The sequence below is a fragment of the Pteropus medius genome, unplaced genomic scaffold (assembly GCF_902729225.1).
Source record: "Pteropus medius unplaced genomic scaffold, Ma_sr-lr_union100, whole genome shotgun sequence".
Classification (NCBI taxonomy): domain Eukaryota; kingdom Metazoa; phylum Chordata; class Mammalia; order Chiroptera; family Pteropodidae; genus Pteropus; species Pteropus medius.
The window spans coordinates 4,865,086-5,009,264 of NW_024342474.1; the positions used below are offsets into that span (position 1 = coordinate 4,865,086).

General features: G+C 32.9%; 2 protein-coding genes across 6 annotated transcripts; both read left to right on the forward strand.

The window, feature by feature from the left end:
* The first annotated feature begins 14,008 nt into the window (after positions 1-14,008).
* Positions 14,009-120,373, forward strand: USP15 (ubiquitin specific peptidase 15). 5 transcript variants are annotated; one of them, XM_039865869.1, is made up of 22 exons: positions 14,016-14,165; positions 32,325-32,452; positions 45,693-45,823; positions 52,544-52,670; positions 58,862-59,007; positions 63,176-63,237; positions 74,370-74,456; positions 79,910-80,054; positions 101,654-101,827; positions 103,186-103,344; positions 103,423-103,647; positions 108,473-108,556; positions 108,647-108,741; positions 108,842-109,033; positions 109,924-110,039; positions 110,211-110,483; positions 110,855-110,925; positions 111,262-111,377; positions 112,035-112,184; positions 113,768-113,871; positions 116,615-116,703; positions 119,908-120,373. In XM_039865869.1, exons 1-22 carry the CDS (start codon positions 14,077-14,079, stop codon positions 120,088-120,090), a joined length of 2,946 nt encoding a protein of 981 aa, XP_039721803.1. In that variant the 5' UTR covers positions 14,016-14,076; the 3' UTR covers positions 120,091-120,373. The 5 variants fall into 5 exon arrangements, with proteins under 5 accessions (XP_039721807.1, XP_039721803.1, XP_039721805.1 ...); XM_039865870.1 differs by lacking the exon at positions 14,016-14,165 and adding an exon at positions 17,028-17,215; XM_039865871.1 differs by lacking the exon at positions 74,370-74,456 and having other exon boundaries at positions 14,023-14,165.
* On the forward strand, positions 87,950-94,156 carry LOC120604996 (ADP-ribosylation factor-like protein 1). The gene is given in 2 exon segments (XM_039865874.1): positions 87,950-92,082; positions 92,085-94,156. Coding segments are annotated over 2 exon segments (483 nt in total). The 5' UTR covers positions 87,950-91,922; the 3' UTR covers positions 92,408-94,156.
* Positions 120,374-144,179: the final 23,806 nt, after the last annotated feature.

Genomic DNA, 144,179 nt, shown 5'->3' on the forward strand with positions numbered 1-144,179 from the left:
GGCCTGACACTGCCTGTCAGTTGCCTGTAAATCTCTGAAACTGGATGAGCCGCTGGGTAATATGCGTGTTGGGTGGTGCAGAGACCCTGGGAGTCTCCTCAGTCTATTGAGTAAATTTCCCCCTGCCACTACAGTGTCAGTTTATGTGCCAACGCTGTCTCTATGACTCCCTGTACAAGTTTCCACTTGTAGCAAGGTCAGCTGCTGCCTACCCTGGGCCTAAATGCACTAACCCAGGGCACGGGCAGCTGCCTATCAATGTGCAGCAGGCACTTTGTGTATTGGATGGGGCAGGAGGTCAGGGAGTCAAGGGCCGTCAGGCCAATACAGACCCCTGCAATTCCCTCAAGAGATATTGCAGCTCGAACATGCAGCAGTGGTGTGTCCACAACTGTTTTCCTCGAAATGCGCTCACTGCGCTAGCCAAGGTCTTTTGCCTATACTGACAGTACAATCCCAGAGCCAAGCAGGGCACAAGAGGCTGCTTGTCAATGAGCTACAAGCACTTTGTGGCTTGTGTGAAGCTTGATCTCAGGGACACAAGGTCTGTCCAGCCAGTACAGCCCCAGTTTTGCTGCAACTTCTGTGCCTGGGCGTTCCCACTGTAGACACAGATCACAGTGAGACCAGCTGCCATCTGGTGCGGTCCCACAGACCTCTGCGCTCCCGGGACACAATATTACATGTAACTCTTGCAGGCAGCAAAGGTCCGCCTGCCATTGATTTCCATGCAGCGCCCACCCTGTGCCAGCCAAAGTTTGTTGCTATGTGGATTAGGAGATCAAGGGAGGGGAGGGGCGGGCTGTGGCAGTTCACTGACAATGGGTCGCCTGGGGTAATTTGTAGGTAGGGTGGGTCGGGGTCTCAGAGAGACAATGGCAGTCAGATCAATACAGCCTCACAGTCTTGCTGCAACTTCGGTAACTGTTCGCAAGTTGCCACATAAGTCCCAGACCGCAGCAAGACCAGCTGCGGTCTGAGACGGGCCCACGGGACCCTGATATCTGCCCAAGTTCACGTTGGCAGCAGTGTTCTGCCAGACCCTATCTCAGAAATGTGGCTCACAGCGCTGGCTGCTGCTGGGATTGGAAATGTGGCTCACAGCGCTGGCCAACCGCTGGAAACGCTTGGCCCTGAATCTGAGCAGGGCTTGGCAGCCATCCAGCAGCAAATGCCCTGGGCAATCTGCAGGTTGGGCAGGGGGTGCTTATCCCCTCTGACCAGCTCTTCCTAAGAGCTCAGTGTGGAAGGGTCTGCACAGGAAAACTGGCGTGGTCTGTAGATTACCCTGTAGCGGGGCTGGACTAAGACACAATGGTGGCTGCCCTTCCAGCCCTCGTACCGGCGCCAGGTAAAGCAGACTTTCTCAGAATGAATCCCACGCTAGCCTTTGACCCACCGCTGGTGTCCCAGGTCTGCAGGTCAGAAAGCCTGTGTGCGGATCCTTCAAAGGGACAGCTAGGGATTCAGTCTCCTTCCATCTCACCGAAACAGCTGGAATCCCCTCTAGTTTCTACAGTCAGGGTTATTAGAATCTCCTCTTTCCTGGTCTGGGGAGCCCCCAGATGAGACCAAGACCCCTCTCTCCTTCAAGAGAACCTCTGCAGCCTCACTCTCCCTCCCAGTGATCTTCCACCACCCACGGGTGCAAGTCCAGCCTGGTTCCCAACTTTGCCTCTCCTACTGGCTTTGATGTGGCTCCTTTATATTATCAGATGTAGGTGTTATGATCAGCTGGATTTCAGGTGATTCTCCATATTGATTATTTTATAATTTGGTTGTTATTCCAATGCAGAGCTAGGAGGAGACGAACCCTGCTTATACCCAGTTCGCCATCTTCCCACCCCTCTCCCTTATATTTGTTCTTATTTCTACTATCATAGATATACTGTTTTCTATATGCTGTGCTTTCCGTTGCTTCTTTTTTCCCCTTGTTCACTGTTGTTGATCACCTTGGCTGCCTTTTATTGGATTGGCTTAATTTATTGTATTATTTTTCTCTCTTCTACTCTTTTGAAAGTTGTGCATTTTCTTTTTCTTTTTTTAATAGTTGCCCTTAAATTTTTAATATTCTTGTCTTAAGATAATCTAAAGTTAAATGACACTTTTATACTTCCACAATTTATTGTATTTGTTAAAATTATTTCCCTTTAAATTAAAAAAAATTAATTATAAAATATGCAAAACAAAATTTACTATCTTAACCATTTTTAAGTGTACAGATTAGAAGTCTTAATTACATTCATGTTATGTATCCAAACTCCAGAACTCTTATCATCTTACAAAACTGAAACTCTGTACCCAATAAACAACAACTCTCCTTTTCTCCTTTCCTCAGCCCTTTGCAATTGCCATTATATTTTCTGTGTCTATGAATTTGACCACTCTTCGTATCTCTTGAAGGTGGAATTATATAGTATTTGTCTTTTTGTGACTGGTTTATTTCACTTAGAAAATGACCTCAAGGTTTATTCATACAACTTCTTTTTTTAAATTTATTTTTCAATTATAGTTGACAACATTATATTAGTTTCAGATGTACAATATAGTGATTAGACATTTATATATCTTATGAAGTGACTACCCCTGTAAGTCAAGTATCCGTCTGACACCATACATAGTTTTTACAATGTTATAGACTATATTCTCTATGTTGTACATTTACATTCCCATGGCTATTTTGATAACTGGCAATTTGTACTTCTTAATTCCAAACAGAACTGCCATAAAACCAGCAATTCCACTTGTGGGTGTTTATCCAAAGAAATACAAAACACTAATTAAAAAAGATATATGCACCCCCATGTTTATTGCATTATTGACAATAGCCAAGATATAGAAGCAACCTAAGTGTCATCTATAGACAAATGGATAAAGAAGTGGTACATATATACAGTGGAATATTACTCAGCCATTAAAAAAGAATGAAATTTTAGCATTTGCTACAATATGAGTGGACCTGGAGAGTATTATGCTAAATGAAATAAATCAGACACAGAAAGATAAATACTATATGATTTCACTTATATGTGGAATCTAAAGAAAAACAAAATAAACAAACAAACAAAACAGAAACAAAGTCATAGTACAGAGAACAAAATGGTGATCACCAGATAAGAGAGGTTCTGGGGGATGAGTGAAAAGATGAAAGGGACTAAGACATACAATTCTTTGTGGAACACCACTCCCTTAAAATCAATCTAATCATGGTTATATTTATTTGTTTCTTTGTTCATGATTGCTTCTTACATTTTACTCACTCCTAAGTTCAATTTTCATCTTCCCGAAGTACATTGTATGAGAACCTATGAGGTCAGTGGGTTGTAAACTCAATCTTTTCCTAAAAATCTCTTTATTTCTCTTCATCTTGAATAACTTGAGTACAGAATTTTAAGTTGACAGTAATTTTCCCCTCAGCACTTTGAAAATATTATTCTAATGTCTTCTTGAATATACTGTAACTAACTGATGAGAACTTTTCTATCTAAATGAGATTTGTTTAATAGGGAACTGTTTTTCTCTTTGTATTTAAGATTTTCTCTGAGAATCATGTTTTTATGTGTATGAAAATGAATTTAGGTGTTTATAGGTATGCATGTATATCTTTGGATTTATTTTTATTTTTATTGTTCTTATCAAACTTGTAATTTCTGTACGTATAGATATATATGTGTATATGGTGAGAAAGTGTGTGTACACATGTGAAGAGAAAGTTGTTTTTGTTTTGTTCTCTTCAAATGCATCTTAATTTCTAAATCCGAAAACTTTTTTATTCTGGAAAAAATATTATAGGCATTATCTCTTTGATTATTGTTTATCTTTTATTCCAAAACACCAACTGGACAGATGAGGGAGTTGTCCTTTCTCTATGTGTCTTCATTGTTCTTTTGTATTTCCCATACTCTATCTCTCTATTCTGCATACTAGTAATATAATAGATTAGAGGCATTTCACAGGAGGAATATACTTCTCTGCTACTGATTTTGAGTTTGCATAGTTGAGCTTGTCTTTCGATGTGCCTTCTACATGAGAACATGACTCAACTAGCTTCTGGCTTGAGGAGAACGAAATATATGAGGAGCAACTTGGACCCAACCTACAGTTTGGAGACCAGCTGAGTTCTGCCAAGTAAGTTAAACTCCAGCCAACCCACAAATGCATGGGTATGAAATGTGTATATTTTCTTGTATGCCACTAGGATTTGGGGTGTTTTGAGAGGCAGAAAAATTTGACTGACACAGAATTTAGTATTTAAAATGGAGTGCTGCTGTAACAAAACCCTAAAATATGTTGCATTGGCCTTGGGAATGGGCAGCAGGCAATGATGTAATTTTCATAGGAGAGTGGAAAAATGGTAGCAGTGTTATGTAGTGGCAAAACATTTGAGAAAATTTTTACCAGCAATAAAATATGAAAGACAGAACATGTACTTAATAAATTTGTGAAAGTAAATGAGGTAATTTCAAAGCAAAATGTTAAAAAGCTGGCTGCTGCTAGCTGCATTTAAAATGGCATAAGAAAGAGGTGAACTCAAAAAGAACCGCCTGGATTACAAATAAGAGTTGAGAAGTAATATGGAGTCCAGAAATTCTGAAACTTGCTGGGTTAAAAATGGAACTCTGAAACTAATGAAAAAATAATTTGTTTATCACCAAATCTCATCTTCAGAGAAAAAGCAAATCTAGGCTCCTGCCAGTAACACATGACCTCAGGGGAGAGACCAAATCAATGTTGTAACTGCAAACACCCTTTATTAAAACATCAGTAAAGATAAAGGTGGTATTGCAGGTCAGAGTAGTATGAAAGCAACTCAGAAAATCCATAGTGTTTTGTTGTGTGGCCATGTATTCAACTTCTATTGCTATGGAAGAAAGGGAGAATATACACTTGAGGACAGTAACCAGTCTCTGCCATAGGGAGTACTATGACTTATGGCATTGTTAGTATAGTTTCCAATTTAGTAGCCAATCATGTTACATTAAAAATGCTCAATATCATTAATATAGTGACTTATTGGATCAGTGTGATATTACAGCGAAAGCAATGAAATAAGAGGTTATTTGGATGGTGGTCCTGACTCTACCTTTTACTAGCTTTACGACCTTGGTAAGTCACAACCTCTCTAATTATTAAATTGTTCATCCAAAGGGTAAAGATTAAACAAGATCACTGCTGTTGGTCCACTGAGTTCTAAGATCATTTGATTCTGACTCCACAATTTATATTTTTACAGATTCTGTTTCCTCCTCATTTGCCATTTCAATAGTTAAGCACCTGTTTAGATTCTTCCCTTGAGCCTTCTTCATGTATATCAACCACTTTAAATATTGTTTAAATAACATTTACTTCTCAGTCTCAAACAGTTGATTTTAATTTTCTTTGTCCTTTCGAAAATCTGTATTTTACTATTAGAAGCACTGAAAGTGAATAAGAGCTTTTCTCCTCAGTATTTATTATAGACTCTTAGGACTGAATTAGATATCAGGGTAATGAATCCAAAGCCCTGACTTAAACAGAAAAATATCCAACTACAATTTTACATATATGAGTAAAGGAGATTCCCCAAATTATTTGGCAGTAATTTCCAAATAAGAAATTTTAGTTATAGCTAGCCAAAAGCCTTTGGTTCCGTCTGTCTCCAGTTAAAAATGCAACTCTAAATAGCATTTTCTAGCTGTTTCCTCTTAATTATATTTAATCTTTTATTTATTTTTAATTATATATAAATTATTTTTAATTATATTTCATCTTTCTTAGTTATTTTAAAAACCATCTTTTTATTGCCATAGTCTCTGTGTTATCTAAGTTTATTTATTCAAGACTCCTTTGATCCTCATATTATATTCTTACCTGTCAAAGTATAAGAGTCCAAAGGAATTAATTTTTATAAACGATACATAGGACCCTTCAGTACTTTATAGGGAAGTCATGTTTTCAATCCCATGGATCCCTAAGCTGCTCCCTAGGCATGTGCTCATAAGAGAGACATAGGTCCAGGAAGAAAAAACCATTTAAGCTCATTTCGGGGTAGGATAGAAATGGGTATCTGCCATTATAGTACAAAATGTTAGAGGGAAGAAAGAATATTTACCGATGCTTTCATTTAAATGCATGTGGTCTTGCTCTCTAAAAGTCAAGATTTCTCAAAGGACTACTTAACTGAATAAAATCGTCTAGGGGTCTTCTAGCACTGCTGGTTCCTAGTTCTGACCCCCTGATTTTCTGATTTGGGAGATACTCAAAAGTGTGCCATTTTTACATATCCTGTATAGCAGGGGTCCCCAAACTCCGGGGCTGCAGACTGGAACCAGTCTGTGGCCTGCTAGGAACCAGGATGCACAGCAGGAGGTGAGCCGTGGGACTAGCTGGCAGATGAAGCTTCCTCTGTATTTGCTGCTCCCCAGCACTAGCATCACCACCTCAGCTCCACCTCAGATAATCGGGCTCTAGATTTTCATAGCATGGGTTCCTGGTGCCAAAAGGTTGGGGACCGCTGCCATATAGGATTCCTATGTACATTAAGTTTGACAGCAGCCTACAAAAAAGAATATTTTCCTCTTTTAAGTGTTTTCAAAATGAAATATTTTTTTCTGAGATGGTGGTCCCTAAATGCAGTAATAAAGATTATGATCTTAAAAATATAAAGCTAACAAGGTTTTGATATAAAGTCCACAAATTATTACACATTTAAATTGTCATAGAAAAATATGTGTGGTATTTGATTTCCTCTGCTTAAACATTATCTCTAATTATAAAAATCTATATGCTATAGAATACATTCGTATTATATTTACATTTAAACATAGCTCAACAAATTTTACATTAGGTGTTTTTATGTAAGCAATACATCTCTTTTAACAGAAAAAATTAATTGCTTTTACGACATTTACTAAAAATATCACTCAATGGATGCACAATTCTTAGTTTTATTGTGTTTTAACTGAAATACAATTTATATACTAAAATATATAAATGATTAATGCAAAGACATCAAATAGGAGAAATTGTTGAATATGTAATCAACCCGCTGATACAAGCCAGCATCATTGAAGAAATTGTAATTATTACAAAAAAAAAATCCTAGATGAAGTGATGCCAATTACGAATGTGAGAGCTATACAAGAGTTTGTTTATTTAATTTACTGAGGTTAAATAATACTAGAGGGTTGGGGATAGAAATTGCTCTTTAAGAATTGACAATTGCTACTATATATTGAGCTCTCTTATGAGTTTCACATTCACTTTTTCATTCTTTTTTTGACTGAATCCTATGAAATAAGTCTATTATTCCCATTTTAAAGATGAGGAAACTAAAGTTTCCAGTATCACAGAACAAGCAAGCTGCAGAGTGGGGTATTCAAAGGTTGGTCTTTCTGATTCTAAAATGTATAATCCATTATATTCTATTAAATTTTCATAAACATTAAGTAAATTAAATTATAGGTAGAGGGATGTTATTATTTTCTACATATCTCATTAATACCTCATGCCATACAAATCAGGTCCTATATAGTACATAGTAGCCTTGGGCCACTAGTAATTTTACAATTCCATAATTGACGTAGTTCAAAAGGGTCTATAAAGAAGCATACTGGCTAACAAAAAAAAGTAACAGTAAATATTTTTATAAAATCACTAGACTTGTTTTATCTTCATTGTGATATCTTCTAACAGAACGTAATAGAGTCTGTAGTGCCCTATTGCTTAGAGATACCTGGAGGACAACTGCATGAAAAATGTCTCATTTAATGTTTACATCACTTCTGGAACTTAAAGGTATTCTTTAAGACCTGCCATTGTTCTAAAACTCTTTGTAAGCAGTTTAAATCTTTTTGCTGTCTAAACCAAAATGAAGAGAAGGATAGTCCAAATAAGAAATCTGAATAATTCAGCCCTCTTGGGAGAAAACAAACTTTATCTCTTTGGAATCTATATAGTTGCAGAATCACTGGATCATTACAGGACTCTCTCAGTTTGATGTGTAAATTTCCAAAAAAAAATCCATGAGCATAAAGAAAACATTTTTAAATTCCTGCACGAAACTAATATAAGTAAAAATGGTCAAGTGTATAAAGTTAAGATCAATATTTTGTTTAATTTAACTTGTCTTTTAAAACTAAAGATCAGCATGTTTGAAATGATTTAGCTTTCTAAAGTCCACTAATTATTATGAAGCTTGGGAAAGAACCCAGGGGCTGCTCAACATTTCTTTTCTTTTTTTTGTGTGAACTGGTTCTTAAGCAACTTTTAAATCCATCAACAAACGTAAATAACATATTCAATCTTGAAATCTGTCAATAAATGTAAATAACAAATAAAGAAAATATAAAACATGCAGATTTTCCCTATTATCAATTTTGATTTGCTCTATACCATTGTTGGTTGGACAGGATATCCAACTCTTTATTGGAAAAGTTTCCCACCATATAAGTACATTTCATTTTAAATATCTAGGACCCATGAATATACTACCTAGTCAGGATTTTTTTTTGCTATAATTCTAGACCTATAAGACCATTTGATTTATTGATTGATTCAATTCCGTTTAGTTCTATCACCATTTCGTGAGTATCTGCTATAGAGAAGACTTGCATCAACCTTCAGGATAGTGTCAGCTTTCATAGCATTTTTGTGTGCTTCCAAAAAAGAGAATATAGTGACTCAGATTAATCAATTTGAGAATTTCATGCCAATGTTAAAATAAAACTTTCCACACATTTAAGGTAAAAAATATTTTGTTCTAATTTTTTTAATATAAATAACTTTTGTTCGGGCAGACATTTCATGCGAGTCCCCACAATTCCTTACTATCTTTTTAAAAATTTTATTAGTTTCAGTATATAGTACATTGGTTAGACATTTATATAGTTTATAAATGATCCCCCTAATTGCTTTTTTCTCCTCTCTGGCTCTCTACCTAGCCATTACATTAATGCGAACTGCATTCCCTTTGCTGTGCTCCCCATCCCCGTGACCATCTATCAACTACTACTTTGTACTCCTTTAACCCTTCACCCCATTCTCCCAGTACCCCAGCCCTATCTCCCCAAATTGTCCTCTATATTTGAGTCTGTTTTTGATTAGTTTGTTCTTTTTGTTCCTTAGATTCTGCATATAAGTGAAATCATATGGTATTTATCTTTCTCTGTCTGGCTTATTTCACTCAGCATAATAACCTCTAGGTCCATCCATGTCATTACAAATGGTAGGATTTCATTTTTTTAAATGGCTGAGTAATATTCCGTTGTATATATGAACCATAACTTCTTTCTCCAATCATCTATTGATGGGCATTTAGGTTGCTTCCATTGTAAATTGTGCTGCCATGAACATAGGAGGGCCTAGATCTTTACAATTATTGTTTTGGTTTTCTTTGGATAAATATCCAGAAGTGCAATTGCTGGGTCAAAAGGTATATTTATTTACAATTTTTTGAGAAACCTTCGGACTATTTTCCATAGCGGCTGTACAAATTTGCAATCCCACCAACAGTGTAGGAGAGTTCCCTTTTCTTCACATCTTCACCAACACTCATTGTTCTTTGATTTATTGATGATAGTCATTCTAACAAGTGTGAGGTGATATCTCATTGTGGCTTTAATTTGCATTTCTCTGATAATTAGTGACCTTGAGCATCTTTTCATATGTCTATTTACCATCTGTATTTCCTCTTTGGAGAAATATCTGTTCAGGTCTTCTGCCCATTTTTTAGTTGGATTGTTTGTTTTTTTCGTTGAGTTGTATGAGTCCTTTATATATTTATATATTTTGGATATTAACCTCTTATCAGATGTATCATAATCAAATATCTTCTCCCATTCACTCAGTTGTCTTTTTATTTTGTTGAGTTTCCTTTGCTGTACAAAAACTTTTTAGTTTGACGTGTCCCATTTGTTTATTTTTTCTTTTGTTTCTCTTACCTGAGATGTATCTGAAAAGAAATTACCGTTAGCAATATCAGAGAGTTTATGCCTATGTTTTCTTCTAGAAGTTTTATGGTTTCGGGTCTTACATTTAAGTCTTTAATCTATTTTGAGTCTATTCTTGTATACAGTTTAAGAAAATGTCCAGTTTTTTTTTTTTTGCATGTATCTGTCCAATTTTCCCAACACCATTTATTGAAGAGACTGTCTTTACCCTCATTATATATTCTTACCTCCTTTGTCATATATTAAGTGAGCATATAGGCGTGGATTTATTTCTGAGCTCTCTATTCTGTTCCACTGATCAATTTATGGTTTTTTTTTTTTTTATGCCAGTACCATGCTCCTTACTATTTTACAACAGATTTTCTCCACCCATTTACATTAACTATATCTAACCCTTGCAGGTATTTGAATTTCAGCCCTGAAAGAGTCTGATCACCTTATTTTATAATGAGAAAGCTAATGCTCACAGAGATTAATTAACTTGGCCATAGTTACCCAGCTAGTTAGTGGAACTGAGCCAGAGTCAAAATCCAAGTATACGCTCCCTTGTCCAAGACACTGTATTCATTTCACTACTTTTTCTTTCTTTTTCTCAGGATCTAACATTTGTCTGAAATAAGAAGGCTTTAGTTTTTTTTTAAGTTTTAAAAATTGCATTGTGGCACTTAAAATTTTTATTGATATCTCAAGTTTCAAAATATCATTAACAAATTAAACGCTTGCTGTTTTGGTGTTTGTACTGCTCCTCCACCTTTCCACTGCCTTTTAGCTGTTCAGAAAGCTAGTAAAGGGAGAAGGGACTTATAAAATTACAAAAGAGAAAAGCACGAAGGGTTTAGAGTGGTGAATGAAATCGGGGGGTGGGGTGGGGTGTAGAGGTTATCAAAAGGAATAACTATAGAGGAAGCATAAGGTGAAAAGAAAAAGTGAAACTGGTTTCTGAAGACCAAAGTTAGGAAGAGTTGAGAAATAGACAGCTAAGTCATCAATCATTTTTCTTTCAGGGTATGTGCTCTTTCTGGCAGATTTTTCCTTAGACTCATGTAACCAGCACCAAACAAAATTGTGAAGTAGGCAAAGCTTGTCTTGGAATTTTCCTTTGTACTTTTTTCCATTCAGCTTTATTAAACAATGCAGCGCTTTTTCTTCTTTCTCTGGTCCATCTCAGGCTAAAAACCGGTTCTCATTTGATATCTTAGTTTTAAGCCTTACTCTGTCTTTGGAGCGTTTACATTTGAAGTTCTATCTCTTAATTGTTGAGTACAAGAACGTTTCTGAAAAGGGATCATTTAAAATCAGTGAGCAGAGAAGGGAATTATTTGGAAGATCAAGAAATCCATCCTATAGTATCTAATTTCAAAAACTACTCTGCCTTTATATAAGGTGCACTTTGTTCATATCATGCCTAATTTCTTAAGTATTCAGTATGCTTATTTTCCCTTCATAAGGCTGTAAGTTAAGTTTTTAACAGTCAAGAAAGGTGCAGAGAGTCTGAGAAGTTAATGACAGTCACCACGCAAATAGTACGTTCTTACAAAGTTAACTAAGGCAAGCATCAGTGAAGACACTCATTCCAAATAAGCAGATAAAACCCCTGGCTTATATTCAGTTATCTGTGTGAATCAAAGGAAAGTAACATTTAGCATTAATTACTTACTTATTCAGTAGAGGTGTGAACCTTAACCAATTTAGTGTTTGTGAACAATATCTTATTTCTCTTCATAATTGAGAGTAAAAGAAGCATAAGTCAAATAAGCAGAATTTCCCAAAACTAGATCATTAGAAAGTTGATTGCTATAATCAAGATCATAAAGGTCAGTAGAAAAATAAAAACTTACTCAAAACTTCTAGATTCTGGAGCTAGACTGTTTGGTTTCAAATTTGGATTCTGCCATCTGACTCAACTCTTTATCTACAGAACCTATAATATCTCATAGGGTTGCTATGACGGTCGAGTTAATACTTTAAGTGTTTAGAAGAGGGCTTGGTACTCTTTAAGTGCTTGTTAAATAAAATACTATAACTATTATTTCTTTCCTGACTCTGAAGGCAACTAGTTAGGTCTACAAAATGACCTTATAAATCTGATGTATAATACAAACTGACATTGAGCTTGCACATCTATATCAAGTTAATTCGTTGCCTTGACTATGGTACAAATGAAAAAAAGGTTATTTTACTTTGCTGTATGGATACAGGCTTCAACATTTCAAAAATGCATTTTCTTGAAAGAAAACTGAACAGCAGAGTGTGCATGAGACATTGCCTCTCAATTATGTTATGTTTATAAAATGATAGCATGGTTTTGCTTTCAAAGTCTGTAATGATTTTTTTCAACAGCTAGAGATATAATTTATATGCTATACAATTCATCCTGTCACCAGTAAACTTTAATCCATAACATTAATATTATGTCCCAGGCAATAAATACACATTGTTTAATTTGATCTTCACCAAAATCCTTAAGGTAGGTATTACTATCTCCATTTTTATGATCGAAATAAGTTAAATACTTTGCAGATAGGTTGAGTTGAGGTTTGAACTCATATTCATATTACTCCAGTATTCTTCCCATGTCCTGTTGCCTGCCTTTGGAAAATTACTTTGCTCTCTTTGAGAGATTGGCTGGAAAAGAGAGAAAATGTGACACTTTCATGGTATTCACAGTTAAAGAAACTCTAATTTTTTAACCTGTCAAAAGAAAAATAAATAAGAAAAAGCACTAACTGGAATGTTTTCAGACTCTCAAATCAAGGATGACAGGATAATGGAAAATAATATTATTATGAAGAAATAAGCAATCATAATGCTGATATACACAAGTCTTAATACCAATATATACTACTTTAATTTGAAAGGGTCCAGTATTTTTACTAGCATAATTACACCCATCTTTACTGCATTCCCACCAAATAAATTCATGCAGACATTAAAAAGAAGTAAACAAAGATCATGCAGGAATTCTTATCCATCTTTTAGACTTCTCATATCATTTACGTTATCTTAAAGTAAAATCGTTGTCATGGTGTACATCATCATGCTTAGAAATACCTAGTTTTGCCACAATTTTTATTAAACAGAGATTTAGGGTTTTTTTTAGATGTTAGGTAGCACTGTGCTAGCCACCACGTGTAGCGAGATTAAAAAAAAAAAAAGAAAGATGGATTCAGCGTAGCCCAGTTTATATTTCAGTTAGGGATTTCATTAAGTAATGAGTGTGCTTTGGAACTTGGGCTATAAGCTTGTCTCTCTACTTTGTAACGTTGGCGTTTTATTTTTGAGAGACTCAATTTCCCCATTTGTAATAACTGGTTTCAAATAAAATCTGATATTATATAGTTTCGGGTAACGCACCAAGGGAAGTTGTGGCTAATAAAATGTTACTTTATGACATCCAGGAGAGAAGGTTTCTTGCAAGTTTTTTTCTTTTGGTACCTCGCATTATTCCATACAAATTTTATACCATGTTCACAGAGAAACTAGAACTTGTTTTTCACTGCATCTTTAGCTGGCTGGGTGTGTCTGGGGAGGCGTCACAAAGAGCCTATAAAAGCTCTCCACCTACAGCAGGAGCGCAGGAAGCAACCCAGGAAGGGCTTTGCGGCAAAGCGTTCTGTTTCGGCTTGTTCTTTGTTCGGGCCAAACGGAGCTTGGGTTCTGTGACTAGCAACGAAAAGGCTAGTCACGGAGCTGTTAAAATTTCTGCTATATCTTAGCCGTCCCCACACCCCCAACCCCACCGTACCCTTCCCTCGAGCATGAGTGAATGCGCAAATATGGTTTTTCAGGCGCCTGTGGGAAAGAGGGAGGAAAAGGCAAAAGTCGGGGACGCACGAGGCGGTAGCACCTCTCAAGCGAGAGAGGACTGAGGATCCACAGAGAACAGTTAAAACCAGGTGGTCCCGGGACCGGAGGAGGCCAAGGCGAGATGCTGGACGAGTGGGGACCGGTGGGGGGCAGCAGACCACGGCAGTGCACTCAGTCCTCCCCAGGGCCAAAGCTAGTGCCCAGGCGCAACCCCCCCACTTACGTCTCCTTTGGTTTCGACCCGCCGACTGGGAGGGGCCACGAAACGCCGTTCCCACAATGCTCTGGGGCGTGCCGCCGCCGCCGTCGCTGCCGCCTCCGCTACCGCTAGTGGAAGAAGATGGCGGAAGGAGGAGCGGCGGATCTGGACATCCAGCGCTCTGACATCGCGGCGCTGCTCAAAACCTCGCTCCGGAAAGGGGACACCTGGTGAGGGAAAGGGGTTTAGGTGGCCGCGGTTGCCGGAGGATGGTGGAGAACTGGGCGGGAGCTGCGGGCTGGTGTCTTTCGCTGGTGACAGGTGCGGGCAGGTCCGGCGACGACCGCCCCGGGCAGCGGGATTTTGGCCACTCCGGAAATGTTGGAGCAAAGATTGGACCCGAGATGAGGGCCAGGGTTCGTGGCCGGTCGGGACAGGCTGGGAGGCTTGTGGAGAGCGGCGGCGGCGACTCGCATAGTTCTTTTCGTCTTCCTTCCTCCCATAGTGCCGCTCCCACCTCAGGCCTTCCCGAACGTTAGGTTACAGTCGTTCTGCGTGAATTTCTTAATGTTTGACAGGTCGTGGTCCCGCGGCTTATCACTATCTCACCCGGTTTACTTCTCCAGTCATTTCCTTTCCCGGCATTGTCGGCATCCAAGTTCCCTATTATTCTGATTCTTGTATTTTTCCGGGAGGAAGGCTGCAGGATGTTTGTGGTTTGTACTGCACAGGTGGCGTGTGTCAGGGAGCCACTTAAGAGAAGGAAACCTTAGTTCCTTGTCAGAAGGAGGGAGAGGAAGGAGTAGAGAACCTTAGGCTTATGAGAAATACCACGTGGTCTTGTGCTTTAGTAGAGGCTTGGTAGAAACCGGCAGCGTTTCTTAGAAGTGCCCGCCTTCCCTCATGTTTGAAGGATAACGTAGGCCTGCAAGAAGTCGATAAGTCCACATGAGGCTTAAGTCACTTGCTGATATACAAACTTATAAAATACCAAAGGGTATATTTAATATATTGATATGGAGATTTTAATACTCATTGGCCATATCAAGTGGTATCCAGAATAACTTCAATATATGAATGAGTAACATAAAGTGCCATGTTTATTAGGAAAGATAATGTGCCTCTTTATTGTAATAAACATTATTTTTACTTCCCATAGTCAGCATAACAGTGGTATGTAATTTACAGTGTTTTTTCCTGTACTCCAGTATGAGTGAGTGGAAGGAGCATAAGATTTAGACCTGAATTAAGTCACCACTTTCACCACTTAACTTGCAGTATGATTTTGAGGAAAGTTAATTTAAATCATTGTACTTTAGTCTCTTCATCTATGAAATGGACAAGAATAATGTCATTATAGGGGTTTTATCTTGATTCACTGAAGTATTGTAAGAGATTTTCTGTTTGTGAGATAACGTTAAATTTGAGCTACCTTCTTATAACTGCCATTTGCTTCTGATAAAATGCCGTGGTGTTAGGATCATTTTTATGTAAGCTAATAGATGGCAGACTTGGGACTTGAATTTAAGTACTTTGATCTAAGTCGTACTTTTTTTTTTTACTTTGTTAGGCTACATACTATGTTTATATGGTAATCTCTAGGAGTGTAAACATATACTTGTTGTATTACAGCAAAAAATGTGAACGATCTAATAATTGTTATTGTTCGTATTGGAGTGTTCCTAAGATGTTTATTACTGTGGAGAATTTGGACATTTCCTAGGACACTGATGTTTACTTTGGCCTTTGGATTGTTAAAGATGAAATCAGTCCTTTCTTCCTATTGTTTGTTAAAGAACACTTAAAAATTGTTAATTCACCTAGCCTATTACCACTTCATAAAAGATAATTGTGGATTTCTATAACAGAAATCTTTAAGTTAAAATATGTATGTTATTTATATGAATATTCTCTTTAATGTTATATTTTTGGTATAATGAATAATACTTGGTATTGTTGACACTACTGAGTGATAGGAGCAATATATTTATTGCGGGCATTAAACTTTGGTATTTTTCCAATGAAAGTATTTTTGTTTTTTGACAAGGTTACTGTAAATAATTTTAAAGAATAAATACAGGAAGTCCATAAATTTGAGTCATTTCAGTACTTTGATTTTAAAGAAGAAGAGACTGAAGCCCAGATATTTAGGTAACACCAGAATTTTCATCCTCACATTGATTTTCCTGCTTATTTTAAGGAAAAAAAAAAATGTAGGAGCAAGATGGTTCTGAGGAGTTGCAGAGACCAGTTTACTTTCAGTTAGCAGAAGAAACCTGTCAAAAAAGGAAATAACGTAGAGCCAGTTCACTTTCAGTTAGCAGAAGAAACCTGTCTAAAAAGGAAATAATGTAGAGCAAAAAGTTTTATTTAGAGTTTTAAAGAGAATAATTTGATAAGTACAAATTTGATAATATTCGCAAGTATAGAACTGGTAAAGATATTTAATAGTTTAGTTACTTGGGCTCATGTTTTTTGAACTCATTAAAAATTAGTTTTTAATTCATTAAAAAGTTATTTCTCTTTTTAACTATTTTTTTTTAATCTTTGGATTAGTCATTTATGGATATTTGGGTAAATTCTGTTTTTTGGCTTAAATGGGCCATATGCAAACAGAACATTGTCTTGGTATATGTTTAAAACCATTTTGGAAAGACTGATTGGACTATTACAAAATGGTAGTTTACCATAAGTTATTCTTGAAAGTTTAGTACTGATGTTTGATGTTGTAGTCACATGTATTAAAATGACTAAATTTCATTAATTATATTGTGAGCACTTTGCAGATAAGGACTATCTTGTAGTTGTCTGGTAACTAAAGGTAAAGATTTGATTTGGCATGGATGCTAGCTTTTCTGTTTATTTGTAAATAATGAATAATTTTTATCTGCAAACTGACTTTCTAGAGATGAAAATAAGTCTGAGATGAGGAAGAACAAACTTTATGATATGTTTGGTACTAGACTTTATACTGACAAAAGGTCAAAATTGATGCAAGAGAGTTATATCTCTTAAAAAGGTGAAGTATGAAAGTAACACTGATCTACACTAGAAAGAGTAAAGCACTAGTCTCATAATGCTGTTTCTTGATCTGTGTTTCAGCTCCAAGGAGAGATTCAGAAAACCATGAACAAGATTGTTAGAATTTAGGAACTATAAGAAAAGGATAAAGGAACTAGAATTGTTTAGCTTAGGATGAATGAGAGATAACTTAATCTTCAAATACATGGTGGTTTCTCCTGATGAGACAAAAGGAAAATTTGTTTAAAGTACATTACATGTAAGTATATTAGGGATGGAGGAACCTTGTTAAGGGGGTGGTAATTAAATGAGTTATAGACAAGTTGTGGTTTATGGAATACTTTCTTTGGAGATTTCTTTTAAAATAGTCCTATTATGAGGAAATAAACTAAACTACAAATCATCAAAACCTCTGCTTTATTTCCTCATTTTTATTGTTTCATTCATTTGCCAAATGTTTTCATTAATTTTTAAGTGCGAGTATGTTCAATAGTAACACATAGCCAACTTCACAAATTAAATTTTACATATCTTTTTTTTTTTATAAACCCTCGTGACTCAATAGGTTTAAGGTAACTTTGGAGAGTAACTTAATTTGTATTTAGAGTCATTTAAATGTGTATGGTATTTTTGTTCCAATAAATTGCCAAGCAATAGTCTATCAGATCAATGAGTTTTTTTTCAATAGGAGACATCGATTTCAGTTTTAGAGCTTTCCTTCCACACCTGCTCTTTAACTTAGAAATCTTTGAGGCTTTATTTTATATAGTCCCTTATGTTTGTACAACTTTCATTCACACTAACAGAGAATAACCTTATAATCACAAATCAGTTAATAATGTAAAGGGACAATGTTAATCAATATGAACTCCAAATTGTTTAGTATGTTTCCTAAAGAAAATTTTATATTACTATTACTGTTAAAATTAATTTTAGTTATGCCAAAGTGTTTACCACTAACATATAATTATATCATTTTCAGGAACTGAAACCAGAAAGCAAAACTACTTTTTTGGGGTTGGCAAATTGGTACAAATAAGGACAGAAGTAGTGACATTAAAGCATATTTTCACATTTTAATTACTTAAAATCTAGAAAAGCATTTTTTTTTCCTAATTTAAGCTTTTTAATATGTTTTTTAAATCACTTCCGAGTTGTTAGTAAATCCAAAATTAGTGTACATTGTTTAGCCAAGATGATTAAGAGCTTTAGTCAGTGATTTTATTTGTCTGTTTAGTGACATTCAGGCTTTACTTTTTTCTAAATCATATCATTTTTCCCATTAACACATATAAGGTGTTAAATAAATGGTCTTTTTACCAAATAGTTTTGTGACAGCTATTATATATATGCACATATATATATAATAAAAAAAAGACCTATAATGTTACATTTAAAAACATTGTGCTCGGGTGCTATTTTAAGTACTTACATATGTTAACTTATTATCACCACAATTTTAGGGCACTAGAATGTTATAATTCACACTTAACAGAATAGGAATCCTAGGCTTACAGAAGTGTTCACACCATAGTATATCCGGGATTTGAACCCAGGTAGTCTGGGATTTTAATTCAGGCCCCAAAATCACTGTACTACACAGCCTTTTATTTTAAAGATGCATTTTAAAATGTAGTTTCACTTTAAAAAGAAAAAAATTGACATTTTAAAAATCTTTAAATGGAGTTTATTTTATTTTAGTAGCACAATTCTACCATTTTATCCCCCACTTGTTTCTTGTGACTTTTTAGATATGATAGAATGTGTAAAAAATCTTAATAACTTGTTTCTGGAAATTAAAATGTTTAAAAATTAATAGGTAACTAACCGAAGATGTATTTTGATCCAAAAATACATTAAACAAAAGAAACTTAAGTCATTTATTATTGAGATTTTGGATTTTGTTTATTAGTAATCATAAACTTTTGTTAAAGGCCAAATGGCTCCTTCTCATATAGTTTTATAGAAATAACACATCAAGCAGATAGTAAGAGCTTGTAGGATATTTTGTTTTAGTACTTTACCTGTATTTTTAAAATGCTAGGTTACAGTAAGCCACAATTACATAAGCCTCTCTTCATGAATTCATAGGAACAACCCAGCCCAGAAAATGTAAACATGATTGGTATGTTATGTTCCATGTTTACCAACTGATTCTTTTTTTCAGAAATAACTTTTTTAGTAAAATTGCAGTCTAAAGACATTTGAATTAAGACAGTGGAAAATACATAATTGTCTCGATACCTTTATAACACTTCCTGAAAGCTAACCGTTCAAGTTGCATCACTGCTAATGGAACAATCAGTTTTTCAGTCTTAGTCATTAGATATATCCATTTTATTACATGAATTTAGAGTTATTTTTCTTTATTTTGAGAATCACTTTATTAATGTCATGATTTTCATAAAAGTAAATTGAAATATCAGGTATTATTGGCAGGGAGATAGAGGAAGGTTGAGAAATATGTTTGCATACATTATCTGTTTTGATCCTCAAAGTAAGGATTAAAATATGTATGTATGTTCCTTTCTTATATATAAGGAATCTTAAATCAGTTTTGTATGTGGTTTGCAAGTGATAATACCACTACTAGTAAACATTTATTGATTGCTTACTCTGTGCCAGCCACTATTCTAAATGCTTTACTTATGCATCCTTTAAAATAAGTGCTCTTATTCACTTCTTGTTATAGACATTTGATGATTTCAGAACTAGTTTAAGTACCTGGTTTATAGTTTAAAATACTAGATATATCAATATTTTCTTAGTATTAAAAATGTTTTATGCTATCACTAATCAAACATAACTCAAATAATATTTCATTAAGTCATTAAACTATTAAACTATTCCTTTGTCCCCATATAGAATTTTTCAACAGTTGCTAGTTTTTTTTCTTCCTTGAGTAATGTCATTTCAGTTTATATCTTTAGTTATTTCTCAGTTACCAATGTAGTTCACACTCTGTTTCTCACATTTATGCCTTTGAAGTCATTTCTCCAGATTCTTTCTCCATATAGTCTTTAAAGAAGAGAGTGGAGTTAGTGTTTTGGATACAGATTAAAATGATGTATCTGAGGGGACAATCAAAAATGGCTCCTCATAAAGGAGTAAAGAAAGTCATATGGTAATAAAAGATAGAAAACTTCTGTGGGATTAGCCTTATGTCATTATGTGTAGAACTCTTACTGCTTCCATCAGTAAGATTCTTCATGGTTTCCTTACAGCTCTCCAAAAGGAAAAGAATGGTAATGAGTACTTTTTCTTCTCCATGAGGAGGAGACTTAAGAATGCTAACTCTTCCTTCCACTAATGGATAATTTTTTACTGTTAAGGTAAATTGTTTAGCAGAAGTAGCTGTAGAAAGGACTTCATTTGTCAAAGAAGTCAAAGGCTCTCACAAGCAAGTCCAAGAGTGGCTCTGAGGGCAGCCTATTCCAAGTTTTAGAGTCAGGTAAATTAAAACCTGGGAGCATTAGAGACAAAATTACTTGAGCGAAAAGAGCATCAAATTCCTTTAGTAAAAAACAAAAAGATTAAGAATGATATGGGGAATTGTACACCTGAAACTTACTGGATTTCGTTAACCAATAGCACCATTATAAAAATAATAATAAATAAATAAAAAGAGAAAAAGAATGAAAAGGGTGAAAATGATTGTGGTAAAAGAGACCTGGTAATTTGTATTGCTTTATATTATTTAACAATATGCTTTAACAGCTTGACAAAGTATAACCGTTTAATCAAGAGATTTATCTTTGATATAGATGGAAAATTTATATTCATAAATTTGAATGGATTTTAAGCTAAAGAAACGTTTGATTGTCAGGAGAGGTATAGCTAAGTAGTTATATGTACCATGTAGTTTTGGCTATGGTTACCACTCATTTACTATGTTAAGAGCTTTTGACATGTAAGAAGTTAGTGAGTATTCTCATTTTACAGTTACAGAAACTGGGGTACAGAGTTAAGTAAGTGCACATGGGCATGTATTCAGTCAGTAGTAGAGCAAAGATTCTAACTTAGGCAGTCAACTCTAAAAGCTTGCATTTTAAACTACTGACTGCCTGTGAGTGGTAGAGTGATAGCCACATTATGGAAACAGCTTTTGGAGAAACAAATACTTGGAAGTATTAAAATCAAGAAGTGACAGCTTTGTCACATTAGTAAAACACCATGTTCATCTGCTATCCATATGAGGAACCTATAGAAGTTTCTGGGTCTCCTAGGTTTAGCATTCTTGTCTTAGCAGTCTCATTTCTATCTAATATAGCTCTGCTTTGATACAAATGGTGGTTGCCATTTCCTGGAAATTATTTTCTTATTCCTGAATTACAGGGCTTTACACATCATTCATATTATTTCAAGTACATTTTACTATTCCTGACTTTCACTTACTTCAAAACGTAACTCAAAACCAGTCTCTGTAAAATCATTCCTAATAATCCCATCCAGATCTATGATCCTTCCACTCCTTCTCCCCGCCTTAAAATACAACAACTTTATTGTGATATAATTCACATATCATACAATTCACCCACTTAATGTGTACAATTCATTGGGTTTAGGTATATTCACGGAGTCGTGCAACCATCATTGAAATCAGCTTTGGAATATTTTTATCATCCCTAAAAGAAACCCCATACCTATTAATCCTCCAATTTCTCCCCACCTTCCCCTGTTCTAGACAGCTATTGATCTACTTTCTGTTTCATAGATTTGCCTATTCTGGGTATTTCATATACATGGAATCATAGTACATGTGGTTTTTGTGTCTGGCTTCATGCACTCAACATAGTGTTTTTTAGGTTCATCCATATTGTAGTATACATCAATATTTCACTTTTTATTGCCAAGTTATATTACATTGTACAGACATAACTCATTGAATTTATTCATAATTAGTTGTGGACATGAATTGTTTATACTTTTTAGCTGTTACGAATAAACCTGCTGTGAACATTTGTGTGCAAGTTTTTGTGTGGACATAAGTTTTCATTTCTCTTGGGTGTATACCTAGGGATGGAATTGCTGGATCCCTATGTTTTATTTTTTGAGGAGTTGATAAACCCTTTTCCAAAGCAGCAGCACCATTTTATGTTGCCACCAGCAGTGCATTAGGGTTCTGATTTCTCCACATTCTTGTCAGCATTTGTTATTGTCTCTTTTTTTCATTATAGCCATCTTAGTGGATGTGAAGTAGTATCTCGTTGTTTTGATTTGCATTTCCCTAATGGCTAATGATGTTGCACATCTTTTCATATATGCTTATTGGCCATTTGTTTATCATCTTTGGCAAAATGTCTGTCTAGATCCTTTGCCAGTTTTTTAATTTTGTTATTTCTCTTTATTGAGTTTTAAGAGTTCTTTATGTATTTTAGATACAGGTTCATTATCCAATAGATAATTTGCAAAATCTCCTCTGATTCTGTGAGTTTTCTTTCCATTTTCACAACCTTACTAGTCTACTTTCTTGAGTTCCTTATTTGTCTCTTAGTTTAGATGTAAAAAGAGGTCATAAAAACGAGTTATGCTAACTGATGAATTTAATGTACAGAGCAGAAAATAGTTGGAAATTGTTGAAATCTAAAACTTAAGATATAAAGGGATGATTAACCAAGCCTTTTGTTTATTTAAAAGAACTTCATAGTTTTCTTTGGTTAAGTTTTACTGCAACAGTGACATTCTGAGTTTTAGTTTGTGATACTTAAAAAAAATTCAGTGAAATATCTGGTTTATAACGATTTAAACTACTAGATATTATCAATATCTCCTTTAGTATTAAAAATGGTTTATGCAATTGGTATTTAATGTAATTTAAATAGTATTTCATTAAATGAGAGGATTAATCATAGAGCAGATTAACATCCAGAATTGTTTATGCTATTAATTTTGTATGAGATAGTTATGCATATTGTTCTGAGATTAAGTGTGGTACGTTGGATTAGGCTGCGATTTTTGTGTATTTTCTTAGTTGTAAAAGAATGACTCTTACGTCTACTTTGCAGAGAAAAAGGTTGGATTAAAAAAAATAACATTGTATTTATGTCAGTATTAGGCAATTAAGCAGAAACTGCTTATCTGAAAGTTGTCAGCATAAACATACACTAATCAAAAGAAAAAAAAGGAACTATGCATTTACATTCACTAGCACTCTGGTTTCCTAAATGCTATTGGGTTTTCCTCATTTCCCTGGTAGAACTATTTATGAATCATTTATTGGCCCCTATGTATTTTTCTTAAATTTTCTTCTAGTGTGTGTACAAATGCTAAACAACTTTTGAAACTCCTATCTTTTCCCTGCCCTCAGCACAAAAAAAGAAAAAAAGAAAGAAAAGGAAATAAAAAGAAAATCTCGTCTTTTTAGTACTTAATGTAGCTTTTCTGTATTTGAAGACTGTCTTAAAATTAACTCAGATTTATTTGGGGTACTAAAATTAACTCAGCCTCTTGAGCCATTGAAAATTTATTCTTTATAGACCACAATACAAATTATCTTTCTTGATGCCTTCAGAATATTTAGCACCATACAATTTAGACTTTTTAAAGTATTCATAACGTAATTTTATGTAAGTTTTTGACTTATTAATCATTTCACATGTATTTGATCCTCTCAGGAATCCTGTGAAATATCCCAGTGGCCTTCAGGAAATGTAAAATCAGATCATATCTCTTCCCTTCTAAAACGCTTTCAATGGTTTTTCATTGTGTTTAGGATAAAATCCTTATCATTACCTTAAAGGCACAGCATAGTATTTTTCTCCCACCCACCATGTACTTCTCCAGCCTTATCTAGCATTCCTCCTCCCCTTGTCTTAAACTCCAAAAGCATTTAGTAAGTTCCTCCAATTTACCAAACTAGTAAGTTCCTCCAATTTACCAAACTCCCTACATTGTTCTGGCCCTAGCACAGGCTTATAGTTTTATTTTCATACTTTTCTTGAAATTACTTTTATTCATATGCCAAAATGTTACTTTTTTTAAGGAGGTTTTCCTTTATTCATAGCTCTTTGTACTTTTCGTTCATGGCACTTACCACACTATTTTACTACATATCTTAATTACATACTCTTTTTACTGGGCTCTGAATTCCATGAACATAGGGACTTTGCCTATTTTGCTAACCACCTGTTCTTATGGGATAACATATACATAGTACACCTCCAATAAATATATTTTGAATGAATGAATTTCTTTTTCTAAGATGAGCATTCCAAAGGTTTTAGTGCTGAGTAACTAAGACCTCACAGCAAGTAATGTCAGAAAAAGAATTTTGGTCTAGTATTTTTTTCTACAGTAAGTTTAGAATTCATAGCTACTCATCTGATTTCAGCAGGTAAGAAAATTTATAAGCAAAAATCATCATGAATAATTGAGGTTGGATATGGAAAAATTTCATCCACAATGTATTGTTTACCATAACTCTAGAAAAACTTTTAAAAGATAGTGTTTATTTTTTTGTATAGTCTTAATTGAGGTGAAAACATGACTCATGTTGGCATAGAGTGGACACTTAGGCTTTACTACTAAGTTACTGATAGGCAAAAATTTAATATTTTCAAAGATTCCCGACTTTGAAAATACTTATTTTCTTTGTAAGTAAAATGGATAAAAATTGCTAGACTGTGCCTTTTTAAGTATTTTAATTCTTATTTATTATTTGATAATAACATTATGATATCCTTCTACTTTATAAAGAGAACCAGGGAATATGATGTATGATTTCACTAGGTATCTTACATATTTAGGTCTTTGTTAAATAAAAGAGATTTAAAATTAAGTTTAATATAGTAGAGCATTGAACTTTAGAGTCTGAAAACTAGAGAGTACATACTGAAAACAAACCCTGCATACTCAGTAGTAGTGTGTGATCTTGGTAAGTTACATAACCTGTCTGAGTGTTGGTTTCCCCATTAGCTAAATAAAGAAAAAGATGGCAAAAGTTACTATAATGATAAACTAAGGTGAAAAAACTTTCTACAAAAAAAAAACTTTAAATATAAAGCATTTATATTCTGTTATGTGAATTAGGATTTTAAACAGAGAAGTGACATGATCATATTTGTGTTTTTAAAATGGCTATGGCAGCAGAATGGAGGATAAATTGGAAGCAAGCACACTTAAAGCACAAACAGTTGAGCAGCTATTACTGTAATCTGTGGCATGAAAAAATGATGGAGAATGGGAAGTACAGAACTAAGGTACTTTTCTGAGAATGAAGTGGAGAAGTACAGATTTGGTTACTAGATGTTATGGGGTGAAGGAGTAATATAAGATAATCTGGTTTTTGGCTTGGGAAGTTAAATTACTGATGACATTTATTAAAGGAATACTAGGGAAGGAGTACATTTGAAGGTGAGATGATTGATGACTCGAGGTTGAAATGTCTGATAAATCCAAGTTGACATGGACTAGTAGGAATTGGAAATATGGCTCAAGAACTTGGGAACTGGCCCTGGGATACAGATTTTGGAATCAGTGGTCTGAATTACAATATCGTTGGAAAGGATGAACAGTAGAAGAAGAAATTAGATAACAGCTCTGTGGAATACTAACATTTAAGCAGAGGAAGAAAAGATTGTAAAAAAAAAAAAGAATCAGAGTTTAGCTTTAAAAAGGAATGATAAAGTACATAAAGTCATGGATCATTTGGGTTTGTTAGAGTGGTCATTGGTGACTTTGTGAGGACCCTTATGAGGGCCCATTGGGGTAGGAAGACCTGTTTGCCGGTTGAAGAATAAGTGAGACTTGAAGAAGGATAAGCTTGGCTGCAAAGACACATCAGAAAAATGGGAGTGGATAGAGGAGGAAATAAGTATGTGAAATGGGAAGTGGTTTGGGAGAAAAGGAGGAAAGAATTGTCCCTTTTAATAAGCTGAGTGGAGAAAGAAAAAAGAGAGAAAGGATACAGAGAGAAACATAGAGACAGGGGCTATTAATGGAGTAAGTTTCCAAGGAGGCAGAAGGAAATTAAACCCGAAACACTGGAACAAAAATATTAGTCTTGGATTTAGGGAGGGTTATATCCTCCACTGATATATAAAGGTATCAAGTAAGATTAAGATGTGGAGCAAGAGTTGGACAGAAAGTTGAAGCTTCAGCCTTCTTCGAAAAGTAGGTAGTAGGGTTGTCTGTTTGACCTAATGAGTTAAAGTTAACGAGATTGGAAAAGATTTGAAATTATTATTGAAAAGAAAAGGCTGTAGACATACCGAAGGATTGCAGATCATCTTTGAAGAACTTGAGAAATTGAAGACCATAGATCTTTAATCTCCATGAGATTTTCCTTAATTTTTGAACACAGGTAATATTAACATTATGATGAAACTATTTTCATATTGATGTATTATTAGTGTGTGAGAATCATGGCATGAAGCACTCTCATCAAATTTTGTAATTCACTGAAACAGAAGGGAATAGTAGTAATTAACCCACAGCCAGAAGCCTCAACCATAAATAAAGAGATCTTGATCATATTTGGTACATATTCTTTATAGCTTTTTATACGGGGACACAGTCAGATGGCTCAGTGTTATTCAGAAATATTTCACCTTTAGTCTTGTCCATAAGATATAGTTTCCTTTGTGCAAGAAATTGAAATTAGTCTATCACAAAGCAGTTAATCACTACTCTAGAGCTATCTAGATGTTCTTACATTAATATTCAGATGAATTTATGTGGTTGCAAGTCTTTTATATATGTAATATTTGGTACTAAAGTTTGATCAGCTTAAAATCAGTAGATATGTCAATTTTAGGGATTTAGAGTGATTGTTTTGCTTATATTCCCAAATATCAAAAGCTGATCTACTTTCTGCACTTTGTTTTTCTTATGTCACCCAATTATTTTTACTTTTCTGGCTTACTTGCTGGTTGGTCTAGTTACTAAAAGGAAGTAATTTCTTGAAAATGAATACATTACTATATATCAATCATAATTTGATGTTAGAAACAGTCAAATAAATCATATTTTTCCAAAGAAAATTTTTCAAAGCTTGTGTAAATTTTTAATTAAAATCTAATGCAAACTCATCTGTTTGGAAGAGATAATATAAATTATAAATATGAGATAATATAAAATTACAAATTAAAAAATAGTAAAACTAAAACTATTCATTTTATTTTATTTTTAAATTATTCATTTTATACATTTTGCTGTATGTATTTTTTTTATACCAATTAGAAAAAACACAAAGTTGTATTATGGTTGTTTTTCTTATCTTCATGCTTGAAATTTCTTTTCATTTTTTGACTCTCACTTTATCAGTTTTGTTGGCCTCAACATTGTAGTCTATACATTTGACTACTTCATTTTAGTGCATATATATGAAGATGTGTATATAAACCATTCTATATTAAATAGAAAACATCATATTTAATGTAATACTTCAGGGGGACAGAAGAGTACGAAGAAAAATACAACAAAATGTGTATACTTCTTAGTTTAAGAAAACGAAACATTACAGATACAGTTGAATTTCATTGTATGTTTCCCTAATCCCACCCACCTTCCCTCTATAGCCAGAGGGCGTCACTGTCCTGAAACTGATTTTTATTATTTATACTTTTAATATACATGGGTCTGTAAATACTATGAATTATTTGTGGCCATGTTTTACAGTTTTCTGTGTCGCACTGTGTGCTTATCTATATCTTAGCATATTTGTATTATATTACATTATGCGTTTGCAGCTTTTTTGTTGTTCAACATTGTAGTTTTGAGATTTATCCATGTGAATGCGTGTAGTCGCATTTTTCATTTCAGTTTTTGTACAATATTTCTTGGTGTGAATAGTGGATATTAAGGTTTTCCCAGTTTTTATTCTTAGAAATTATACTGCAGTATGTACTTATAGTCGTATTATTGTAGATAAGTGCAAGAGTTTCTATAGAATAAAACTTAGTGGCGATACATGATTTTATGGTATACTCATCTTTAATAGATAGTGCCAAATTATTCTCCAAAGTGAGGGTTCTAGTTTACATTCCCTTTGGCAGTATATGAATTTCTGTTACTACACATCTTCTGTACACTTAATATTGTTGACATATGTGCATGCATATGTTTGTGTGTTCACCAGTTTCATGAGAATGGCATGGTATTGTGTTAATTTGTATTCCCATTGCTAATAAGATTCACCATCTTCTCATGTATAGAGGTCATTCTGGTTTTCTGTTCTGTGAATTGCTTTCTCTCTCTCTCTCTCTCTCTCTCTTTTTTTAATTAAAGGAATTCTTCACGTGTCCTGATCCTTTGTTGGTTACATGTGGTATAAGTATCTTCCCCAGTCTTATCTCTTTACTTGGTGGTATCTGTTGATCAACAGATAGCTTCTCATTTTAACCTTGGCAAGATTATCAAACTTTAAGATTATTTTGCTCTTTGTATTAACTCTTCATATATTCTAAAGTAACAAGGATTTTCTCATATCTTTTTTTAAATTATACTTTTGCTTTCACATTTATATTTTTAATACAACTATTTTTTGCACAGCTAATTCTTCTGTAACACAGCATATGTTCCTAAAAATCACCATGCTATATGCAGAATCATGCAATAAAAAACATAGGGCATATGGGGATAATGGGGCTGGGCTTCATACTCAAAAAAATTTTGTCAGTGACACATTAAAAAAATACTTAAAAATGGTAGCACAATTTTACACATGCTAAATGGTTAAGACATGCATGAATACCATAACAAAGTTGATATTTTTATTTGGAAAAAAATGAAGATTACTTGTGGAAGTGGGATTCAGAAAGGTTGCGGCTTATGAGTTATTGTGAAGTGGTAGAAGGAGGATTGTCTGAAATCTGCCAAGAAGTTGTAACTACAGTTATGGAGAATGTGGCTCATAACACACATGAATTTAGGTAGATGTTTGAAGTGTGTGTTTTGTGCATTCTTGCGTGGCTCAGTACAGCTGGGTAATGTTCTACACCCCCCTTGTGTTTGTTTCAGCGTTAGGACTAGTGGATGGCAAGCAAGGCACCCAGGGTATAAAATTTAAGGAGGCTCTCCCTGTTAGAATCCATAGACATCTTACTCGTCTCACCTTAGTTTCGCCCTGGTTGTGGGTGAAGTAGTGCTTAAGCATATGCTGAAATTTGTGTTATTCCCTACTATATCAATCATGTTTAACACATTCAAGTTTTTTGAAACAAGCATTAGAGTAGAACTTAGTGCATATGTAAGGTTCGGCTCTAGTTTTTCGTATAGTTTTTTGTATATAGCCAGTACAAAGGCAGATCTTTCTAGTTTGTAATGATACTTCTGGCATACATCATAGTTCCACATATAAATGAGTCTGGTTCTAGTTTCTTTGTGCTGTTTCATTGGTCTTTTTGCTTCTCCCTATGCCAGTACTACATTTTCTTAATCATGGGCCTAGCACTAGCTTTGTAACCTTGGGCAAGTTTTAATTCCTATGTGCTAATGAGGTTTTAATAGTGCCTACCTGGTTGGGTAGTTAAAGGAGTAGAGGAGCCAATATATTAAAGTGCTTAGATGTTTGTGTCTGGCCCAAGAGTAAAGCTCAAAGGTTAGTTATTTTGTTATTATTAAAAGTAACTTTCGTAACTTTATATGTAGAAGACTGAGATTGCCATTTTGTTTTTCTTTTCCCAAATCATCTGAGAGGAAACAGAAGCTTATGGAAAGACTTTCTTATCGAAGTGACATTTAGACTATCTAGAAGATGATAGGAGTTAACTAGGTATTGAGAGCAGGAGGAAAATATATTCTAGGCAGAAGAAGCCATGAAGCAGAAAATTGTGTGTCTAGAAACTGAAAAAAGGCTCTTGCAGCTAGATCTCAGCATAAGATACCAGCTGAGAAACTAGAGAGGTAGGAAAGAGCAGATCATATAAGACCTGTTATGCAGTATTAAGGATTTTAGTCTTTATCCCAAAATCGTAGTTATAACAACTTGTGAAGATCAATATTTCATGACTTTTATTCTTTCTTAGAAATCTGAAAATAAAAGCCATGAAATATCAATTTTCACAAATAGTTATAACTATTTAAAAAGAAACTCTTAAGCTGAAATTGGAATCATCTGGACCCGTATAGCATACCAAAGATTAAGAGTGCTGTTGAGAATGTATAAATTCAGGTCTTTGTTCACTCATTTGTAATCTTGGTGAGCCGTTAATTCTGTTCTAGGCTTTTATCTGTTCAAATTGAGGAATTGGGATTTTGGCAGATCCATGGATTAGGAGTAGAGTTTTTACAGACAACAAATCTATGTAAATGTTTTGAAATAAAATTTTTCATTTATTTGTCTATTTTATCTAATGTTGTTGTCTTTCATGGGTACACCTAAGAATACACATTATTTGTGTAATTGATGCTCCTATTTTTTCTACTTCCTACATGTTTCGTTACTACAAAATTATACAAGTAAGATATAGGCGGTGGTCTGTAACAGAAATATGATACTCTTTGCAGTTAAAATTAGTGTTGAAAGCAGCGAAATATTCATTAAATGGCAGAGTTGTCTGTCATAATAGTATCATTATACAGAAAATAGTCACTTAGAGTGGAAACCTCCACTCTAACTGCAGGATTCATTAAATACTTTGGGAAATAAAGCCCCATATTGTAGATATATCTTTTAAATACATAGAGATAGAATTTTGATAGTATTCAACAAATAGTTTTTAAAGTGTAGTTTTATAAATGAAATTTTAAATTATAGCGTTGTTAATCTATAAATTCAACACAATTCCAATCAAAATCTTAAACAGGTTTTTTTTGTGAAACTTGATAAACTGATTCTAAAATTCATATGGAAGAGCAAATGGCAAAAGATAGCTAAGACAGTTTGCAACACCAAAAGCAAGGGGAACTTGCCCTTAAAAATATCAAAATTAAAGTAATTAAGACACTTTAAAATTGGCACAATGACAGAAAAAGAGATGAATGGAATAGGGCAAAGGCCATTTAGTATGGCACTGATTTGCAAAGAAAGCAAATGAAATGTCCAAATATCTTGGTTAAATTGCAGAGGAGAAAGTCTAAAAAATTTTTAGTGGGTGAAATAAAATTTAATATAATTTACTTTATTATCAATTTAACATATAAAGTCATTGCTAGTTTAATCTATTTCATTTGTTTTAGTAATAGGGTTTTTTTATGACTTAGTCTCTAACTTTTTTCCTCATAAATCTCAAATTTTATGATTTGGGGGCTTTCACTTGCATAATCCTGACAGTGGGTTTGGAGTACTCGTGTATAGAAATTCTGCCATACTCGTAGAGAATTAAATTATTGATGAATATTTAAGAATTGTAGGGTTTTGTTAGGTTGGTGCCTTTGCTTCAGATATTTTCAGACATAACTATAGCATTTTATTCCTATAGTACTATATGTAGTAAGCACAGAAACATCAGAATGATGATCTCCTAAAAACTTAGTTACCCAGTATTATTATACACATGGGCTTTAAACAACTTGTTAAATTATTACTTTTGATTTTGTTTGTGATTGAATCGGTTATATGTGGAGAATTTGTTTCTGGAAAAGAACTTAAAATTATAATGAACCGGGGCAAAGCAGAATTTCATAGGTATATATGGTCAATAAATTTGTAAAGATTTTTAGGTTTATGATTTTTTTTATGCTCTCTTTGCTAGAGAACCACTATTTTACTTTATCTGTCACTGGTCACCTGATGAGAAACTAATTCTAGGTATTAGAAAATAAGATGAAAATAAGTTTCAGTAATGCTTGTAGTACTAAGTGCCTCAGACTTTTTCAATCAATCAGAAATCAATCTTCCTTGTCCCAGTAGGTTTTACTGTTGTATGAGAAACAGAGAGAGATTGTTACTAACTTTGGTAAAGATAATTTTAAAGTTTTTTTAAAACTTTGATAATTATTATAATCAATCTTGCAAACCTTTAATAATTACTTTCCTTAAGCCCCAGAAGATACAGTAAAATCTATAAAATTAATACACTGTATTTGTAAGTTTTTACAAAAGAACCATTTTTCTTATTTATATTTTACCATATTGCATTTTATAATTTGTTTTAATTTTTATGATTACCATTTGAATTTTTGGTCGATTGGAAATTTTTTATTGAAGAGACATTACTTGCATTTTTTAAAAAGTGCTGTTAAGAAATTTTTTAAAATGTGTATGTCAGTATTTATCCTCAAGTAGTGGATATTTATAGAACAGTTGAAAAATGATACTTTACACAAGTGAAATATTTTTCTTCCAAATACTTGATATCGTATTTATTCTCAGTAATCTTTAACGTAAGCACATACTTTAATACAAAATGAAATATCAAAATTAGGTAGCTTCTCTGTTGTTCCTATATTTCCAAGTTTTTCTTTTATTGATTTCTTTTCTTTTTTAGGTACCTAGTTGATAGTCGCTGGTTCAAACAGTGGAAAAAATATGTTGGCTTTGACAGTTGGGACAAATATCAGATGGGAGATCAAAATGTATATCCTGGACCTATTGATAACACTGGACTTCTCAAAGGTATTATTTCCTTTTTTTAATCAAGTTGTAAATGTGTTCATTTCAATATATTAAAGTCACTACATGTAATATAGAAAATATTAATGTAACTAAACTGAAAGGTTAGAAATTCCTTTGTATTGTTGATTTGACCTAATGAGCTCAAATTTTTCTGTTAAAATTACTATCCTGTATCATGACAAATTTTGTTTTTATATATTATGTAAGAAGGGTTAATTATTGTTTAAAACTTTAAACAAAGAATGTAAATTAGAAAGCACTCACTATCTTATTATTTTCGGAAAATGCTGTGTTGTATATTGTTTTTCCTAATAGACACATGACATTTTTTCTTTAAGTTGAGGAGCACTGATGTATGTTTACATTCTTGGATTTTTGCATTAATCTTCTACGACCCTCACTACTTGCTAGCTCTTTTATACCTTTCATTACACTTAAGGAAACTAAAACCTAAGTAGCAGAACTGCCATTTCTGGCCATGATAAAGTAACAGGGACCAGATTTATCTTTCTACTTGAACAAACTAAAACCCTGACAAACTACATGAAACAGATTTTGAAACATTGGACATTAGGCAACTCAGGCAACAAAGAACAGTGATCCCTGAGAGTTATGAAACAAATGAGGTGAGCCCTGTGATTGCCTCAGCTTATTGCAGTGAGAGTTTTCAAGACACAGCACAGATTGCAGAGCTTGGCAGTCTCCTGTAGTTGAGGAAAGAGTTTGGAGTCCAGGGAGACCAAGGCTGCCAGAGTTTTCAGGGTAGACTACCAGAGAGGAATAAGCAGTGCAGAGAGAGAGTGAGACCTAGAGATATACAGAGGGTCTCTTTCAAGTCTTCAGCTGACTGTTGATTAGTGCATGCTTGTGAGGAAGCTCCTGAAGGCTAGGGAAAGAACCACCCCCAAAAATTAGAAGACCAATCATTGGAGCTCATATGAGAGGGACCAAGAATAATGTATTCACTGCAGCCAGAGTGGAAAACTTTGTATTTTACAGGGTAGACTACTGAGAATAGTTTTGCCTCTGTAATAGGGTAGAGTTAATTCTCGTGTCCTTCTAATTTGAAAGCATCAAACTATTTCCAAGTAACTTAACTGTATCTCAAACAAAATGCAAGAGTATTTATAGGAAAAAAATATCCAGCATCCAACTAGATCAAATTTAATGTCTTGGATCCAACCAAATATTACCGGGCATGCAAAAAAGCAAAAAAATATGCATAATTAGAAATATTTTTTAAAAAATTTTTAAGTGGATAAAAGGAACGAACAGCAAATGAAACAAATACAAAATAAATAGCAAGATGGTAGAATTAAACCCAGCTCTGTGAATAATCACATTAAATGTAAACACCCTAATTGTAGGTAGAGACTACAAGATTTGATTTAATAAGTAGGAGATTGAAAAAGATAAGTGCCATGTTGTGGTAAAAGCAGAATTATAAGACTGACCTCCAGTAATCTTCAATCTTGTATAGTCACATCTCCTTTGAGTATGGGTAAAGTCTGTGAATAGGATGAGATATCATGACCATGATTATTTGTTATCCAACAAAAGGGGAATTTTCCCAGTGATCTTAATCTAATCATATGTGCCCTTTAAAAGCAGAGTTTTCTCTGGCTGGTGGCTGAAAAAGAGAGTCAAAGCATGAGATGAATTCAGTGCATCATTGCTAATTTGAAAATGTAAGGGACCATGTGAGAAGGAAGACAGGAATCCTCTAGAAAGAGAGAGAGGCCTCGGGCTACAGCCAGCAAAGGAACAGGGATGGATAAATTTAACAAAATATGTACACTGAAAACTATAAGACTTTGCTGAGAGAAATTAAAACCTAAGTAATTAGAGAAATCATGTTAGTGGATCAAAAGACTCAGTACTGTTGAATTTCCCCACTCAATCTATAAATTCAACACAATTCCTATTCCTAGTAGACTTTTAAAAATTGGAGAGGAAATTTATATACCATAAAATTAATCTATTTAAATTATACAATTCAGTGGTTTTTTGTAAATTTACAAAGTCGTGCAACTATCATCACCATCTAATTCCACATTTTCATCACCCCAGGAAGAAACTTCATGCTCATTAGCAATTCACACCTCATCCGCATTCAGAACCCCCAGCCCTAGGCAACTACAAATCTACTTTCTGTCTCTATTTTAGATTTGCCTATTTTAGACATTTTGTCTAAATAGCATCATACAGTATGTGGCTTTTAATGTTTGACTTCTCTCACTTAGCGCACAGTTTTCAAATGCCACCCATATAGTGTGAATCAGTATTTCATTCCTTTTTATGCATGAATAATTTTCCATTGTCTGGATATACCACAGTTCATTTATCTGTTCATCAGTTGATGGACATTGTGTTTGTTTCACTCTCTGGCTATGAACATTCATTTACAGATTTTTGTATAGATGTGTATTTTCATTTCTCTTGGATATGTTACATGGAATTAACTATTTAAGGAGTTATTAGACTGTTTTCCAAAATAGTTACACCATTTTACATTCCCACCAACAATATATGAGGGTTTCAATATCTCTGCATCCTTGTCAACACTTAACCCTTATTATTGCTTGTCCTTTTATTATAGTCATCCTAATAGGTGTGAAATGTTATCTTGTTGCAATTTTGATTTCTCTTTCCCTAGTGATTAATGATGTTAAGTATCTTATCTGTATTACCTGTATATCTTTTTTTCTTTTTTTGGAGAAATGTCTGTTCAGAACCAGTGCCTATTTTTGAATTGGGTTATTTGTCTTTTAATTGTTTTGTTTTAAAGCTTCTTTACATATTCTGATACTAAGCCCCTGATTATATATATGATTTCTAAAAATTGTCTCCCATTCTATGGATTGTCTTTAACTTTCTTCCCATTCAAGTACTAACCAGGGCTGACCCTGCTTAGCTTCCGAGATCAGACGAGATTGGGCACGTTCAGGGTGGTATGGCCATAGGCTATCTTTTACTTCCTTAATGGTGGTACCTTTGAAGCACAAGTTTTTAATTTTGATGAAATCTAATTTACCTGTTTTTCCTTTGGTTGCTTTTTGGTTGAGATTTGGTGTCAGAAAGCATCACCTAATACAAAGTCATAAAAGATTTAAACTTATAAGAGTTTTATAATTTTAGCTGTTTCATTTATGTCTTTGATCAACTTTAAGTTACTATTTCTGTATGATGTGAGATAAGAATCAGTAGAATAGATTAGGGAATCGAGAAGTATATCCAAATGGATATGGTCAATTGGTTTTATTTTATTATTTTTTAATTTTATTTAAAAAAATTTTTTTCAATTACACTTGACATACATTATTATATTAGTTTCAGGCATACAATAGTGATTGGACACTTATATAACTTACAAAGTGATCATCTAGATAAATCTAGAACCCATCTGACACCATACATAATTAACTACAAGGCTACTGGATATATTCCCCATGCTGTACATCTCCGTGACTGTTTTTATTTATTTTCATTTTTTTCTGGCTTTATTGAAATATAATAGACAATTAGTTACTCATATTTACATTGTACAGTTCAATAAGTTTTTTTCAATTATAGTTGGCATACAATAATATTACCAGTTTCAGTTGTACAGCATAATGATCAGAGATCCACATAACTCAAAAAGCGATCACCCCACTAAACGTTATTAACCATCTTCCCCATGCTACACTCTACATCTCCATGTCTCTTCTGCAACTATCCATTTGTACTTCTTAATCCTTTTGCCTTTTTTCTCTGTTTTCCCCAAACCCCTACCATCTAGCAGCCCTCAAAATATTCTCTGTATCTATGAGTTTATTTCTGTTTTTGTTGTTGTTGTTATTTTCTTCTTTAGATTCCACATGCACGTGAAGTCATGCAGTATTTGTCTTTCTCTATCCAACTCATTTCATTCAGCTTATTACCCTCTAGGTCCATCAAGGCAATATCTTTTTCCATCCCCTTCCTTTTAGTCTGTGTGCATCTTTTAATCTGAAGTGAGTCTCTTGTAGGCAGCATATGTAGGGGTCTTGTTTTCTTATCCATTCAGCCACTCTTTCTTTTAGTTAGAGCACTTAATTTTCTATTTGAGGTACTCGTTGATAGGAATGTAGTTATTAGCATTCTTTATTCCTGTTCTTGATACATGTTTTTTTCTTTTTAAAGAAGTCCCTCCTGTAATACTGTCTTGGTGTTGATGAATTCCTTTAGCTTATTTTTGTCTGGGAAGTTCTTTATCTGTCCTTCGACTCTGATAGCTTTGCTGGATAAAGTATTCTTGGTAATAGATCCAGGGTTTTCATCACTTTGAATATGGTGCCAAGCCCTTCTGTTCTGCATGGTTTCTTTTGGGAAATCAGCTGCCAGTCTCATGGGTGCTCTCTTGTAGGTAACTAACTGCTTTTCTCTTGCTGTTTTCGAGATTCTCTCTTTGTATCTAACCTTTGGCATTTTCATTATGATGTGTCTTGGTGCGGGCCTCTTTGGGTTCCTCTTTCTTGGGACTCTCTGAGCTTCCTGGGGTAGTATGTCTATATCCTTCACCAGGTTAGGGAAGTTTTCCATCATTGTTTCTTCAAATAGCTCTTCAACTTCTTGTTTTTCTTCGGGTACCCCTATGACATGGATATTTTTACATTTAATTGTGTCCCATGGGCTCCTGAAATTATTATAATCTTGGTTTCTTTTTTCTTGCTGTTTTGATTGAGTGTCCTTGACTTCCCCATCTTCTATTATCAATGGTTCAATCCTTTTTCTTTATCCACTGTTTATTCCATCTTCATCTTAGATAATGTGTTCTTCATTTTGACTGGTTCCCTTTTATAATTTTCATTTCCATTTTTATATTTTTTATCTCTTTGTTAAAATTCTCACTGAATTCATTTACACTTCCCCTGAGTTCATTGAGCATCTTTATAACCAGTGTTTTGAACTCTGCATCTGTTAGATTGCTTGACTCCATTATTCCTGGATCTCCGTTTTGTCCTCTCATATGGTTTCTACTTCTCTGTCTTTCCATTTTGACTACCTTTCCACGTCTGTTTCTTTGTGCTAAGCACAGCTCTTCTAAGTCTCCCAGTCTTATCAGCTCAGTTTTGTGTAGCATGTGTCCGGTAGCACAATCCTGAGGGATTCAGCTGCAGGCCAAGTTTAGCCCCACCCTCTGCCCCTCCGGAGCCACATGTTAAGATTCAGCAAGCAATCCACAGATGCTGTGCTTATAGTTGCCTCAAAAGGCCACACCAGAAACCCAGACCAGCTTGAGTCTTGGTGCTGCTCAGCAGGAAGCACCAGACTTGCTGAAGACACACCTAGATGTGGCTTGGGTGGGGTCACAAGATAGGGGAGGCGGAATTTCAGAGAATCCTCTGGGCAGAGGACCTCTGTTATCCAGTTTGATGAGGGCTCAGTTATGGCAGTTCTGCATCTACACACTGGGCAGGGGAGGGAGGGCTCAACAGAGGAACAATGGATACTGCTGGCCCTGCTGCCCTGGAGAGAGCCTCACTTCTGGTCCTCACTCCAACAATTCTTTGTCCCCCTGTAAGTCCCTGGTGCCTCCTGTGCAGCCAACCAGTGCTGGTGTTCAAGAGCAAGCAGGCCTGTCAACGCGAAAGTCCACTCGCGGACACAGCCTCTTTAAGAGGCATCTGCAGCTGCCAGCTGCTGCTGCCCGTAGCCTCTGTCCTGCTCAGCTGCTCAGGACTGGGCAGCCTCATGTCTTTGCCCCCTCCTACCTTCTACCTTTGCAGTTTGATTAATTATTTCTCTCCTTGGCTGTAGGGCTTCTGTTCATCTAGATCCCAGGTGACTTTCCTTGCTGTTTGCTCCGTGTTTCTGTCACAGCTTTGATTTGGTCGCAAGAGGGACGAACAAAGCCTCTGTCATCTACGCTATTTTTTCCCATCTCTCTGTGACTATTTTTAACTACCAGTTTGTACCTCTTAATTCCTTGCCCCCCTCCACTCTGCCCCCAGTCCAGCAACCATCAAAATGTTCTCTGTATCTATGTGCATGTTTCTGTTTTTGTTTGTTCATTTATCCTATTCTCTAGATTCTGCATATAAGTAAAATCATATGACATTTGTCTTTCTCTATCTGACTTACTCCACTCAGCACAGTACCTTCTAGGTCCATCCATATTGTTGCAGAAGGCAAGATTTCATTCTTTCTTACAGCTGATGGCTGAGTAACATTCCATTGTATATATGTACCACCTCTTGTTTATCCTTTCCTCCATTGATGGGCAACCAGATTGCCTCCATTTCTTGGCTCTTGTAAATAATGAGGCAGTGAACATATGGATGCATATGTCCCTTTGAACTACTGTTGTGGATTTCTTTGGATAAATACCCAGAGTGGGATTATTAGGTCTTTCTTTGTCTCTTGATATAGCCTTTGTTTTAAAGTCTTATGTCTTGTATTAAGTCTTGCTACTCCAGCTTTTGTTTATTTGTTTCCATTTTCATGAAATATCTTTTCCATCCCTTTACTTTCAGTCTGTCTGTTTTTTGATCTGAAGTGAGTCTCTTGTAGGCAGTATATGTAAGGGTCTTGTTTTCTTCTCCATTCAGCTACCATCTGTCTTTTTAATTGGAGCATTTAATTCATTTACATTTAAAGAATTGTTGATAGATATGTAGTTATTGCCATTTTATTATTCCTATTTTTGAACTTTTTTTTTCTTTTTAAAGAAGTCCCTCTGACATTTCTTATAATACTGGTTTGGTAGTGGTGAACTCCTTTAGCTTTTTCTTTTCTGGTGCTCTTTATCTGTCCTTCAATTCCAAATAATAGTTTTGCTGGGTAGAATAATCGTGATTGTAGGTCCCTTTCATCACATTGACTGTTTCGTGCCAGTCTCTTCTGACTTGCACAGTTTCTGTTCAGAAATCAGCTAACAGTCTTATGGGTGCTCCCTTGTAGGTGACTAACTGCTTTTCTCTTGGTGCTTGTAAGATTCTCTCTTTGTCTTTAAACTTTGAGATTTTAATTATGATGTGTCTTGGTGTGAGCCTCTTTGGGTTCATCTTGTTTTGGACTCTGCACTTCCTGGGCTTGTATGTCTGTTTCCTTCAACAGGTCAGGGAAGGTTTCTGTCATTATTTCTTCAAATACATTTCCATTCCCTTGCTCTCTTTTCCTTCTGGTACTTCTGTGATATGAATCTTGGTACACTGATGTTGCCCCAGAGGCCCCTTAAACTATCTGCATATTTTGGATTCTTTTTTCTTATTGCTGTTCTGATTAGGTGTTTTCTGTTACCTTATCTTCCAAATTGCTAATTCAAACCTCTGCTTCATCTAATCTCTTGATTCTTTCAAATGTATTCTTAATCTCAGTTAATTCTCTTCTTCATTTATGACTGATTCTTTTTTATGTTTCGATTTCCATTTTTATGTTTCCTATGTCTTCGTTGAAGTTCTCACTGAGATCATTGAACATCCTTATAACCAGTGGTTTGAACTCTGCATCTGACAGATTGCTTGTCTTCACTTTGTTTAGTTCTTTTTCTGGAACTTTGTTTTCTTCTTTCATGGTTCTATGTCTCCCATTTTTGCTACCTCCCTGTGTTTGTTTCTCTGTATTAGATAGAGCCGCTGTATCTCCCAGTCTTAGTAGAGTGTCCTTATATATATAGTAGGTGTCCGATGGGCCCAGTGGCACAGTCTCACTGATCTCCTGAGCCAGGTACCCCAGGCGTGTCCCTTGTGTTGGTTGTATGCGCCTTCCTGTTGTAATTGAGTTTCGGCTACTGTTTCCAAGGCAGTAGGATTGACTCTCATGCTGATTGGTTGTGAGGACTGGCTGTGACTACAGTGGAGGGGCATGATTCACCTTAGCAGAGGTCTGGTGCCTGCCCAGTCTGCCCTTTTGGTGTGTTATTTGCGGAGGTGCTTGAGTGGTGCTCTGGTGTGGTCCGAAACTGACCACCCAGTGTATTAGTTCTGGGGCTTTTTGGAAGGGGGTCGTTGCAAGCCAAGGTCAGCCACTGCCTATGCCCTTCCCAGGGCCACTTGGTATGAGCTACAAAGTGATCTGCAGATGGTTGCCACTGGGCTTAGAGGTGGCTGAGAGAGGCTGAGCTGTGTACTAAGGCTGGCTGTCACTAGGGCTGAGCCTTGGGGCTACTCAACAAGAGGTATGGGGCACCTTGAGGCCAGATGCTGCTTTTTCAGGGTTTGTGTCTTTTTGAGAGATTTTGGAAAAGTCTGTAGCATGAGCCCAGACAGGCTGTTTGTATGGAAAAGCCACTGGAAGTACCTAGAGTGAGCCTACAACTTGGGTATGATGGGATCGTAGGAATCAACAAGGCAGGATGAACAGTGTTAGCCAGGTTGATGGAGACTCAGACATGGCACTTGTCTATATTTGCATGCTGGGTGGTGGGGATGCCTCAGTAAAGGAGCACTGATTCTACTAGTACTTTTGTCTACCCCTCCGGCTCTCTCCCCAAAGCCAGACAATTTAGTTTCTCCCTGTATGTCCCTGGCGCCTTTCACACTGCTGCCCCAGTGCTGGAACTCAGAGCAAGTGAGTCAATCAGCAGTTCAATGTGCAGGACCTGTAAGAGGTATGGCTGTGACTCTAGCTGCCCTTGGTTAGTCTCAGCCACAGTCTCTGCTGGTTTTCACAGCTAGAAGTTGTGGGAAATTCTCTCTTGGCACTGGAACCGTAGGCTGGGGAGCCTAATGTGGGGCTGGGACCCATTGCTTCTCAGGGTGGACCTCCGTAGCCCAGACAGCTCTTCCGATATTTAATCACTCCTTCTGAGTCTCTGCCCCTCCTACCAGTCTCTGTGTGGCCTCATCCATGTATCCTTAGTTATAAGACTTATCTTCAACTAGAAATCAGGTAATTCTCAATGATGATTGTTCTGTAGTGTAGTTGTGATTCTGATGTGATTGTGAGAGGAAGCAAGCATAGCGTTTACCTACTCCACCGTCTTGAGTGGAACTTCATAGTCAATTGAATTTAGACAAAGATGTAAGGAGAAATTCAATGAAGGGAGGATAGTCTTTTAAACTAATGCTGCTTGAGTATTAAGTATCCGTTTGCAAAAAAAACCTTGAATTTTGATCCATATCTGGTACCATATACAAAATTATCTGAAAACAAATCACATACCTAAATGTAAAACCCAAAACTTATAAAACTTATAGAAAAAGGAAAAAAATTTATGACATTGTGTTAAGCAAAGATTTCTTAAATGTGATATAAAGAAAATTTAATAAAGTTTCTTTGATAAATGAAAAATATTGATGAATTATGTTGTATCAGTAATAAAACCTACTTCAAATGACACTGTTAAGGGAATGAAAAGGTAAAACCACAGTGTGGAAGAAAATATTTGCAAACCACCTAGCTGATAAAAGACTTGTATATAGAATAAAGAATTCTTGAAACAGTATTAAGAAAGCATAAAGCTTTGTGGAAAAAATGGGCAAAAGATTTGAACAGATGTCACCAGAGAAGATAGAGTTTTCAAAAAGCACATGCAAAGATAACATCATTAGTCATTAGATAAATGGAAATTAAAACCACAGTGAGGTACCACTATACATGTATTAACATGATTAATATTTAAAAGACTGACCCATACCAAGTGTTGACAAGGATGCAAGTAGAACTTTCTTAACACTGTTTCTGGGAATGAAATAGTCTGGGAATTTCCTTAAAAGCTAAACCTTCATATACCTTAGGAATTAGCTGTTCCATTCCAAGGTATTTACCCTCCCAAAATGAATGCATGTATCCATATGAAAACTTGAACACGAATATTCATACCAGTGTTATTATAAGAAAATTGGAAACAACCTAAAATGCCCATCCAACAGCTGAATGGATAAACAAATTATAGTATATTCATATTCTACTCAGCAATTAAAACGAATGAACTATTGATATATAAAAATATGAATGAATCTCAAGATAATTATGCAGCATAAATGAAGCCAAAGAAAACAGTATGTTCTATTTTTATAAGAATCTAGAAAATGCAAATTTGCTTTTAGTAATGGAAAGCAGACACAGTTTTTATATAAAATTCTAAAACATGCAAAATAGTCTATAGTTGCAAAACACAGATAAGTGGTTTTCTAGGGACAGGATGGTGGACCTTGGATGGACGAGAAGGAGAGATTACAGAGAGCTACAAGGAAAACTTTGGGGGTGATGAATGTCTTCATCATTTTGGTAGTGGTAGTGATCTCACACTTGTATTGATATGTCAAAACATATCAAATTTGTACATTTTAAATATGTGCAGTTTATTGTATATCAATTATATATCAAATAGCTATTTTTTGTTTAGAGGTATTCTCCCCCCATAAAAATGATAATTTTATTTTGTACACTAGATACAAATTATTACTTAGGTTCTGTTACAGAATAAAATCATTTACCCAAACTCTTAAGTTATTGTGGAAAACAGCATAGAAGTCTTAATTTTAAACTTTTTAATTTTCTCAGCGTTCTTAGAGGCCGTTTGTTAGAGTGAAAAAAAATGGATGATAGGGTAAATGTGTTTGTGTTGTAATCCAATCTGTATAATTTTCTGTCTTTGTGACCTTGGGCAAGTATATCAATACCTGAATCCATTTACTAATAAAAATGGAGATATCTACTTCATAATAGTATTTCGGAAATCAATTGAGATTACAGGGTTTTTAATAATACCTTTCACTGTACCTGCAATTTTCTGTATGTATGATCTTGGACGAGTTACTCAATTTCCCTAATATTTTCTAATCTAAAATGGAGATGCCTATCTTATAATATTGTTTTGAGGATTGTCTGAGATATCATGGTTATCCGCTGTATTCTTTTTTTCCTTAATCAAGATTTTTATTGGTGGTTTTTAAGATAAGTACATGGACTTTTTAGTTTATACACAATTCTTAACGTACGTGCAAAAAGTCTAAAACGTCATATAGTTGTGATTCTTTTCTAAACAGTTATTCCAGCGACTTTCCAGCTTAAAATTTGGAGGCTAATTTTCTGTAATAGAGTGTCAAGTACCAATACCTCCAAATGTTGGTACGCTGTTACTAAGTCACAATTTAATATATATAGTACATATCAAATTTGCAATTTTTCAGAGCCCATTAACAAAGTTACTAGGAAAACGACTACCATGACCAAAAATGTTACAGAGGGCGCAAAATTCTGACAGGGAGAGCCAAGATCAAGGAGTGGTTTCCTTTAGAGGAAACAGTTCTACCAAAAACATGGAGTAGAAATAATTTATAAATGTTCAAGACATGTTAAATGCACGACTAACTCCAAATTGCCATTTAGTGTTCTTGTATTATAGGATGTAAAAACTGCCCCCATTTATGGAATGTTAAACTGACACCCAAGCAATCAAAGCCTCCCGTATTCAATATCCCACTATTTTTTTGGTTGTACTAAACAATAAACAACCAGCAAATAATTTCAACTCTTTTAAAAAAGCATTTACATTTTAAAAAATGGGGTGAGGTAGAATTCCCTCCTTAAAAATGTTTCTAGAGCTACTAAAAAACTTGAACTTCGTAAATAGTTGATAAAAATATTCCCCTGGATTGTTCAAGAAAGGAGACAGACCACTGATAAGGCATGGTATATGATATTAATCAGACTTGGCTTCTTTCTCTTCTTCATCAGAGAGGCTGGGCTCTCCTGGTTTTTAGTCTGTGTTTTCTGCAGGTAGATCTTTTGTTTCTTGGTTGGCCACTTTGGCCTGTTATCCCTTTGCTCCCCTTTACCCTTTTGTTTGCACTTTTTTTGTCTGCAGATTTATCCTTTTCTGCCACCTTTTTTGGCTTTGTTTCCATTTTTGCAGGAGCAGGTTTAGCTGATATCCTCTCCAGCCTTCTTTTGGGCTCCTTGTTCACCAACCCCTTGGCAGAACTGACCTTCCTCTTGGACATCATGGCGTGGGGCGGCTGTGTGCTGGGTGCCAGCAGGCCATAGCCTGGCAAGAGCCTTCACAGAGCTGAGCTGCTTGGCATCTTGCTGCTCCTCCTGCCACCTGAGATGCTGGGACCTATGGAGAGGGCCCCCACTGGAAGAACCCGTTATCTACTGTATTATGTCTCAATAGTACATTGTTCATACAGGGATTTAGAATATTTAAGTTTCTTTCACCTTCAGAAGGTTCTGAAAATAATCTCTTGCAAATTATCATCAAGAATTTAAAAATTACAACTAAGGTTTAAAAAAACTGAGCTTAAAAATTAGCAGTTGGCATCTGCTATTGAAGTCTGTACTATAAATGATTCGGAAATTTCCCATTTTGTGCTGTATATGAACCATAGTTTTCTCAAAGTTTAATATGATTCTATGACTGTAGATTGATCCTAGATAGAATAATTTTCTTTAATCCCTTCAGCATTTTTCCTGCTTCTTGATTTATATTGTTATATCTATTAAGAATAATATGTTCTCATTATTGAAATGCTACCAACAACATTTTGATTTCTCATGTTTGTTAAGACTAGCTCAGAATGAGAAAATCTCCTTTATGTTGTATATAACCCAATAAACTATTTCTGTACTTTGGAAATTCAAGTAAAGGACCAGATAGTAGTAAATGAATCTCCATTTAGGACTGTGATGTAAGTATTGCTTCTATACCTCTGGCTTGCCTTGTACTAAATTTTTAATTTAACTAGAATTTTGAAAATGAATCATAGAATCGCATCGGAAAAACTACTACTTTAGATCTGAGAAGGAGTCTAGATCATGGGCCTTCTGGAGTAATGAGTTGGTTCACAGGATGCCCTTTTGTGATTTCTGTCATGGTTTCCAGGGAGTCACATGGTTTAGAAGGACTCCCATGTGCTTTTGAGTCATTGTAAAGGTTATTGATTTGTTTCTGAGCTTCCTTCATCACCTAATGCTAGAATGACCACTATAACCATGTTAGGGATCTCCGATACTGACCATATTTGGGAAACTCTTCTTTCAGGTCCCTTGGCTAATAATTACAGCTTATTTTATTTTTAAGAGCCTAATAAAAGAAAATTTAAGTTTTTAAATCCTGTTAACGAATGCTAAGCATTGGAACTTCAAGCAAGTTTATGTTGGAATATGTAGATTTAGGTGTGAACCTCTTCAGAACTTTCTTCACAACACATTGAAACATTTAAATACGTCTTCGTCAATTTAAGTAATTTGGAATTTACACAACGAAAGTATTGAGAGATATACAATCTTTTTTTTTTTTTTTTTTATTGAGCTTGTTTTTCCTTTGCAGATGGTGATGCCCAGTCACTTAAGGAGCATCTTATTGATGAATTGGATTACATACTATTGCCAACTGAGGGCTGGAATAAACTTGTCAGCTGGTACACATTGATGGAAGGTCAGGAACCAATAGCACGAAAGGTACATATTAAAAATAACAATAAAAATTTTTTTCTTAAAAAATTCACATTTTATTGTTAATCTAATAATTGCGAAGCCTCATCAATTATCATTGAGAAAAAGACCGTAAAAATGTTACTGTACACTGTATAATAATAACAACGGTTAACACATATAGAGGGTTTTCTTATAGGCCACCTGCTATTATAAACACTTAACAGCAATCCTTCCTTGTCTGTGGTTTTGCTTTATGTAGTTTCAGTTAGTTGCGGTCAACCGTGATCCAAAAATATTAAATGGAAAAATTCCAGAAATAAACAATTCTTAAGTTTTAAATTGCATGTCATTCTAAGTAGTGTGATGAAATCATACACTCTCCTGCTCCATCCTGTTTGAGACATGAATTATACCTTTGTCTGGCGTATCCATGCTGTATATGCTACCTGCCCACATTAGTCATTTAGTAGCTGTTTCAGTCATCAGATTGGTTATCAGAGAGACAGAGACTACTTTCATACAATGTTTATTCCAGTATATTGTTATAATTGTTCTATTTTATATTGGTTATTGTTCTTAATCTCTTACTAAGCCTAATTTCTAAATAAACTTTGTGTGTGGCGGGGGAGGGGGACATAGTATACACAGATTCGGTACCATTCATGGTTTCAGGCATAAACTGAGGGTCCTGGAAATACCCTCCATGGATAAGAGGTTCCTACTGTATACATAATTAACTAATTAATTCTCAAAAAATCCTTATGAATTAAGTATTATTATCTCCATTTTATAGATGTAGAAATGAGAACAGGAGTAGAGATTGAGGGCCTTTTTTAGAAAGTCACATCAATTTACAAACTATGTCAGCCTGACTCTGCTTTCTTAACCACTGTGGAGCACTGCTTTTTGATAAAACAATTAGAAAATAATGAAACTAAAAGTTGAAATATTTTGCAACAAATTTTTTTAAAAACTTGAAAATGCAGATATTTTTCTTTTCTATTTTAAAGTTTTACAATTATAGTCTGGAAGCATTAAAAATTACCATTTTTTTTACTTTTGGAACTACAAAGTCATTTATAAAAGTGAGGGTATTACCATAGTAGAATAATACCAATTGCTTAAAGTAGATCTGCCAACCTTATACAAGTGTTTGATAGTGTATTCATGTGGGGAGGGGAGTGGAGAGAAAGATTGGGGAGAGAACCAGAATCTCTGACTCACATAATTATTTATCTGGGATTTTTTCCATTTGAAAATGATTAAAAAGGGTATTACATACCCTTGTTTAAGGGCATAAACCTCTAGTAGACCAAACCATGTTTGGGTTTATTTGGAATTGATGCTACAAAGTTGCTAAATTAACAATTTTGGCATATGTGGGACAGAAAACTTAGTTCACAGGTCTGTAGATCAAAAGGAACTATACACAAGATGCTTAAGGAACTATATCCGGGAATCCTCACTACACCTGGATCAAATAGAGATGAAAAGTTTCTGAACTTTGAGTTAATGTTATAATGAGATGAGACTAGTGGGAGCCTTTGCAGGGGTCGTGAGTATATTTTGCATCTTGTGGGGGAGGGAATGTGTCTTACTGGGGACCAGAGGGCGGACTGTGGTAGGCAGCCTCAAAAATGATCCCCAGTGATTGCCACCCACACTCTAATGTAATGATTGCCACCCACACTCTAATGTAATCTTCCAAATTGGACCACGTTTGGACTGTGTAACCAGTAAAATACGACAGAAGTGATAGTATGTCAATTCTGTGTAGTTTATAAATTTATGGGTACTTCTAATTTGAGAGTGCTCTCTTGATCTCTCCTGGATCATTCACTCTGAGTGAAGAAATATGCCATGCAGGCAGCCTATGGAGAGACTTACTTGATGAAGAACCAAAGTCTCTGCCAACAGCTGGAGAGGAACTGAGGTCTGCTAACAACCACATGAATGAGCTTGGGAGCAGATTTGAACAATGTGATTAACCACCTGACCTAATTGACATGCTTAGTAGTGCAGAAGACAAATTTCTTTTGTATTCTAAAATTGTCTGATATTTTTAACTGAATAACAATACAACATAAAAGGGTGACTAAAGCCATTCTTAGAAGGAACTTTATAGCTTAAATGTATATATCGGAAAAGAAAAAAGTCTAAAAATCTATTGTCCCAAGAAGTTAAGAGAAGAAAAGGAAAATAAGCCTAATCAAGAAAGAATATTGTACAGTAGACATTCATAAAATAGACAAAAACATACACTAAACAAAGTTTACTCATAGAAACAATGAAATTAGATTAGTAAAATAAAGGCGAGTCCTGGCAAACTGATCAAGAATGAGAGTACAAATAACCTATATTAGAAATTAAAAGGGGGCATCATAGAGCCTAAAGACTCTTAAAGATTGTTTTTGATCAGCCTTGTGTAATAATTTAAAATTTTAGCAGAAGTGGACAAATTTCTAGAAAAATACAACAATGTAGAAACAACGAGAAATAGAAAATCTGAGTTGCACTATGTTATTAAAGAAATAGAATCATTAAATGGAAACCCTCTCACAAAGAAAACTGCAGGTCCAGAAAGCTTCACCAGTATATTCTACCAAATATTTAAGGAGCGAGTATACTAATTCTATATAAACTCTTCCAGAAAATAGAAGGAATACTTCTCAACTTATTTTGTGAGGCTTGCATAAACATAGCACAAAACCCCGAAAAAAAGAAAAATTACAGGCTGGTCTCACTCATAAACACAGATGCTTAATTTCTAAGCACAATATTAGTAAGCTAAATCCAGCAATATGTAAAAAGGACAATTTAAAAAAATAGCCAAGCTGGATTTTTTTTCAAATGCAGTTTTGATTTAACTTTGGAAATCACATTATAATTTTGGTCTCAGCTTAATAAAAGAGAAAAGTAATCAATGCAGAAAAAGCATTTGATTAAAACTCAATATCTATGTATGATTTTTTTTTTTTTAACTCTTAGAAAACTAGGAATAGAAACCTACTGCAAATACACTTATTGGTAAAATATTGAAAGCTCTTCTCCTTTCTCAGATCAGGGACAAGGTAAGGGTAACTGTATTAAAGGTTTTAGCCAGTATGATAATGCAAGGAAAAGAACTAAAAAATAAGAGTTGAAAAAGAAGAAATAAAACTATAATGTTCTAGGAGACATAATTGTATATGCTGATAAATCCAAAAATTGTACTAATGAATAATTAGAACTAATAATTAAGTTTAGGAAGGTAGCCAAATATAAAGTCAGTATATGAAAACCAATTATATATCAGCAGCAAATAAAGTTGAATGTTAAAATAATGTTTACAGCATATCAAAGTACTTAGGAATGAACAAATAAAAATTGCTTTTCTACACTGAAAATGACAAAACATTACGTAGCAAAATTAAAGAAGATCTAATGTATATATGGCCATGGAGGTCACCAAACTTCTGTGTAAAGGGCCAGATAGTATTTTCAGCTTTGTGAGCCAAAATGGTCTCTGTGGAAACTACTCATCTGTGCCATTTTGAGTGCAAAAGTAGCCATAGACAATCTATAAATGAATGGGTATGACGGTGTCCCAGTAAAATGTCATTTACAAAAATAGATGGCAAGTGAGATTTAGACTGTGGGTCATAGTTTGCCCACCCCTCATCTAGGCACTGGGTAATATATGCCTGCCAACATCACAAAAAGAGATGCATCTAGATATTATTTACATCTTGTATCTCACCATCTATAAACTAGTCTTAAAACTTGCAAGAATAAAAAAGGTAGATGGTTAACTTTTCAACTAAAATACACTTGAGAGACTTTATCAGTCAATTGTAATGTACAGGTTTTATTTGAAAGTCCTGATTCAAACACTGTATTAAAAATGAGACACCAGAGACAGTTTGAACATTGACCAGATATTTGATATGAAGGGGTTCATTTTAATTATTTTAGGTATGATAATGATATCATGGTTATGTTTGAGTCCTTATTTTTGAATAAATATATTCTGCAGTATTTATGGATGGAATATCACATGTCAGATTTGTTTGTTATGCATTAACACCTATGATTTCATAGTTGTGTTATACTTCTCTACTTGTCTGTCTTTACTGCTAGGTGTTATCACCTTGAGTCCAGGGACTAGGTCTAATTTACCTATTGTTCCTAGCACACAGGTGCTCAGTAAGTGCTGTAAAAATGAATGTAGCTAACTCCTCAAAAATATTAAGTGTCCATTAGGCCTGGTATTATCAAATTGTTGTGGAGTACCAAATTTCTTTAAAAATTATTTTCTGTTTCCAAAGGGTGAGAAGTAGGCACTTGGAATGAAGTAAAGTTTCTGTGAAACTTTCATCTGCTGATGTAAAGAGTAGATAGACTACATTAGGTTTATTAAATATATTACATGGTTTAGTACAAAATGCTTTCTAATATTTATAGCAAAATGAATAAGTAGAAATTATATTTATTTTAATTCAGCATAAACTTGAGTTTCCATCACTAACTTAGTAAAGAAACTTTGCCTTTAATGTAGCCTTGAATTAATGGAATTATTTTTGTATAGTCATAAGTCTTAAATTTTTAACAGGGAGCCAGATTTCATCTTGGGTTTGCTCCTTATTTATAATAACATAACATGTAATTCACTTACAAAAAACATTCATCTCTAATTCTGAAACTTAACTGTTATTTCTGAATATTCATCATCTTATTTCAAATGTATATTTTAATGGTTATAATAATTAGGTAAATATACTTTGTAACCTGTTTTTAATAAGCCCATTTCTTGTTACAGTCTTCATACCTATCATTTTAAATGATTATTTTCAATACAAACATTTTTAGTGAATGTAGGAGTTTATATAAACAAATCTAAAAGATGTCATATAAACATAATTTACATAACCATAACACTAACATATAAATGTGATAATTATTTTTCTCTGCTATGGTGCTATTATATTCAAGCTTTAATCATTTATATAATATAGTTCTTTTCAAATAAAAGTAATTGGTGGGCAAACATTTTCTTTAAAAGAACAGTTTAATACACTACTTTTGGAAGTAGTAAAATCCAAATATATTAGTAATATTCTAAGTAATGATGAGAAGGTTTTAGCAATGTAAGATACTATTGGGGAGAAGAAAAAATAAGAAAAATTCTGAATCCCAGTAAAATGTGGACTTCGATATAATCTTGATGTTTTATTTTTATTGTTTACAATGACTTCCTGACAGTTAAATCACCAGGTTCTTTCTAGGAAAATATCTATTAGTGTTATGAAAATTGCATTTAAAAAAAAAGCTATGCTAATTTAGAAAATATATACCTCAGTATAATCATAATGAGGGATTTTCATATTTTTTGTTATTTTATGCTGTTTCTTTATCCCATTACCTGATCTATTGTTGGTTATTTCATTTTTTTCCCATAAAAATGAGGCCTGTAGGTACCTTCAGTTTTAGCAACTTATCAGTGATTAGTAGCTATCTTAATATATTATTTTAGGATTCTTACTCAAATATTGAATCCAAGAGCTGATATTTATGATTAACAGGAATATTTGATTCCTAATTTTTCTACTTAAATACAGCTACAAGCAGTGTGATGAAATTCAGTGTTATGGTATCTTTTGCTACATTCTTAATCTCAAAGTAAATAAATGTAAGATAAAATGAACTTCATTTGTTAAGAGACAGTTTATATATTAATTGGAAAATGAATTGATTAATGGAAGGAGAGCTGCAGGCTATTTGTTACCTGAAACAGCAATAGGAAAATATATATGACAGAGTTTCATAAAAATTAGTATTACGTTCGACATTAAATGCTAGATAAACATTTGAATTTTTTGAGCTAAAACAATTTCCTTGCAAGTGAAAGAAATATTTAAGTCTCTTACTAAATTAATGCGAAGCTTGTGAATACAACAGCCATTTGGAGCCTCCCTTTTGCCATATTTGTCTAATGTATCACATATCAGGCTGATTACTATTTTCAGCAACAGTATTCATGACTGAAATCCTAGAGTTACCCTTTAGAAGATCAAAAGGGAATAACACTTATTAAAAAGGTGACTCTAATATATACATATTTTCTCTTTTTCTGCTTTATTGCTTGCATGTGTAGCAGGATTTTTTTTTTTTTCATTTATTGCATAGAATTACTAAGTTCATTTAAAGGTCAAACAAAGTCATCTTAGGGTAGAAAACTAACATATCAGTTACAGGGCATAGCTGAATACTTTGGCAGCAGTAATTTGGAATTATTTAAAAATATTTATTTTAACATACGTAGTGATGTGATAGCTATTGCTAACTGAAATTATACCAATTTTTAAAGGCTTTTTGCTTGAGAACAAGTACTAAAATCTTTAAGTATGTCTGTATCTTTGATCAGAGTTGTATTTATATTTTGAGTAAACTTTCTCATCATAAATATTGAAGTTATTCATTATGTACCTAGGTGTCTTTGTAAATCAGTAGAATACCTTTCTAAACTGTCTGTTAGTGTTTAATATTGTTATTCATATTCAGTTAAATAATAAATTTTCCAAAAATGTTTCTTGATTTTTTCAAGTATCCAATACCTTTATTCTGTGATGATGAATTTAATAGTAGTTGTTTTTCATTGGAGATCTGCATTTTTTCTAAAGCCTCTGTAGATAAATTTATTCTGTTAGAAACAGTGAAATATATTGAGCTACTGCTGACACTGATTTGTTTTATTTTGTTTTTTAGGTGGTTGAACAGGGTATGTTTGTAAAGCACTGCAAAGTAGAAGTATATCTCACAGAATTGAAGCTCTGTGAAAATGGAAACATGAACAATGTTGTAACTCGAAGATTTAGCAAAGCCGACACAATAGGTAATGGGAGATCTTCTCTTTGTTAAACCATTGCTATTAGAAATTTAATTATAATTTATTTGTTATATGCTCCTAGGATGATAACCATTTTAAGGATTTATACTTAAACATTGTAGATTTCCAAGCTTGATACAGTATATCTTAGAGTTGAATTATTTATCATTTCTACTTTACATTATTAGATGAATTTAACATTTGTACCATTTTACCTGTTTTAAAAAAAATCAAATAGTTATTGTTTTTAGCATTTAAAAATGTATATTTTGTTTATAACAAATTAAAGTAGAACTTTAAATAAAACCTTGCTTAAATAAAACTTTGTCAGGCAATGTAATATAGTCATAATGATAATGTTTTCCTTTCTTAGCATGGAAAGTGACAATTGTTTATTTATTTTTTCCTTTCAGCTCATTCTTTGGATTCTAAATACAGTTTAATTAGCTATGTAAATAAGCCAGCAGGTTTAGCATTATTATGACACAATGATTTTTTTTATAGCGAGTAAATTAGGGATTATAGTCTCATATGTAAGTGTACCTAATTCCCTCTATATATTTATACATCTACATATCTCTATATATTCATATATCTGCACATATAAATGTGCATTAAAATATATGTAAATTTTTTCATTCTACTTAAAAGCCACGTTTTAATTTAAGATCCAGAATGTATTGAATAAAATGTTTTTTAAATAAGGAATTTAATAACAGAATTACAGTAGTTTTTGGTAAACACAGCTTGAAATAAAAATTATAAAAGTTATTTTTTAAGTAATTGGAACTTTGTAAAAGTTATTGGAAAACAAGAGTAATAGTAATAATTCGATCTTGTTGGAAAAATGGACAGTGGAGAAGGACATGACACTTAACATAGAACTCAGCAAGGAAGAGAGGTTAGCACATTTGTGAATTATAACACCTTATAGCTTTCCTTGTTGGAACCAATCATTAAGTACGCTTTGGTTAAAAATAAAAATATTTCTGGATTTCATACGTCATTTGACTTTCACCACTTACTCATTTCACAGCAGGAAGTACTATTAACCTATATTTTTCTTGAAATAGTACCATTCTTGAGTACCCAGTGCTTGATTAACCCTAATTTTTTTGCCAAATAAAATACATAAATTTTTTTATTTTCACCCTCTTCATTTAACTAGAGCATTTATAAGTTTGAAATGCAATTTTAGTAAACCTAAACCTATAATCTTTCTAAAATGAATGCTTAAAATATTAGAAATTCCAAATATAAATATCGTTATATTATTATGAATAAGTTACTTTTGAACTTCTAGATTTATAGAACATATTCATGAAATAAAACATTTCTACGTATTAAAATCTGAAAGTTTTCAGTATAATACAGTAGTGTCCCCCTTATCAGGGAGTCATATGTTCCAAGACCCCCAGTAGATTCCATGAAACAGTGGATAGTACCGAACCCTATATTTACTATACTGTTTTTTCCTAGATATGCATACCTATGAAAAATTTATAAAATTTAATTTATAAATTAGTATGAGATTAATAATAACTAATAATAAAATAGAACAGTTGTAACAATATGCTGTAATAAAAGTTATGTGAATGTGGTCTTTCTCTCAAAATATTTTATTATACTATATTCACTTAAATACTTCTCTTTTGCATATCCAAATTGCCAGCATCACTGCTCTTCTCTTTTGAGGCTGTTATTAAATAAAATAAAGATTACCTGATCACAAGCACTGCAATACAGCAATAGTTGTTCTGATAACCAAGATGGCTACTAAGTGACTCTTGGGCAGGGAGCATATGCTGTATATGCTCCCTGCCCAAGACTATATCCCAGGCAGTACAGAGTGTACAACACAAGACTTCGACACATTACTCAGAACACTTGCAATTTAAAATATATAAATTTTATATTTCTGGAATTTTCCATTTTATATTTCAGACCACATTTGACTGTGGGTAACTAAAACTTTAGAAAGGAAAGCCACAGATAAGGGGAGACTTCTGTATAGAAAATTACATTAATCAAGATAGTAAAATGTGCACAATAAGAATCTATAAGTCTATCCATCTATTAAAATTAAATGTTATTTAATTTTAATTTTTTTATTTAATTTTAATATGTTAAGCCAATTGAAATATAAACGAGAAGCTACCTCTTAAAATAGTTGACACAGATATTTCCTAGTTATTTTTAAAGTTTAGTATTTTCTCTCTTTACTTCATATCTGTAGGAAAATCATATATAAATATGAGACAATCAGTAATCTTATTTTAGAACATTAGTTCACCAAATAATAGTTTAAGACTTAGATGAAGATCAGCAATTGGTTTAATTTCTGAATTCAAAAGAAGCATTATGGAGTTCTCACATTAAGTACTAAGTAAAAATTTATCAAGGAGATAGGTAATTTATAAAGAATCTCTGCTTCAGAAACTTTGTGATTCACATAGATTTTAATCAAGATAGTTTAAATTTACTAATACTTTAAAATGCTACATGCATTGGATATATGCCTTAAAAATGTGTATGAACTGAATTTTTGTATAGCTAAAAATTTTTATTTTATTAAAGCAATGTGTTTCAAAGTGTGATGTCAATACTTTGTTATTGAACAGTTTTGAGAGTAAAGAAAATGGAATAGAAAATACTATAATAGAAAAGACCAGTATGTATATGTGCATAGTAGGTCACAGTTTCTCCCTTAGTCTTAGTTTGAAAGGTTTGAAAGTTTATATTAGAGCTTTCTAAGCAAAAAGATTTGCAAAAATTAAAATGTCAGGAATTTTAGATACTTCCTAGTTATAGTTACAGTAGTTAGCAGTTATTGAATACTTACTATATTTTAAGCACTTTACAGAAATGGTTTATTTAAACATCAACAACACTGTATCTTCATCTTATAGGTGAGAAAGCTGAGATTTACAAAGGTTATATAACTTAACCTAGGTTTACCCTGCTACCAAGTGATAGAACCAGTATTTTAACTCCATTTTATACCAGAGTCTAATATCTTTTTTTTTAATTAAATTTATTGGAGTACCATTAGTTAATACAATTACATAATTTTCAGATATACATTATAATTTGACATCTGTATATTCTATTGTGCAGAGTCTAATATCTTAATTGCTGCCTTACATAATCTGCAGTGTCAATTGGGCTGATTTTGTTTTCTAAAGGAAGTGAATTTTGAAAACAAGAAAGAATTTGGATTAAAATAAAAGAAATAATGGGATGTATATTTTTCCCTTGTGATCTTTTAAAAAGTCTTGATTAAAAATGATCAAAATAGCTATGTACATGAAATATAGCTAAATTTTATAAATAAAATTAAGAAATAGAAGTACTTGTTTTGTTTTTACCAAATTAATAAAATATTTCTTTTTCAGCTAGTACTACCTGCATCGATTTATAATGAAAATAAGAGTACCATATGGCAGGATCTAAATAATTTACCACATCCAGAGCCAAAATACTACCCGTGAATATTTTTCTTCCCAAATTGATATATTTGGGTATTGAACATGTTCCAATAAGAAGATAAAATTTGGCTTTATTGCTTCTTATTAACTGCCTATAAGAGTCACATTTATATATGGAAAAATATATACACATGCTCTCAATATCTTGATATTCTTAACTCCGGTGATCTTGATCTACGCCCAACCTCCAATTCTCATACACTATCATTATCTATAACTGCACTTGCCAAATTAAATTTGAGCATTCTGCTTTCTAGCTTCCTCTGCTGCCATTCTCTCTTGTGCCTACTGCATCAGACATTCAAACCTACCACTCTCTTGGCACTGCTTTTGTCATGGTGTGTAGCTACTTCTACATGCATAAATCCAGTGGTAATTTCAGTCTTCCATTTTCTTAATCTGCCAGGAAAATTAACTTATTCACTTTTCTGTCTAGAAACACTTTTCTCTTCACGTGGCTTCCAGGGCACAAGTTCTCACTAGCTGCATCTTCTCTGAGTTCCATGTAAGAGCTTCTCTGTATTACTGATCTTAAAATATCCATGCTTAGTCCTTGGATCTTCTCTCTTTTCCTTGGTGATTTTCCTCTAGTCCCCTGGCTTTAAATTCTTTCTGCATATTGATGTCTTTTAAATTTATATTACCTATCCAGAACTCTCCCTTAATTCCAATTTCAACCATTCCGTATCTTCATTTGTGTCTGATAAGAATCTTGAGCTATATAACATGTAAGAAACTAAATTCTCCCTTCCCACAAAACCTGCTACGGTCATTCTCCATCTGAGTAATAACCATTTAAATTCTTCCATTGCTCAAGCCAAAAACCTTTATATCATTCTGATTATCTTTTTATTTCTCACTCTGTTGTAATCAAGCAGCTTATCATCTTCGTGGTTTCTTCAGAATCTGTTCTCAGTCTTACCACTTAACATTGCTTCCACTACTACCACCACTATCACCTTGGTTCGAATTACTGCAGTAGCCTAGTCTCCCACCTTTGACATCCTGCAGTTTTTCTTCACTAGCAGCAAAAGTGAACATTTAAAATCTCACTTAGATCATGCCACTTCTCTGCTGAGAACTCTTCAGTGGCTTCCCTTCTTATTCAGATAAAATAGAATACTTTCATACGTCACAAAATTCTGTATGACCCTAGATGAGTACTTTTATGATCTCATTTTTACCTTGCTTCTTCCACTTTAACCACATTGGTGCACCATGCTGTTCTAAGACATACCTAACGCATTCCAGCCGTAGGGCCTTTGCATTACTCTTTCTTCTGCCTATAATGTTCTTTCCCTATATATGAGTATTTTACAAAACTCAGTAAAGAGGAAATTTGCATATGTTTGTATATTTATATTATGTATATAAATATCTCTGTATTAATAGAAAATGTCTGGAAGAAGAAATATCAAAATGTTAAGAGTGGTTATAAACCACTTGTTTTAATTTTTTATAAATTATAAATTTGTATTTTCTGCATTTTTACAATGAACAAGAATTATTTCTGCAATCAAAAAAGTATTCATTTTTTTAGAGAAAATTAAAATGGCATCCCTTTCTCAGCTTCTTCCTCTTCACTCACTCTTTCCTACGTAGTGTTCTGTTTCTTTATCTGGGTGTTGGTTACATGGAGTGTTCACTTTGGAAATTTGTCATAATATACTGATGACTTACGCATTTTTATATACATTTACATTCAATTAAAAGAACAAAAAGAAATTAACCCCTCCGAAATAGAAAACAGTACTATCAGATTATTTATTTTATGTAATTACGAAATATTCTGGCTAATTTACTTTAAGTTTTGAGATACGATTTAAGATTTACTAATGTTTTAATGCCTTAAAATATCATTGACTAAAAGACTATTAAATATTAAGGAACATAAGCTACTAAGTAGAACCTAAACAATATTATTGGACAAAATTTGATTATGTAAGATATGCATAGTTTATATTTCTTCAGAGAACATATGTTATTAGTTTAGTATTTTGTAAATAATGTTTTTTCTTAAACCAAGTATTGAAAAATTTAGAAGTATTTTATATTTCTTTATATGTCATAATATTTTACAGTTTTTTTGAGTCTAAGTTAAGCAAGTTATTGACCAGAATTCAAAATTTAATGGATTTAATAGTATTTTCTAATATTTCTTTCTAATGTTTACAAAGTTTAAAGAATCATTTCACTATGATACTGAAGCTTAATTACGTTTGTACTCTCAAATATGTAGATACTCCTGTGTCTTATTTTATAGCAGATTAAGCTGCTCCAGTTTAAAAAAAAAAAAGATATCTTCTACTCAGATAATTGATTTACAAATAAGGAAAATATATGGTGTTACCTTGAACACAAGAAATTTTGACCAATGCAGACATCCCTTCAAAGAAGGCACTTTTATTTGTGTTCATATGTTCTCTTTAATTTTTAGTTAGCTATTTAAACTGTAAATTATATTCAACTTAATATAAATTGTCCTTAAATGGGTTATGTTTTAACATAATATATTTCATTTGTAGCATTCATTTGTAGCATCTCTGAATCATACTTTAATTTCTGACTCCTACATATCATCAGAAAATATGTTGATTTTATAATATGTATCAGTATTTTAAATTTAGGATTTCTATGCTCGTGAGCATTTAGCTCTATGTGTCATATTTTTAAATATTTATTTTATGTATCTTTTCTCCTTAAATCTAGATACAATTGAAAAAGAAATAAGAAAAATCTTCAATATTCCAGATGAAAAGGAGACCAGATTGTGGAACAAATACATGAGTAATACATTTGAACCCCTGAATAAACCAGACAGCACCATTCAGGATGCTGGTTTATACCAAGGACAGGTATTGTTTAGTACTACTGTTTATTTTAAGTGTGCCATACACAGACCTTTCTGGAGTCACAAACTTTTTGAATACCCCGAAAATCTATAATGGGTTTTACTGGCTCTGGCTTCCTCTTTCTAAGTCATCTCTTCCCTATTCCTACTGGTCATTAGCTTTAACTTCCTTGAGCTTGAGAATAACCTACTTCTTAAAAAGAAATTATTTTCTATCAAAAAAATAGCTACTAAGATGGGTCAGCAAATTTTCTGTAAAGGATCAAATAGTAAATGTTTTTTGCTTAGCCAGTCATTTGGTCTCTGTTACAACTACAACTCTGCCATTGTGGTAGCACGAAAGTAGCCATAAAGAATATGTAAACAAATGGAAATGGCTATGTTCCAACAAACTTTATTTACTAAAGCAGTCATTGAGCTAAGTGAACTGTAGTTTTCTAGCTCCTACTGAAAGGTATCAACCCCCAGTTTAGTCTTTCTTATGGTATAATCCAAAAAAATGAATGTATTGAGAAATGAAAATGTTTAGACACAGTCAACAAGTCCTACTAATTCTACCTTCTAAATATTTCTTGAATTACTATCTTTATGCCATTCCCAGCTCTTATCTTTTACAGTGGGCTCCAAATCCCTCTGTCCAGTTTTTTATTTGTCCATTCTTAATCTTCCATATTTCTGCCAAAATACTCTTTCTAAATTGCAAATCTTATGATTTCCTTTTATGAACATTTCCTGGTTTCTTAATAATTAATAAAGTCCAGCACCTTATCAGCACACAAGTCATGGTTTGACCTTTTGCCAGTCTTCCATCATCTTTAGATTATCCTTGCCTTGTGATTTGCACTCTTAACAAAACCAAACTGAACTGCTTATAGTGCACTAAACATATTCTCCTATCCATACTCCTGTGCTTTCCTGTATACTGTTTCTTCAGTCTTTTGTACCCTTCTTCCCAGTCCCTGCATCCATCCAGCGAAAAGTCCTTTTAAACATCAAAACATTCAAATTAACCATTTCATCCTTTCATGTAATCTAATCAGATCAGATTATTCATTCTTCAGATTCCAATTTAGATATCACATCATCTCTTCAGTCTTTTCTGATCTATTTTTCTCAATATCTATTCGAGTTATAGGATTTTTCTACTGTGGAGAAAAAGTTACTCCCTTACCTTCCATAATGATTTATATATGTTTTTCGTATCATGTATTATATTCTTTAGTTATTTATATGTTAACCTCCCCAGCAAAGCTGTGAGGCCTTTGTTTTGTTGGGCTTCCCTTCTTATTTATTTTTGTTTTTACTTTTGGTACCTAACACAGAGCGTGGTGCTCAGATATATGGAAGTTTTGGTTTTGTTCTATTTTATTTAAAATCACTATTGACATCAATAATATGATACAAGTTTTTAAAAAAATTCAGAGGAACAGTGGGAAATTAATTTTTAGTAAGTGCCTACTTGATGTCAAGTGTTGTAGAGGCCGTAAAAACAGTGATTTTTCAGAGTTATTTAGCCATTATATTCTTAGATGAAATCTTACAAAATCTAATATGTATTAAAAAGAGAGTTACAGGATTGAAGCTAGAGTGAGAAACTTGGAACTCTACTGCCTCATCTTAATACTCCCCTCCCTAGCCAGCCAACTCCCTCTTTCAATAGACAAACACCTCTCTTTCAGCAGGCCTTGAGATAACTCCAGGAGTACAGCTTGAAATATATTGTATTATTTAACTCTTTTCAGTGGTTGATCCTATGTAATGGCTATTATCCTCTACAACATGTACATTAGAAAACTGAGGCTTAGAGAATTTAAATAATTTGATGATAGGAAAGCTTTTACCGTATTACAGATGACAGAATAAATTATTTTACGTAGAATACGATTAAATATACTTGAGGATATTTGATCGTTTGAAATAGCAGTGTTTCCAAAAATATGTATTAAAATATTTGTTACAGTTACTTTCTGACTAATGACAAACTAAACACTATTCTCGACTTAATTTTTCTTTTTTTGTACTAAAATTTAAAGTATCCTTATTAGGAAGTGAAACAAATATACAAATTGAAGAGTTTGCCTCCCAAAATGAATGGTCTTTATCTCTCTCCCTTTCGTGTACGTGTGTGTGTTTTCAATTAAATGCTGAAACTTTTCTAAGAATATTTTCATCCTGAGTTAAAGTTTTAACCATGAGCAAAATTTTATTTAAAAAATTACACCTTTGAATAAAGGATTAAATTTTAACATTCGATGTCCTTCCACATTAATACCTGTATTGTGAAAACATGGAATTTTATGTACAAATACTTTAGGAATTTAGATATTATGGTTAAGCTTTTAATATTTACTTGATTCTTACTTCAGTTTTGGGACCTTCCTTTAAAAAACAAACCATAAACAATGATATTAAATGCATAACTTTGAAATTTTCTGTAGCTAAATTATTTTGTTTTTTAACCGATTTAAGTCCTCTAAATCAGGAATCCCCAACCCCTGGGCCTGCAGACAAGTACCAGTCAGTGGCCTGTTAGGAACTGGGCCACACAGCAGGAGGTGAGCAGTGGGCAAGCTAGCGAAGCTTCATCTGTATTTGCAGCCGCTCCCCAGTGCTAGCATCACTGCCTCAGCTCCACCTCACATCATCAGGCAACAGGTCCCTGGTACCAAAAAGGTTGGGGACCGCTGCTCTAAATGACTATAAAGTTTATATGTACTTATGTATATTTTATATTTGATATCTGTATAGTTACTTGCTTCAGTAATTCAAAATTACTCACTAAATTTAATTTTATAAATCTGTAAAAATATATAAATATATGACTATCAGAATGCTATCAAAAAATCGAGGATAACGATTGTGGCAGACAGGGAGAGGAATATAATCAGGGAGGGATCAGTATGCTAGGTACACAGTGTACTTATTCTTTATATGATATGTATACTTCATATGTTCATGTGTTTTTTAAATGTAAGAAATACTAATTTTTAATACTTAGTATTTTAATTAGCATACTTTTTTAGCAACATGGTTCCATGATTTTTTTTTAACCAATGTTTTATTGTTTGTTATAACAATATGAAACAAGCTTACATTTTACGTGGTTAGGATCCAAATGCCAGTTTATAAACGGCCTGAAACATGCAGTCCACAAAAATATATTACCAACAGTATGTAGAATAGGTTACAAATTTGCAACTTTAAGAAAAAGTTAATGAAACTGAATAGGTAGAATGTATTAAATTTTCAATACCTTGAATTTTACTTCATGGCCTATTTTCTGTTTCTCTCCCCCCCACCCCACCCAGGCCCCCTCCCCATACATGGAAATTTAGATATTATGTAACTTCTTATTGAGAATATCACTTTTTTTGCTAATTTAATTGTTTTTGGTTAGTTTTTCTTCTTTGCACAGACTCACCCATAGCAAAAACTAGAAGAAAGACTTTGCTATACTGGAATATATAAGGAAGGATTCTGGGATGTTTTAGAATAAAGTATAGCTCTGCATTAGCCAGTACTTTTCATTTATTAGAGGTGATTTTTGTCTACCCTAACCATGCTGCCATAGAGACCTTCAGTCTGATTCTCACAAATATGATACTATCATTTATGTATTAAAAGATTCTATTTACATGTTAATAAAATAAACATAAATTTCAAGGCCCCAAATAAATTATATATAATCTATAATTTGGAATTATCTGTGTCACTATTCCTTACTGCTTACGTAATAATAGTTAGCTAAGATCATACATCAGTATGTTTAATCACAACTATAGCCATTTAATGAGCATCTGTTTTTTTGCTCAGAACTAAGGTACAAGTGACAAATAGAAAAGAAATAGAAAGCATACTTCTTAAATTAAGGAATTTGTATTCTACCTACTTGGTTTAAACCTCCTTATACTTAAAGTCATATAACTAACTATGTTCTTCATAGTTTACCTTCTTTCCTTCTGACTTAATTGCTTACTTCTTATATTTGACTTCTTATATTTTTCTCTTTCTCAGCTTTGGAATCAAAATGCAAATACTTCTTCACCTTGTCTACTGTGTCTTTTAAGTAATCACAAAGTTACTTTATTTTCTTAGTGAATTCAGCTAATCTTCTAAAACTATTTTAATGTCAAGGTTAAGAAAAACACTCTTTTATTGTGTCATATTTACAGGTGTTAGTGATAGAACAGAAAAATGAAGACGGAACATGGCCAAGGGGTCCTTCTACTCCTAAGTAAGTGCTCCCACTTTTTATGGTTTATTGCTTTATTTTGAAGCCTTCGAGATAAAGACATCTAGAATGACAGAAGAATGTAATTGTATATGGCACATATATATACCTGTATATTTTAATATTCTCAGTATGGAAGTTATCTAAATTTGTATTTAAATTAATATGCTATTACTAAAAGGCTTCCAATTGAAATCTCTTAAAGAATGAGGTGCAGTATAAATGTTATAAATGTTATATTACATTGTCTAATACAGTTAAATCACTTTTAACATTTTGTTTAATATTTTTTTCAAGCTTGTTTGTGATGTTTTTCAAGTATTTGTTAAAAGATGTTCTTTATCAGAATGATTCTAATGTGAAAGTAATATTTTTATGTATTAAAATAAGTGTTTAGAATATAAAAGCACAAATAGAGATAAAGGAGTATAAGAATTGCTTTTGATAGTAAATGAGCGATGAAAGAATTAGAAATCTTTTTAACTTTTTTCAAATTATGATAAGAACACTTAGCTTGAGATCTACCCTCTTAACAAATTTTTAACTTCACAATACAGTATCATTAAATATAGATGCATTATTGTACAGCATATCTCTAGAGTTTATTCATTTTGTATAACAAACTTTATTCCTGTTGAACAGTAACTCCTCATTTCTTCCTTTCTTCAGCAACCTCCATTCTACTCTGTTTCTATGAGTGTGACTAGTTTAGATACTTCATATAAATAGAATTGTATAGTGTTCATCCTTCCATAACTGACTTATTTTACTTAGCATAATATCCCCCAGGTTTATTCATGTTATCACACATGGCAGGATTTATTTCTTTTTTTTTTAAGATTGAATAATATTCCATTCTATGTATACACACAGCACATTTTCTTCATTTATTCATTCATTCATTGATGGACATTTAAGTTGTTTCTATATCTTGTCTTGTGAATTGTACTGCAGTGAACATGGGAATGCAGATATCCCTTCAAGATACTGATTTTGGTTCCTTTGGATATATACCCAGATGTGAGATTTCTGGATTATATTGTTCTATTTTTAATTTTTCGAGGAATCTTCATACTGTTTTTCATAGTGGCTGTATCATTTTACATTCTCACCAACAGTGTACAAGGGTTCTAGTTTCTCCACATTCTTGCTAACACTTGTTATCTTTTGTTCTTTTGATAATAGCCATCCTAAAAGGTGTGAGGTAATATTTCATGGTTTTGATTTGTATTTCCACAGTGATTGCTGATGTTGATTGAACATCTTTTCATATACCTTTTGATCATTTGTATGCTTTCTTTGGAGAAATGTCTATTCAAGTCATAGGTCCATATTTTTTAATCTGGTTATTTGGGTTTTTTTTGCTCTTGAATTGTAGGAGTTCCTTATATATTATGGATATTAACTCTTTATCAGATATGTGGTTTAAAGATTTGAAAATCAGACCTGAATCTATAAAACTTCTAGAAGAATTCTTAGAGGAAAAGCTTCATGACATAGGCAGTGATTTCTTGAATATGACACCAAAAGCACAAGCAGCAAAAGCAATAATAGACAGATGGGACTGCGTCGAACTAAAAAGGTTTTGCACAGTAAAAGAATCAGCATAGGAAAAAGGCAACACATGCAATGGAAGAGAATAGTTTTAATGATTTTAGAATTATCACATCCACATTCCATTATCAAAAATACTTAGGGGTAGTTGTATTTCAATATTCAAACTTTTCAGATCTTTGAGAAGTCATATAGTACATATGCCACCGATTTTATATTTCGGTAGAGTCCAGGGGAACTGTTATAATCAAACACATGAATTCAAGTATTTGCACTAAACAGGATAAATAAGGGCTACAAATAGCCTCATATTCATGTTAGATTGCTCTCAAATGAATTGTGAAAAAAAAATTTAAGTTTTTAGAGCTTTTGGAATTCCAGATTTTCTAATAAGGGGTGTTAGACCTGTATTTTGAAATGTTTAGGATAATGATTCTTAAATGAATTAATAGTAATTTCATAATTGCTAACCTAGCAAATAAAGAGAATGACCCAGTACTCAGTTTTCTTCAAAACTAAAATATGCTTTTAATGAATGACTCTGTTCTTTTTATCTTGTATAGTTTTTCATTTAAACTTCATGGGAACATGTCATACATTGCCAAATGATAGTTCATTAGAATAAAAAAAAAAAAATTAAATTAGCATCTATGTATGAACTATCAGAAAACTAGGAACAAAAGGAAATTCTTCTAACTTGATAAAAGTTATATGCTCAAAATCTGTAGTAAACATATTTAATTAAGAAATCTTGAATACAAATGAACATCCCTAACCTGCGATCTCTTGGGTACTCATACTGCTTAGCACATAACCAGTTTGTACACAGAGCATCAATAGCCAAGGAAAAATTGTTAAAACCTGTAATATGGTGGTGGATGAATCACCTATTTTGTTAAAACATGGTTTCCTAGACCCATCCCAACAATTTCTGATTCAGTAGATCTAGGTAGAGCTTATTAATTTGCATTTCTAATAAGCTCACAGATGATTCAAATGCTGTTGGTCTAGTCTAAGGTTCACACTTTGAAAAATTCTGTAGGCAATATTTCTTAATACATACCATGTGAACCACCATCGGCAGCAGCTTCCAGGGTCCTCACCCAAGACCAGCATAATATAAATCTTCATGATGGGTCCAGAAATCTGCGTTTTAGGTGCTGCTTATGAAAAAGAAAATGTAAGAATACACTACAATGGGCATATGTTCAATAAGAGGAGGCATGTCAGTATCTTAATTGTCTGTCCTTTTTATACCACTGGAATCAGAGGAACTAAGTGCTCTGAAGGTCCTAAAACTGTACTAGGCCCATTTTAATCATAATTGAGACTATATGTCCTCAGCTGAAGCGTAAATTTTTGGACCTACTCAATTGAGAAGAAATGGTAAGTATTAAAAAATGTTAAGGGTAAAATATAATTTTTACAACATGTAGTCCTGTAGTTATAAAAATGTATATACCCTAAAATAACCTCCAATCTATTTTAGAAATCTAAACACCTACCTAAAAAAAATATTTCGAAAAGTTTTCTATCTGGAATTTTCTGCATGGTATCAACATATAATTTGAAATTTTAATCTTTATGTTTATACTGTATTTTAAAAATACTCAAATGGTTAAGTTTTATTCAGGACTTTGTAATCTGTTTTTTAAGTATCTGATTTCTTACAAGTTCTCAAAAATACTCTTTTCTAATGATACTTTAGAAAAGTTTTAACCCCTTCAAGTTTTTTCTGTTTCGTTAAACGTGACCATTCATTTTCCAGAGATGTTGGCATGAGGTGAAAATAGTCTATTAATTTTTTTCTGTATGGTTTCACTTAGATGTAGTTATTTCAAAGAATGCCTTTGAGATTATTAACATTGTAGAAATAAAAAGTTTCAAATTTGCAGTTTTTCTGAAATAAGTAAAAATTCCTCTTGTGAGAGTAACATGAGAAGTTGATTTAATTCAGACATTTTCATTAATTGCTCAAAAATATTGACAAAAAACGTGATTAAGTATCTGGTGGGAAAAAAGTTAAGGGTCATTCATTGATGATTGTGAAGAGACAGTTTTCATGGGCTAGAAAATAACAAGAAAAGAAGCGAAAATCAACCAGATAAGGCATGAGAGGCTGAAAAAGAAAAAGGAAAACGAAGCCAGTAGTTCTTACTCATATGTTCTCTCTCTGTCATTTATGTTGTTCTGATTAACAGAATTCCAGATTGATGACTAAAACACTAAGAATAAACAATCTAGTGCAGTATTAGTATTTTTACAGCATTCTGTTCCCAAAGGTGCTCCTTGGAGAGAGGGAGCACTTTATAAATAAAACCATTGCATGCTACTTTTGGTTAGCTTAAATAATAAACATCTAGGTGACTCGGCAATATTCTTTTGTTTGTTTGTTTTTACACTATTTCAACATCGTACTTGTTTAAATGCAGGTAGAAAAACTTAGCAAATACTTCTTTAGAATTTTTAGAGAATAATTCAGTCTAATTTGCATATATAATTGCAAGAGTAACTATAAATGGTTTAGAAATGTAGACCTTTTGAGAGAAATTATTAAAATATATCTTAGGAAACCATATGTTTTCATTTTAATGAAAATTATACTGAGACTTTTTACGAATTTATGAGCACAGCAGTCTCTGCTTCTTTGAAACATCAGTAAATTTAGTTAGGACAGTTTGTTTTGGTACTAAAAAAGGTATCCTAATTCACAGAAAGTGCTCTCTTAAAGTTTCTATGAACGTATAAATATTTGTTACCAATTTTAACCTTGTTCAAGTACTGGGTAGGGAATTGAGTGATTTTGGTTTCTGGAAGTTGAGAGGAAGAGCCAGCTTTTCATTCCTTGTCATTCATCCATTTTCACATATGCAGATTTTCCTTTGAAAAGCAAAAAGGCACATGAATTAAATAAATCTTTCCATTATCTAAACATTATACTTTCTTATGTGGAAAGATAATATATAATCTAGTACCATGTCTCCAAGTTTTACCAAACAGAGCATGGTCAAGGTCAAGTTCATAAATGGTGTTAAATACAGTATTTAAGAGCCATTTCCAAACTTAATTGAGGTTAGAACATTTCGAGTCTGTTTCATGTATAAATGAATGTAATTTAAGTGTACAGTTCTCATATAGATGCTCGATATTCACAGATACTCACAAATGATTTTGGGTATTTTATTTCTTCTTTTCTTCCGAATGAACAATTTAAAATAACGCATATAAGTCAAGGTTACCTGTATGAATAGGTATAGAAATCAAGACAAATGGAAAATAAACATAGGGTAAGATGAAGCCAGAGGAGAAATTAGTCAACAGTAGCAGTCAGGGCCTTTGAAGTTATTAAAATTAATCTGCAAATATGTGGACTTTTTTTGGATCCTGATTCAAACTAACCAACTGGGAGAGAAAGATACTGTTGAGACAGTAGGATAAAATTGAATATGAACTGAGCATTAGATTGGGAATAACATATCAAAAAAGGACCTCTTATTAGGGGTGCATACTGTAGTACTTACAGGTAGAATTATGAATAACTAGGAAGTTATTAAAATAGCAAAAATATGGGGGAAGAGAGGCTGAGGAGATTATAGGTAAAACAAGAGTGGCAGAATGTTAATTTTTTAAGCTGAGCTACTGATATTGGGTATATGAAGTCTTATGTATGCTTAGAAATTTCCATAAAAAAAGTTGAAAATAAAAACGGGTTGTAATTTTGGTGCTGAGATTCATAATGGCTGTGGAAAATTAATTTCATTTTTTAAGCAGAATGCTTTATGTTATAAATACCATACATAGCAATCAAAATAAGAAACAAAAAATAAAGTTATGAGTAGCAGTTTATATATAAATTCCCTTCAGCTTTTGTTTTTAAGTACCTAACACTTTGCCTGACACAGAAGAGGCACACAGCAAATGCTTGTTGAACTTAAATAATCTATATTGCAGAACAGTAAAAGTGTTTGATTTTTCAAGAGATTTAAATTTTTCTCTCTTTTTTTAAAGAATTTATCTTAGGATGATTGTTAGAAATAGGGAAAGTTTAAGATTGGTCTTATTTTTCTAAAGATAATTTTTTATTTTATAATGTTAGATTTTACAAAGTTGGGTTTTATGTCAGATTTGAAAATAACAAAATCTTTAATTATTTTGCTATATAAACTTTCAGACTTCTATATTTTGGTTGCTCAGTATGGTATTAGATTTTCTTGTATGTTAAATATTCTGTTAATTTACCAAGAATAAGCTTGGTTTTTCTTTCAACGTAAGAAGTTCAATTTAGTCTTGAACTACATGCTTTTAGTTCAAATATTGGGAATAGTGAAATTCAAATACTACATTTATTTGTCAGGGATGAAGTTTGATTTTCTCTCCATGAAATTACTTCTGCTAAATTGATCTTTTACCTTTTTCTGTCTTGTTTAAGAGATAAATCACTGTCTATATTACACCTAGCCTAAACTAGCAAAAATTAGTTTAACACCAGAAGTTTAATATCTAATCTATGTCTTTATATCTAGTCTTTGTATATATTTTAAGCATTTCTCTTTCCTCTCTTTAGAAAGCCACTAGAGCAGAGTTGCTAATAAACAGTTTAATTTCCAAGTTACATCAAAGGAAGAAAGCTAAAGGAATCAGGTTATAATCCACAGACTGACTAGTCAGCCCCTAAATTAACTTCACAAATGTCCACTAGCTTTAGCTATGTGAAATCTAGGTCAGAAGTTGGAATCGGAATAAATAAGTGATCGAACCTGTTAACATTTATCAATAATGTCTGTAACAGCATTTAAAAAGTGTTATCATACCTTAAATTTACCTGCAGACCATATCATCCTTCTCTTTCTGATCTCATTGCTATTTAAAGACAAACTCTCCACCAGTGTTATTTATCTCAGTGCTTTCTAGACCTTGCTTCCCCCTGCCACCCCCGTTATCTCCTCTTCTCTATATACAAATGCCTGGGATACTACCATAATCTAGTGGACACTCAAATGACACAAGTTTATTCTTTTGTTTTTTTTCTAGTATCATCTTCTCGCCAGCCAATGAATATAAACAAATCTCTCCTATCTTTAAAAATAAAAATCCATAAACTTCCACTAAATACCATTCTTTAGTTTTTCTTCTTTTGATGGTTTCTTTAAAAAGGCAATATCTGTTATTCTTAAGCACGCATTCAGAATTTAACAAAGTCCTTATTTGACCTTTTTTTAAGCTAGTTTCTTTGACCTCTCTCTCATACTTCTTTTTGTTAACTATCTCCTAAAGAATTTCTCTTAATTTGAATTCCATATACCATAGTCTTTTAAGGGCTATTTTCACCTCACTAACCAATCCTCTTCCTGGCTGGCTCTCTTCCTCTCCAGGGCTGCTATGTTTGGTTGTGCATGTTGTATACTTCACAACTCTTGGGGTTATTTTTCACATTGTAATCTGTGTTAAAGACCTTCCCTGGCATTGCAGTATACCACTTCACTGACTATATGCAGCAGCTCTGCTCATACTTTAAATGCATTGATAGTCCACAATTTTCTGTCTGAAGACCTTTCGTATCACAATAGCCTCTCAAAATCAGCAGATGGACTCAGTGCTAATCTTGTTCCTTAGCTCAAAGTGACACAGATATGACTTTCTGTATTTCTAGCTTGGAGCTCTCTTCTGAACTCCAGATTTTTCCTGAATGTCGTAGGACTCATCATGTCAGATTGAATTAAAAATATTTTTACCCAACCTCTCCTATTCCCTTAACCTAAACTGTTTTCATATCTTGTATTCTTTATTTCAGGTACCATCTGAGAGTTATCTTGAGTTCTTACTTAACCTTATTTCTTTCATTTGATTAGTTAGCAAGTTCTTAGAAATTCTACCTCCTACACCTGATTTTAAATATTTTGATCTCAGTACCCCCTTACATTCTTAAGAATTCTTAAGGACCCAAAGAACTGTCATGTGGGTTATATCTATTGGTACCTATATTTTAGAAATTAAAAATTTTTATATATCGATAAATAACAATAAAAAACTAAACCATTATATTTTGACATAAATAATATTTTTGTGAAAAATAACTTTTCAAAAACAAAATTTACTGAGAATAGAATTGTTTTACAGTTTTGCAAATTTCTTTACTCTGAGTGAATAGAAGACAGCTAAATTCTCTTATGTGCTTCAGCATTCAGTTTATTGTGATATATTGTTTGGGTTTAAGTACATTCAGCCTCACAAAAATGTGTAGTTGGAACAGGGAGAAGATTTTTTAGATAATTGGTACCACATCAAAACTTAACCAGTGGTGGTTTAATGATAAAAGGTTAATTGCAATATGTAATCTGAAATCATGTCAATGAACTTTTTATATGTTACATTAAAATCTATCATCTGTTACTTCATGCAGTGGAAAATACTGATTCACTGAGTTATACAGATATTCTTAATGTTGACATATTTCATCATACAATATTTTTTAAAATCATTTGTTTAAACATCACCAGTCGTATGAGAAAAGTAAGTAGTGAGACCCTACCAAGCTCACAGTGGCAAAGTCAGGTTTTCCAAAGTTCTACTTTTTGCTTGAACACTTGAATTTTTTCATTGGCAAGAAATACTTTAAGTTGCTTTCCTTGAAGTAACAGACGCCTTTCATATATTTTTGAGAAAATGTCTGCCAGATACCCTTTTATATAAAAGAGTGAAAAGAGCAGTGTCATGAAAAGAGTCACTAGTTTGCTTGAAATTCAAATAATAACACAAGTCTTTTTTCCTCAGGACAATCATGTTACTTCAGTATGTAGCAGATATGCATTATGCAAACTTCCTAATTCGTTATGCAGTATTAAAAAGTTTAATTAAGGGTAGTGATTTAATAAAATCAATAATTTTTGTTTTTTTTCGATATGGATATTTTTAAGTGAAACTATTTTTTACTGCCACGGTGGGGGGCAGGGGCATGAGGGCATGCAGTGAAGAATACTGTATATATACTCTAGTATATAGTTTGGTGTTACTACTTTAACTCATGGTAGAATGTCAGCGGTTTTACTCATCTTTGCTTTTGCACTGTCAGTGCAAATATCTACCCAGAAGGAGGTCGAAGAACACTTAAATCACACATTGGTGTTATTATGAAAGCAGTGTTGACCTCATAGATGGCTACCCTAAAAGGGTCTTGGAGCCCCCTAAGGGTGTATGAACTGTGCTTTTGAGAACTGCTTCCTAAACATTCAAGACATGTTGCCCTTGCCTACTCCAGTTTCTTAGCCACATCTTTATTCTCACCTTCATTATTTTATAGTCTCCTAAATGACCTTCCAATCTTCAGTCTCTTTCTCTTCCTCAAGAGTTACCTTTCTAGATTAAAAATCTAATTATGTTGATACACTATTAAAATATTTCAACATGCCCTAGCACAATTGGATGAAATTTAAATTCCTTCATAGAACATAAAAGATCCTTTATTATTACACCTACCTTACTAACTTCTGTTCCTATCTCTACATACTTCCTTCTCTTTCAGCCAAGCTGAATTTATTGGTAATTCCCTAAATACATCATAGTATCTGTATTGCCATACATTTGCATGTGTTTTTCTTTCCACCTGGAATACTCTCAGTTCCAAATTACCCTTCCAACTTGCACATTATTTTAAAAATCATCACATGTTACTACCCACAAAATTCTGTTTTGTTATAATTTTAAAATTTATTATAGGACTTACACTTTAATCATTATTTTGCTTTTGTGTCATTTCCTTACATTAGTTTGTGAGCTATTTGAAGTCAGGGACTGTATCTCTTTGTATTCCTAGTACTTACCCAAAGGCGAGGCATATAGGAATCATTTAATGTTTGAGTGTTTTAATGAATTTCATAGAAACTTCTAATACTGTCCTTGGGGTAGAGTTGCTAATGAATAGTAAAAAGGCCACAGATGGGCAGGAAAAAAAAAAAATGTGTGTGTGTGTGTTATGTGATGTAGTATTATTATTGCTACATGCTGCTTTGCCTTTTCACACACACCTCAGCTACTTTGCTGGATGAAGTAATGTATCTTTATTTCCATAAATTTTATTATAAAATTCAAGGGAACATTTGGTTTATATCTGTGTTCCTGAAAATTGTAATGAATTGAATTAAATTACAGACAAGTGGATCATGTTTTGAAAAAGTAACCTTCTTAATTCTTTATATCTCAGTATCTAATAGATTTAGTTTTTTCTAACTTAGCATTCTTAATGTGAAGTAAAAAATGCCAGGATACTTCTATATTTCTATTAATACTTTAAAACTAGTAACTTAAAATATTAGGTTTATAAAATTTCCTTTTAAATAGGTTCTCTACCTTGTTTCATATTAAAACTTGGTTGGCTGTATTTTGTGTTTTGAGCTTAGTATAGTAAAATAAAATCTCGTAAGGGTCTTCTGTCAGAAAGGCACCTTAATAGTAGCCTCTCTTAATGTAATCTACCTATATGCAGCCTGCATCAACAAAAATAAAGAAAAAAATTTACGAAGGTTTTCTAAAAAAACCTCAAAAATTAAATAAAAATTTTCTTATGTAAGAAATTTTATTACCCTCCATCTCGTCTGCATTACAAGTTTGTAGATTTAGTGAAATCCAGATTATTAAAGGCTGATTTTATAGATTATACTTTCCTGCCCGTTGACCATTTTATTGTTCATTAGCACCTGAGTAGAGGAAATAATATAATTTTTAAAAACTAATCACTTTGGGCTTCACTAATTTAGAATTTATGATGACAGAGATACTAAACTGAAAATTATCTTTTTACAGACCATGGCTAGATGTCGCCTAGTAAATTAAAATTGTTTACGAAGTTAAAACAGAAATTGGATCTCAGAGGTCTTTAAGTACTTTATAATGGATTTGTTGATTATCAATTTTGCCTTTAAAGTATATTAGTTGATTAAAAGTTAATAATTGAGTAAAAGCTCATAGTTGAGATTTCTCCAAAAAGATTCTGAATTAGTGAAGTATGTAACATATAGTCAGTTATGTCTTTTCTGTTTTTGCAGAGATAACTTTGGCCGAAAATTACTTCTTGGGCTTGTTTTTGGAATTCTCTTATGCTAGTCCATCCCTATTGCCATACATTTTAAAGAATTGGTAAATCCTCTGATCTGTGTCGATGTTGTATATAATTAGAATGCCATGGTACCTACTGAGACACAAAGTGGATTTTTTTTACATGCACCCTTAAAAATTAGTGTTTTAATTCCATTGATTTAAGGAAATTATTAATGGTAAAATATTCATAATGGTTACCTGAATTCAGAAATGGGTGTTTTGGGGTTAGTAGATTAATAGGAATAATATCAAGTTGTATATTTAATTTCATAAATTTCTTGAAAATAATTCCCTTTGTAACATTATTTTTTATATAAAAGAATACTTTGGAAATTGAAAACCAAAAGATATATAGTGATTTTGCTCATAAATCTGTTTTCCAGCATTCATTTACTACATACATTGTCATCTGTTGGTTCTTTTCTTTATTTCATAATTAATTTCAAAATTCAGCATTTTTTATCTAATTTAACATTTTCATATTTTTAAAGGTCCCCAGGTGCATCCAATTTTTCAACTTTACCAAAGATCTCTCCTTCATCTCTATCAAATAATTATAACAACATCAACAACAGAAAGTAAGCACTGAATCTTAAAAACTCTTTGTTTAATTGATCACCCTACTGTGGTTGCAAAAAAATCTCTTGTTATCTAAAATTTAGGATAAAAGTCTTAATGCATTCAAATTTATTTTCTTTTAAATTACTGGTCAGTTCTTTGGGGAGTAACTTCACAAGAAAGAAAGCGCAGTTATAAACTTCTCCTTGCTTTAATACATATAGTACAATAATTTACTAAAAGAGAAATAAAGCACTTTCAGAATCTTACATTCTAAATACTAATTATTGAAATATATATAGCAATCTGTTAGATTTCAGTTTTTTAGAAAGAGTATAAATTTCAGATGTCATTTTAGAACCAGATATATAATAACCTACATATATATATAGTATTTTTTAAAGCATATATCAGTGATTCTTGTCTGGAAAGCATACATAGAGTTTTACATTTATTAAAATGGCAATCACTTTATAAAAAAAAGTTCAGAGAAACAGTTCCTTTGTCCCATCATGAATAATATGAAGAGTCTTGGAATTTATAAAAGTTAGTGAAAGAATTTGTCTGCTTTATTGCTGAAAGAAAAAAAGTTGAAAATCACTTGGGCTTCACCAGAACTTCTGACATTGATATTTTACCTTGAAAATTGGCATGCTTTTTATCTTATAGAAAAGAATAAAAAGAACACTTTTATTATTTGTAATTAGTCCATTCAAATTATGGGAAGAACTTTAATCTAGAAGTGATTATGTTATTTATTTCTTAGATATATACGTTGTGGTTTATATATTAGGTTAACAACACTTATATAGTTAAATATTTATACTACTTGTCCAGTTCATAAATGACATCCACTTATACCAAAGAATAAATTAAAAAAGACTAAAGCTATTTGTGAAATAATCTTTAAAATAACACCATTAATTGAGTATATGGGTTTTTCCTTAAAATTTATATTTTTGGTGGGTGAAGGAGGAATTGACAAAATTATTTTAACATATATCTGGATTTTAAATATATAAAACTAGTCAAAATAATCTGGAAAGGAAAAACGAGAGTGCGTTAATCCTACTAAACATCGCAACCTTATAAAGATACAAGAATTAAAATAGCATATTACTGAGCCAGGAATATCCTGCAGATTAGTGGACTGGAAAACACAGCCCAGAAACAGATCTTTATCTATAAAAGAGTTTAATGTGATCAGAAGCAATGTAGATTGGTAAAGAATGGGGCAGGTTATCCAGGAAATGTTGGCGGAAAAATTGAATTGAAATTGAGAATTTCTTCTTAAAACTTTAAATTAAATTACTTTTTATTGTCAGATAGATAACTTAAAAGGCAAATAAATGGGAAAAAATACTGTTACAAATGACAGATTAAGGCTGAATATTCTTAATATATCAAGTTCAGAAAAATCATTGTGAAATTTTCTAAGACAATTAGAAAAATGGGCAAATGATGTCGCTGGACAGTAAAAAGTAAAAGAATTAAAATATATAAACATTTTAAATGTTCAAATTCACTATTAACTAGGGATATGTAAATTAAAAGCATAAAAAACTCCGTTCATTTTACCCTCTCCTCAGTATCATTGGGAAAAACTCAGTGAAGAATATCTGTTCTTAAAGGATTCTGTGTGAGCAGTTGGAGAATTAGTCCAACTTTTCTAGAAAAGAGTTTGTTGTGTATCAAGATTTAAAACATTCTCTTATTTTAGTAATCCGTAAAAAGATATGTGTAACAGTTTAATAACATTACATTATAGTGTAAGTATCCAAAATTGCAGTGTAGTTATGTTTTCTCTTTTTAGAAATATGTATCTGCAGGTAAAGAGTGAAAGGAAATATTTGCCTTTAATCTTGTTTATATAATATCTTATAATTAAATTCATTAAAAGTAATTTTTTCACAGGAGATAAAATATTACTGTTTCTACCAATTGCAGATGGTTCCCATGTTTACTATAAAAGAATTCAGTTTCAGGTATATGTATTTAAAGTTATTCTTTGGAGAAATTTTCCACACTGTGTTGAATATGGACTGTATTTTGACCAGAGTTGCTGTATTAGTATATGTGGTCCGGTGTGTTTCTGTTTTTGTCTTATTTCCTTCTCATAGTGAAAATATGACAGTAAAATCTGATATCAAAATCTCTGACTGCAGAAAACATTGAGAGAAATTGGAGAGCTTTCTTAAGTTTAAAACATGATTGATAGCTCTACTCTTAACTATATTTGTCTATTTTAGGCACTAAAATAGTCCTTTCATATTAGGAAACTTTAAGCGAATAGCTACTAAGGTATCACCGTACTTGAAAGTAAACCTTACCTTTCTGAGTAAGGAACAAAATTTAAACATCTATAATATGGAAATTTAAATTAAAAAAAAAACACAAAACTTTGATATATTGTAATTATATGAACAATTATTTCACATAAAATTTATTTTTTAACTTTCCATTCAACTTGTGGAAATAAGTAGCAGCTTAAGACTTCAGATGGAAACAACATAGTTTCTTTAAAAATATGTAAAATGAGTAATGACCTTTTTATATTATGTACATTTTTGAAACTGCATGTATGTGGAGATATTCTATAAGTATAAGATATATCTTAAAATCAGTAGTTATAACACACAAGTTTGTGAAATTTATTTACAAGTTAAACTGATATGTTACTGAGATAGAAAATTTTCATTTCCAGAACTAAGATTATTAGTTATAACAGTAATAACAAAGTGTACTACAAGTTATTTAAGTTTAAGTTTTTATTGAGGACTAATATTATGAAGAACCAGTTGCCAGAATATTATTTGTTTACCCTATGTGGTTATTTTACCTGTTACTCCATACAGTACTTGTTTTTGCCTTAATTTTACTTTAAGTACATTTTTAATATATATCAAATTCCTTTTTTCTATTCCCTACATTTTTCTCTCGCTACATTTGCCTCAATGTAATATTGCCTTTAAAAAATCTTTTTAATACATTTATTGTCTCAAGTCTTGGCATTCCATATCAAAGCACTTTTCTATTTTTCTGTTAATTTAAAATTTTTTATGTGAAGTGGAATTGATTCCTTGTAAGAGATTAAGCTGGGAAAAGGAACTGGATTTTGGAGACTTCCAAAGCCAGCTAGCCATCTAGCTCTTGACGAGTTACTTGCTGAAAGTATCATTTCATTAACTGCAAAATGAGCATAATTATAGTTATGAAGATTAAATTATAGATTTATAATGTTTATAATGTCAAATATAAGTGCTAGTTGAAAAGTCAATTTAAAATTTTTGTAGAAAAGTAAGGGCTCAGTTTTCCAAAAATAAATGTTACATTTAAGGTGATAGATTTATAATACAGAATTAATCTAGTATAGTATTAAAATTCCCATTCAGATTACTGGCAAATTTGTTTATTTTTGCAAAATAGCATAGCTTTGTAGGATGAGGACTAGCTTATAATCTTTAGGAAAAAAAGAGCAGAAATAGTCATGAAAGAATAGAAGCTGTCCTTAGAGCCTAGATTTCTACATACTTTGTTGAAGTATTTAAAGAAATGCTTGCTGCTTTTGGTGTTTTCCATTACAGACTTTAATATGTGCTTTAGAAAGCACATAAAATGTGAATTCTAAGTGACCAAGATACTATTAAAATATTTTAAATTCATCAGTTTTCTTTATCATTGAGCATCTAAACTATCTCAAGTCCCTGGGAAAAGCTTATACTTAACCTATCACTTAAACTAAAATGTAGTTTGCAAATAAGATTTTTGTTCATTTCTCAGTAAATAGGAATCACGATCCCAGCAAATTCCATCCTGTTGCCCCACAGAAGAATAGAACTTTCGCTATCCATTTGTGTTACGTATGGGAGAGACAGATATCTGAATATATACTTGTGGAATAAACATGTAAATGTACTTTCAGTCTTTTCACTTGCGTGTGTGCGCGCGTGTGTGGAGGGGGTGTGTGTAGGCATGAGTATGCAATTGAGCATACCCTTCCTTCCCTGTGTACTTGTAGACTGCTTAAATTTTATTATATTTTTATAATCAAAATATCTTTTTTCTTGAATATGTAGATTATATAGAAAATATAGGCCTTGCCTTTTTTGTAGTATATAGCAGACCTTGGTTTTTAGTACTTATTAAAGTAATAAAAGGAAAACAGGATTCACTTTTTCATTGCATGTCTTCAAAGTTAGATTCAAGAATCCAATCATCAGTTATTTGAATTAACATATATTGAATTGCTGGCAGGTACCTTGTACTTTATTAGTTACCGGGAATATAAAATAAAATGTGAATTATAAAGCTAATGATCTGCAAACACCAAACTATGCGTAAATTGTATTTGTTTCATACTTTCTTTTTAAACTTTAAAACAAGCAAATATTCGAATTGATCAAGGTTGCATTTCTTTGGGCCCTGCTATTTTTGTTCATTCTCAGGGTGGATAGTTTTTTAAGTCTGGGAGTCGGTCTTTTTGTTTGTGGTGGAGGGTGGTATTTTCTTAAAATGGCAAGTGTATGTTTGTAATTTTTGATTGATGTGGTTTTGTGTGTTTTACCTATTTAGCTTGTTGTGTGCGTGTGTGTATGTTTACTAAAGGCTTAGGATAGGTAGTAGTACAGTTCACTTAATCTGTTATAATAATAAAGTGAGGGTATAGAAGCTACAAAAAAACTATTTGAAATTATAAGTAAAAACTGTTAAATTATCAGGAACAAATTATAACCAATTGAGATTGTCAGTAACTGATTTATCATGTTTACTTGTAACACTGTTTTTTAGTCACATCATCATCATCATGTAGTTTTTTTAAGATTAGTATTTATTATACTAATAATATAAATTATCCTGAGGTTATTTTCATCTAGTTAAATAAACTGCACTAGTCTAACAAACTAGATGAAAGAAAGCCAAATAATGCTGGAATGTACTTGCTTAGAGTCATTTCATTTTTGCATTCCTGATCACTCAGGCTTTTTTCCACATTCGAATACTAAATTTTGTTGATCTAGCATAGAAACTATAAATAGAATCTTCCGTGCATCAGAACAGTGATGTCACAGAGGCCTTGTAAATCTGTGCTCTCACCTGTAACTAAAGCACAACTTTTTCTGTTTCTACTGTTCTTACTCTGTTACAGTAGCAGGATGTGAAAGGGACATAAATGAAATGATTTATTGCTGTGGGTGGTGTTTAAAATCTGAATGTTTTAAATTTGATGGAGCAATGAAGAATGGAGCAAACTCTGAAGCTGCTCCAGTTAATCAAGGGTAGAAAGATATAATAGTGGTTTGTTTTGGTTGGTGTGATATATGATGGAGTGATTTTATCGATTAGATGAGGAGTATCTTAAGGGAGTATTTTGATTTCGGTTCATGTCTTTAAAAAAAAGTTTAATGACATCCTCAAATAGGTTTAAAATACTCTGTTGGCTGCATTATGAAAAATATTTTTTGTTTTCTTCCAGTGTGAAAAACTCAAATTATTGTCTCCCATCATATACTGCTTATAAGAACTATGATTATTCAGAACCTGGAAGAAACAATGAACAACCAGGCCTCTGTGGCCTAAGTAACTTGGGAAATACGTGTTTCATGAACTCAGCTATTCAGGTAGGTATTTCCAAACAAAGTGAGACTCATGTGTTTCATGGAAATCAGCAATAGAAGAAGAGTAGAGTTGGGTTTTACATGTCAGAACATGAGTATTATATGTGTTTTGAGTTTCTATTTTCATGGAAGATATAAGCATACACATTTGACTCGTTCATTCTAGTGCTGGTAGTAGACTATCACTATCATGTTCCTCAATTAGGTGGCATGTGACTGATTACCACATAATAGAGGATTAAATAACATTTTATGTAAAAATATAATTCCAAACAGAAAACCCAGGCTTTCTGAGAAGAAAAGAAAGCTACTGAGATCTCTACATATTCAGTAGCAGTTTTTTGCTTTTTTTGGACAGTGGTAAGAATGTTAGTGAATATTTTATGGTCACCAATCCTTTAACGCTAAATAAAATTATTTTTAAGTCTTTTTTTTATCATAATGTGAAATTAAGATTTTAAAAAATGGAAAATTTTATGAACCTCCTTTTATATACATATTTTAACACATTACTTTGCCTTAAGGATCTTTAATTTGGGGATATAAGAGATCACTGCCTTTTCCATTTGTCTCCATGGACCTTTCCTTTTCTTACTACTCTGTCTATACCCTCTATCAATTTAACTTGTTAAATATTTCTGTCTTTAATGGATTTTGAAATAACAAGATCTATATATATTTTAATATCACTGTATTAAAATGTATATCACTGTGTATAAAATTAGAGCTAGGTATTTAATTCCCCTTTTACAAATGAAATTCTGTTTCAAAAACTCCAAATAATGATACACTATTTTTGTTATTTAAATTTTAATGGGTTTTTGGTCTTTTGGGGGGGGGCGCAATTTTTTTGGCAAAATTTTTTTAAATCTGTAACTGTTCTCTATTAATATTTAATGCTGAATCTCCTATGCACAGGAGGCAACCTCCAAAGATACAGATTAAATAGAGTATGAATTGATGAGGACATTATCACAAATCTTGTTGACTATCTGAGAAAAGAATAGGACTTTTCACTATCCAAAATTCTAAATAAATCCTTTTGCACATCGTCTTTAATCCAGATGTCTCCCAAATTAACCATTATCTTTATAGCATTCTTGGAGAATTAGAATTAAAGTATCTGTAGCCCAGGAGTTGGCAGTCTTTTAAAAATGCACAAGGGATTATAACTGGTTGCTTTCTGATTTCTTGGTTTAGAGTTGAGCCACATAGGAAATAGCTTATCTGCTCAAGCAGATACTGTGTAGATTAATAAACTCTTCCTTTAAATTTTCTTTGATGAGTAATATTGTTTATACTCTAATGTGAATTACTTTATTCAAAATTGTTTTTCTAGAATCCTAGCATTAGTTAAATAAACATTAAAATTTTTATCTTTATTTTTCTAGAAGAAGAAAAAGGGAACTTATCTGAAAAAAAGCAATCCAAAGCATAGTATGCTGATGTTATTTAGATAACAACGTAAAAAGTACACGGGTGCTTAGCTTTCAGAGGTAGGGACAGGGTGGACAAATTGTAATTTTGTTTGGATAGCTGTGGGACTACCCTGCCTGATCATTGAAAGTCATCTTTAGTACCATCTCTAGAAATGTTTTATGTAAATGGTGGATACCAGAAAATCTTGTTCTAGTATTACCAAGTCATACTAATTTTTATATAACTCCTTATTTTTACACTGTCATAACTACTTTGGTTCTAGAGTCTAAGCTTGAGGGTTTTTTTCCTTTCTTTCTTTCTTTTTAATATTCTAGTCTAGAAAACCAGTGTTGGTGTTTTCTAAGGTGTTTTGTTTAATAAGGATTAAAATATTTTAATAGCACAGGCATTAAAAATTTGAGTCAGAAGAAAATGAGAATATTCATGCTAATCATGGGAGGATCTGGCTTGCATTCAGACTAAATTCCTTCTAAGGCATTATTACATTCTACTTTCCTATGCCTTTGATGTAGTCTGTTGTTTTCTTCCTGTTGTTAACTGCCGTTTCTCAAAAATGAGTATTAAAGTTAAATCTTATAATCAGCTATGCTGAGCTAGTTTTGGCATTTGTTTAACTTTCTTTTATATATGTTTTTAAGGAAACAAAATTTACTTTATTAGTTTTTGCTTCTATTAAAAGCAATTTTATTATAATAAATTGGCAGACATAATGCTGACCCTCTCTCCCAATATATTTCACCTTCACATATTCCATTTCAATTGAGACAGAGCCATGAGGGTGAGGTTTGTTAGCGTAATAGTTTGTTATTTTCTAGTAATAATCATAAAGTACAAAAACTTTTTGATGAAAATTTCAGGCAAGTATTTTAAGCAGTGAGTATTATTTCCTATCTGTATCTTGGTTGGAAACTGTGTTTTCTTTAAAATAAAACTCTTCAAGAAAGTTGAAGAGAAAATAATGAGATTTTATTTTTGCTACTTTTGACTTTTAATCTAGATCCAGAATTAGAAAACCTAATATTTCGTTTTATTTTCTTAAAGTTCTGTGATTTTGAATTGATTTAAATGTAAGCTCTCAAGCTGAAAAGTTACTATAAGAGGGAATACAAAATGGTGACAGTAGCCTTTTTCCTTTGTTTCATAAATACACCTATAAGTTCTTAGGTGCATAGATGAAAATGATAAAAGATCACTAATAGGGTAGTTATTTTCAATAATTTTTAAATACTTTTTCTTCAAGTATGCTTTTTTCGTTTCCTTGTAATTTCTGTGAAATTCAAGACAATTTATGAAGTTCATAAAATAAAACATTTCTAGTGATAATTTAAATTTATGTAATTTCTTATTTTAATTCAGTAATCCTAAAAATGTAAGTGGGCATTTTAGTACATCAGACATTATAATTATTGATGTATCTAAAAAAGGTGAGTGTGAAAAGCATACCTTTTCTTTTTAATGTGAGAATGGAGTATGCTTAACCCATCAGTATCTTTGAAATTATATAATCTTTTGATTGCTCGTGATTAGAAACTAAACAACAGCAATCCAAGTGTGATTTAATTTTATTGTTATTATTCAGTTTTATTATATTGCTATTCAAGATTTCCTCTGATGTAATGGTATGTATAAGTATTAAATTTTTCAGATGAGTATAGAACTGTTATATAGTTTGAATTTTATTAAGTTAATGCTTAATGTCAAAAATGTGAGATCTTTCAGATATAGATCCTGATCTTTTGAAGATCGTAGTCTAGATATTGTGATTTTCAAATGTTTCCTTTTTAATATGAAAAAAATTATTACTGTGAAAAATTTAATTGTATCATCAATATTTAAACAGTTGTAGTAAAATTTCTTTGGTTGGGTGAAGTGCCCAGAGTTTCTTCTGCATTCTTGTATTTTACTTAATGGCCTTAGAAGCATTCTCATGGGATCCCAAGACTAAGAAATAGTTTAAAAACCATATTCTGGCTAGAAAATAAAAACAATAAAAATTAATAGTATGGGTTAGAAACACAGACTGTGGAGTTATACTGCTTGGATTGAAAACATGTTCCTCCTACTTATTAGCTGTGTTACCCTATACAAGTTATTTCCAGAACTAATTTTTCTCTCTGGATAAAGAAAATAATGGTACCTATATCTTAGGAGTTTTGTGAGGATTAAGTGAGTTCATGAATATAAAGCTTATAAGATAGTGGCTGGCACATCATAAATAGATACATATTTGATTTTTTTTGTCTGTTTTTAAATTCATGGAGTTAAGCAGAGTGACTCTGGCAAAATTCTAAATTCCATAGCTCCTGTATTAATTCTTTCCTACAAGTCTTTTTCTACTTTGGCAAGACCTAGTAAATGAAGAAAGAATTGAATGTACTTTTATTTTTCTTTTAATTTTTTGCACTTAGTATTATTGCAGTAACGGTGTTTATCATCTCCATTTCTGAAAAGTGTTAATATACTTTTTTCCCTAGGCAAACTAATAGGTAGTAGATGTAATTACATGGAAATGTTTATGGACAGTCAATCTGCAGAGAACTCAAAATTCTCAGGTTCAGGTTATCACTGTTCTCAACCTCCTGAGTAGTCATGATTACAGGCATATACCACCATGTCCCAGTCATTAAAAGAAGTTAACAAAATAGTTTTCTAGTGCCCTAAATGTATTACTCCATTGAGAGAATGTTTAATTTTTTAATTGGAGGTAATTTTAATTAGCATTAGTTTAGTAGATTAAGGAGCACTCCAACCTTGTCTTTTTCATTGTCAAGGCCTAGGAGGCTCATGATTGGCTTCCTGGAAGAAGCAACTCTTCAGATGGATTTGAAGCAGGGAAGTGATATGGTCTTTTCCACTGGAAAGCAGCATGGCGTAAGATGGTTGTTTTCACACTCTTTACTTGGAAGTAGTAGGGCTCCTTAAATGGACTTTAGGAAGTCATTGAAAAAAATAAAATAGTAATCAAGGACCTGTTTGTTATTCCTATCATACAGTGTAAACTCAATTGGGATTCCAGGCATTTTTTAAGTCAACTTTTTTTCTTTGCTCTGTTGGGTTAGGAAAAATTTATTCAGTAAATTTAGAAGAAAGTTTAAAGTTGTTTTTTTTTAAAGACTTAAAGAAAATGAGTAATACTACACAGAAATAACTTTTAAGAAACTAAATTCTCATTGTAAAAACAGTGAAAAAATCATTACTGAAGCTATTATTTCTGCTTCAGTACTTCATAGCTTTGAATATGATTAAATATAATGTTCTACTCTCACCTTGAGACATTCTTTTTGCATTTATTGGAACATAGATTCTTGAAAGTCCAGTTTAACATGAAGCTTTCTAATTTTATTAAAGTTAACCAAACTTATAGTAGAATTAGTGAATAGAATTTCCATTAAACAAAGAAACCCTGAGACATAAAAATTTTTTTAAAAAACTTAGGATCTTGAAGAAAATTGCTTCTTCTGATAAACTGAGAATGTGACTGATTAAAAATTCTTCCTAGGGCAGATTTTTATCTAATCTGGGAAATTAAACTCAGTTGTTTGAATTCCATCCATATGATGTGCCAAAAATTACATGGTATGCTATCATCAAAAATACATTTAATCATCTATCAAATGACAACTCAATCAGACCTTCTTTCCATTTTGGTTAAAGAGATAGAAACTGCTTTACTTGTATTAGAACCATTCACTTTTTCAACACAAATACCAACGTTTTTACTTTTCCTGTTGTTTGAACGAGGGTAAGGGAGAAGTATCCCTTTTACAAAAGAAAGAGGGGGGAAAGAACCAGAATCTCAGGCAGATTATTTGGGGAAAGAGTATATATAACATAGTTTTGTTAGAATTTAATTTTTATAACTGAAAGAAAAATGGTATCTTCAAAAGAATGCCTTGCACCTGTGTAACTTGGTTAGTAGTGATTTCTTTTTTTTGTCATGAAAATATTTGTTAACCTCAGATACAGGGGTAGACAATCTTAGTTGTCGGCTTTTCATATTCTTCCAAATTAATATACAAGTTTCTCTAGGATTAATACTTCTATTTATGATAATAATGACTTTTAAATGTTTTGTGTGTCCCTAATTCTATAAGAAGAAATGACATGAGTATAGGTTACAGAGAAATACAGGAGTTCTTTCAGGGAGTTGTAAATAATTATATCTGACTCTAATACAGAATTGTTTTTCATTTCTCTGGCTATAGAATATAAAAGATGAACACCAATTTAATGATATACTCAATTAGGTATAATTATTTATAGATCACATTGTATAACAGCAGTTATTAATATAATGAGACTAAAATGTCATGTTGATTTTAATAATTGTTTCAAGGATTTTTATTTGTAATTGAAAAGAAAACATAAGAAATGTCAGTCTGTAATTTATAATGGTAACTACAAATTTCCCCCCTCCAAAAAAACAAAGGGAGAGAAAAAGTGGTTCCAAATTTATTTTTATTACCGAAAAACAAACAGTTCATTTTCTTTTTTTTTTAATTAATTAATTTTTTTTATGGTGACATTGGTTAACGAAATCCAATAAGTTTCAGCTGTATACTTTAACAATAAGGCATATATATATATATATTTACACTGTGTGTTCACCTCCCATAGTTAGATTTCTTTCTGTCACCACATATTTGACGCCCCTTATCCCGTCTACCTCCGCCTCCCCCTCCCCTCTGATAACTAGTCCAGTTCATTTTCTTGATGTTGACATATTTTCTAAAATATATTTTCCTTCTTTATTAAATGTATACTAACATCATTAACACTTTATGATTGGAAGTTTCTAAAGTGTTTCAGGCTTACATTCTAAATTACAAATTGGTGTTATTCAAGTGTCACTAGAAAAAATAGGCTAATAGACTGATAGAGCCTTAAAATGAAGAAAACCATACTAAATCCCTATTAAGGACTTGTTCTGTTGTCATTTGCCTGTTTGTTTTCATGTTAATGTATACATTTAAATTCTAGTCAATTGAAGCTATGCAGTGTTTATTACTAAAAGGCCTTCATTTGTTGATTTTTTTTCCTTTTAATGTCACTTATCTTAAGATCATTTTTCTATTTTAGTTTGTGAGCAGAAATAGTTTGTGATGTTGCTCATTGCCCATGATCAACTTCATTAGTGTTGTCACTTTGCCAATAATGAATGCTTAATTCAATATTCTTTTAGTAATATCTATATGAAAACCAATTGCTCAGTGTTATCAATCACCTCTTTGCAGTGACTTGTAAATGATACTATACTGAGCAGAGAGAGGGTCAGCGAGTTGGTTATTGAAAACTATTGCTTAATAATAATATTTAAAATAAATTATTAATTCTTATAAACACATTAAAATATTAACAACCCAGTAACGAACCTAACTAAAGCTTCTGACAATAACAGTACCTTTCTTTGTGCATAGTGCAAGTTGCTTTCATGTCATTGTCACTTTCCTAATTTCCTCTTCACAGAGGTGTATAACTTAGGGCCTGAGGTATCCTTATTTCACTGATAATGAAATCGAGACAAGGAAACTTTAAGTGACTTGTGACTCACTAAGACAAGTTAATAAGTGAGTTAAAACTGGGTTGTTATTCAGAACATTTTGAGATAATATATCTTTCAAAATTATACTAATCAACTTACAAGAAATGGTTTAAAATGTTTTATTGTAGTCAAATATATGGAACAAAATTTACCATTTTAACCATTTTTAAGAGTATAGTTCAGTGGGATTAAGTATATTAACATTGTGTAAACATTAAAAATGTTTTTATGTTAATGCCAAATATATGGCCTGCATAATACAAGATGCTCCTATTAAAGTAGTATTACTGTTGTACAGTTCAAAATAGTTTCCCTGGGAGTTTATATACACACTTACTCATTTGTCGATAAAAATGCTCAAAACAACTCAAGAACTCCTTTTGGAATTACTTTCATTCTTCTGAATATCACTGATGGATATTTCTCTTTCTTTGATGATGAAATTAATTTTCAAGAACCTGAAGTTGTTCAGAGCATTATCTTCAGAATGCTGTAGGTGAACAAGCTGGGTAATTTTTTTTTTTTCAAATAAGGTATACTTATGAAGTTATCCATTCATTTACTCAGCAGATGTTTATTGTAGGCCCACTTAGTGCCTTTCACTGTGATAGGCATTAGTTATACCATAATGAACAAAACAGTCTTTGCGTCCATGGAGGGTAGTCTAGTAGAGATAAACATTAACTAAATCATGATTTATAAGTATCATGAAGAGAAAAAATAAAGTGCTGTGAGTAAATAATAGGAGCTTGGAAAGTACCTAATTTATACTGGATGTCATGTTCTTCATAAATAACATTTGAACTATGACCGGAGAACAGTTAATGAGTTAGGCAGGTGAGAGTTGAAGTTACAGCAACAACATATGCAAAGCCCCTAAGATGGGCAATATTTAATATATTAAAAAGGCATTGCAGTTATCATCTAGCTGATTCCTCTGCTAATATACCTAAACTCTATGGTCCTCAAAAGAGTGATTCTTTTCAAACCTAAAATATTCCCTGTTACTCTTTTTATAACACTAAATGCCTTCTCATTTCACTCAACAAAAGCTAAAGTCCTTAAAAAAGAATATAAGGCCCAATATGATTCAACCCCATGCTATCTTATTTTCTGCCACTTTTCTCCATGTTTACTTTGCTCCATCCTCACTGACCCCTATCAAAGAATGTTCTTGACTCAGGGTCTCTGAACTTTCAATTTACTATACCTAGAATGTTCTTCCTCCAAATATTTATATTTATGCTCTCTAGCTTCCTTTAGATCTCTATTCAGTCACATCCTTCCCTCACTCAGTCTATATACAGTAGTAACTGCCCCCCCCACCCCCGCCACTTCCAGCTGTCTTTCCCTCTGTCCCTCCCTCAATCACATGCTCTGTGACCTCAGGGGCTTTGTTTTAGTCACTGCTATAGCCCCATTATCTAGATCAGTGTCTGGCATGTAAAAGGCACTTAAATTAATGAAAAGTGAAGGAAGAAATTACAAGTGTGTCTGTAGTTTCTGGCTGTACATCATAATGATAACTGTGAAATTGGAGTGGTAGAAGGGATACAGGAGGAGTAGATTTGGGAAGGGTAGATGATGGAGTTAATTTTAGACATATACAGTATGTGATGCCCATGAAACATCCAAATAAGATACATCATAGGCAGATGGATATACAGATCAGAGGCCTAGGTTGGAAATAGAAATATGGCTGTTGCAGATCATATTTAAAATCAGGGAAATGATTTGATCTAAATGAGGGCATCTATGAAAAAGAAGCCCCAGGACTAAGCCTTACAATACAATATTTTAATGGATGAAAGACACTACTGTTGCAACAGGATAAAAGGAATTATGGATGCAGGTAATCTCTAGATTTTGTGATGACTTGTATTAATTTAAAATTACAAGACCAGATCATTAGGCAAGAATGAAAAAGATTTCTTGGTAGTATTTGAAATCTGATTTGAGATGGAAGATCATTTTAGAATGGTATTATTTTCTCTAGCAGGGTTCAGCTACATAGTACATGAAATAGATGACTGGGTTCATACAGTAAATTAAATAATTGGGTTTATCTTGTGTTGGAGAGAGAAAGGGACAAAGGAATTAAGAACAGTTAAACTAGTTTTATTGTTTTGGGGGCTAATTTATTTAGCTAATACAACAAACATTCATTGAGTCTCTACTATGTGCCAAGCACTGTTCTAGACATTGTTGATATAGAGTCGAAAAAGTCAGTTTTATCCTTTAGAAGTAGAAAAGAAAGCCATTGGGAAATAAGTGACGCTTCATCAAGGAGATGACATTTGAATTGGTTCTCAATTTCTTTTGCTAGAGGACATTCATTATGATTTATGTTTTGTTCATGTAGTCATAAAAATAGTAATGAATTAGCAGAGATATAACTATAACATTATAGCTCATGCTTTTCCCCACATTTTTCTACCACAGAAATTCCTATATCAGAAATCTTTTTTTTACCATAGCAAAACACGTATTTATACACTGAGTAAACACATATTTGCACCTCCTATGTGCTAGTTATTGATGCTTTTTCTTATATATGCCAGCTCTAAAAAGAGAAGTACCTAAAATATTTTGAACCATGACAATATCAATGGAACATATAGTCTCCTAAAGTAATCACATCAAAGATGATGTTCATTTGAATTTGAAGAGTTTAGTGGAAAATCACTTTCTGCTTTATAATCATGTCTCGTGTATAATTAAAAATCTGTTTCTGGCCTTCATTTAAAGATATAGTCCTTTGAATAGAAACTGAATTATTAACACTCACTAATATATATACACACACATATATATTCGTTATGTAAATGCGCATGAGTATATGTATGCATGTGTGTGTGTATTTTTTTTATGGATTTGGTATATAATTGAAGTATCCTGAAGTAATTGCCCAGGGCTTTTCTATGCATTATTTACTTTTTTTAGGAGAAAGCTTTCAATAACTTTTTAAAAAGAAGTTAAAAACAAATTTTTTGGGGAAAAGTTACTAATTATTTATATGGAAATTTTTAATAGTAAGATGGATATACTTTAAGATTCCTCTTATACTCATTGAATACCATACCACAAGTATCTCTGTCTTTATGATTATGCCACCATCTTCCTGGGACCAGTATTACCTTCCCTGAGACTTGTTTCATTGATCATCTCCTCTTTGTTCTGTATCTTTAACATCACCTCTTCACTGTCTTCCTTTCAGCATATATACATGGTCAAGTCTTTTTTTAAAACTGGGTTAGGGGAGTGAAATCAAGAGGAGCCTTGACCTTGTAAAGGATGGTCTGCTTTCTCTACTTTCTCATCTCCTCTCCTATTCAGTAGTTACCTCATCTCTGCAGCATAGCATAGTAGTTAAAAATATGGATTTTGGAACCTGAATGCTTAGATTCAAATCTTAGTTCTGCTACTTATAAGTTGTGACCTTAGATAAGAAGCTTTTTAGTTAAACGAAGATAAAGTGCTTGGCACATAGTAAGCAGTACATAAGGTATCAACTGCTAGTATCACTGTGACTGTCATACTACCCCATAGAAATTGCTATTGATAAGATCACTCTTGACCTGTTTGCTAGGTTCTTTGTAGCCCCTTTACCTTTAAGAAGTTCACATCCACTTATAACTGACACATCTCTGTCCCAACTATAATTCTCTCTTCAATATATTACTAATTAGATAGACATTCTTATATCTAGCTAATATTACAGATAACTCAAATTCACTATGCCTACTGATACTAAGTACATTTCCCTAGAGACCTGATCTTTTTGTTTCTTATATTCCCTTATAGGTACAACCATCTACCTAGTAACCAAAGTCAAAAACCTGAGACTTAGCCCAAGTCCTGTTCATTCTACTGCCTCTTAAATATCACTTACATCTATTTTCTTCACTCCTATCAGTAGACTATTTCAATACTTGAGCATCTTTTGTGTAAACTAGTGAAATACATCTTGAACTTATCTCTCTGTTCTATTTATCCTCTTCCAACCCATTTAGTACACTGCTTCCAGAGTCATTGTTTTAAAATGCAAATATGATTATGTTACCTCCTTACTCAAAACCCTTTTACCCTCACCTAAAGGATAAAATCCAAACTGGACTTTGCCTGCCTCTTTAGCCAAAACTAAAAGTTTTTGGAATTCATTAAGTTCCAAACCTCTTTGTATATACTGTTACCTCTTTGTTAGTTGCCTTTCCCACACCTCACTCCCACTCTACCCTTTTCCCGCTTTCTTTCTTCTGGAATACCTGTTACACAGTAAGAATCATGAAAATAGAGACTGTATTTGGTTTTCTTTTATATCCTCAATGTTTGATATAATGTCAGATAATACTAAATATATTAGAACATTGTTTCTCACCATGTGTCTATGTGTGAAACAGTGCTGGTCGACAATAAAATAAGTATAGAAATGAAGAGTATCCAATTACATTTATAGCAGTTTGAGAGGGTAATGTTTTTTACTTCATTTTTCTAATGGTTCATTTTTATAGTTTACAAAAGTACCTCAGTCTGTGATGATTTGGAAATTTTTTAAAAATTAGCCTTTCTACACAGATGGTTTGAGAAACACTGCATTAGAAAAATTTACCAGAAATTTTTATACTGAACCTGTACCAGATTAATGATATTTCTGAACTCCTGAAGAGCACAATAGTTTTAAAAAGAATTATAGCATAGAGGCTTCCAAGGAAACTGCCTCCGACCTGGAGCTGGAGGCCAAGGCAAGCAGAGACGGCGCCACTGGGGCTCAAATAAGAGTTGCTGCCGAGGCCAGGGCCTGTCTCTGACAGTTGACGAGGGCAGACAGGTGGTTAATCATGGGTGGCTTTTTCTCAAGTATATTTTCTAGTCTGTTTGGAACTCAGTAAATGAGGATTTTAATTGTAGGATTAGATAGAGCAGGAAAAATGACAATTTTGTACAGACTACAGGTTGGAGAAGTTGTTACTATTCCTACCATTGGATTTAATGTTGAGATGGTAACATACAAGAACCTTAGATTCCAAGTCTGGGATTAAGGAGGACAGACATCAGGGCAGACTGGAGATGTTATTATTCAGACACAGATGCAGTAATTTATGTAGTAGACAGTTGTGACCAAGACCAAATTGGCATTTCTAAATTAGAGTTAGTTGCCATATTGGAAGAAGAAGAACTGAGAAAAGCCATTTTGGTGTTGTTTGCAAATAAGCAGGACATGGAACATGCCATGACTTCCTCAGAGATGGCACATTCACTTGGATTACCTGCTTTGAAGGACCAAAAATGGCAAATACTCAAAACTTCAGCAACCAAAGGCACTGGCCTTGAGGCAATGGAATGGTTAGTTGAATCATTAAAGAGCAGACAGTAATTCAGTCACTCCTCTGAAATGAAAACCACATCACATATCCTTTTGGAAACAGTTAGGTGTGCTTCACACTACTAATTGTAGAACTGTGTGTGATTGTTGGCATATACTAAACTGACTGTAACATTTGTAATAAATATTAAAAAATAAGTATTTGTTTGGAAGGGTAACTCAGTGATTGAACCAACTGAATGTCTGGTTTTTGTAATGTAAAATATTTCTTCTTTTCTTGTGTTAAGGTATATATTCCATATTCTACTTGTGTAGAATTCTTATTCAAATACAGTCCTATTAAAGAATGTATTTTTATTGAGGAAAAAGCCCTCCTGTTTTTATACCTTGTTGGTATAAACACTAATAAATAACTTAGATTTTTTTCCCCTGAAATAAGTTTTTCCAAAAATTAGACTCAATAGAGTAGGCTATGTCTTCATTTGCTTAATGACTACTTTATTTAAGCTATTTTGTTTAAAAGCTTTTGATTATAGGCATGAAGTTGAATAATTATTTTGGTGGTTAATTTCACTGATTTATCTGTAATTATCATTTTATAGTACTTCATAGTTGTCGAAAAAAATTTTACGTATGTTGGTTGACCTGATTGATTTGTTCAAGAACCCTATGACGTAGCTAGGACAGGTTGTAATTTCTTCGTTTTAGGGACGTGTAGAATCTTGGGTTATGATAGGTTGGCTACACAACTGCTAGTGAGATTGCGAGCAGGGCTCAAAATAATACTTCAGGGTCAGAAGCTTGTCCCATGAACTATGCCTGAAAATACCAACACAGACAGTCTAACTCCTTAAATAAAATTATGCTAATTGAAGTAGACACTGTACATTTAAAGTACTGTCTATAAATTTATTCGTCCATACTGGTAGAGGCAGTAAAAACAAAGCTAAGTGGTTATATTTAACGGTTTCACAACAAATTAAAAACTTTCACAATGAAGGAAATAAAAAAAAATCTATTTTAAGAAGCATTGTAAAAAAAATTGTAGTACATAAATACACACATTTCTTGGCAACTGAAGGGTCAAAGACCTACCAATATATATAAAGTCCAAGACATACTACATTTTTTGTTCCACCATTGTAACAAATCTGTACACTTGCTGCCTTGTTAATCACAGCTTGGCAGAGCATACTCCTTCCATGCATATAGTTCCCTGAATGATTTCAGTAAATGATATGAAAAAATATATATTTCAGAACATTATTTCTGTACTTCTAGAGACTCTTAAAATAATGACCATCTGTTCTTAACAAATATTTGTTGTGTGATTATTTCGATAATTAATATTCAGCAAAGAAACATTTTTAAATAAATATTAATTATAAAGCACTGAACACACAAAATTATAAAGAACCATTGTCTTTTCTTAAATTCTTTGACTGTCTTGCTTGCCTAAATTATTAGCATTCATTTCATTGAGCCCGTTTTGAATTTTTAGTGGGGTAGACGATAAGATAGTTAATATTAAAATTGAATTCATAAGCTTTAGTTCTTTAAAATAAATATAACTTACACTAGTGTTTATTAATGTTTTTGGAACCATTTGGTTGTAGCATGCTTCCCGTAAAATGAATATCTAAACGTAAAATTACTCATTAAATACCTTTAACTAAAAAAAAAATAATAATAATGCTGCTATAGTCTAGTAATTTTAAAACCTCATTTAAATATACCTGCCAGAAACTTTTTAGCATTGTTGCTAGTATAATCATTATCACAGAAGCTTTCAGATTTATCTGTATTCTATCTACTTTCTACTTTTAGCTTTTAAGATGAAAATCAATGCTCTTTACATAATCATGGCCTTTTTAGTACCAATATCTCTAGTTAAAATATTTACTCACTGCAAAGTAGCAGGGTTGTGTTTTTGACAAATTTATAATTCTCCTTCCTCATTCCTATAAGTGAAGGATGAAAAGACATTGACATTACCTTGCTAACCCAAAAAAATGTTTCCTGTTAGTTCTCATACTTCCCAGAGCTTTCAAAATAATTCTTCACGAATTCAAGTAGTGTATAAAGAAGAAATTCCATGGAATTTGAAGGAAAGGGTGACAGCATGGATTTTAAATGAAGTTTTAATTTTATTCATGCCTTAAGCATAGTGACTATATTAATGATATACATTATAATATTAGAACAACATCCTCATCCAATTAAAAAATGCTACCTTTAGAACTATGTAAAATTCTGATATTTTAAGTAGAGTGTATGCCAGTTCTCTCTTCACTGACTACTTGGGAGGGAGAAAAAAACAGAGTTCAAATAAGTTTTTTAAAACTAAGTAAATTAAAGGAAAGTTGTATTGACATATTTTACTTACCTAAATTTGTTCTTTAAAGAAAGCTTGAAGAGAGAATGACAAGGCAAAATAGAGCTATAGTTCTGTTTGCTTTCCCAAAATATGTGGCAAAGCTTTAGTATTGATCTTTCAAATATAGTGAAATTTGCCTTTCCTAGAAAAAAAGTAACAAAAAACACCACTGTATTAAAAATCTCATTTTGTAAATTTAGTTGATGAAGGCTTATATTTGTAGTTCTTCATCGTAAAAGTCTATACTACAGTTTCCTGTCTCTCTATTTAATTACAGAACTATAGCCAGTAACCCAGTATTAATAGAATGCTTCAAAATTATACAGTACCTTTTTAGAATGTTTATACTGTTGTCATGACAAATTGAAAAACAGTAACATGGAAAATCTGAAAATTCCTTATCCATATCTTAAAATTCAGAAAAAATAATTTGGGGATATTCTAAGGTTACCGTGGATTACTTCAGGGTGTTTTTGTTTTTGTTTTTATCATTATAAAATGATTTTCTCATTTTAGATTGGGTTTTTATTTTTAGTATTGGTTAGTTAAGTTTTTAAAGGGTTGTGAGTGGTGTTACATTTTGATCAGTTACAGAATGAGTTACACAACTCAAAGGCTTTAGGTAATCAAAAATTAAGTTTGTTTTCTTTCCTGTTCTAGTTACCGGTTTACTAAAATAGTGAGCATACATGATCACTTGAAAATTGGGCTTCTGGAGCACCTGAACAGAAAGGGAGTGGTTCATATTCAGCATTACAAAAGACAACTTTCTCTTTTTGAAGGGGATTACTTTGGCTATTTTCCAGGTACTGGGGAAATTCCAGATTCATTACAAATTATTGGGATGGCTATTAATTATTCATTTCCTGAAATACATTGATTACAGACTTGAGATTTGGTAATATAGTAGAACTTTATTTTACTTCATCAGTTAAAAAAAAACTGGAAGTTTATAGTGAAATACAAAATTGAGACTCTTACACGAGTCACTTATGTTTTTTTCAGAGAGCTCTAGAAACTGATGAGAACATATTTAATAGGAGAATTTTTTTGAAAGTAATTAAGAGCAATAGGATTTGTGCATGTGTATATAAGGAAAAGTTATGTGCAAAGCATCACAGTCTTTCCAAGTAAATAATGAAAGAAAATCATTTTATATAGTATTCCAATTTTAAGATGTTGGGTTAAGGATGGAACTTTATAACTAGAGAGTTTTCACATAGAATTAATCCTTATGAAATAGTGGAATAGTATATGCCTTCTTTTTAAAAACAGTTTTTCGTGGTAGCAGTGGTTAAAAGTCTGTATACATTGAACTACACAGCAGAATGTCCACTGGATAAGACATTGATTATTTAGGAGAATTCTCTTTAGAATTCTTTTGTCTGATTCCAAGTGGGAGTTTTGGGGAAAAGAGATGTCCTAAACGTGTATTTCCAACTATTTTTTCGTCACATATCTTTCACTTATTTGGATTTATCTTGATCATTGTTGGAGCATTCACAACAGTTATTTTTCTTCATCAGGAAAGCCTCTTTAGGCATTATTTGAACTTTAATTCTTGACTTGTAGAACTTTTAGGTAGGTTGTAGTTACATGACTGGGTGCAATTCAGATTTCCTTAGATAAGTGTTTTCCCTTTACTCTGTCTCTCTAAGGACTGCTTCCAGTCTTTCTAACATACAAGTTTTCACTCATTCAATACACATTTATTGAGGGTATGTGTCAGGAATTGTGCTAGATCCTGAGGTGCAAAGGTGAATAAGACCCGGACTCTGCTCTCAAGTTCAGTTTAAGTGAGTTCAAGGTATAGTTAGCCCAGAGGATGGAATAGTAGTTCTTCCTTTAGTTGCTAAGGAAGATGTAACATTTAGAAGAGATGTTGAGATGAGTGTTAAAAAGTAGAAATTTCTTACAGGGGAAGAATATCCTAAGCAGAGGAAGAGTACATGCTAACGCTCAATCTTAATACATTAAACTAAGGAATATGTCGTAAGACTCCTAATTCAAATTTACATTTAAGAATACTCTTATTACTTGCAGTTTCCAATTTTAAATACATATGCAAGCACAGTAGAGAACCACAGAGCTACTTTGAGGAACAGATACTTAGCCGTCATGTCTACTCACAAAATGATTGCCTTATACATACACCAGTTATTCTCATCATTCCTTATGGATCAACAACTTGTCATTACCGACCGGCTTATTTCCTGAACCTTCCTTTATATCATTATATCACGAAGGTTAAGCTAATGAATGCCAAAAGTGTACCATATAATAAATATGAAATTTAGTTATTTAAATTCTTAGATTTTCAAATGCTCTTGTCAATTTTGTACACGATTAAGTCACCTAGGGATCATAAAAAATACTTAAATATAGAAATATTTAGCATGGTTAATGAGTACATTTGACTTTTCATTGATGTAAGTTTTTTACTTTTTTGCATTAAGAATTGAAACTACTGGTACAGAATCTTTTCCTTCAGTCTGAGTATTGCTTTATTTTTAACATGGTATTTTACAAAATTCTACTTGATTTTAGGACTAGCTCCATGCACAATTATGATGTAAACAAAATGGCTTAAGATTTGTGTATTATGGTCAATCATATTACTTCATATGGATCTAATTTTGGGGGTGATGAATTGTAAGAGCTAATTCTCCTTGAAATACTGAGGTGTTAGCATTTGTCAATGTCAGGCAGTTGATATCAAATGAATTAATAGAGGTGAAGCTCAGAATGGCTCATGACTGGTAGAGTGTCACAGAATTCATAAGTAGCCACAAAAATAATGTACTAATACTGTTTATATTTTTTTTGTTGTTTTTAGATTATATTCCTACATATTCTCAGTTTTTGCTAAGAAAAACCATGTAAATAAAGGATGAATTTTGTTGTTTTACAGTTTAAGAAGCACTGAGAGTAAGAGATATATCTACATAGGCACAACACCTGTATGTGATTTCTAATCCAAATTATATCACTAAGTAAAGTATCTTACAGATTAAAAAGGAAATTTCCTATGTCTACACATGTATGACTATGTATATATATGTCTTAAAAAAGGAATCGTTTTGAGACAGTCCCAATCAGATAAGAAAGTTTTGTTTTGTTTTTTTAAAGTAGAACAGTCTTTGAAAGAGGTGCTTCAGAACTCTGGTTATGATTTTTGTTATTAAACTAATGAAAATTATCTTCATTTTTTTTAAACTTTGTATTTAATGGCACCAGTCCACATAAACAATTTTCTCATAATTGTCGAAGATGTTCATGTTTCTAAGATACTCTCATTTTAAAATATTGAATAATTACTTGCATAAATTACAAATCAAACTGCATGACCAACTTTAAGAAACTGCCTTCTTTCTTCTACCAGAATGATGGCATTGAATACTGATAACACCTGGGGCATGGAAATATTTTAATTGTTTTATCTCCATTCCAGTTATGCCTCAAAATTTATATCAGAAGTTATGAGAACTTTTACTATTTTAACTTGTCTTTTTACTATTTCAAGAATATAATGACTCTTGGAATAATATTATTTTCAAGGTGAGGGAGAAAAGTATGATAGTTTCAAGATGAGGAAAAAAAGTCCCATCAGTTTAGTTTTTCAACTATTATGATTATGATTAGTAGAACAATTAAGATGGCTATTGAATTTCCATATATGTGTTTGTACAAAATTATAGAAAATGTAGTTTGTGAGCTTCTTAAAACATTATGTTCAACAACTAGTATGCTTTTTTTGGATCATTTAGGACTTAATGGTTTAAATTTAAATATAAGGTTTATCTGAAAATATATTGGTTATGATATCTTGACAGGCAGTTACGTATCATTAAAACTATTTGTGTTTTGTTGTTGTTTAGTTTATTAATGTTGAACTATAATCATTCACAAACTGGCATATGTCAGTGGTCTCTGTGTCAGGGACTTTTTTAAAAAATCTAAGCAGAGACCCAGTACAAAGCAGATAGTGGATTGAATGAAAGTCATACAAAAAGGATAGGGGTCCGGGTTGTTTAATAGGTGCTGTTCTTACAAGCAAATATATTTTTGCCTTAGTAATATTTTATTCAACAAAAATTTAAGTAGTCACAGAGATGTGAAGTGCAGCATAGAGAGTATAGTCAATAATAATGTAATAACTATGTAAGGTGTGTCAGGTGGGTACTAGACTTATTGGAGGAATCACTTCATAAATTATGTAAATGTCTAATCACTATGCTGTACACCTGAAACTAATATAAAATAATATTGAATATCAACTGTAATTGGGAAGCTTTTTTCAAAAATAATAAAATTTAAGTACTCTGTGCCAAACATTGAAAGAAAAGAGTAAAAAAACCAAGAAGGTAAATACATTATTAAATATAGGCAAAAACATTTTTATTACTCATACGTTTATTGTTCACATGCTAAATGCCAAGTGACATAGGTGGTTAGTGCTGAAAATATAAATATAAAGGATACCACAAATTTTGCTTTCGTGAAGGTCTCAATCCATTTATCAAGACAGACAAACTAAAAATTAAAGTTATATTATAAAATAAGTGATATAATAAAAGTGAACACTAAGCAATATGGACACATACAAGAGAAATGGTGTAAGGGAATCTAGGAAGGCTTTCCAGACAGGGTACCTGAATCTTAATGGTTTAATTAGAAGTAAGCTAAAGAAGGTACATTTTACATAGAGTAATGTTGCAGATTTACAGAAAGAGAATGTATGGCGATCAGGGAACCACAAGTCAAGTAAGGCTGAGTTCGAGTTTAAAAAAAAGGTTTTAGCAAGGGATGAGGCTACATAGGTGGGCAAAAGATAGACCCTTCTATAGATCTGAGATTTTAATAGAAATTGCTGTTAAAGGATTTGTTGCAAAGAACATAATTAAATGTAAATTTTAGGTCACTCTGGATGCTATTGGAAAGCTAAAAAAATTTTAATTATATTTGGAAGCTCCTTGCAAGATAAGGATATATGTGAATAATCAAGTGAAAAACAAAATTCAAAAATTATGCTTGCACAACTTGATTTTTTGAGGTGTTTGATAAAACCATAAATTAGGTTCTTTGTATAACTGTGTTACAGCCCGTAGTGGAATATTCTTAGTATACCCTGAGCTGATCGACTATAAGGATTTGAAAACTAATTAATAATTGTTGGAAATGCTGTCTGATCTCCGCTTTGCCTCATTGACTATTTAGTGTTGATCTTGTACTAAATCAGATGATACTAAGAGGTGGCATTTATGCCCTGGGTAGCCATGATGTATTCTTGATTGCCTGACCCCACCTCCAGTGCTGGGTTTATAATTAAAAGGATAATCAAAAGAAAAAGAGAAAATGAAACTCAGAAGGCATGTAACATTATGAAAGGTCGAGATATAAAAGGAGTTAAGAAGAAAGAAAAGTATCCTTTTCCTAATTGCCTTTTACATTATAACATACTTCTATCTTCTTGCTCACATAAAATTTTTTTGTGCTGAGAATGGCATGTAAATGATTCTAAAGCCTATATAGCCCCATCCAAACAGTTTCAACTGTTTATATTGCCTATAAATTATATAATAAATTCCATGATGTTATAAACAGCCCTCCCTTTTACTTCGATGTAGGGGTTAGACTACCAATTTGGACATTATTATATTTTATTATATAAAAAAAATTCCAAAATAGATATAATGGCTACTTAAGTAAACATAAATTGATTTATAATTGAAACCACGAAATAGAGCACCATAGTTTATTTCAAAAAATTGAATTTGCTTAATTTTGGAGTTTTAGCCGAACAGTCCATGGTACATGGTCATAGCTTATAGCATCCAAGTTATCAACATGGACTCAGCACACTGAATCTTTCATAGCTATCAAGACTATTTAACTTAATCCAAATTGAGTGGTGTGCAAGCTTCAAAAAACTTTGATTTCCATTACTATAAATCCAAGCCCTAATAAGAGTAGGTTTCTTCTTTACATGCAACTAACTGCACTTAAAGCATTTTGCCACTTGACTCTAAGACAAATATCTTCCTTCAGCAAAAAGAAAGTAACCTATATAACTGTATATCTGTCTTTCATTATATATTTATTCTACTTAATGACACTAGACATCTAATTGTTAAAGTAATATTATATTCATATTATATGGTGTTATCAACTTAAAATTATTCCATCTTGAGATAACTATTGTGGAAAAACTGTACTTCTATTTTATTTTAAATCCTAGATTATTTAATTCAAAATGGAAAAGAGTTGGAGAACTAACTTATTAATAGCTTTAATCTTGCCATAAAGGAGAATTGGATTATGCTATTAAAGAAGAGCTTGAAGAAGTAAGAACACACTTAGCCAGAGTTCACATAACAAAAATTTGTTTTCTCAGGCTCAGCTAAACTATACTCTTCCTTCTTTAAAATGGTTGACCAAATGGAAAATTTAAAGGCTGCTCTTTCATATTAAAGAATTGACATTGAAAGCAATAAATCCTCTTTTAAATTAATATCGTGCTTGCGCTCTATCTCAGTTTTTACCTACTCAGCCTACTTTGCAGTTGCCTGGGATGAGTAGACAGTCCATAATTTCTACCAATCAAGTAAAAGAAGGAAGGAAAACTCTGAGCTTCTCTCCTAGTTAACAGGTAGTTTGCTGTGATTAAAATTAATGCAGATTTTACAGCAACAAATATTAGCATTTTCATTTATTTATTATAAGTATTTGATTTGAAATTTGGGAAATGAATAGTTGAGTGCATCATTTGAGTGTTTATTTGATCAGTTATTTATTAGTGCAAGAAGCCATCATGTAAATTTTTCTCTATGTGTTATGGCAGATCAATTTGTTTGTTTCTTCATTTTAACATGTTTAACTTGTGGTTACTTTGACTTGAAAATTTATTTTCTTCTTTGCAGTGTTTGAGCAACACTCCTCCACTTACTGAATATTTCCTCAATGATAAATATCAAGAAGAACTGAATTTTGACAATCCTTTAGGAATGAGAGGTGAAATAGCTAAATCTTATGCTGAACTGATCAAGCAAATGTGGTCTGGAAAATTTAGCTACGTCACACCAAGAGCCTTTAAGGTTAGTATAGTAAATACATTTTCAGTGAGGACTGTATCACCCCCAAGAGGACAAAAATTCATTTTTTGAGCAACAGGTGAAAAGGCATAGCTACTACGATGGTTCGTGGCCCTGCAAAGGGATATAGCACATAAATAGATAGACAGTATATCTGTGGTATTAAATTTTCTGGCTGGGGGATGGGACAGATGATTAATTTTAAAATGTTTTAAAAAGGCTCTGGGGGATGGGGAAGGAAATAAATAAAAGTTGAGAAACAATCGTACGGTACAAAGTGACAATAAAGAGACAGCAGTGAGCATTTACAGGTTTTAGAATACAGTTCATCTCTGAGAAACTTATAAAAATATTTTATACAAATGTAAAGACTAAATTTGGGCATGTCATTGAACTCTGAAGAACTCAGTTTATTTCAAGAGTCATTGTATGAAAAATTATTAAAATGAAACTGGTCTACAAAACAAACTAAATATTAATTAAATGTATTCTAATATAATTCTTAAACTTTTAAGTTTATCTTAATTTGTGAAGTGATTACTTAGAATCAATAAAATCTCAAGTAGTTTAGTTGGTCATTAAAATTTTAGAGAATAATCAGTTTTTAACCATTTTTTATTCAAACATCTTAAGTGACATTCATATAGAACATCTACTAGGCAACATTTTATTAGCTAAATACTAGTTCTTAAAAAATAAAAAACAGCAAATCAAAAACTCCTGCATTATCTTCTTCAACTTTCTGAACTATAGACAGACTAGTTCAGACAAACCATTTCTCAACTCTTACCCATGATAAGTTTCATTTTGCTAGATATTCTCTTTTAAAATTGTATAAATAGCCTCTTAATATCTGACTTTTTTCTTTCACATTTCTTCTTAGTCTCATCTAAAATATAGTACTACAAAGACTGGGAAAATTATATATGAACATGAATATTACTGTCATCTCTATGCGATTCATCCTCTTTTTATATACAGAAACGAAATGAGAGCTTTGTAATCCTTTCTAGTGGCCCAGAAATATTATTGAATTTTAATAGTCTTTAGTGTTTCCCAATCCTTTGTAGAAAACTTCCATATTTCCTCCTTGTTCTTTCCTCAGGTCATTATTTCTATTTTACAGATTAGTTATCATTTTAAAATATTTTTAGATATGTAGCATATATATTTTTATATATGAAATTATCATAGCTGCAGATAACTATAAAAGTGCCAAAAGTTGATATGGGGCTCAAATTTTAGCAAGTAAGTGAATTCACAAATAAGGAATCCATGAATGATGGGAATCAACGATGTATTTTTTTTTTTTAATCAATTTTGTCTCTAGAACTGATTTTATAGTTTTGCTTTTCCTACAGACACAGGTAGGACGTTTTGCACCTCAGTTCTCTGGATACCAGCAGCAGGACTGTCAAGAACTATTAGCTTTCCTATTAGATGGACTACATGAGGATTTGAATAGAATTAGGAAAAAACCATATATACAATTAAAAGATGCTGATGGAAGGCCAGATAAGGTAAATTTAATGATATTATTATCACCATCATTTTAGTAATGTAATATCTCTATATAAAAGTGTCTGTTTTCTTTATAGGTAGTTGCTGAAGAAGCCTGGGAAAACCATTTAAAGAGAAATGATTCTATCATAGTAGATATATTTCATGGCCTTTTCAAATCAACTTTAGTCTGTCCTGAATGTGCTAAGATTTCAGTAACATTCGATCCTTTTTGTTACTTGACACTTCCATTGCCCATGAAAAAAGAACGTACCTTGGAAGTTTATTTAGTTAGAATGGACCCACTTACCAAACCTATGCAGGTAAGTAATTATTTTCTTTGCATTTGCTATTTTTATAAAAAATTAGTATTGAGTCTTTATGCCTCAACACAATCCAATAATAAATTTATTTCTGTACAATTTTATAAGCTAAATACATGGGAAATTAGTGTAGCTTTTTAGAAACTTGAAAGGTTAGGGTGAGGGATGTGCAAAGTATCATTATTTGTCGTATAAAAACAAAATCCTCAAAGGATTTTTTCTTATCAAAAAAAAGGGGAGGTTGATTGCACAATGTTGGGGTTAACATTAGCTTACAAAGATTAGTAACAGCATTATTTTCCAACTTGAACTGAATGTTAATTATGATTTTTTCCTAGTAGCTGTTGGAAGTAAAACTAATACCTACCATACATTTTGATTCATGATATAAAGATAATGGTAATTTTAAATATGTATACTTTTTAGGCACCAGAAGAATTTGGAGGAGACATGGAAATATAGTTAGACAAAAAATACTTTCTTCATTAATTTTCTAATCTTTTAATAGTTTAGAGTATCAAATATTGCTTGTTCTATTCAGGAGCCCTTTGCTAGGCCTTGATATCAGTTGTCTGCCTGATTACATTACATTTTGTGGCACAAAGCACTATATTTTCATCTTTTAATAATTAGTTAATCCATTTCTGACACTTGATCCACCCTAATAAAAGTAATTCCTTCCTCTTCTACCTTCTGTTCCCTTAAATTCTGTTACAATACTTATCAAATATCATTATGACCTTTGGTTTAGTTTGTTCTTTTCTCCTCTGGGCCGTGAGTTCTTTGACGATACAGACTTTAAATCTTTGTATTTCTAACCCTCATGTTTGTAGGTACTACTGCAGAAGTAGTGTTCAAAAATTTTATTTATTCAAATATGTATTGGGCACCTACTGGGCGTAAATCTCTGTAAAGCAGACATTATTCCTACTTTGAAGATTGTTTACTAAAGATTCTTAGCTTAGGATTCCAGCCAGATAGTACAGTTTAATGTTAGAGCATAATTTTGTTAGTCTACAACAAAATACGGTAGACTAAGTTGTTTAAACAACAGAAATTTTATTTTCTCACAGTTCTGAAAGCTGGAAGTCTAAGAAAAATGTACATAGTTGGTTTCTAGTGCAGACTCTCTTCCTGGCCTGCAGACAGCCTCTTCCTTTCTGTGTCCTTGTGTGGCAGAGAGCGAGAGGAAGCATACACATAAGCTCTCTGATATCTCTTCTTATAAGCGCACTGATCCCATCATGAGAGTCCCACCATCATGATCTCATCTAAACTTTCCAAAGGCCTCATATCAAAATACCATCACATTAGTGGTTAAGACCTCAACATATGAATTTCGAAGAGACACAATTTAGCCCATAGCAATATTCACGAAATCTATGTGAATGAAGGGTATGCTTTGAACAAAACTATGGTTTTATCATTCATCTAGTGGAAGTGATTGGATTTACTATCAACAAGGGCACAGTATGAAGTGTTCATAAAATATAGTCCTTTCATTAAAAGTTAGTTTAGTAGAGACTAGTTAAGTAACATTATGCAAATTTCACCTTTCTGCTGCTTTTTTATGTTTCCTTCATGAACCCATTGAACTTAGTGCTCTTGTGTCAGTATTTCATTCAGTAGTGCTGAGAATATTATAGAGAGCCAGAGAAGCTTGGTACTTGCCCTTATCCATGAGCAGGGCCAGTAAAGACTGCTTTTATTTGTCCAAGAGAATATATGTTCACATTTCTAAAATCACATCCTTTAGATAACTCATTTATGCACTTGTTTATTAGATTGTTAACTTTTTTCCCAGTGGAAGGAAATTAGCAATGCCAAACTACACCCTTACCTCTCTAGTTTGTAACTACAAATATATGCCAATGAGTATAATAGAATAAGAGAGTATAAAACAATGAGTAAAAATGTATTGCAACAATAAAAAAAAATACATGTAGATACTCTTTCTCTGCAGCGCCTTTGTTAAAAACAGTACTCTCCCATGCCAGTAATATAATCTAGATTATATAGATTGCATTCAGGTTATACATTAGCTATAAGGTATATGTGTTAAATGTTCTTCCATAATATGAGTTTTGAATTATATTTCCAGCAATTTGAATTTATTAACTTACCTCTTTTCTCACTTGGTGACCAAAAATATAAATTTGTGGAGGTTCAAGCCATGATCAGCAGAAGGGAGTTGGGATTTTATTTTCCACTTGGAGGCAGTATCAATAGAAATATAAAATGATAGCCTCATTAACACTATGCCTTAACCAGCTGGAGAGGAAAGGGAAATTAGCTGAGTTAACTAACTTGAGTTTGTCCATCACCGAAGTTGATTTACATCTTAGAAGTTTATTAGTAATTGTATCGAGCACATATTAGTATTAAACTCTCATACTGTGCAAGGCGCTGGAAATACAGAGGTACTCCTAGCCTTGGTTCTCAAAAAGCTTATCATACAGTGTTAAAAGTGCTATGAGAGGGTGCTGTATAAGTTTACAAAATGAGCAACCTGCCCAGACTGCTGGTAATGATTCCTATGTTGAATCCTGAAGGATGATTAAGTTTTAAACACTGGAAAGCTAGAAATGCAAGCATTATAGACAGATAGGCATGTGCAAAGGACTGAAGGAAAAAGAAGACATGGCTCACTTTTGGAAACTGCAGTTAGATAATATGATAAATGGAGAAGCTAGATCACAAAGTACCTTAATGCCATGTAGGAAGTTTGGACTTTACCCTAAAGACTAAGGAAGCCATTTAGGATTATTAAGTGGAGAGATTATGTGGCCAGATTTATATTTGAGAAAGAAGACTGGCTAGTGCAAAGAGTGAATCAGAAAGGCTTTGATCAGATGTACTAAGACGTTTTTTGGCAATGATCAGATGACAAATTACAAGGACTTGAACTCCTAAGATTAAGAATAGTGTCAGGATGGCATTTAGATAGAAGAATCAGTTGAATATAGAAGGTGAAAATGTTTAAGTATTCAAAAATGATGCCAAATTTATTGGATTGGAAAACTGAGTAGACAGTGGTGCTATTTGTTTTAATAGAATATAGAAGAAGAAAGTTATAAGAAGAAACTTGTTTTAGGATTGGATATGTTGACCTAACATGACCTAAATCTGTATTTAGTATTGGACATGTTGAGGTACATGAGGAAAATTTAGGTAGATACATCAATAGGCTTAGAGTTTACATATTTAGAGGAGAGAGGTCTGTGCTTGAGATATAAATTAGGTGGTGAGCTCTGTGAAGATGGTAGTGAATGTCTTAGAAGGATGAGATTACCTAAGATTAGGGTGACCCTGTAATTTATCATCTAAACTTGAATTCTTTTAAAAAATAAAGGTGGCTGTTATTAATAATTATACCAAGACAACAAGCTAATCCAGGACTGGCCAAAGCAAACCAGGATATATTGTCACCTAGTTCAAGGAGAGCCTATAGAAATCGGGAAGATAGCTAAGGTTAAAACTCCAAAGGACACGAGGGAAGATCCTTAGAAGAAGGTGTGACCAGGGCAGTAGAAAAGAATAAGTGATGGTGTTGTAGGGAAAGGAAAATTTTAAAGAAGGGAGTGGTCAGAAGTCATGCTACAGAGAGGTCAATAAAATAAGGACTGATAAAGACTTGGTTGTATGATAATATTGACAACCTTGGTAAAAGTTAAAGAGGTGAAGACAAAAGCCAGGAGTGGATTAATAAATGAATGGGAGGTAAAGAAGTTAGGATAGTCAGTGTAGACATTACTTTTAACAAGGTTCTTTATAAAGCAGAAAAGGAAGGGATATTATTAGAGGAGAATTATTAGAGGGAAAACAATGAGAGACTTGTTTTTTGAGAGACTTATGTAAATTCTAGTGTTTATGTACTAGCCAAAATGAAATAAAAGATAGGTCGCTGGGATTAGGTTCAAGAGGAAGCAGAAGAGCATGGGATTCAGAGCATAGATGCTAGGGTTAGCCTTCAATAGGAAGAAGGACACCTCTTTCCCTGTGTTCAGAGAGACAGAAAAGACTTCAGAGTCAAGTTTGTAGGGGGACAGGATGTTGGAGACTTTCCTCTCCCGTAGCTTTTAATTTTTCAGTGAAATAGGCATTCCTCTGATAGTGAAGGGAGAAGTGGTGAAATAGGAAGCCTAAGGAATGGTGAAGGTTTTAAATAGTTGTTGAGAGAAATAGAGAATAAGCAGATAAGGGATACATGAGAAAATTTTGGGCTAGAGTTGAAGGATCAGTTGAGTTTAAGAACTGTGAATTTATAGTGCACCAATCTTTAAAGTTGGGCAGTTTTCTCCAGCAATTCTGAACAGCTCTAAGAACATGTAGCAAGAATAAAACTGAATAACAAATAACTAAAGATTTTGCAGTGGAATAGTTGAAGTGACATGTGGGTCTGGATAGAAAGACATGAAGACAGGGAGCTAGTAAACTGGGGAAACATTCAGAATTAAAAGGACTAGAGATTTCAGTACAAGCCAAGATTAGGAAATCATGAGTTTCCAGGAAATGTGAGTAGTGGTAGTGGTTAGAGAGTAACCTGTTAAGAGTTTAAGATATCAGAGATGTAGCAGATTATAACGAGGTCCAAAAAGTTAACCACAGTTAAATGCAAGTATAGGTCTTTGAATTGAGGAGCTGAGGAACAATAAGGCGCAGGTAAATCATACTTGTGGACACTGTCACCCAGGATGATGATAAGATTGGAGATACTGTGAGCCAAATGCCAAGTGAATGTGAGGAAACAACCATGAGGTCGTTTTTATCTACTGAATATTTTTTGCAAAGTAATAAATTTATTGCAAATATTTTTGTTTTTTAGTACAAAGTAGTTGTCCCAAAAATTGGAAACATACTTGATCTTTGTACAGCATTGTCTGCTTTATCAGGAGTACCCGCAGATAAGGTAAGATGTTTCTGGGTTTGAAGTATATAAGTTCGAGTTTAGTTTTGCAGTGTTGTAAAACCAGCTTAATAGAAATATATTTTCTTTTAGATGATAGTTACCGATATATACAATCATAGATTTCATAGAATATTCGCAATGGATGAAAACCTTAGCAGTATTATGGAGCGGGATGATATTTACGTGTAAGTATAAAATTCATTGTCCAAAATATTACTTGAGAAAAAATTCAAAGGAAATAATACAAAAGTTTTTCAGAATTTATGGTCAGTTTTGTCTTTGTAGGTTTGAAATTAACATCAATAGGACAGAAGATACAGAGCATGTGATTATTCCTGTTTGCCTAAGAGAAAAATTTAGACACTCAAGTTACACCCATCATACTGGTTCGTCACTTTTTGGTCAGCCTTTTCTTATGGCTGTACCACGAAACAATACTGAAGATAAACTCTATAATCTTCTGCTTTTAAGAATGTGGTAAGTGCCAAATTAGTCTACATTAACAAAATAAAATATAAACTTGCTAATGAAAGTAAACGTGCAAGATACTATCAGAATATGATTAGATAAGTAGTTTTATCTCAACTTCATTTAGACAGGTAGCAGTTTTAAAAAATCAAATAGTCTAATCCAGTTTCTTGATCATGTAAAACATTACTGAGGTAATTTCAACTCAGGAAGCATGAATTCTTTTAACTGTTTTACAGTGAAAAAAATTAAAAGTTAACAGTTGAAAGAATTAAAATTTAGCATGTTTGCAGACTGAAATAACAAATGTCAGATGTTTTATTTCTTTACATAAACTACTAGTTCAAGATTTCATACTAATTAGTTTTATTTAAAAGGATAAACTTTAATGGTTGATAGTGTTGTAAGGCAACTCATCTTTATATTCCTAAAACTTTGAATTATAGGGTAATCAAGAATTGGATTTGATCCCTTTCTTTTATACTTTACAGCTGATGTGTTTAGTTTTTTTACATATCTATTTTATTGTAGACCCATAACTCATACATAAAGATCACATTATACAACTATAAATGATCTTAGCAATAATATAACTATCATCTAAATGATTATAATTTTTTCAAGTCAAGAAATAATTTGTCACAAACTTTAAACATATAAAAGAAAGATGTTAAAACCCAAGAACAACAAATTAACTCCTTTTTATAAAGACAACCAAAACATAAATGATTAGTCAGTTGCACTTATGGAGTTGTATCTTGAGTCTGAATTTATTCTTGAATCTACTAAATGACCACTCTTATTGCATTAAAAAGGTTTGTTTCATTGAAAGCATGGAAAACTTTTTAAGTTCTTACCTTTATAGAACTGAACTTGTTTGATTTCTGATTTTATTTAAGCCGATACGTCAAAATATCTACTGAAACGGAAGACACTGAAGGATCCCTACACTGCTGTAAGGACCAAAATATTAATGGGAATGGCCCAAATGGCATACATGAAGAAGGCTCACCAAGTAAGACTTCCCTATTGTAAAAACACTTTTCTTAGATTATCGCCTCAGAGAAAAGTTGAGAGGATAGGGATCAAGGAACTAAAAAATACCCTCAAGCATGGGAAAATGATGTTAGTATTAATACTTTTTAAATGTAGCACTGAGTTAAAGACTTCTAATATCTAAAATTAGGTGAAATGGAAACAGATGAGCCGGATGATGAATCCAGCCAGGATCAAGAACTTCCCTCCGAGAATGAAAACAGTCAGTCTGAAGATTCAGTTGGAGGAGATAATGATTCTGAAAATGGATTATGTACTGAGGAAACATGCAAAGGTCAACTCATGGGACACAAAAAACGATTGTTTACATTCCAGTTCAACAACCTAGGCAATACTGATATCAACTACATCAAAGATGATACCAGGCATATAAGATTTGATGATAGGCAGCTTAGGCTAGATGGTAAGTATTTGTGAAAATGGCTTGAACACTAAACTTGAGCAAAACATGTTTTTGGAGTTTTTTTGGTGAAAACCACAAAATTCAACACATGAAAAATAACATTTACTTAATCTATCTAAAATCTTAAAGTATAATAAAACACATGTCAATGTTTATTAAATGGAGGTTCAACTTATGCTTAAGTTTTGTTTCTGTTTTTGTTTTTTAACTCCTAAAAATATTTTAATGGCTTGGAAACAGCAGTTTGCTTTGAGCACCTAGTAAAAATAGAGATTGCTATTTATTCTGGCATAAATCTTAATATTAAAATACATTAATTTTAACACTAAAGCATATTAAATTTTAAAGAAAAAATATGTTTCCCACCTTAGAAAGATCTTTTCTTGCCTTGGATTGGGATCCTGACTTGAAAAAAAGATATTTTGATGAAAATGCCGCTGAGGTAAGTCATTACTCATTGCTGCTTTATCTTTTGATCACACTGTTTGTTACACAATTTTGCTGCTACCAAATGTTTATTCTGTCAGACAATTGGTTATGTACTAGAAAAGAAAAGGTTTGTTGGTTTTGAACATGCTTTCTGTTTCCGTTTTTTAGTTGTTTATAGATGTGTATACAGGAGTTATTTAGAAGTGTGGTATAAATCTCAATGGAAATAAGCCTTACGATTCTTTAGAGAAAGTTTAGGAGTTTTTCATTACTATTCATAGTAAGATGGTATCACTAAAATGAGTTTTGTTTCATTTGTTCTCTTAACTCAAGAAATACTTCTCTTTAGGATTTTGAAAAACATGAAAGTGTGGAATATAAACCTCCTAAAAAACCCTTTGTGAAATTAAAAGATTGCATTGAGCTTTTTACAACAAAAGAAAAGCTAGGTGCTGAAGATCCCTGGTAAGAAACAAAGTTAAATGATTGTTTCTAATTTTTTCTTAAGGAGTTTTACTGAGGTACGTGCTGCATAAGGTTAAAAAAGTGATAACTAAATTCCCTTCGATAAATTAAATAATAAGTATTTATATGATAATAGTCTATTAGGAGGGATGAAAATGTCTTAAAAGTATAATCATGTTAAGATTTAATCTCATTACTATATTTTCCATAATAGCCATTTTACTATGAATAATTAATTTTAGTTGCATTTTCTTAAGAATTTTTAGCTGTGCAGCCATTTTGAGAAAAACTGTTTTAGGAAAATGATAATGATATGTTTTGTGGTGTTATTAATTCCATTAGAGCCCAGAAATTTTTGAGATTTTCTAATACCTATATCTTAGCACAGTTTTGTAATGCATCCATGTCTTTTTAGCATGCAGAAATGTAAATAATCTAGCCCTCTTCATTTCTTTGAATATTTATTTACGTATTAGTTTATAGTAGTTAACTCTATTTAGAAAATGTATTGAAGATTAAATAAGAGTTCCTGTCAATGTGGTACATATTAAGATACAATAACTGCTCACTGAATAAATGTAGAACTTTTCAAAGTTTTCATATATATATATTTTTAATTACCTCTGTCAAGCTTTAAATGTTTCTCTTTATTTTTAGGTATTGTCCAAATTGTAAAGAACATCAGCAAGCAACAAAGAAATTGGATTTATGGTCTCTGCCTCCAGTACTTGTGGTACATCTCAAGCGATTTTCTTATAGTCGATACATGAGAGACAAGTTGGATACCTTAGTTGATTTTCCTATCAAGTAAGTTCTGATTATACTTCATAAACATTGGACAGCTCTTAACTTCTTTTAAACATTAGGTAGCTTTGGGCCCAGTTTCAGTTTTTCAGTGTATTTTTGAATAGTTCTAACAATTTGTAAGGATCAGTAACAATTTTTATTGCTACTTAGAGATTTTTTTTCAAGGAACAAAGAGAAAATATACTCCTTTTAAAAAGTAGAATAAAACTCATTCTGTATTACATTATTATGGATTCATTGGCCCTGTTTATAAATCTAAGATACTCAATAATTGTGTTTTTCCTAGGAATTATTTCATTGTTAATCATCAGATATTCTTAAATATGCTTATAAAAAGAGACTAAAGTAATATAGAAAGATAAAACAGTAATGTAATCATTTCTATCGTGTCATCCTTCAGTTCTCTTATTGCACTGTCCAAAGTATGACAGTATTTGTAAAAAAGTATAAAGTTGTCCGGAGCCAGCATCTTTGTAGTCCTTTTTTTTTTAAAGCTTTCATGAAACATAATTGAGAATTCAGAACAAAAAGGAATATTATGTTCTCATTTATATAGTTCAGGAAGGACTTTATCACGCAATATTTTACAGCAAGAACTTGATACTCTCCCATTTGCCAAAAAGAACTGATAGTAGTCTTTTATATTTCATGATATTTATACACCAGATTTACTTTGATACAGTTAATAAGTAGACAGATGCTGAAGGTGGGTGTATATACAGAGGTTTTTAGAAGGAAATAAATGATGTAATATTGAAAATATTCTTTGGATTGCTTATTCTAACTCATGTTTATAAATTTAAAATTGAACATGTTTTGCAATTATGGAAGCAAAAAAATGGTAATTTTCTCTTTAACAAAATTATAATCCATCAGAGTTTTCAAGAATATATCACATTGATAATGTAAGTACATGAAGCAGAATTAATGATAAGCTTGACTCTATTAGAGACATATTAGAAGTTTAGAATCAATATTGCTTTTTTATGTGGCAGCACAAAAAAAAAAAAAAAGAATAACCAGAAATAATGGTAAGCTATAAGATGGTTATATTCCAGTTACATGCATGACAGATTATAAACTGGTTACATTTCAAAGAATGTTGCCCCTTTGGGATATATAGATTATCAAAACCAGGAAAGTGTAGAATAAATGTTGGGGTTTAATATATATTTAAATTATTATAAAATTTTTAAGAAAGTTGTTTTTCACTATCCTTTTAATCTTTCCTAAATAAATCATTCCTAAAAATGGCTTTAAAAATATAAAAAATAAAAAGGACCCAGATAGTAGATAGTGACGACTATTTAGTACTTAGCATAAAAACATCTGAATAGCAACAATCAGCAGAGAGTTTTTAAATTCTGAACCCATAAGAAAATTTTTGCGAAAACGTTCACATCTCGGCTATATACATGATTTGTAAAGTTGTTTGGCCATTAGTAATTTCTTTAGTGAGATAGATGGATAGATGTATAGATATATCTATGTATATATAAGAGTCAAACAACGCTAACAGAAGGAAATAGAATTCATTGCATTTAGGGAAAACATAAAACTCACTTGATCTCTTTTTCAAACAGTGACTTGGATATGTCAGAGTTCCTGATTAATCCAAATGCAGGTCCTTGCCGCTATAATTTGATTGCTGTTTCCAACCATTATGGAGGGATGGGAGGAGGACACTGTAAGTTGACAGTTTACTTTTTTACTAAAATCATGATATTTGATAACTCCAGACCTTTTTCCTAAAGATATTTATTACTAGTCAAAGGGAAAATGTGAGCTATGTCTTACATGTAGCAGTTGTTCAAAAAATATTGATTAATAAGTAAATCCACTTTTGAACTTTTTTTTTTTTTTTTTGACATCAGGAGTAGAGAATTAAGTTATTCATACTCCTCAGTTCAAAGCCCAAGAAAATTACTTGTCCATTCAGGGCTCCTGTCCTCCCCATTCTCTTTTCTCTTCCCTTTCTAATGTGTTTAACATATGTGCTCTTATAAATCATGCATCATTATTAAGTTACATAATTGGTATTATGGTAGAAATCTTACCTTTGTCTCTTTGTCCCTTTGTCTCTTTGTCCACATATCTTAAGACATGTCCATTTAGTCCATTGCTTCTAAATACTACTCATTGTCCACTGTATTTTATCTCTCTGCTCACTTCATGGTAGACATTCAAATTCCCTTTAACTTTCTACCACTGTAAGACTGATAAATATCATTGTTTATGTTCCCCTTTGTGAGAATTTCTTTGAGCTGCGTACCCAGAAGTGAGATTGCTGGGTCATGAGTATTTTAAGTACTGCCAGATGGCTCTCCAGGATAGTTATACCAGTGTACACTCTATTGAATCATCTTTGCATTCCTGGAAAATTCTACTTAGTGTTTTTTTAATGTACCCCATTGGATTTGGATAACTAATTTTATTTAGGATGTTACAATTTAATTTGTAAGTGAAAAGGCCTTTATTTTTTTTTTATATTGTTATTACTTTGGAGTGAGACTAGAGGTCTGTCTTTTTAATCTGTCCAAAGAATTAGCTTTCTATTTTATTAAATTTTTCTTTCTGTTATTATATGTATGTATTGTATCTCACTGATTTCTTCTCTTTGTTATATTTTTGTTCGTGTTGCCTTGGGTTTGCTCTTTAAAAATCATATTTTTTTCTTTTCCCAACTTTTTGGATTGAATGCTTTTTGTTTTCTATTTCCCACCCCACCACCACCCCCCATTGAAGGCTAAAATAAAAGCTCTAAATTTCCCTCTAAATACTGCTTTATCTTTATCCCATAAAACTTGAAATGTAATATTTTCAGTTACGTACTTTTCTAAAGATGTCATTTGTAAAGCTCTTCATTTTAATTTTATTTTGTAACAGGGCATTGTCTATATTATATTTACCCATGGGAGTTTATTAAAGCTTCCATGTGGCTTAATAAATCTGTTTGTTCAATGTTTGTGTGCTTGAAAAACATATTTTCTATTCAAACATAGAATTCTAAATCTAATAGTTTAAGCTTATCAGTTGTATTCATATTATTACCATCTTTGGTCATTTTTGATGTTCTATTTCTGAGAGGAATTTGTCAGAACTCCAGCTGAAGTATTCATTTATCTGTTCTAACAGTTTTATTAGTTATTTTGCATTATTAGTTGCATTTATGTTTACAGTGGGTAGCTCTTCTTTCTCTTTTGTTCCTTTTACCACTATTTGACATTCTTTTATTTCCTTTTATTTTTCTCAGAATTAGAAGTGTTAGTCTAGCTTCCTTTTGATATAATTTAGTTTGCAAACTGTGTGCCTTTTTGTTGGTTCTGTCTCTTACAAACCATATTATTGTTAGAGTTTTGTCTTTTTATTCAGTCTAACAATGTATTTCTTTTAATTTGTGAATGCAGTGGTCATAAATTCAGATTGACAAATTTATGGCCCACAATGGGATCCCCAGGAGAACAATAAATTCGTTTTGCAAAGTGTAGAATTATTTAGAAGACATGGCCTATAAAGTGCCACTTTTTAGAAGCTATGACAGCAGGTAATTGTTTTGAGGACATTTTGAAACTGTTCTTCAGTTATTGGATAGTTTGTACAAAGCATGGGATAGGAAAGGGGGCTTTTTTTTTTAATTATGCAGATTCATCGCTTTTTGCCTTTGTCTTGCTCTGTATTTTTGTTAGACTTAATGTACTTCTGGTACAAATACGACTACAAATTAGTGAGATAGTATTGTTGGAAAAATATTTGACATAGAAAATTTAAATTATGGTTGAGTTTCAAGCTTTGGAGTCAGAGACAGACCTGAGTTTGAATCCTAATTCTGCTACTTAAGAGCTACATTGTTGAACAAATTAAACTTCCCTTCATGTCTCACTTTCCCCATTTCTAAAATTGTAAGAATAATGATAATGCCTTCTTTATGAAATAATGCATGTAAAGTGCATGACAATGTGCCTGTTACATGATAAATGTTAATTACCATTTATTGTCATTAGTATTGTTATTCTGTGAATTAAAAAAATAATAAATCTGTTCTTTGTGTTCCTAGAATGAAAAAAGTTACAATTGCATCTTATATAAAAAGTATCTTAGCATGTTGATTGTAGGAAATTATTTTAAAAACATTTTAATCAATGAAATCAGTTGAATGTGTTATAGATAGACCTTATATAGATGATTATCACATAATTTTTTAATTAAGTTTATTGGGGTGGCATTGGTTAATAAAATTATATAGGTTTCAAGTGTACAATTCAATGCCGTGTCATATGTATATTGCATTGTGTGTTCACCACTCGAAGTTAAATTTCATTATCATGTAATTTTAATAGGTATTTCTCATATAGATGATTTTAAATTTTAAGGGTTCTCCTCAGGAAACCATAGATATTTCATTCACCGAAGTGATTATATTTTTTCATTAGATACTGCTTTTGCAAAAAATAAAGATGATGGGAAATGGTACTATTTTGATGACAGTAGTGTCTCCACTGCATCTGAAGACCAGATTGTGGTAAGTGTCTTTTATTTTCTGATAATTAAGGAACCCACTGTTTTAAAGGCGGCCCAAAGGACATTGTAATCTATATTCTAGCAATTCTGATAGCTAAGAGAGACTTGCTCTGATTTAAAGAAGTGTAAAATCATTCCCTAACTGCAAATTTGTCTTCAAATTTACCCACTAACAGTGGAATAAATTGCAACGTGAAAATTTTTCTGGTAGTTTTCAACATGAAAACTGGAGTTTTTTAAGGACAATGATAAGTTACTATTCTAATAAAAAAATTTTTTTTCTGTAAAATAGGCTTCAACATTTCTAGACATTGACTGCTTAAAGTCAGAATGCTAAAATGGGAAGAAAAAATATCCCTCAAGAGCCTTACCATACATGTGATTTTTAAAGTAAAATTTTACCCTTTATGACAGTTAAATACTTAAACTCAAATTTATATAATTAGATAAAACAAAATCATAGATTTTTAAAAAATTAACCCTGCGTATTTGTTGCTTTGATATTTTCTAAGTAGTAGAAAAAAGAGGAAGTTAGATCTATTTACACGTATCAGTTTATCAGTCACACCTGGAGCTAAAGTACTGGTATTTGTTTTGCTTTCCACCAGGGCAGATTTTTATTATCAGATATTGATTAATGAAAAGATGACTAGTATATCCTAAGAAGAAAGCTAAGGCTTGCTAGATAAGTGTTTATTTCTCTATAAATTTTGCATTTCCATAAATTTTACTAATTGATCACAATATTACAAAGAGTGAGAAATAGAAATTTTGTTCGTGTGATATTTCCTGTACTGAGGTTTTTTCTTGATGTGGGGAATACTAACTGCTTTATTGCCCAGTTTAAATTACATATTCCTTGAGGGCAGAGATAAGCTTTTGTTTTAGTTTATAATACTTTAAAATCCTTCAATTTATGTCATTCACTTAATAAGCTAATAAACGTCTGAGCCCAATTATTGGCATAGTTTTAATCTGTCATTGGATGGAAAGATACAAAATTTTGAATCGTTTCTCTCTAGCTGTTTGATATTTTTATCTATAAGTATATATTATACATACAAATTATGTACTGTTGCTTATCTCTAGCTATAACAAAGACTTGAATATTAAATATTCAATGTGTATATGTCTAAGTTAATTACATTTCCAGTTTATATATAGACTTCTGATTTCAAGTCATATCCCTCACTTTTCAATTCTGTTCTACTCTTTAATTTCCCAACAAAAATATCCTGAAATAGCCTACATCCTCCTTCAAAATCTTTCTGACAACACTGCCTTAATCTTACCTTCAAATAAACAGTATATCTTGTTTATATACAATATATGAATTTGATATTACCTTGCATCTTACAATAATGATTCTTCATTTAGTCAACAAGTATTTGAGTACCTTCTATATGTAGGACTCTATTCTAAACAAGGTTAAAAACAGATATCTCTGATTTCAAGAGGTTTACAATGTAATAATGACAGAGGAGCAAATTAACAATTATATATGATAAATACTTAAATATCTTGGCTACATAGAAAAGGGCAACTGTCTCACCTGATTTGGGATTTAAGGAGACAGGACCACTGCGTAGAGAAAGTGGTGTTTAATCTGAGATAGCAAGTACAAATAGTAAATTAGACAAAAGAAGCAAAGTATTCTATGTAAAAAGAACAGTACCTACAAAAGTACTGAGGCATGACAGAACATAGCATTTAGAGGAACAGCAGATAATTTGATATTACTGAAAGAAAAGACTTATCAAGGACGTGGGGAAGAAATTGTCTAAATTTGGAACTCAGATCAACAATGATAGCATTCTTCATTGTTTAGACCTTTTATTAAAGGCTGTGAGGAGCACTGGATGATTGTTAAGCAATAGAAGAACATTATTAAATTTTTATGTTAACATCTGTTTGAGAATACTATAGAAGTCAGTTTGGAAGGCACCAAGAAAAGAAGCAGAAAGGCCATAATTTTGCCTCCAGCAGAAAGGAGGCTGTCATGTAATTTAAGCAATAAGAGCTTCTAAGTTTAAAGTAGTGTTATTAAGTATATAGACAAGGGGATAATGGATTTGAGGTTCTTACTGGATAGAATTAAACAAACTTGATTAAGATTAGATATAAATGGAGATATAGAAGTGCAAAGAAGGAAAAGTTGAAGATGACTCTTCACAATTCATCAAGATAGGAAATATAGGAAGATAATTTGCTATTGATGTTTGAAGTACCTATATAATAGCTAGGTGGAAATTTTCATTAGGTAGATGGTTTAATAGAATTAGCATTCAGGGGTGAGAACTAGCTTCAGTTATAAATTTGAGTTGTCAGTGTTAGGTAGCACTTGAAGCCATAGGTTTGAATGAGTCACTTAGTGAGAAGGAAGGTACAGGTTGAGAAAGACTAGTTGGCTAAGGACAGAACATTATTTTTTCAAAGGTCAGGACTTAATGAGTCCACAGAAAAGTCAGAAGAAACTGTAGAGACAGAAGATCCAAGGAAAAGTGGTGTCACAGAAACCAAAAAAGAATGCAAGAAAGAAGAGCAATAAAGCATGAAATGCTGGAGAGATTGACTAAAAGAAATAAAAAAGGCATTTATTTAATTTGTTTATAGGAGGTTATTGACCCTAGTGAAAGCCATTTCATTAGAATGGTTGGAGCAACAGGTCACATTGAATTGAGGAGTGTATATGAGAGTGAATGATGACTATTAGACTACTGTCTTCCAGCCTGGTTGTAAGGAAGACTTTTTATGCAGGAAAGTCCAGTAGGTAAGGACTCATTAAAAATACACAGCTATGATTGATGGAGCAATATCCTTCAGACAGTAGGAACAGGTGGACTCTACAGCAAACATAGAATGAAGTGGTTAGTATTAGAAAGAAGCTCATCTTTTCCTTAGAACTAGGAGGGAAGAAGGCATAGAATTCTATTTCATATTAGAGTAACTAGGTTAATCTGTTACAGAGTTGCATTTATTTATCTGTCCTACTTAGAAGAGAATAAAAATTTTAATTCCAGTAACCATTCTTCCTTTATATATAGAAGTCATATTTAATCAATGTTAGTAACTTCCATTTTACTATGTGTTGTTTTTCTGTTTGATTTATGTCCTGTCAATAAAATTGGTTACCAGCTAAAACCTCATATTTAATGTGATCTTTAAGAATCATGACCTTTTTAACTTCCTTTGTTTGTTTTAACAGTCCAAAGCAGCATATGTACTCTTCTACCAGAGGCAAGACACTTTCAGTGGAACTGGCTTTTTTCCTCTTGACCGAGAAACTAAAGGTGCTTCAGCTGCCACAGGCATCCCATTAGAAAGTGATGAAGATAGCAATGATAATGACAATGATATAGAAAACGAAAACTGTATGCACACTAACTAATGAAAGTCCTAGAAGCCATAAAAGAGAGACTTTCCTGCTGGTGGTATCTATTGACATGATACAGTTATCCACCACGTTAAACAAAAGTCTGAGATGGGGAGTTTCAGATAACCGAATGTAAATCCTTTATCAGATTTTAACTTGTGCAGTACTTGAAGTGAAACACAATGAAAACTTTAACAGAAATTGTCTCTTAATACATTTACAGTCTTGTATTTACAAGCTAAATATATATAGGAAATCACAAATAAACCCCTTTTAAGTTTGCTGCTGTTTTGATGAATTATGTTTTCTTTAATTTTTTTGGATGTGAGTTAATTGATGACAAATGTTAAATTTGTGGGTGTTGGTCATTTATTTTGCTCTAATAATACTGCAAGAAAACTATGGCTGAACTTAGTTTTTGGATAATCTAGTTCATGTGCATTAGACTACCATATATACTACTATGATATTTAGCTGCAGTATTAATGTGGCGTAAATACTGCAGTAGTATTCTTGGAAAACCAGATTTTCCAGCTATCCCTGGTAATCAATGTGGGCCTATTAAAAAACCAAATCATGATACAAGAAACAATCTTGAAAAAGTTATTTCTTTTTGTAGTATCATTAAAAATCCAGAATATTTTGTTCATCTTACTACTACTGTGGAAACAGGTTCTAGATTTCATACTTCATCTAAAGTCATTTTTTAGTTAACTATAAGCATTTTTAACCGCTATTGGGATCTATTTCTTAGACATTCAAATTCTTTTTGACTTGTTCTAAAATGCATACCTTTAATCTGGTATTGGTTCAAAACTAAAATTTTTGCTGTTTTTCTCTACCCCATTTTTTGGTAATTTGGCAACTTTTAGCTCTCCTGATTAATGTAATATTAGGACAAACTTAATAGTTTTCTGTATCCATAGTAATAATTACATCAAGCTTAGGATGAGAAATTTTTTTCATATACTGGCCTTTAAATCATTAATGGACAATTGGCTTTAAAGGTAGGTCTGTTAACTTTCTTTGTGTGTTCCTGATGGAATTCACCATAGCCTTACAGCTTTTCTCAGAAGGTAACTTGCTATAAGAGAATTGGCATTTGCATGTTCCAGAGTCAGACCTGTATAGTATATAAAACATACAAACCTTGAATTTGATTTTAGTTCACCACATTCAAGGATCCAGGATGCCAAAAATATGTGTGAACATTTGAAACATTTTTTATTTGCTGCTTTTTCCCTTTGATCTAGTTGAAAGAATGTATTGTCAATTGGCATACAATACTGCCTTTAATAGAAAATCTAAATATTGGGGCACATTTCACATATCGACTACCTGAGAAATTGCTTTGTGTCCCACTGTTATTAAAGCAAAAAGTATAATGTTCTTCACTTGAACTAATCAAATACAATAGATTATAAATTGTGTATTGTAAATAAAAGTTCACTCTGTGAGTGCACATTTTGGTAAATTATTTATTTATGTTAGCATTTAAAAGTTAAAAAAAAATGCATTTGACCAGGATAAATGAGGTATGTTGATCATGGCTTTGCTTTATACCTTGATATTAAAGCTGGTTTTTATCCTGGTATTTTAAAAGCTGCTTTGGGTTTTATTCTTTTTCCTTTTCTTTTTTCTTTTCTTTTCTTCTTCTTTTTTTTTTAATGTAAACTAACCTCCTGCATGACAGAGGTTAAAATTTTGTCTGCACTTGAGTTCACTTGAGTTTACATTTGAAATGTGCATGTTTATTTATACAGATTTCAATAAAGCTATTCAAGGCCTTATTTAGTCCTTTATTTCTTACTCTGAATCTTTTGATAAAAGTCCCCTATTTTATGGGTGAGAGACTATGCGCTAGACTTTTTAGTTATCATATAGTTAAAAATAAAGGAAAGCATGTCAGAGCAAAGTGAATCCTACTGTTAAAGGACATGTTTTAAAGTTGACATTTTAAATTTAAACATTCATTAAACCAATGTTTGTACACCTATGTTTCACTCTTCTAGAGTCTTGAGATAAAGCAGTAAACAAATATCCCCGCAGTCACAGAGCTTATAGTCTTTCTGCTGTCTACCAACTAATAGACTATATTTCTAGTTTTCTGAGGTTTAAAAGCCAAAATTAACTTTTCTATCCCTAGATTTCAGTCTCCATCCTAATTGTCCATTGAGACCATTTTTTAATGCCTATAATTAACTTCTGTTCCCACTAAAAGAAGTGTGTTTTTTAATTGGAAATATTAATAATGCTATTGAATTTGTCAAACTCAAATGATATTTTCAGTTGCAAAAAATAAACTAAAAATAATGTAAAAGAGTAATCCATACTCTAAAAGTAGATGTTCATAAGTAATACAGGGTGGTAGGAATATATCCAGTCTAGAATTCTACTTCTAACTTTGCTACTTAGTAATAGTATGACTTTAAACTTAATTTCTCCTAGTCTGTTTTTTTACCTGCAAAATAATGATAATAGCATTTATTGAGCACTCACCATGGACTAGGTACTATATTAAAGTGTTATGTATTATCTCATTTAATCCCACAAGAGCTATGAAGTAGGGACAGTCATCATCCCCATTTTTCACATGGAGAAACCAAGGTATAAAGCAGTTAAGTAATACTCCCAAGTTCCTATGGTTACTATGTGATGGAGCCAGTATTTATCCTCAGATATACATACTACCTCCTACTGTTATAGTGTCTGCCTCACAGGAATCTTTAGAGCTCAAATGAGATCATGTATTTTATGGGAAGGTGCTTTGTAAACTATGTGGTATACTTATTACTGATTTCATCAGTGTAAATAGCAACTCATCTTGAAGTCATAACTTTGCTTCAAAAAGTATCTTTAGCTCAGTATTTGAATACAAAAGATACCAGCTGGAATATTGACCAACCTTTCCCTTTTAAAATTAACTTAATTCAACTTATGTATATCTGTTATAATTTTAATTAAATTTTGAATGTAATATGGCATTTTTTTCCCTTGTTGATCTAACTCAAGAGTTCCCTTTACATTTCCCCAGATGCAACCCAGATTTTCAGGACTTCTTTCTTCACCTACAATTTAGTTTTAATTAAACTCTATGGAAAAGCTACAGCTTGATGCTTTATTTAAATACCCTGCTTTCTCATAATCTGTGTTCTTTTAGTAGTCGTATATTTATCCTTGTTTTCCTGTCAACTTGATATGAAACCACACAAAATACTGATTTGGGCATGAAAAAAATCAGTAAGTAATAAAGCCATTAATACAGGATGAGGACAGTGCCTTTTCATCAACTAATTCATTGAAGTGAGAATATCTTATTAGGAGGAATCCAAAAGGCTATGAGACAAAATGAGGGGAGTCTCCTTCAGTGGCTTATTAAAGGGAAGATGGGAGCATGCCAGTAGGAGCCTTCCACCCCAGAGAGGAGGAGTATACTATTACTGGTGCGTGATGGTAATCAGAAGCAAGTCAACTTTTAGTCTGTTTTATTTAAGTTATTTAAAGACAATGCATTTCTTCCCACCCTCCTTGGTATGCTTCTGATCTTTGCTTCTGCATTGTAGATGAGCACATTCTCTCCAGTTTAGTTTTTAAGGTAGAAATATGAAGAATTCTTGTATATTACAGGAAGGAATAACATCTCTAAAATCTCAGAAGAATGAGAAGGAAAGGAAAATAAATTTTATTTTTGGAGCCAAAGAAGTGTACTGGAAATCTTTATTGATATTTTTCAGTCTACAATAAAACAAACTTGTTTTTCTTTGAACTGGCTTCTCTTCAAAGTAGAATTTGGTTAACTCCTAAATAATCCTTTTAAATGCCAGAGGATAGAAAAAGAAAAAAGAGTATTTATATCCTTGCTTATTTGCATATTAAGTTGCAGAGCTTTACCATATTTATCAGATTTTTCTAATGAGAAATACATGTAATTTTTCTTGTAAGCATTATTCTAGGTTGGGGACATTTCAATCTATGTTTTTATGTGTTTAATTCATATTTACTATATAATAAGCAAAGGAATTTCCAAGTTTAGATTGCAAAACTTTCATTTAAAACTGGGTTAATACTTATATTCAAAATTTTATAAGCTACATAGAATAGGTTTTTGAATATCAGAATTGAGAAGATAAAATGTACATGGTAAAAATAATTTTAAAATGGATAGTATAAGACAGTACAAATTATTTTTAACAAATGTATGCATTCTCACCCCACATCATAATCATGGTCTGATTATGCTCAAGCTCTGCCTTTGGAAGCTTGGAAATTGCCAGGGTGAAAGGAAAAAACTCTACATTATTAAGGGAATATAGAAGGTGAATAAACCATTCAAGGAAAATTAAAATTTGACATAGTATTTTGGAGTAGAATTTCAAAAGATAGGGAGAAAATCAGTCAAATAAGATTTGATTTTTTTTTTCTAGAAATGTCTATTAAATGTGATTATACAGCTAAAAATACAGCCATCTCTGGAAATATTTTAAACAGACATGCTGTACAAATAAGTGCACATTTTTAATATGCACAAAAATCAAATATTTTAAATGTTTACATTGTCCTAATTAACTATGTTCTGTAGAAAATCTTATTTTGAAGTTGGTGCTCGTTTGCTCAAAATTTTTCTTTATATCAGGAACTTGTAGCTTGTTCTATATAGTTTGGTGAAACAAAAAATATTTGCTGTGACCTTCAGGTCCATTGCCAGCTGGAGTTAAATCTACATACATAAAGTGAAACAATAAATATCGAAACATCTGAACAGTCTTTTCCCATAATGTTTTATCTACATTTTTCTCAATAATAACAAATTCTTAACATTTCCCAAACTTGTTTTTAACCTTAACTAGTACCTTGCCATTATATCTTAGTTAAAATCTTTAAGGATTCATAAACTTTGTAATATCTTAAAACAGAAGTCTCAAAACTTTTTTTTACAGTATTTTCTTGTAAACTTTAGCAACATTGTAGATTAACAGACATTGCAATTCCTTATTCCTCTTCTGCACTGATTCTTAAGTATACTGTGATTTAAATAATTTGGACTCATGTATTGAAGTGTTTTGCTTATGTGTGGGCTTACTGTGTGCCTTCCCTTTTTCACCTGGCTTGCTTTCTTCTGACCTTGAGTTCTGCCTGTAAGTAGTAAAAGTGAGAAGCATCTTTGTTATATCAAGAGAGCAATTTAAAATTTTCTGAGTTCATCAGAATTTCCTCATGACCTTTCAACTCATTTCCTACAAGAAGTTCAAGACACCCAGGTCATTGTTCATCCCCTGAACTCCCTAATTCCTGTAGTGAATTATTAGTGTCCTGATAATTCTTAATTACTTAAGACAAAGCAGGCTACAAATATGAATTATTTTAGAATTTCCCTCATTTAAAAAAATGTAAATATAGAGAAATTATATAATTTTATTTGAGAAATTGCTATAGGACTTTTAAATATTGTGTGGCTTTAGTATGATAAAACTCTTCAATTTCTAAAACTCAAAATTACATTTGATTTTGAGCCATGCATTGTACAAGTTGAGGTAATACTGCAGATTCAAACAGTAACATCCTTGGGTAGTATGTTTGTTGGGAGACAGAAATGGTAGGAAACAGTTTATATTTAGAATCATTTCATCACAGCTAGCTCTAAACAAGTCATTTGCTTCTGAATTTCAATTTTCTGAACCGTAAAATGATACCAGTTTCTTGCAGGGATTGAGGTAATGGATGTAGAAGTGCGAACTTCCAGGTTTTGCAAAATAAGGCAGTATTTTCTATTATAGACAACTAGAGTGCTGTATCGTTGCTCTTTAAAGACTTCTTCAATGGAAAGCTCAGATTCAGCTTTTGAAGTTATTGTTGAAAATATGTATGTATGTATATTTCTAGCAAAAGAATATGTAGTATGGGTCAAATTAATATTTGTTTTTTCATTTTTTAAAATTTTTCTCCTAGCTCCTATGAAAGACTTGGAGCAGAAGTCTTGGTGTGATGGTAAGCTTGAAAATTAAAATTTTATCATGGATGTTAGAATCCAGTTATATACTAACAAATATGATTTTTAAAGCTATTTATGAGCATAACTTTACATTTAGAACCTTTTCTCTGCCTCCAGTAGACGTGGATTATGTTATCTATTATCCCCAGTTTCATAAGTCATTATCTAAAATCATTTGAGTTAAAGATAATAATCTAAACTCCAGAGGTTATGGCTTTTATTGTGTTTGGATATATTTGGTGAAATAGGTATTTAAATTTAACCAGTATTAAATAACTACATGTCATGGCAGACTACGATGTGGTATCATACAATCAGATCCACTCACCAGGACTGTCTCCTGGCCACCACTCCCTTCCTATTCCAGTCCATTCTCTATTCTATAGACAGAGTGATCTCCATTTAAAAAAAAAAAAAATCTATTCCTCTCTTTAAAGTTCTCCTCTAACTCCTCCATAGGGTGAAAAAGGTGATTTGGAACATAAGCTCAGGAGTTCTGGACCTACCACTTTTCTGCATGTCATGTCACCTCTCTGACTCTGACTTCTCTAATTTACAAACTAGAGCAGTTTCAGGATTTCCATCTAGGAGGGCTTGGGGGGTGAACAGTCTGGTTAGAAAGAATGTGAGACTGTAATAACCACATATTTGCTTAGCAAGCACATGATTTTTCTCAGAATGTACAGTTTACTTGTGGTGTAGGGCTATTAACAAATTCTCCATCCACCTAAGCCATCCACTTCTGGCACTGAGTATTACCTTTCAGAATGATTATGAGGTTTTAATTATGTCTGGATCATAATGAAAAATGCAGCAAGTCTTATTACTAAAAGAAGTACCCAAGTATGCAAATGATTGTTCTCTTTATAAATGAGAGCAGTTGTTCTCTTTATAAATGAGAGCAGTTATTATTAAATATCATTCACACTCAAGTCTCAATTAGTTTTCTTTAGCAAGAGAGCAAAGAGTAGATAGATTAACAGCCCACCAGGGTTGCCTGTTCAACTGGCATTCAAGGGAAAAGGTTGAGAATTAGCCCTTATCCAATTCCTCACCTTCCCTCAAACTTTTACAACTTGACAACACTGGGCTTTTCCACATATAATTTTGTTCACACTGCCTGCCTTATCTCCTACCTGACAAACTACATTCTTTTAAGACCTAGCACAACACATTTGCTTGGTCTCCCTGACACATCGATTGCCACCTTGGGATATAGTTTGCATACCTATCATATGCCATTACAATGAAATATCTGATGGAAGAATCTTGTTCATAGACATTAAGGTGGTGTAGGGCATAGTATGTATTATTAAATGTGATAATTATTAAATGAAATTTGCTCAGTGTCTGAATCATCATTGTGTTTTATCCTGGATATATTACTGCATGTGTATTTTAAAAGCTTTAAAAGTAATTTTGCCTTATGAATGTGCATTAAAATATAAATTTAAAATACAATAACATTCTAAATTCAACATCACTTATGAAGTTTGGAATATTCAGAATTAAATGTATAAAACATTTCATTTTCTGTTTTTTTATTTCATTTATTTATTTATTTATTTATTTATTTATTTGTTTGTTTGTTTATTTATTTATTTATTTATGTAGTTTACGTTTTCTAAAGACATTTTTATTGTAAAGAATTCTGTCTTCCAACTCAGATTTTATCTGTTTTTCATGGCAAAGTAACCATTCTGTGACTAGGCTAGTAGCCTCCTTTTGCCCAATATCACATATACAACATTCTGAAGTCGACTTTCCTTTAAGATTGTCCATTTTGCTTGAAGAGTCCAAGGTTTTCCAGGAGAATTAACTACTGAAAGTATGATCTAGATTCTTTTTGCCTCTGCGTGGACTGAAAATGTAGTCACCAAGCCTGTTTTTCTGTGTCCTCTAAAAGATAGAGTTATTAAATGCTAATGGGAGCTTACCTAGTAATTACTTTCAGGCAACCTGTAAAATGATACTATATTTAAACAAACACTGCCAGAGACCCCATCCCCATGGGAGTGCATGATTTGTTTAGTATGAATCAGCTTGAATGAGTTGTTACTGCTGTCCCTAAATATAAGTCCCTAAATCCCCCAAGCACATTGAAATAGTATAAATATTGGCTATTTGCTTGAAGTAGGTGTGCAAATTACTAATTTGGAGAGTGAAATGGCCTATACTTGTCAGACTTGCATTCCTATTTTAAAAAATATTTTACTTTTGAAGCAAAAAGAGTCTTGATGGCCAAGGGCAAGACCATTTCTCAGCAGGGTACATTAATTTTGAAAACAAAAGAAGCCAAAAATTGAGAAAGGAGAAGATAGTTGAGTCTGATTGGAAAGGGGAGATTTTCTGTAATTTATTTTCCTTCGTGGAAGAATTAAGCTATAAAATATTTTCATAGAACGGTCCTCCAAAATTCCCTTTAAACAACTACTTAGACTTGGAACATCTGGATCTTCCCACTTTCATAAAAAGGCACTTGAAAGATTGACTTGTTTAATGACAACGATTGTAGTTGTGTGAAAATAAAATAGCCCAACCAGAGTTACTTGCACATATAGTCCATTAATAACATTTTTAAACCCTTAATAATTAAACTCAGAAAGGAAATTTAATTACTTGTTCAAAACACATGGCAGACCATCTAATTTGATGTATATTCTAGAAATAAGTGATACATAAGTGTTTGTGTTATTTTAATATATTCGAGGTTCATAATGAGATGAAAGGGCTAAGACTAAGTGTTTTCTTAGACGCTACTGAAATTGTTGGAACTTGGTAAACTGCTTTCATACTACAATTATTAGCAAATCCAAAATTTAGCTTCAGAGTTTAGTACAATCTTACCAGATCTTTTTGCTTTCAAAATAAGACCACCTACAACCAGGGCAGAAAGAAGACAGGTTCTTGTCTTTGATGATAGCCTTTTCTCCCTCTTTTGTCACTGGATCCACCTACTTTTTCTGGATTCTGAGGCGTTTCTATTCATTTGAAGTTTTAATGCATATTTGTGTCTACCTTTACACTTGGCTGGTATATCTGTAAACTTGAATTTTGACCTACGTATCCTTTTATCACTCCTGTCTGTTCCCACACTACATTGGATCTCCAAGAACATGGTATATCCATTCAAACTCTTTAATGCTTGCTCATTTGACTTGATTTGTCAAAACATGATGTTGAGATTTACCCTTAAAATTCAAGGTTACTGTATCATATTCTCTTTCTAGGGCATCTTTTCTTGGATTCTCTTGATCTACCCTCTTCTAAAGCTGCCTATAACCCACAGGAAAATTAGAATACTCTTCCTGTAACTTGACTATGAATTTCAGGGATCAGGGATGTTCTTCTATAAATCATTTGTGGCTGTATTTCCACAACTGTCACATTGTTGTTTTAATGTAACTTCAAATACAGAAAAACCAAGTTATTGGAGAAGGTCAGAATCATTTCGTGAAAATTATTTTATCATAAAAAGGTAAATGGGAAATACATTCCAAGGATATACATAAAAATGTTCATTTCTGAGGCATTGACATTACTTTGTCTCCATATGTTGTAAAATAGAAAAAGTTGTTCACAATTACTAGAATATAAAACAAAAAAATAATCCATGGTCAAAGGAAACATCTAAAAATAACCTAGATGTTAGAATCGGTAAACAAGAACTTTAAAATAAGTAATAAATACATTAAAGAATCTACAGGAAGAGATAGAATGAGAAGTAGGGAATTTCAGGGAATATATGAAAACTATAAAAAATGGAAATATTAATATTTTATATATAATAAAATGTCAGTTAGGATTAATGCAGATGAATTTAAAAATAAATTTTAAAAATCATCCAAAATAAAGCACAGAGATTCTTTTTTCTTAATAGGGACTCAAAGACTCGTGAAACAGAACCAAACAGAAGAGTGAATGGAGTAGAAAAAAATAAAATAATTGAAGATGGCTAGTCTTTCCAAATTTGATCAAAAATGTCAGCTCATGTAGGAAGCTAGGATACCCAAGCAGAATAAATGAATAAAACCATATGTATACCCTTATAGTCAAACTGATTTTTAAAAAATTCTTAAAAGCCATGCCAGAGGTGGGAGGAGGGCTGGAGGGGAGTCATATTTCTAGGAAATAATGTGACAGCTGACATTTCATTAGAAACAATAAAGACCAGGAGAAAATAGAATGACATCTTTGAGGTGCTAAAAGGGATAAAGGAGAGATGGAGGGACTATCCATTTTTGGATTGATAGAAAGGGAAATGTCAAAAATTGAAGGCAAATTAAACATTTTCAGATAAACAATTTGTCCTCCAGTAACCTATACTGCAGGAATGCTAGGGGAAAAGCTGGAAGAATTTCCAGATGGAAATTCAGATCTTCAGGAAGGAATGGAAGTTCTGGAAATGGTGAGTAGAATATGTAGATCAATATAATAACTTTTATTAGAGAAAATCAAATGGTTGATCAAAGCAAAATGAATGACAATATACTATGGGGTTGTAATGTGGAAATAAAATATAGGACAATAGGATGAGAGGGATGTATGTGAAATTATACTATTATAAATTTCTTACATTAATGTATAAGATCATGATGTGTTAAGAATGTATATGACATATAAATCTTACGGCAACCACACAAAAAGCCAATAAGCGCTAAAATGGAATAATAAATATTATTACTCCTCCCTTCCCCCAAAAAAGTAAAGGTAGGAAAGGAGGTAAAGGAACAATGAACAGAAATAACAAATAGAAAATGAAAGTGATACAACTATATTAATAATTAATTAAGTTTAAACAACTATATTAATAATTAAATGTGTTAGATTAAACTCTCTATAAGGCAACGATTGTAAGACAGGACAAAAAAAAAAAAATCCAACTATATGCTTTTCCTAAGAGACACACTCTCATTGTAAAGACCCAAACGAGTTATAAGTAAACGGAAAATTATACACCATGGAAATACCTAACATAAATTTAGTGCAGATATATTAATATAAGATGATTGACACTTATATAACACTACACACAACAAGTGCACATGAAATAGTCTCTAAGATAGACCAAATACTGGTTCATAATTAAATTTTAGTAAATTGCAAAAGATTGATGCTATACAGGGTATGCTCTCTCACCACCAGATAATTATAAATAACAAGATATCTAGAAAGTTATCACCAGATAATTATAAGTCACCACCAGATAATTATAAATAACAAGATATCTAGAAGAAAACTACATGAAAATTTGTGAAGTGAAGCTGGAACAGATCGTCAACCTCAAGGAAGATTTATGACTTCCAATGCTTAACTTTAGAAAAGAAGGTTTAAAGCAAATTAAGCATTCACTTTAAGAAGCTAGTAAAAAAAAAAAAAAAATTAAATGCAAAGAAACTAAAATAAAGTAGTTAAGAATAGAAATCAGTGAAATAGAAAATAGAGAAAATCAACAAAGCAAAAGAGGGGTTTGGAAAGTAATAAATAGTAAACTAGCAAGACCGATTGTCTTAGTTTGCTAGGGCTTCCATAACAAAAAAGTGGGTGGCTTGAAAAAATTTATTTTCTCTTCTTGCCTCTCTACGTGGCCTCTGTGTACACCTGGTTCTAATCTTATAAAGATGCTTGTCATCTTGGATTAGGGCCCACCCTGATGGTCTCATTTTAACTTAATTACCTCTTTAAAAGCCCTTTGTACAAATACAGGCAATTTTGAAGTACTGAGGGTTAGGTCTTCAACATATGAATTTGGGGGGAACACAATTCACCCATAACACTAATAGAATAAATTACCAATATCAGAAATGAAAACGGACATCATTATAGATTTTATGAAGACTAAAAGCATAATAGAATATCATAAACAATTTTGACAATAAATTCAATAATTTAGATGAAATGGATAACTTCCTTAAAGAATACAACTTAAAAATACAATTTATCACAGCTGACACAAAAGAAACAAATTCTGTAAAGCTCTAGCTCTTAAATAAATTGTAACTAAAAACCTTCCCACAGAGAGAAAAAAGGTTTTGTTTCTTCAAGGCACTAAAAGCCCACTAGAGCTTACTCTTGTGAATTATAACTAAAATCTCTTGAGAATATTCATAAAGCAACTACCTGAGAGTTCTGAAAAGTAAACAAAAACGGATTGTGGAAGGAAGTCAGAAGATGGAAAAGCAGTCCATAGAGGGGGAAATTCCCTGAGTTTCTTTATCTCATAGCTATACCCTTAAGTACCGGCCCATTTGTAGAAATGTGTAATCAGATGCTTAACCTCCAATAGAACCTTGTTTCCTTGTCTAAAGGAACCATTAAAAGGGAAACTTGCAGGCCAGAAAGTATAACAGGAATTCTGGAAAGGAGAGATTTGGAGAAAGGGATTACCTAATTAATTTTAACACTTAGACTCACTCCTGAGTTGTGCATGGACAGGACAAATCTAAAATATCATAACATTTAACATTTAGACCATTGCTCAAGTCTCATGCTAACCCCCTGACAAACACAAGTTCAGGACAGACCTAAAACAATAAGCAAAAGCTCTATGACCTGGGCTAATATTTAAACCATAGCCCAAATCTCAGACCAATCCTGAGTGATGAATGGGAAAGTCTGAAAGGAAAATAGCAAAGGCCTTGAAAATAGATCTGATATTGAAAGCACTGTCCACAGAAGGCAAGACAGAACTTTTGGTCTGATCCTAAACTGGGTTGATTGGTTTAAAAAAAAAAAAAAAGTTTAACATCCTCCATAGAATAATAAGATAACCCACAGTCTACAAAATATCACAGTCACAATTTCCAAGATAGAATCCAAAACCACTTGACATACAAATAATAACTAAAGTGTGACCAATTCACATAGGGAAAGACAACAGATTTCAAGACATATAGCTATGGTAATTAAGACTGGTATTGGCAGAGGGATAAACACACAGATCAATGGAACAGAAGAGCCTCAAAATAGCATCATCACTCAAATATGGCCAACCAGTATTTGATAAATTTGCAAAACAATGGAGAGAGGATAGTCTTAAACAGCTGTGCTGGAGCAATTGGATATTCATAAGCTAAAGAATAAGCCTAGACCTAAAACTCAAACCTTATACAAAAACTAACTCAAGGTGAATCATAGATGTAAATGCAGAGCATAAAGCTAAAACTAAAAGAAGATAAAGCATAAACGTAGTGACAATTGTAAATCCTAATACCGATAGAAAAAAAAATGATCTCATACATTGCTATTGGCAATATAGAATAGTAAAGCCACTCTGGTAAATAATTTGGCATTTTCTTTAAAAACTATACGTACATTTGTCATACAACCCAGCAATCATTCTTAACAATTATTCTAGAGAAATGAAAATGTATGTATTCATAAAAACCTGAACATGAGTGCTCATGGCTTTAACTCAGGATTCTATGTCCAGCAAAAATATCCATCAGAAAAAGGTGAAATAAAGATTTTGAAATGAAAGAAAATTATAAGAATTCATCAGCAGCAGATAGGTTCTAAAAGAATACTGGCAATCTTTACACACTCATAGTAGTGTGTATGAGACCCATAGTAGACTGCATCTCAATCATTTTTTGCTTTTATCAGTCATTCATATTTTAGGGAGCTTAAGAGGAGAAACAGTTTACTAAACTATTAAATGTGTTCAGATTGTTATAATTTCTATTGCTTATCCATCATTTTTCAAGTTCTAAATGTACTTAATCTTTAGCCTGGTACTTAATCTTTAGCCTAAATAATTTCCTTTAAGCATTTTTAAGTCACATAGAATAAATCCCCTCTCAAAATTATAACACCGCTTGGTAGAAATATCAATATATACAGATGTAATGCATATGACAACTATAACAAAGAGGGGAGAGTAAAGCAACCTATATGATTGTGAGTCTTCCACATTTCACTTGAGTGGTAAAATATTAACCTGGATATAATAAGGAAAATTAGGTATGTATAATTTAATTTATACACAGCCCACTAAGACAAAAAAAAAAAGTCCAAAAGACACTGCCAAAAAGCCAGTAAAGACAGAATATAAAAGTATTCAAATAATAGCAAAGGAAATCAGAAAGGTGGGAGAAAGGATCAAAAACAGAGGAGACAACCAATGAATAAATAAAGAGGGAGAGTTAAACCCAACAATAGCAACAATTACATTAAATGTAAGTAATCTAAACATACTAATTAAAAGATAGAAATTGGTAGATCAGATGATATATCAGATTTCTGGAGCTGCTGTAAAAAGTACAACTGAGTGGTTTAACCAACAGAAATTTACTTTCTTACAGTTCTGGAAGATAGAAGGCTGAGATCAGTGTGTGAGCAGGGCTGAGGCTTCTAAGGTTCTATGAGGAAGACTGATCTGTGCCCCTTTCCTAGATTCTGGTGGTTTGCAGCAACCTTTGGTGTTCCTTATCTGCATCACCCCAATCTCTGCATTTATGTTAACGTTATTCTCTCTATGTGTGTCTTTCTCCATTAACCCTCTTCATAAGAACACCAGCCATACCAGATTAGGCACTCACCCTACTCCAACATGACCTCATCTAAACTAATTATATTTGCAATGACCTTATTCCAAATTAGGTGACATTCTGTGGTAGATCTATTGGGATGGCTAAAATCAAAACAAAATAATCAGTACCAAGTTTTAGTGAGGAAGTGGAACTCTCATACATTACTAGTGGGAATACAAAATGGTATAGCCACTTTGGAAAACAGTCTGGCAATTTCTTATAAAGTTAAATATACATTAACCATACAACCCAGCAATCTCATTTCTAGGTATTTACCTGATAGAAATGAAAATTTCATAGTTTCATAGAACTCAGTACTGTAAACCAAAAAAAAAAGTTAATTTTACTATATGTAAGTTATACCTAAACTTAAAAAAACTTTGCCCCCTCCCCCCAAAAAAGCCTTGAAATTTCACCGTTAAATTCTATCACACACTTAAGAATGAAATAATAATCTTATACAAACTGTTTCAAAAATTAAGAAAGGAACACTCCCCAATTTGTTTCATGAGGCCAGCATAAACTTTATACTAAAATCTGTCAAATTCAGTAAGCATAAATGCAGAAATCCTCATATATACACACAAAAAATGTTAGCATAGGAATCTAGCAATTTATAAAAAGTATAGTACATCATGACCAAGTAGGGTTTATCCCAGAAATGCAAAGTTAGTTCAAAAATTGATGAATTGTTTCTTGATGGCCATAGAGTTTCAATTTTGCAAAATGAAGAAGTTCTACAAATCTATTACAAAATAGTATGCTTCGTATATTTTAATGGTCTGTCGTTGCATGTGTAAATTTTTATAATTGTTATATCGTCTTACTGTATTGAAACTTTATTAATATATAATATCTACGTCTCTTGTAGCCTTTTTTGATTTAAAGTCTTATTTTGTCCAACATTAGTATAGTCACCACTGATCTCTTTTGATTATGATTTGCATGGAATATCTTATTCCATCCTTTAACTTTCAACCTGTTTGTGTCTTGGGTCTCAAGTGAGTCTCTTGCAGACAGTATATAGTTGGATCATGTATTTTTATCCATCTTGTCATTCTCTGTCTACTGTTACTGATATGGAAGGACTTCTGTCATTGTATTGAATACCAATTCAGTCAGTCTCCTTACTAGTAATTGGTCTGTTTAGATTTTCTATTTCTTCTTGATTCAGTATTGGCATGTTGTATGTTTCTAGGAATTTATCCATTTCTTCAAGGTTTTCTAATTTGTTGATGTAGTTGTTCACAGTAGTCTCTTAATGATCCTTTGTATTTCTATGGTATCAGTTGTAACACCTCCTCTTTCATTTCTGATTTTGTTATTTGAGTCTTCTCTTCCCCCCGCTCCTTGGTGAGTTAAGATAAAGATTTGTAAATTTTATCTTTTCAGAGAACCAGCTCTTAGTTTCATTGATCTTTTCTCTTGTCTTTTTAGTCTCTATTTCATTTTTTTCTGCTCTGATCTTTATTTTCTTCCTTGTCCTAACTTTGGGCTTAGTTTTTTCTTTTTGTTGTTGTTCCTTGAGGTATAAAGGTAGGTTACTTATTGAGATCTTTCTCTTTTTTTTTTTAAATTTATTATTATTATTTATGCTTACAGAACCTGGTCTACCTAGGTGGTTTCCCATCCAAGTACTAACCAGGCCCGACCCTGCTTAGCTTCCAAGATCAGACATTAGGCTTGTTCAGGGTGACATGGCCGTAGACCATGGACTGTGGCTCCACTGGGGCATGAACCCAGGACTTTCTGCGTGTAAAGCAGACGTGCTAACCGCTACACTATGGAAGCACGTCCAGAGATCTTTCTTTTCTTAATGGAGGCATTTGTCACTATAAACTTCCCTCTCAGAACTACTTTTGCTGCATTCTATGTTTAAATATGCTGTTTCTGTTTTCATTTATCAAGGTATTTTTTATTTTTGCTTTGATTTCTTCTTTGATCATTGGTTGTTCAGAAGCATGTTGTTTAATCTCCACATATTTGTTAATTTTCCAGTTTTCCACTTAAAATTAATTTCTTATTATATGCCACTGTAGTCAGAAAAGATATTTGATATAATTTCAATCTTTTTAAATGTATTGACTTGTTTTGTGGCCTAACATATGATCTATCCTGGACATTCTTCCATGTGCACTTGAGAAGAATATGTATTCTGTTGCTGTTGGATGAAATATAAGATAAATGTCTTTTAGTTTAATATGATGCGATGTGTAGTTTAAGACCAATGTTTCTTTATTGATTTTCTGTCTGGATGATCTATCCATCATTGAAAGTGGAAAGATTTAATAAATTTTTAAGCTATGGTAAAAAGCTACTAAAAAATTTCTCCCCTAAGATTGTTCTGGGTCCTCTATCATTCCATGTAGTTTTACCCACTTATGCAATTAGCTTCCATTTAGTGATCGAATGTGAGAAGCACTGGATTGATTAATTTGGTTCTTTGCTATAGCGATGTCATCTTTGATGTAAATATGTCCCAGCAGGCAGGTGACTTACATGGAAAGATTGATACAATACTCCTGCACCTATTTTTCTTCTCTGCTTGTGCTCTTTCCTCTTCTTCACATCTTTTGAAGAGGGACCATGCTTGTTAAAAGTGTGAACTGTGGAGTCAAACTTCCTGGGTTCAAAGCCCAGCCCCACCACTTAGTAGCTCTTTAGCCTTGGCAAACTTAATTTAACCTCTTCCTGCTAGAGTCTCCTTATCTGTAAAATGAATATAATAGTGTTTATTTTATAGGATCATTATAGGCACTATATAAGAATATTTTTTAAATGCTTAGGTCAATACTTATGTTTCCCAACTTGACTGGGTTCCTATTTCCTATACCTAGAACATACTAAGTGTGATATTAGTATTTCTGAAATAAACATCTCTCCGAAAAGATGGGAAAAGTCCTTGAAGGAATAGATTTTGTCTCTCTTCCTCCTCTTTCTCAATCCCTCTCCAGTTTTCTCTCTTGCTGCCACTCATTCACTCAATAAATGTTTACTGATCACCTTCTATGTACTAGGTACTATTTTTGCTGGTGATTATATTTTGAATCAAAAAAGCATTGTCCTCATCTTCTTACAATACAATGAAACAAATCAGCACTTGAGAAGGCTACTACAATACAATAAGGTGGAGGGAGGGAAGGGGACGGCAGAAATGCAAGGTATTCTGTCTATTCTGTGTGTGTGTGTGTGTGTGTGTGTGTGTGTGCGTGCGCGCGCGCGTGCGTGCGTATGCACACCTTTTGAAGGAAATAAACTAAAATTTCCCGGTCAAAGTACAGGAAGAACTGTCTGTCTTCTATTAGAAAACTTGAACAGGTATCAAGAATTACTGTTAGTACTATTAACCTGAGATAGTCAGGTTGCTGTCAATTCTAGCCAGCAGAGGGCAGGAGTGTTCAACTCTTTAAATTATTGCACTTACTCTGATTTTTCCACTACCTACTTTAAAGAAGTGCTTCTAATTCGATATGTGAAATCTTTTCAGTTTTAAACTACATTAATTGGTGCACAGTAAATATGACTATTGGTATTGTGTTAAAACTGGTAAATTGGAATAAGTTTCTACTGATATGACTTGATTTTGTTTTTCTACAAAGATTTGGCTTTGCCTTAGAACTTCAAATAACAAAATTTTTTACCTTTGCATTCAGCAAATAATCTCAACTGGGGACAGGGATGAAAGGACAGACCTATACGCTCAAGACATCAGGCCTTACCAGCTAGGCAAACTTGGGCTTGTTATTTAACTTCCCTGAGTTTTTGCCAAAGAAGTTTGCAAAAGACCATATTGGACTGCCCAGGGAAGCACACCCTTCAAAAGCTGTGGAGGTTATGGGGACGTGTCTAACCAACACTGAAGGACTAAGCCAAGGGTATCACCTTACTCTCTGACCTCTTGCTCTCTTGACTTTCTGCATTTGCAACATTTACAACAGAAGTCAGACTCAACTGTGTTCAAGAGTTGGGTTTCTTGTATGTTTCCAGGGAACTTACCTTTTACCCCTTTGTTTGATCATTGAAATCTGAGTTTTGCAAGGATGACTCTCAGAGTTTTTGTCACCCTTTACCCTGCTAGAACCACTCCCATTCTCAGAGCCTGCTTGGTGGTTGCACGATATGTGGCACTGGTCTCTTTCTTTTGATCTAGATAGGAAGGGGCCTTGTAGACACTGGATTTCCCATTTAAAAACAATGCCTAGGCCACCCTGAACATGCCTGATCCCATCTGATCTCAGAAGCTAAGCAGATTTGGGCCTGGTTAGTACTTGGGTGGAAGACGACCTAGGAAAACCAAGTGCTGTAGGTGTTAAAAACAAACAAACCAAACCAAACCAAACCAAAACAAAACGAAAAAACGATAGCTGGACCTGGAGTTCCTCCTTGTTCTGACTTTATTCAAATGCTGGAAAACTCTGTCTAAGACTATTTCTTTCCAAGATTCAGCTCCCAACGTTACATGTGCCCCTTGAGCTTCAGGATCCCAAAAGCCCATGTCAGTTCTACTTTCATCTGAACTTGGACTTTTGCACAGAAGCTGGTACTGACTTAACTTTTTGCAGTGGGCTTTCCTGCCTCTTGTCTTTTTTCTGGAACCAAACTCACTGAAAAACAGCATATTATGGTTTTTTTCCCATTTTCCTTTGGAAGGACACTGTCTGTTCTGTGGCAGGACTGGTAGGGTCTTACAAAATCTCAGATAATTCACTGGCTCGGGCAGGTTGGTTTCTCCCTCTGGCTTGGGGGTCCTCCAATCCTTTCTGATCTCTGACACACCCTTCTGTTTGGGGGCACATAGTGTCCTCTTGGTTGTTGGGGTTGCATTCTTTTTTCTGGTTCTTTCTTGAAGCCTAAAGTTTAACATGCTCCCACAGGCATAGGCTGCTCTCTCTGGCCTCCCTATCAACAACAAGCACCTGGGAAGCTGCCAGATCTCCACTGGCCCCGCTCTGGGATGACACTCAGAGATGCAGAAGTCAATCTGTCTGAGGCAGGGACAACACAAACAGGCCTGGGCTGGTTCTTAGCCTTGGTGTCCATGGTTACCAGGAAGCTGCTCTTTAAAGCATGGCTATCCTGAATCTGGGCAATCAACATGTTTAGCAGTGTGAAAAATTCCTTGCCTACTGAAAGTCCTAGACCACAGAGATGCCTATCTACCACATGGTAATTTCCCAAATCACTAGTTCCTACAAAGTCTCCTGATAGTTGTTGAGAAGCAAGGGCCTATTTGTACTTGACTATTTCCAGGGTCTCCTTGGTCCCCAAAATCCCTAAATTCCTTGGTAACATTTTTTCCCTAAAGAAGCAGCTGATATTCCTGGATTTCAGTAAGCCCACAGTCTTTGAGGTGAGGATCAGTCCTTCCTTTCCTGAATCCTATATAAACTCAGAACAACAACTTCCTCTTTTCCTTCCCTTTGAGTTTTCTGGCTCATTAACTCTTGGGATGCCTTTTGATTGTGGTGGAGGAATATGGAGTTCTTTTCCCTAACTTTTTCCCAGAATGCTTTGACTGTGGTAGGAATATCTAAAGCCATCTCCACCAACTTCTTCCAGGCATGAAAACTGAGTTCAGGGGGGGTGCTTTTCTCCCTTGGTGAGTCTGAAAGGGGGCGGGCTGACCTCTATGGAACATGGAGGATTGACTCGGATTGAGTCACAGCGAAAGTAGAGGCCGCTGCTGATGGTGCAGAAAAGATGGCTGATTGGGGGAGAATAAGACCAATAAATCACTGGGATTGATGGGTTGAGTCAAGGTTCATAGATATTTATGTTCTATGAGAACATAAAGAGAGGATGCCTTCGGATGAGGAGATGTAGTTCAGAGACAAATTGAAGTCTGGGAAGGGAAAGGGGGCTAAGAATCTGAGTGTGCTTTCACTGGAGAGGGGAAAAGACAAGCCATGAAGGTAAAATGAAAGTCCATTACAACTGTAGAATCTAGGGCAAAAAGCACTCTGCTGTAAGGAGAGGTGCCCAGAGGTACACATAAAGCAAGAGAGGAGTAGTATTCAGATCCAGAGGCTACAAATGCTGTGGTGAGTGAGAGAAGCCCATATTTGAGAATGAGAAAAGGGAGAGACGGGGTGAGTCAGGAGAGAGGACTCTAGTGGCAAAGGTAAGACAACTGGTGGAGGAGATAAGTAGAAAACGAACAAAGCTACATGGCAAGGGATACCTTCGAAGCAAAGGAGATAAGGCCATCAACGTGAGTGGGAAAAATGGGATAAAATGGGGCTAGTCTTAGAGGGGCTGCTGGTAGTAGAAGAAAGGCTGGTCATGGACATGAAAGCCAAGATATCAGGGTAGCCATTGTGAAGTAAGAATGGAATGAGAAAAGGAGAAAATGAGGGAGAAGAGGACAGAGCAGTGAGTGAGGATGGGACTCTGCAGGCACCTCTTATCAAGAGATTGTCAAATAGAATAGTGTTAGGGGGCATCCACAGAGGGGTTGTTAATTGGGGTTCTAGGCAATTTCACTTTAAACATCTTTGCTGCAAGCATTTTGCCATGCAACTAATTGGGTGTAAGGCAATTTTGCCATAAAAGAATAATATCTTTGCCAGTTTGGTTTGCATTTGGTAGACAGTTATTTTGTCAGTTTGTTTTCATTTCTCCATTGACAAAGTTCTCGCAGTACTCTTATTTTTATATTATATAAATCTTAGCTCTCAGAAAAGTCTATACAGTGAAGAGTAGACTTGATGGTCTTAAAGTAATGAATGGTAACAACTACATATAAATCCAGATTGCAAAGCTACATGTAAGGCCAGATTGCATACTAGGATCGATATCTGTTTGCAAATCCTTCAGTGAGCATAGTCATCCCTCCCACCCATCAAAACCAAAAGTTTACCAAGCTCTGGCAAATGTAAGAGAGGTGGCTTGGCTGCTAATTCACAAGTCTTCCAGAGCATTAATTATAGATTCTTCAGCTGGAAACTGATACCTCTCTCAGCAAAAAAGAAAAATGTGCAGTGCGGACCAAGAAGACAAATCAACAAGAAAAAAAAGTATAATACTGTGAACAAAAGACTTCAAAGAAATATTCTTGCTATATATTCATGCCGGCCTCTCAGATCTTTTATGTCCTTCCTGGCTGAGGAAATTGAGATCCATCGTGTATTAGTCTGCTAGAGCTGCCATAAAAAAAATACCACGAACTGGATGGCTTAAACAACAAAACTTTATTTTTTCACAATTATGGAAGCTGGGAAGTTCAAAATCAAGGTATCCACAGGTTTGGTTTTTCCTGAGGCTTGTAACTAGGCTTACAGATGGTTACCTCCTCACTGTGTCCTCACATGATTGTTCCTCTGTTGTGTCAGTGTCTAAATCTTTTTTTATAAGAATACCAGTCTTATTGGATTAGGGTGTACCATATGACCTTATCTTACCTTAATTACCTCTTTAAAGTCCCTATCTCTCTATAGTCACATTCTGATGTATTGGGGGTTAGGACTTCAAAATATGAATTTTGGAGGGACATGATAACACACAGTGTTAAGTCACAACTCTTAATTCAGTCATCCAGACATTTGTGGTAACACAGTAAGGAATTACTTTGATTCTACTGAATGCGGCTCTTCCTGATTCTTTTCTGTTTGATCAAGAATCTTCCTGGACAAAAGTTATCTTGGCTCTTTCTAAAAATGTAAAGAAATTGTGGTAAAAATTACATAATATAAAATTTACCATCTTAACCATTTTAAGTGGATAGTTCAGTAGTGTTAAGTATATTCACATATACTTATTAAGTATATTCACAACCAACCTTCAGAACTTTCTCATCTTGGAGAAACTGATACTCAAGACCAATTAAACAACAGTTCCCCTGCCAGACTCTGGTAACTACCATTCTACTTTCTATTTCTATGAGTTTGACTACTCTAGATACCTCATATAGGTGGAATCATACAATATTTATCCTTTTGTGATTGGCTTATTTCACTTAGCATAATGTCCTCAAGGTTCATCCTTGACACATGTTGTAGAAGGTGTCAGAATTTCCATCTTTTTTTAAGGCTAATAATATTCCATTGTATGTATAGCCCACATTTTCTTTATCCATTAATCTGTCAATGAACATTTGGGTTTCTTCCACCTCTTGTCTATTATAAATAATGCTGCTATGAATATGAATGTACAAATATCTCTCTGAAACCCTGCTTTCAATTATTTTGGATATGTGCTCAGAAGTGGAATTGCTGGGTTAGATGGTAATTCTATTTTTAATTTTTTGAGGAACTGTTACACTATTTTGCATGGCAGCATCTCAGCACTTTCTGAGTGAGCATTTAATCCTTGACTCTTTCTACTTAGAGAAACATTTCCTGGCTCTTTTCTATCTGAGTGAGAATTTTCCTGAATGGAAGTCTTCTTGGTTCTTTTTGAGTTAGGATTCAATCCTTGACTCTTTCTGTTGAATGAGAATCCTCCTGGATCTTTTATGAGGTCTTTCTTTTCTTTTTCTTTTTTTTTTAACTTTAATACTAGCCTAATCCCATGAGTGATTCTCACTCTACCTCTTGACTATATGCTTCATCACTATGGCACTAATGCAGTCTGATATCTTCAAAAATGTCAAAATTTCGCAAAGAATAGTTTGGAGCTACAATGTCCTCTCTCTGGGGTTCTTGGTATCCCCCCAAGTTGGTTCATCTACAGGAGGCCCTTGTATTCTAAGTATCCAAAACCCCCTCTAAATGATGGTCTACTCATTTTTCTTGGAATGAAGAATTTGTGGTTTTTCTCACTTTAATCAGGCCATTTAACAATCTCAATCTAAGTTACTTGAAGCTATTTTAACCTCTCAAGGATCCACCTGTCATTCTCAACCATTGCTCCCTCATCCACTCCAGCCTCAAAGACACTCATACTCATACCTGCCTCCTTTCCCTCCCCTTATCCATCTGCAACTCTAAACTCCTTCTTGTCTTCTTTTCGTCCATATCCTGACACTCCTTGTATCTACCCATCCTTCCCCCAACCTGTTCCTACTTTGCTGGCTCCCTAGGTTCCTATAGTTACTAAGGACCTTAGCTGTACTTCTCTGGTTCTTGGACTTCAAGGAAGGAAAGTTGAAGGACCTCAGTTGCCTCTCCTCAACAAGTAATTTTAAAGTATTGGTCTCAATCTGCCTTATATGATATAATAAAGGACTTTTCTGAACCATGAAAAAACAGAAATTTTCCATACAATTCAGAATATGCCTGAAGGCATATTCTCCAGGACTTTCAGACTTTTTATCAATTAATCACATTTCTTGTGAGTCCTGGAGAAGCCTCCTAATGGTTTGAAAAGACCAATGAATACTCATAATTAAATCAAAATAAAACCTCGGTCCCTCATACAGCTAAGGACAATGAAGAATAACTCTTAGATTCCATCCCTATAGCCTTTCCCATTTAAAACTGACTTTTCAAAGATTCAAGCACATAGATAATAAACAGACAAATCAGTCTCTAATTATAGGCATATCACCATGTTATTAGAAAACATCTGGAAGGATTATGCAGACCTAATCCTGATGACTGCATGGTATCCACTTCAGTTACCAGCTTTGTTAGTGGGCTCTATGC

Excerpts from the sequence above, each read along its gene's own strand:
- USP15 (XM_039865869.1), top strand. The coding sequence starts at position 14,077 with ATGGCGGAAGGAGGAGCGGCGGATCTGGACATCCAGCGCTCTGACATC. Across the intron at positions 108,742-108,841 it reads GAGCGGGATGATATTTACGT|GTTTGAAATTAACATCAATA; the intron begins GTAAGTATAAAA and ends TTGTCTTTGTAG. Across the intron at positions 111,378-112,034 it reads CTAGGTGCTGAAGATCCCTG|GTATTGTCCAAATTGTAAAG; the intron begins GTAAGAAACAAA and ends CTTTATTTTTAG.